Here is a 122162-nt window from a genome sequence, read left to right as displayed (position 1 = left end):
TCATGCGCCCATTCTGAGGGCTTTCAAGGCATGCTCCACCAGGCAGGTGGTAAAGCACAAGCAGCAACACACAGGGAACAGAAAATGGCTAGTCATAAAAAAAGAAAGGTGAAGAAAAATAAAGAAATACAAGCAATAAGACACTATATGATTTATTACCTTCTTGTGCAAGATACAAATGTCAAGATAACTGATTGCTATTAGGCAACTGTGAAATAAGTCCATCACACAACCTCTAGGTTTGCTGTTTGCATGTAACCCTGTTCAAAGCAGCAGCATGAGGCAGGCCGTTTCCTTGCCAAAGAAGCATCTTTCTATTGCTTAACCATTTTATCTTTTATTTTCACTATATGATTACAGCCTTAGGCTTGGAGAAATACTCAGGCTCTTTTCTCCTGTGTATGTATTTTCTAAGGACCGCACCACTCCTCTGCATATGCTAAAGTGCATGCTGTCCATATTTACTATTTAAATAGAAAAGTGTGCCCTCCACATCATGAAACACTTTCGCTCTTCTACAGATTCCCTCAAGTTTATGCTCTTCTCATTCAGAATGCAGTTCTCAGTAAAATCACAAGAAGCCATCTCTTCTTAATAACAGTTATTCCACACATAACAGCTGATTGTGACATTTCAAACAGTGTATGTTAATATTTCAGTAGACTCAATGTTTTGAAATATTACTCCGGGCAACATCAGTCTTTCTGGCTGGTGAAACATAAGGGTCTGTTCAGCAGACAGGCAGTTAAAACACCCTTTCAGTATACTTTTTGACAGTGTCTTCTGTCATAAGGCATAGTTTGGAAAAAGCAACTTTAATGGATCATTTCTCAATGTAATTGCATATATTTAGCAACAGTATGCTTCAGAGTCCTTAAATTAGTCTTTTGCTGAAGACAATGTATTCATCCAAATTCCTCCCTAAAACATTTCTTCTGTAAATCTCATTAGCATTAATCTGCTAAACCCAGGTGGTGCTTCATAATTTATTTTTTCTTCAGATACCTGGAAAGCTTTGGTATCTATTGTTCACTTGGAATCTCACGGTGGTGAACACTTTTGGAGGTCTAATACAGCCTGAAAACATGCAGGGCTATGTCACTTTCCCCTGGATATCCTCAACTTGCTCCTTTAGGGAAACAACAAAGGTGGAAGGTTTCCATAAGATGACATTACTAAGTGTGTCATAGCAAGGGACAAAATTGAGACTGAAACCTGTGTATTATAAATGCAAAGGAGAGCAGGGATAGTTTACCTCTCCTTTATCATCCCCATGGTGCATTTTGTTCCAGGAACAACACATACCTGAAGGTCCTTGAATGACCAATCACATTTAAATTCAGCCTAAACCTCTGCAGGCTAGAGCGAGGCCTGATGGCATGTGGTGAGGTGGAGACTGCAGGGATCCCAAGTATTTTCAAGTTCTAGAAAATCATGGTCAGATTATTGTTTCAAAAGGAAGATTAAAACCTCTCTGAATTAAAGTCAAATAACTTGGAAAGAAAAGGATCTTTCTGTTCTACCCTGAGGTGCATGCAAAATCTTTCTTGGAAGAAAGAAACCGCATTTTCCTTTTGGGTTTATCTCACACACATGTGAAAGGCACTTGGGGCTTCCCAGACCATCAATGAAATGCTGTGAGAATTAGTAAAAGTTAACAAGAGGAAGATGAAGTTATTCAAAGATTTCTAAAGATCTCTGAGAATACATGTTTAAAAAGTTGAAAATCTGTCTGATCTTCTCCATGCTACTTTTGGTCGGTTTGGCCAGAGAAAACATGACAGCAGAGCTGCTGACCGACTTTCAGATTTGGAAACGGTGCTGTTGGATAGCGTTGACTCCCAAGCCAGGAAACGCATCCTGAGGAGACTGAACCAGTACGCATAATTACCTGAGCTGCTGCTCTTTGGAGGCAGCCATGTTGGAAAGGGTTAATGATTTTATAACGTTTCATAGCGGCTTTCCCCGCAGCACTGGTTTTTACTCTGAACTCTCCAGATTGCTGCAGAGGGATGATCAGTTTCCCCATAGCCCAGGAACACTCACCTCCCTCGATGGATTGCGCGTCGGACAAGGCACCGGGTCCGGAAGGACCTTAAAGCTGGTGGGTTGGCCCCTCCACGAGAGACCCCTGCTTCAGCGGGGGCCATCTGCCTGCGTCTTCAACCACTAGTGGGGAAGCCCAGTCTAACCAAGACTAGAAGGGCGCTGGAGGGACCTGGATGAGCCACACACGGGGTGGTCGCGGCTTTGGGTGGCTTCCATGCCCGACGGCCTCTCATGAGGAAACAGCACCTGGGCAGGTACATACCGAGCCCCCATAATAAAATTACCGCCCAACCCAGTTAACAGGCGGTGCACCGATGCTGAAACTTTGTCGCGGGGCGGAAGGGAATGTAGAGGGCGGGGGCTCCGGACTGTAACTGGGACGGGCACAGCCCCTCCCGCTCGCTGCTGCCGGGGCTGGGGCTGGGGCTGGCACTGCGGACGCCCCGCGCGCCCCGACCTGACGTCACGGCCCACGGCCAATGGGCAGCGGAGGCGCCCCGATGCCATGGGTGGAAGTTCCCCGGCGGCGACGGCAGTTCCGTGCTCGATCCGTCGCACCGCCGGGGCGGTCCGCGGCGTGCCTCCTCCCCGATCTTTATCCCTGGCTTGTCCCCGAAGTGCGCGCCCCTCCATCCTAGTTTCTTTAAACAGTCGGCACTACTTCTCCTGGCTGCTTCCGGTCCCAGCGCGGGAGCTTTGCTGGGAACGCCGGCTCTCCTGGGGGACGGGTGGTGGTAGTATGTCAGGGCGCTCCCCGCAGGCAGAACCCCCTTTGCGCTGCCCCCACCCACTCCCGGCCTGCAGCCCCAGCGGCTCAGAGAGGAGGTAGCCTCCCACCCGACCCTGCTCGTCCCGTCCCGGCCCAGCCTTCCTGTGCTGAGGAGCGGGGGGGGGGGGACCGATAGCCCTCCCAGCGGACGAAGGGCAGTCTGGAGAGCTCCTCCCGCGCGATCCCGGCAGCGGCATCGACAGGAAGGGCAGGGCGGGGGCGGGGGCTGTGCCTGTGTCGGGGGGGCGGGCGGTTAGGCGGGGGAGGGGCCGCTGCCGGGCGCAGCAGGCTGAGAGCAGGCAAGGAGCGGAGCCGCCGCCGCCGCCGCTGCTTCTGCGAGCCGGGGCCTTGGACGTGCCCGGCGCGAAGCGGAGGAGGAGAAAAGGGAAGGACGGGGAGCTTAGCCGGTCACTCTAGGAGGACACGGCTCGCATCCGCCCGGGAAAGGGCAGAGGGAAGCGGAGGGGGGAGCGAGCGGGCGCTGCCGCTGAGGAGACAAAGAAGCGGAGCCCGCCTGGTCTGGGAGCCTCCCCGCCGGCCGGCCGGAGGTAAGCGCGGCCGCGGGCGGGACGGAGATGAGGCCGGGGCGGAAGCCGGGGCCCGCTGTAAACTTGTGGCGGCCGCGGGGGGCGACAGGGGGGAAGGGCCACGGGGAGCGGGGGGAGGGGTGGGTGTCACCTGGGCAGCGGAGGCCCCGTCGCCGCCCTAGGGGGTTGGGCCGGTACCTGCCGGAGGCGGCTCGGAGGGGCTGGGGCGGGGGGGGAGGTGTTTGTATGCCACGTCCAGCTGCGGCGGGGGGTCGGGGGCGGCTCCTCCTCATCCTCTAGTTGCTGCTTGTGTGTGTGTGACAGCCGCTGCTTTGTGCCACCCGCTGTTCTGCCGGGGGGTAGCGGATGGCTGGGACAACCCTTTCCTCCCGCCCCATTAGCCTCCCGCGGGGTTCCACGCTCGACCCGGCCCAGCCCGGCGGGCCAATGGAGGCGGCGTATGTGGCGGGCGCGGGGGCAGCCCGCGGGCCCGGCGGCAGGGGAAGGCGGGCAGCGCCTCCCGGCCCGAGCTCGGCGCAACCGGAAAGTTTCCCGGGCGGGAGTGACCGGCGGGCGGTCACACCGGCCTGCGGCCGTTGGTACGGTCTCCTGGGCCCTTTTCTTTCTTTCTGTTTCCGACTTTCGACTTTCTGAGAGCTTGAAGACAGGGATTTTCTCAAGGAGTGCGGTGCAATGTGCCATAAAAGCTGAAAAAGGACAAGGTAAAATTGTACCTTCTGTGCTGACTGTTCAGTAAAGTGAATCGCGCTGTGTTTTGGGAGGAAAATTACTTAAGCTTGTCTTTTCCTTTCCACTTCTAATTAAAAACGTGCCCGCACTAACAGGTAGCCCTTGCTGTCAGGCCGGGTACCGTGGCCCGCCTCAGATAAAGTTGTCGGGTTGTTATTCAGGTTTGTAATTCACGTCTGACCTGCGACTGGCTGACTGTGAGCGGCTCTGTACTCTAGTTCCTACGTTAACATCTCCCACAGTTGAATTTTTTTTTTTTTTTTTGCAGTGTATGTGGCGCTCTGCATGCATCAGGGTTGTTTGGTGAATTCCATGTAGGGTTTGACTCAGAACTGTCTTGTCTTTTGTTGCTTTAAAACTTGAACGCTGACTGAACCTCGGGGAGAATTTGAAGCGTTCCTTAGCTGAACCATTTCTGCCCCTTGGTTGTGAAGCAATATTTGTTTCTGAAGAGCATACTGCTACTGTTTTAGCAGCTCAACGTAGGAGAACTAGACTTCTCTTTCATGAAATGCAGTAGCGGCCTTTGTAAAAACAAATTTTCATGGCCTAACCATGCGTGGTTTGTATCATCGGGAGTTCAGACTGGTAACTTAATATGGAGGAATTTGAAAGCTCACTGGATAGAAGCTTATGAAGTATTTCTGTTTGAAAGTACTTGTTTTGCCACTGCTTTTTAGGAATCTGAAGCAGTCAGGAACACACAGACGATGTTAAGGGTACTGTGTTCTCATTTTTAGGACTATAACTTCTGAAGTAAAAGAATGTTGTACCTTCTTAGAAATACTAATTTCACAACTCCAGAAAGTGAAATTCTCTGTCTGAACCAAGTTAGTTTAAACAGTTAAACAGATCGCTTTGTCTCTTTTAACTTTGACTTGCTTCTCGAGACTTTGACAGATGTCACTTTTGGGAACAGTGGATAAAAGCAGCGATAGAAGGCACCTGTACCAGGAAGATTAAGACTGTAATTAGCAAATATTTCTATATAGGCCATGAAACAGATACAAACTCTTTATGATGTTAGCGCTCATTGCCATTGTTCTGTCATTGCAACATTAGCTGTTGTATTTGCATTTGGTTTCTACAAGACATTGGTTCTAATTGTTGTGATATAATGATACATGTTATAAAAATGTGTATATTCCAAAACCAATAGCAGAGTTAGTCCTTCTTTGGATGATCCTTTTTGTTACATCCTTGCTATTGAACATACGACAAATTGAAAACTTCAGCCCTTGTCTTGTTACTGCTGTGGAAAGAGGAATTTCCTATCTCCCCTTCTTTTTTTCTTTTGTAGTTTCCTGGCTAGCTGTGTGATAGAGTAAGGAAAGGCATTAGCTTTCTTATGTGTCACCTTGCATCTGCTGTCAGCTGAAGAAGAGGGACAAGGTCAGTGGCATCTGCTGCTTTTCCAGTCTTTGTTTTTGATACTTGGTGTTGCTGTTAGTATGTTGCTTCTTGTCGTTGCTTATGGCTTTCCTCAGCAGTAACTCAAAAAGTGATTCTCAGATAGTTTTGTTTGCTTATTGGAGTTTTGAGCAGCAGCAAAACTACCTGGAGTGTGTGTGTTTTTCATGCTCCTTAAGCATAAAAGCCGCCCCAGACTCGTGGAGACAGGTGCTGTATCAATTTACTTGCTGCAGGTTTGAAATCAAAACCAGGGCATCTTTGAATCTGAAGCGTATGTTCTAGAAAATATTTCCTGTTTGAAAAAGGGGACTGATGCTTACTAATCCATGGGTATTCCCCTCCAACACCAGCTCTACATTTTAAGAAAGAAGGATTACTACTGGGGAATTACAGATATTCGAAGGGGGTTTTAGATGGCTGAAAACTATGAAACCAGTTGCTGCTGTGTTTCAGTTAGTTTCAGCAGACCCTGGGTAAGATGCTAGGTGCTTGTCACTGGACACCCTGCTCCCATGAAGTAGGTCATCTGGCCTGTTGAAAAAGCAGAGAGTTGAGGCACTCTGCAGGAAAGCTGCTTTCTACTTCTAGTGAAATAATAAATTTAAAAGCAATACAGTTTATACTTGTATTTAATAGGTATACAGAAATGTTGCAGAACAATAGTTTCCACAAGCTGAAAGTCAGAAATAATTATTAGCTCCCAGAGTGGAAGACCTTCAGAGAGAATCAGGGTGGTGTTTGTTAATGTGGGAAATAGCATTGTTTCTTCCTTCTACACTGCAGAAGTGAGTCTTGTGCTGTTCTTTTAACCCATGCACCATAGTTCAGTCTTTTAAAAAATGTACTATATGAGATCCTGATGACATACACTTTCTGAGAAATGACTTTTCTGTTTCTTTTGCATTGCAAATTTATGATTGTCAGCCCAGGAATCCTAAGCTCATTTCTGTTTTAGGTAGTTCCACTTGAATTTTTCTTGCAGATTCAATTACACCCATTAGTTTCCTCATAATAACATAGTTGTTGGTGTTCTGCCCAATTAAACCGTTTTCTGTTCAGTGGTGGGTAAAGTAATTCTTTCAAGTGTTAAGTTGTGTGTTTTTTTTTTTTTTTCATGGAGTAATCTTTTTTCCCATCATAAGATTCTTAACTGTTTCATAAATGCTATTGAAATGAGTAAATGGGAAGGGCATTGAAATATGAAATATGTATTTTTATATTCCATTAAATATATTTGACACAATGAATAAATTTTTCCCACTGTTAATGAAGTGAGTTCATTTTTTAAACCCAGCATAAACAACTTTGTGCAGCGAGCTGGTCTGGCAGTATATATTTTTTAAGCTTTAATAGAGTACTGTAAATTTTAAGCATTCAGGTGCAGAGGAATAAATCTTGATTAGAGAATAGCAAGCCCTTACATTTAAGTTACTACATCTATACACTATAACCTCATGTCAGTAAAATTTTAGAAATACTTGTACTCAGAACAACATCTGTTAGAGTGGAAACTCAGGCATGCTGGTATAGCCAGGAATTGTTCAAAGTCATAGACACAAATTTTGTGGCTTAGAGGCTTTTTCCCCCTCTATAGGCTTCTCTGTCCTGATCCCCTTAGCAAGTCTTGATAAGATGATATATAACTAATACTAATTACTCTGTGGGGTGAATGTGTTGGAACTCTTGGTAGATACCCAGTTTCTCAAAAATGTTTCTTTTCTCTTACAGTCGTGACTGATGTAAAGTAAAATGCAGTACAGGTGTGCTTTTAATCTAGGCTGAAGAAACTTGATTCAGTTTTCTTCAACTCTTCTTTACTGTCTGAAGAGTGCACACAACTGTAGAAATAGGTGAGAAAATGGGTAGTGAGAGATGCCACGGAGTGGATCTGAAACATTGTTAGACAAAATGGATATGTTTGATATTTTTTTTTTTTTTAATTTAAACAATAAAGAGGTAGGTAGATGGTAACTTGTTACCATCATGTTTCAGCAGGTTGTGCTATTTTGATAGGTGGGGTTCTTTCTTCCTCTGTCACTTCGTTGGGTATCTAACGTGGTTCTTGAAAGTGATGTGGATAATGTTTGATATGCTGTTTTGCCAAAAGAGGATCAGTTATCAAAAGTAAATGCACAAACCTTTGGAGTGTTGCTTCTTTGGTAGAAAGGCAGATTTTAGCTTTCTGAGGTCTAGAAATCATCAGAGTAATTCTGAGGTCCTTAACGGGGAGAAGTGACATGTATGTCAAAATGAATGCTGAAGTTTAGTGAGAGGCTGGAGGCTGCAGATGCTCTTCCTGACAGAGGTGAACTAGGTCATATCCTCTTATAGTGCGAGTAGCTGCTTTTAGCTGAGTGGTGTCTCTTGGATGTGTTTCCTTACAGGTTACACTGGATCAGCTCCATGCAAATACGATCAGACCTTGCAGTAGAATGGAAGGAGGATTAGCAAAAGCAGCTGCTTTCTAAACATGAGAATCTGGGTTCTGCTAGCAGTGCAGCCTTTAAAAGAAAAAAAGCTTTATTTCAAAGAAAATAAAAGTAGTTCAAAAGTAGTTAGCCCATTTCTCTTCTGATTTAACTGTATCTTTTGTAGTATTTTTTTGTAGTATTTTTTTAAAAGTCATTATACACTTTTAGAACCTTTCCCTCAAAATGAGAATGGTGGTGTTCATTACATATACAAATAAGAAGTTAAATACATTGGGGTTTTCTAACTTGTCAAATATAAGTTGGCTGAAATAATCTTTTTGTTTACCAATTAAGTGTATAGTTTGCTATATATTTAAAGCAGTTAATGAGTAGTCCCTTCACAGGTTTAGATGAGGAGAGCACTAAATCATGTTAAAACTTACTCAACATGTGAAGAGTTAAATTGATGTATTGCTCTGAACTTCTTTAGGGCATTCTGGATTAATGAAACATTTCAAGAAACAGCAATAAATTAAGCCTCCTGTCTAGAAAACCCTGGCAGAATATCAGAGGAGAGGAATCCCAAGCTCGATTGGACTGAGCTCTTGGTTTCAATGCAATAGGAACACCCTTAGCACAGCATGGCTGCAAATATTTTTCCTTCCTGTTCTTACAATAGCAGTGTATTCGTCACACTTGTTTTCTCCCACATCCATTGTGTGTCAGACTTGGCTCCTAGTGCCATCCTGGGCTACTGCCATTCCAAGGGAGTTGACTTCTCGGTTGACATCCTAATGATGTTTCAGATGACAACAAGGAAAGTATTTTTCAGCCTTTCAATGCAGAAAGAGAGATATGTGGCTGTATGGTGTGTTCTTGGGCTGAATTTTGATAGCTGTCATGACAACAAATCACACGTTCATCTGCCTGAATGGATGGTTTCCTCCAGACACACACAGTGTGTTATCAAATTTGACAGATCTTGAATGATGACATGTCAAGTCCTCTGGGTTTCACCATAGGAAACTTGGGCTGCTGCAAATGCATGCTGCCACCTGGCTTAGCAAAACTTATTTGTAAGGTTTCTCTTGGTTTTGAGGTCAGGTGGAGAAATAAGTGCCTTTTGGGGTTTTGCACTGTTCTGGATTCAGTGTTCGTTAGAAATTTAGTTGGTAATTTTAGATTGAAAGTTTGTTTGTGAGGTTAGCAGAAGAAAAAGAAAGGTAGTTGGATTTCATGCAATCATTTTAAAGATGTGTATGTTTTAGATGTGGCTTTTCTTTTTGTTTTAGATGGTTTCAGTGTTGTTTTTAGTAAAACGTCTACAAAACAGACAAGTGTTGAGTATTTTTCTAGGTCAGAAGCGGGCACTTCATTCTCTGATTTTTTCATTTTGTGTTAGTGTTAACAGTCAGTGATGTTACAAATACGCCATGCTAGTTCTGCTGTGGAGTGCAGGAACAGGAGCTGACACCTGTGTAGATGGGCTGCAAACAGGGACAGTGACACAGATGGTTTGTTTGGCTTATATTTAGATGTGGTTGTTGTTTATTTGTGACGTTGCAGTTTCAGTTGGACAGCTGTTTCTGGTTTAACCAGACTTCAGAAGTCTTTAAAAGCTGGATAAAACCCTCTACATGCTGAGCTGGTGGCATTTTTTCTGTGTGTGTGTTTTGTATGGGAATGTTATGCTGATCCTTCAGTATCTAGTGATCAGGTAAATCAGTCTCAGGTGATCTGCAAACGGCAGTTTCACATGAGTGTTGCTGTACATATTTACTTATTTGGAGTTGTGAGTTATTTTTGTTAGCAATTCTGTCTGGCTATACCTGTAATGTAAGTGAATTAAAAATTGGTATCATTTTGCTGCTGGTTCTTCTTAACAGAATTCCTTGAAATCCTGTGAATGTAGCAACTTTGGAAATGTAAGTGAAGACCTAGCTTTTTACCAGCAAGTGTTGAAATTTTGTGAAAGTCCCTGCTATTTTTTCAGCTTTGTGATTTTTAATTAAGAATGGTTTTATTCTAGTCCTGAAAAGAATTTGCTGCGGTGTCTCTCGCTTAAATGTGTTTTCCTCTAATTTTGAATTTAAAAAAATATGTAGGTGGTGTTTATAGGTATAAAGTTGTGTGTTTTTACATCAAAAAAGTGTAGGATGTTTGGAGTGTAAGCTTCCACAAGAAAGATTAAAAGAAAAATTGGTGATCGATTTCTTTCCTTTATATTTTCAGGACTTCAGGCAGCCTTTCTGCTAGTGCTGCAGGGATAATACAGAAATAATTGTATTGTGGACTATTCATAAATTCACACTGTTTTGAATTCCATTTAATTCAAATAAAGAAAGAAATTAATGCTAATATCCCAAATAATTAATGCTGTAATAAAGGATCTGCCTTCCACTTGACACCAAATGACTTATGTTCTGTTACATCAGAAGGCTTGAATCATTTGGAGCATTCAATATTAAAATTCTACTTCATGAATATTAGAAATTTAATCAGCTATCTCAGTAAGGACTGTGTGGATTGTATTTGGTTTAAACAGGTGTAATAATAAAGCTTGTGTTTAGCACAACTATCAGTATATGACACATCATTTTTATGAGCTCTGAGGCTCTTAAGAGATGCATGGGGGATTTTAATAAACTGGAATGTTATAGACCTCCTATGACAGAAAACTATTAGAGTTTGTGTATTGTTGTTACTGTGGCAATGTGTGTCTGCTGCTGTTAGTTCCGTCTTGTAATACTGATAGTTGTATTCCTTTAGGATCTGTTCTGATTTTGCTGATGGGAAATCTGGGATGTTTATTTTGTTCAGACATTCCTTTTGGCTCTCTGGAACATCAGGAAGACTTATCATCTTGGCTTTGCCAAAATGTTTGTTCTTTTTTTTATATCCTAACTTCTCCCACTGTGGCCCTGCGAAGATGCAAGCATGTGCTTAGTACCTCTGGTGGTCCTGTTGGAATGAATGTCTCTTATTTACAAAACATGAAGCCGAGACACGAGTATGTCTTTCTAAGACAAGAACTGCAATTGCATTGTAGGTCAACTCTTTTAGCTGTGCATTCTTTAACTTGTCATGACACGTTTGTTAAATTGCAGGTTGAACTTTTGTCTGCAGTGTCGCATAGCCAGCTTGTTTTTACAGACAGACTTTACACCTACACGTTGTGTATTACATTACTCTATCAGCAGTCCCATAAAGTTAGTGTAACTGCTAGTAGTTCAGTGGTGTTTAGATAATGTTGGGATGTTGAAGAACAAGAGTGGATCAAGCAGTGTTTGGTGTAATGCCTGCTTAAGGTGCTGGAAAAAGGAAGTTAGTTTCTCATGGGGAAGACAAGGAATGATTAGTTTGGTGTTTAATTTTAAAATATGGAAACCTAGAGTTTAAAACAGAAAATCAAACTGCAAGTTTGGGGGTGGGGGGGAAAGTGATGCAAGAAAAGCCCTTAAATGCATTGAGGTTTATAATGTTTTGGAGGAGTTGAGGTTTGAAGATCTCTGAAATAACTTTTAAAACTCTTTCCCGCCTATCTTCTAACTGTAATACATTGTTTTGTGGTGCAACTAGAATTAGTTTCAGTTTTTCAAGATAAAAGTCTCTTCAGCTTGTCCTTGTAATTTATCTGTTTTGTTTGATTTTTATTTTGTCTTCTTTCCAGATGGATAATTTTAGTAGTTATGTAGTTGGTCATTTGGATTCCTTTGAGATAATTTTAAGTAACATCTTCTTTTATCCATACTGTGCTACAATCCAAATTAACAGACATTGCCGTAACTCCTCTGCAGCAATGGTATACATACCATTACTAAATACACAGAGCATTAGAAGCAGCTTGGTATTCAGTAAGATTATACTGTGCTTGCTCAGCAGCTGGTAAAATTTTAAATGTATCATTCTTAAAAGATAGCAATGCTGAGCCTGATGTCTGTGAATCATGAATGCATGTGAGTCAAGGTGGAGGTAATTTTTCTGATGATTGACGCAGAGCACCTGTTGCTCTATTATCAAGTTGCTTTAGTTACAGGAGAACCTTGAAGGAATATTTATATACAGACCTTAGACCAGCAAGATAATCATCAACTAGCTTGTGATCATAAAGCCTTTTTCTTTTTGATTGTGTAAAGAATTCTAGGTGTATTTGGCCATTTAGAAATTGTTTTTCAGCGTGTGAATGTGGCATCCGGGCCAGCACCCAGCCTAAACCACCACAGTGAACCAAATGTGTTTGTCAAAGGAGGATGAGCAATGTGGGAAGGTCTGCATGTCCTGCAGGTCTCCTGTGGTCTGCAGCTGCAGGGAGGTGTTGGTAAAAGTGCAGGATAGGGCTCATGAATGGGGAGCACTTCAAAGAAAATCAAATGCAGCGTAGACCAGCTTCAGTTGTGTCCACTGGTCACGCCATGTCACAGCCAGGTGTTGCCTTTCAAGCCCCAACTCTCAGGCAGAACCATCTTGCCTGCAGTTGAGCCTGTGCTGTGTCTGCCTAGGCAGTTCTGAAAGTAGAGAACTGTGACTGCTCTCTGTCATATTGCTGGTTGGTCCTGCTTGCCTGCTGCCAGCTTGACTAGCAGCAGCCCTTGGCTCTCGCTCTTGGCCCACTTTTCTGGGACCAGTTTTTTGAACATATGGGATGTGTCCAGCTTGTAAGATGGCATGGTTTGTATCAAGCAGCCAGATTTCAACAAGTTGTTTAAATTGCTGACACCATCCTTCTAAAATTGTGGTGCCTAGTAGATGTAAGAAAAACCAACAAAAATCAAAACCCAGTAAGAAAGAACCCTTGGACCTGTTATCAGTATAATTCATAGTTTGGTGGTTGTGCAGAGGGACCTTTAGATTTTCTTAGGGAGATACCATTTTCTTTTGTGAAGTCTAGAAATACTTGATCTTCATTCTAGATAGACTTTTAATTTACTTGGTGCGTACCTTGATTGTTGGTGTTACCTAAACAGTGATCATCTCTGCTTCATGGCTATATTAGTCTTCTCCATTTTGCAATGTTTTGTACATAGTAAGGATTGGGAGTAGCCTTGATTGTGAATGTTGAGTTTTCTGTAATCTATAAATATGGCAGAAATATTTCAGAAGATAAAAAGATATTAGATAAAACTAAAAAAAGAGTATATCCTGTGATTCCACTCATTTAGGAATAAATTGAGCAAGATTTGGCTGAGACCTTGCAGATAAAAATGATACCCAAAAGTACAGGTGATGAAGTTTCTGAAATGGGAACAGACTATCCAGAGTCTCATACAACATTTCTATATAATTGCTTTAAACTTTCTTGAATGTGTTCTAGTGTTGTATTTGGGTATTGAGGTGGGGTCCCACATGTTTCAGTCAAATGTCTTTCAGTAAAAAAAAGGAAGCATTTTGATATTGAGAAAAGTTGAGTGAATGTTTTACATTGTTTTTGTATAGTTTTCAGTGCAATTATTTTAAAATACTGCAAATTTATAGAAGGCTAAAAGGAGTGTGTGTAACCATCCTGTGGAGAAGGCTGTATGTTCCTGCAGCTGCTATGTAACAACATTGTATGATTCCTTGGATGATGCATCCCCTTTCTAATCCCTCTTCCAAAGCATCTGAATCCACCTTCTTAACTCTCATCTCCCTTCTGCTGCCTTCACAGTGCTAGAGAGACACTGGTCATTTGGGCTTTAGAAATAGACACTTTCTAATTCATTTACTTTTTCCAAATGATTTAAAGGATATCAGGTAGCCAAATAGCTTCCAGCTGCTGTGTTACGAAGCCCCTTGTTTAACAATCTGCTGTTAAAGTTGCCTTGGAGGCTATTACACATGTATTCTTCATGTTGAAAGAGTCTTTTCATTAAATTAATATCTGTGAATAGGATTTGAATGAAGATATTTTTGGTTTTGTTTTGTTTGCTCTCTATTCTAAGCATGTAAGTCACACAGCAGTTATAGAAATGAGGTTGTCTGCTACCTTTATCTATTCAGGCTGTAAGTACACTGTGCTGTACAGGTTATTATGTTGAATATTGTATTTTCATTTTCTATGTACATATATGTGCCAGCAACGTGGTGTTTGGGAATGACTTGTTATATCTGAACTGAATTTATGAATAGCAATGTGGTCAAAATTGAGGTAGAATTTACCAGTGTGAACTAGCTTTAGACTAAAATTAATTGTATAAAAAGAACACTGTACTTTCCTTCCCTATGCAGCATCTTCCTTCTGCTTGCCCACTCTTCATTGTGGGAGTTGGAGAGATGCCATAGTTAGAAATGTGTGATGAGGTCCAGTACTGGATCTCAGTGTGATAGGGAGGTGGGGAACAGCAGAAGTCTTAAGTTTTTCTGTTTTCCAACAGCTGGATATTCTCTTTTTAGTAATATTTCTCCAGAGCATTGCTGTTATGAAAAGTCTCTGTTCTTCAGTGCTGAAATGTAGCCTGCGGTTTTCAGCTTGTAGATGTGTATGTAATATAATTTGTGACAGTTGCTGATTCTGAGGTTTTTACATGTAACACCAATCTGAAACTTTTAAATTTCTAAGGGTAGGAAAAGGAATTGAAGAATAGAAATTCTGAGTTTAAGGAGAGTTAGACAAGTGATGCATGATTTATGGCTAGTAGTACTGAATGTGCATGTAGCTTTCTCAAAAGAAATTTCACTTGGACAGGCTTCTGAGATTGTTGTTTAAAGTAGATTTTTTTTTTTGTGCCTACCAGCTTTTACTGCAAAGTGGACATAATGCAGATTGCTGAGTCATTGACCCTTGTAATCAACAATTTATATGTCTTCAGCTTGTTTAGCATCATACCAAGAAGCAGTAGAAAAGTGATTTTTATATGAAATCACTAGATGAATAAACTTGTTCATGAAGGAAGGGCTTTAATTTTTCTCTGATATGTCTAATTTTTTATCATTACGTGTGGACTTAGAGAATGTGCTCGGTTGAGATTGATCACTGGTGTGTGAAATGACCACATTATAACAATCAAGAGTTTTCTGAGGTGGGTAATATATTTTCATATGTAGCTTCCAGCAATGAGTTTAATACACTGAAGGCCACATTTTCAGTGCTTCTGTTATTGAAATGTAGTGCTCTGATCGTTTTTCTGCTGAACTTCAATTTAGAGCTTCATCTGGAAAACATCCAAGGGAAAAAAGCATCAAAGAAAACTAATAAGAATTGTCTTGGAATGCAGGAAGATATTTAAGTGTAAAATTAAAATATGTAGCAAGACCTTGAAAAAGTGCATGGAATACCTTGAAGGCTGAATTTGTAAGTAAGAATGGAAAATAGCTTTTCTGGCATGTACCTTGGTGTTGTAATAGCTTGCTAACCCTGGGTGCAGTAAGTAAACTTTTACATTCTTACTGTTTATAGCTTAATTTCCCATCTTGAATCTTTTGGCTTTGCTTCAGCTAAAGGATTGTTACCATTTTATTGATAGGTCCCCAAGGAGTATGCTACCGCCTACAGAAGTCTTGTTTGGTCTTCTGCTCCACTTCAAAGCCACCAGATGAACCCTTGCAAATATTTAATCACCTTGGTTATGATACTCACACCATTTAGGAATATGTTTAGTCAACTTTTTATGAGGCTTAGACTTGGGACTTTAGCAAGAAACGCACATATGCGAAGAAAACTGTAATTACAAGAAGTGTATGCACAGTTGAGAATCAGTTCTGTCTTTTTAGCATTTTGGTTGTGACAGCCGGAGAGCTGCTATTCTAGATACTGTTGTCTGTCTAGGATAGTTTGTTGCCAGTGTAGTGATAGCTGTGGGAGGATGATAGAGAGTATACAACTTCAATAGCTTGACAACTTTCCTGTTTTCTAGACCTATAATTAAGCATATGGTAAAAATTCAATTTCAAAATTATTTTGTCAGAATAATTAAAGAAGAAATTTCTTCTGTATTATACAGGAACACCTCTATATATCATGCTGATGTCATTCTCTTGTTTAGCCTTCTCATGTGGGATTTAACTTTGCAGTAAGTCTGGACCTGTCAAACACAGACCTGGATTCTTCTTGAATTGTTCTGATAGCATCAGTAGGTGGTTTGTATGCAACCTGCAAAGCATACAGAAAGTTTTGTAAAGCACAGATATTTGTATTATTGTTGTTGAGTTTTATTCTGCTTTGTAATATATACTAAAATATTCAGGAAACTTAATATACTATGTCTGCTGGGCACAGTAAAATTTTGTGATAGCATATGAAAGCATCTGTTGCAAGCTTAGCATACCTAAAAAGCCCTGATAGTGGCTAGAGCAGAGACTTCTGCTCATCAAACTAAGTCTTAGCAGACATGGGGATTTTCTTCACCTCTTTTATTACAGAGAAGTCTTGTGCTTACTTTAGTTTCTACATTGCCTTTCCAGCTCAGCCCACACATTTTTGCTGCTTTTCTAGGAATAGCTTCCCTAGATGGCAACACCAGTGGCTGGCAGCTCTCTGCTTGTTACTCCTGGGGAGAAAGCCCTGGATTTCTCAAAGCTTACTGCCTCTGGCAGCAGTGAGCAGCTACACTGTCATCATTAGGAGGAGGAGACGCGAGTGGCTGATATGCAGTAGTCTTGTCTCTGGATGGCTGAAATGCTGAGCAGCTGAATGAATTCTGGTTGTGGATGAACATGATTGATTAGTATAGTGGAACAATGTCTGTACTATGTTAGATATCCCAGTTGCTGTGCCATAATTTTATTTATGCTTTTATTTTAGGTTTTTTTTCAGGTGCTTGAAAGTATTCTCTTGCAGTTAGGGTGGAAATGCTCTTGATTTTTTTTCCTTATACATAGAAACTTTGTGGTGGGTCTGGATTGGACTCTGATTACAGAATCACCTGTACTTTTCTGCAGTCATTCCAATCACCTCACCATTCTGAATAAAATGTATACACATGCTGTCTCCAAACCAGATTTTGCTGTGGAATACGTACACAAAGTTCTTCAGAAACTCTAGGATCTAGCCCTCTGGAGTAAGATGTTTCTTTATTTCTGTGTTTCAAAACAGCCTACCCTCCACCAAAGTGATTCTTGTCAACAGAGTTATTAGTTAATTTTCATCCTTGGGGTAAAAATGTGTGTAAAGATAACTTGGTGTTGAGAAGCAACATGAGGAGAAAAGAGAGGAAGGCAAAACTTGAGTGTGCTGGCAAAAAGGTGGATGATTCTGTTTCCCTTTTGCTGTTCCTGTCTCAGCAAATACCATGATCTGTGATTCCAGCCTTGGAAAGAAAAAGAACAAGAAGGAAAGTTGTTCCAGTAATGTAATTTGGATTGCTGCTTGCTAATTTGTGTTTTCTTCCTTAGAAGAAGGATCATTTTATCACGTATTGCAAATAGTGGGAAGTAGATGTCCTTGAAAAATAGAAATGGTGGTAGAAGGATGATTTTGTTGTTGACGTAGTTGTTTTCTACCTACGGCACAGGACCTCCTCATCTTGGCAACAGCACAGTGTTTGGCTCAGCCCTACCAGGTTTTTGTAAAATCTCATTTAATTTGCAGAATTTGGAGACTGATTATTTCAGCCAGCAATTGCTCTGTTGTTGTTCTGGGGCTTTTTTTTTTTTTAATCTTTTTTCTTTACTGTTACTTCGCAGTGGGCACTGTTAAGCTTTGTACACAGGAATGGGAAGAAGTAACTATTTCTTCTTCAGTTGGTTCACACGGAAATAGCCATACAGCTCTGGATCCTGATTCTCCACTATTTTGCAGCGTGTAAATAATTTATTTTGTGCTCCAAATGCAACATGCTTTTATAATGCTAGTATTGATGTTGATGTATTATTTCTACTTCAGTCTCACTTAAGGCAATTGTAAATAACTTTACAGAGTTGCAAAAGAGTAGAGAAATAAGCCTCCACAAGCTAAAGCATTAGATTTATTTTCAGGGGCAAATGGAGAGGTTCTTTGAAGCCTGATCAAAGCTCAGGCTTTCCAGTTACACATAGTATAAACTTGGTGGTGTTTGAGCAGAATCTGTTGGCTTCAATTTATATATATATATATATTTTTATTTTTTTTTTTTTCTTTTTGATTGGGGCTTTATATCTCTGGAACCCATATTCAACATATTTCTGGAAATGACAAATGCACTGCCATATGGCTCACCAGATTTCAAGCCACTCTGAGGTGCATGTGTGCCTGGAAGAAATGAATGAAAACCACATTCTCAATTTTATCTATTGCTGAGCTCTGTAGACAGAAGAGGGGGGAAGCTTTGAAGTAAATTCTGCTGGAGGGATTGTATGCTTATTTCTGAGCCACAGTCCTAATGCAGCAAGGTGTAGATGTAATTTATGTTTCGAAATACGCACAAATTTCAGCAGGACTGTCAGTTTACCTACCACTGTGTTTAATTCTGGGAGATGCAAAGCGTCCTTTTGCTACTAGTAACTCTGTTGCCGCTTTCAGTCCTTCATTTCCAACCCTTTTTGTGGTTATCAGGCTTTAATGTCTGAACTTAATTCTTACATCTTGTTGAACTGTTATTTTTATATATGCTGTGTTGTCTTAAAAGGGTCTGTATTGATTGTACTTCACGAGTAGATTTCTTAAGCTTTTGTTGGTTAGCAAGAGCTGAGAAAGCATTACTGGAGATACTTGTACCAAGGTTATTTTTAATCTTGGAGACTCCCTGAAAACTTTGTAAATGCAGAAAAGTTATTTGGGGAATTTGTCAGGTTTTGATTAGAAAAAAAACATCACCTTGCAGAGGGCAAACTAAGGAGGTAATTCCTTTCTTAGATTAGTTGCTTTCATGTAAACTTATATGAATTTTCTTCAGAATAAGACAATGGATTTTGAAAATTTCTTTATATAGAAAGAGGTGGGGGGGAAAGCCCCTTAACTCAGATAATTTGAATGATTAATTTATTGCCACAGTAGGTGCTTAGCTGGTAGAATTTCTTGAAATGAATTCTATCTTCCTGTAGCAGTAAGAGAGAGTTAAGAGTTCACCAAGGAATTCATGCTGCTGTACTAAATCCTTTCCCCAAACTTTTAAGAAAAGTGTTGTACCTTGATACAGTAATTGTTCATAATTGCTTCCAACCCACAGCCCTTACACTTTTTGATTTGTATGAAACCCCAAGGCTTTTGATAAGATTGAGTTTCCTCCATTTTAGATCATCGCTGTGGTTCAGTTCAACTTGCAGTGTGCCAGTTAATTGCTGTTTCTGACCTTGAATGAAAGCGTGTCTTGTGTGCTTCATTTGCAATAAAAATGTGATGGCAAAGGGATGGTATTCAGTGATGTAAAGCAGCAGCTTAACATGTGTTTATAATTACCAACTATCATGATGTTCTTAGTCACACAGCCTTCTGGAAAGGCTATGAAAAAATGTTCTCCCTCTTCCTGGGAAATACCAATTCATTAGGCCTAGGATAATAAATCCAGTTTGATGTGGATAGATTTTCATGTGAGAGTCAAGAAGCAGTAAGCTGTGGTTCTTGGTAGCTGTAGAGGGAAGGAGGGTCAGGAGCTGTGTTTGGGATGGTGTGTGTGTGTTCCTGCACTGGGTCACAGGGTGTTGTGCCCCAGTTAGAAGCTGTGGTCAGGAGCATGATTGAATACAAGGTGGGGGTGTTCCTGATAATGAAATGCCTGGTCTTGTGTAGGGGAGGATGGGTAAATGTTTGAAAAATCAGGGCGATTCCAAGGAAGGAAAGGCTATATAATTTTTTTTTTCTCCCTTAAATGGCCTTTTGCTTGTTTGTTTTTTAAATTTGTGTGAGAAATCCTCCTTCAAGTGATCTTTTGAGAAGAAGAAATTCTTTGTAGAATTTAAACTTTAATATACAAAATCTCAGTTCATGAATGCAACTCACTTAAAGACTTCTGGAGTATAAATAAATAAAAACTAACAATAGGATGATATTGTTTGCACTTGAAGTTGTGTAGCACAGTATGTTAGCATTAAGCATGTATTGTTTATTTGTGATCAAGAATTTTACATTACTGAAATTAACTTCTGGGTTTTTTGGTTTGCAGTAAAGTAAAAGACATTTTAGAGTTTTTATCTACCTGTGTTGCACGCAAAGCATGCTTTAAGTTCAGTGTTCTGTGTCAGAATGGCAATACATTTCTCAAATTTCCATCTCTTTAGAAACTGGTTTTGAAATAGTGTAAGAGGAGTATTACTACATCATGGATCTGTTAGGCCTCTCATATATTCATTTAAAAACTACTTCTGCTTTCTTTAGAAATGCTGGATATATTCACATCTTTAAAGAAACTTTGGAAACAAACTTTGAAAAATCACAGAATGAACATAGATGTTGGAAGAATCCTTCTATGCTTAACCTTTTTGTGTAACTTATTATCTCTGAAATTTCGGTGTATCAAAAAGGATGCTTGCACCTAGGCTATTAGCAGCCAACCCTTATTTCCTGTCAAATTGTTCTGAATACTTAATTAAGAAAACTGAACTCTACATACCTCTTCTGTGTGAATTTTTGTATTCCCTGTCTGTGCAAGGAATAGCTAATTCTGTAAAATCTCAGCATATCATTGAGTGTTGTTCCTCTTAACTTTTGAGCTGCTCTTGTCCTGTTTCTTCTTCCACTTTCACACTGACTTTCTCACGTGAGTTACCACAGCAGCATCCCACTCTGTATTGTGTGCAAGGCGTGGAGTCTTTAACCGCTTACTAAAAGACTGTGTCTGCTATCAAAACTGATATTTGAAGGCACCAGTGAGGAGAAATTTGGCAGATCTGCCTGCAGTTAAATTAAGTTGTGGTTGTATGCCCATCCAAGCTTTAATCTAGATATTGCAGGTAATGGCAGTATTGAATATGTGATAGCCTGGTCTAAGAACCCTCTTAGATTTGCGCTTCAGTGTATAAGTCAGTACTATCTGGAGAAGCTCTGTAGATCTGAAGCAGAACTTGTGCTGCCCTCAGGCCATCGTTTACACATAGTTTAGTTCTGCAAGTTTTCTTTGAAATCATAGATGTGTGTAGTTCTTGGTGTTGTTTTTTTTAAATTTTGTTTTGGAATGTTTTTTTGTTAAGGTTTGTTTTGTAACATTTGGTGGTAATTAGCGTGAGTCAGTCTTGTGAGTTGTGGGGAAATCCTGCCCTGTTGAGAATTACAGCATTTTTGAGGATCTCGGTCTCTTTCCATTATTCAGTAAAGCTGTTGTAGAGGTGCACCAGATGCCTTCAGAGTTTGTGGACATGTATTTATTAGTCTGATGGTTCATTCTTTAATTTGACATTATGAATTTGCCAGAGTAACACATGCCAAGAACTCTTTAAAGCTGGTGTATGTCAGAATATGTACTCTTCTGCTTGCCAGTGTATCTCCTCTGTAAGTAGCAGGTCTAGGCAGTCCTTCTGCCTCTCGGCTAGCTCTAGGGGAGAGCATTGACAGGAAAGAAAAATCTTGCCTGTGGGTGTATTAACAGGCTGAAAAAGAAACTGTACAGCTGTCCTTTAAGGTGATCCTTCAAGAATCTCAAGCTTTACTGAAATAGGAAGGGTTTTCTCTCTGTGACAGCTTTGTGTTTGGTTCTTAGACCCGTTGTACTCATTTGAAGCTCCCATCAGGTTGTACTGTGCAGAAAAGAGTCATGGTTTTGTGGTGAAGCCACCCAGCTTCTGAAATATCAGTTATGCAAAGTGTGTAACATGGAGTGTTACAGTTTAAGTGCAGCACTGTCTTTCTCTATACTCATTAGTAATAGACATAGAAGCCCATGTTAGGGGATTTTGGTAATTACACACTCTGGAGAGCTGCTCCCCCCCATCCTCTTTCTTTCGCATCTCAAAAAGTGAGATGATGATTGTCTGTAATAAAAATAAGTAGGCCTGACTTACTTTGTTCCATGTATATTTTTCAGTGCTAAATATTGGTTGACCCTTCTGGAGATCATTAATGCCTGCATCAGAAGTAAGGGGAAGGTAATTGTAGTTGAACTCGGGTACTACAAGTTAGTAAAATGTAATGTGAGAATAGGCATTTGTTTGGGTTTTTTCCCCGAAGGAGTGAATTAACAATATACCCCATAAGGGGGCAAACCCAGTATTAGATGATGTATCATGCTTTTTCTACCTTGGTATTGCTTCACTGTGGGATGTTTATTTCTGACTGTTGGACCATTGCCGGAATTTTGAATCCTATTCACACTGGATGTCTGTTTCTGGACTGTGGTTTGTTTTGTTTTATTTTGTTTCTGCCCCGCCTCCCTCTTTCACTAACATATGTCACTTGTACTAAAAACTTGAAGCTTGTTTCACTGCTTTCTAAAGGTACCTAGTGCTTCTAAAAGTACAGTAGCTATAATTTAAGCACTTGCTATGTTCATAGTCTGTATTTAGGCTCTAGTTTTGGAAATCCTTGATTTTTACTGGGAAATGTTACTTTATATTTGTCAAGAAGAGAACACTTGTGCCATCAGTTATAGCACCCTTCCACTTAAATCAGTGATATCACAGATATTTCACAGAAAACAATGAATGTATGCTGTAGAAATTGACAGTTGGTTTCTGAGACTGTTACTCAAGTTTCATGGCAATAGGCTTTGTGTTCTGAAGCATTTAGAATGTTTGTGCTCTTTTGCAGCTTGAGCCATAACTTCCTTGGAAGATAAGTTCTTATATAGGATAAGTATTGGCCAACATAGCTTACTGAAAGGAATGGTAAAGCACAATGAAAGCAACTATAATTAAAATCTTATAGAAGGGAGGGGAAATAATTCCACCTGCTTGAAAATAAACCAGAACTTTTAAAAGTATTTAATTATACAGTGTAGTGTTTTCAGTTCTTTATTAGCTTTAAAAGCTAAGAGATTGTACATTTAGCTTCATTTTCAGGCAAAGACATTTGGGTCATGCAACTGGTGTCTTCATATTTTTGTACGCAAAGCTTAAGTTCCTTATGATCTATTACACTGCTCAGAGTTGAAGGCAAAGTTAATTCAGGGTCTGTGGTCTGGCTTTTGTTGTTCCTTAATGTGGCCTCCTCGTTTTAGACAGAAGCTGAAGATAAATGGGAAGGACACAAACTGGAGAAAAATAGGTAAAATGGAAGGCATTTTAAAAAGCATGAAGAAACCCCCGTGGAAATACACTAGAAAAGACCACGTGATTGAGTAATATGAACGGAAAAATACCTCTGCCTTTTGATCCCTTTTCTATCAAAATGGGGGGAAAAACTACAATATTACTGTATTTATAATTTCCTCTGCACAGAGAAAGCTCTGCCCCAGATCATCCCATTCTAGTTGCAGAATTGGAGCACAAACCTTGAAATGGCTTAACTACCCTCCCTCCCTCCATGATGAACATCCTCACTTCCTCAAACTGGAATTTACCTTTTTCTCGTGGTTTTACTGACTATTGGTGGTATGCATGTGAAGGACAAAAGTTAATAAAATTATAACTGAAATGACAGAAATGCTTAAGTCTGTTTTTGAAACTTTGAACCTTTCTGTCCTAGCAACAAACTGTCTGGTGAGTGTGTTTGAAAGTGAACAGCATGTGTTTTCCTGGCTTTTGTTTTTTAATGACAGATCATGCTCAAATGTCAGCATGACATTTCTATTTCTAGCCTGTGCAAGGAAGATGATTTAGTCAGATCATCTATTAAGAAACAGCTATTAAACGAGGCTCTACATGTCCTTCAGAGAGAGCTTTGACTGTGGCAGTTACTTACTACCAATGGGGAGGTTTTTGTTTGTTGGTTTTTTTTGCCTTTGCATTTCCAAAAGAAAGGGTAGGCCTGGACGTGTGTAAACAGTAGCTGCTGGGTAGTGAGACATGCTTGGGAAACGCTGTGATTTGGTGGAGGGGCGTGTGATTACAATATGTCCATAAATTAACTATTCAGAGCTTCTGAAAGCTGTGCAAATTTACTTTGCAATATTTATCAATGGTAGGATTTTTTTTTTAATCCAGACAGTGTAAGGGCTTACTGAAAAATGCCAGCATCTCTTCAGTACCCTTCAGATTGGTGAGGTTTTGTTTTACTCTCTCCTCCCTGCTTCCCAGCCTGATGTTACTCTGTCAAAGGACTCCTTACCCAGGAATTTTTTTCAAAAATAAAGCAGCCATGATAACTTTGGAGTAAATGTATTCACTAATTGGTGGATCATTAAGGTCTGCAGGTTTCAGGCATTGAACAGCAGGACAAACTTGTGCCACAAGCAGAAGGCTCAGGCATTTGAGATGCATGGAATAATGATGGCAAACTGACTTTATTAGAATAATAAACCTTTATTAGAATAAACCAAACCAGGTTGGAAGAGACCTTCAAGATCGTGTCCAACCCATCAACCAATCCAGCCCACCCAAACAGCTAACCCATGGCACCAAGCACCCCATCATGTCTCCTTCTGAACACCTTCAATGACGGCGACTCCACCACCTCCCCGGGCAACCCATTCCAATGGGCAATCACTCTTTCTGTATAGAACTTCTTCCTAACATCCAACCTGAACCTCCCCTGGCGCAGCCTGAGACTGTGTCCTCTTGTTCTGGTACTGGGTGCCTGGGAGAAGGGACCATCATCAGCCTGTCTACAACCTCCCTTCAGGTAGTTGTAGAGAGTGATAAGGTCACCCCTGAGTCTCCTCTTCTCCAGGCTGAGCAACCCCAACTCCCTCAGCCTCTCATAGGGCTTGTGTTCCAAACCCCTCACCAACTTTGTTGCTCTTCTCTGGACTCGTTCCAGCAAGTCAACCTCCTTCCTAAACTGAGGGGCCCAGAACTGGACACAGTACTCGAGGTGTGGCCTAACCAGTGCAGTGTACAGGGGCAGAATGACCTCCCTGCTCCTGCTGGCCACACTGTTCCTGATGCAGGCCAGGATGCCATTGGCCCTCTTGGCTGCCTGGGCACACTGCAGGCTCATGTTCAGCCTACCATCGACCAGTACCCCCAGGTCCCTCTCTGCCTGGCTGCTCTCCAGCCACTCTGACCCCAGCCTGTAGCACTGCATGGGGTTGTTGTGGCCAATGTGTAGAACCCGGCACTTGGATGTGTTAAATCTCATGCCGTTGGATTCTGCCCATCTGTCCAGCCTGTCGAGGTCCCTCTGCAGAGCCTCTCTACCCTCCAGCAGATCAACTCCTGCCCCCAGCTTGGTGTTGTCAGCAAATTTACTGATGATGGACTCAATGCCCTCATCCAGATCATCAATAAAGATGTTAAAGAGCACAGGGCCCAGCACTGATCCTTGGGGCACACCACTAGTGACTGGCTGCCATCTGGATGTGGCACCATTCACCACCACTCTCTGGGCTTGGCCATCCAGCCAGTTCCTAACCCACCGCAGTGTGCTCCCGTCCAAGCCATTGGCTGACAGCTTGGCCAGCAGTTTGCTATGGGGGACTGTGTCAAAGGCCTTGCTGAGGTCCAGGTAGACTACATCAACAGGCCTCCCCACATCTACCAGGCAGGTCACCTGATCATAGAAGGAGATCAGGTTGGTCAGGCAGGACCTGCCCTTCCTAAATCCATACTGGCTAGGCCTGATCCCTTGGCCATCCTGTAAGTGCTGTGTTATTGCACTCAGGATGACCTGTTCCATGATCTTGCCTGGCACTGAGGTCAGGCTGACAGGCCTGTAATTCCCTGACTTCTTCAAGGGAGGGTGAGAGCAAGTGGTGTTTCCCAAGTCTCCCTGAAATTCCTGGCAGAGAAGGAGAAGATTTGGAGCTACCTTTCCTGTGACTGAATGCTTTTTTAAGCTGTGATTGCCATCTAAGTCATCTTGTAAAGATGGTTGAAAAATGTGCTGATGCTCATTTCCTTCAGTTTATTGTCACACCATATGGGATTTAAATGAGACCTAATAGAGTGGTAATGGGATTTGCAGTGCCTGTGTGACACCAAGGAGGATTCATGGTACTCGGTATGTTCTAGAGAGCAAATCCAAAAAAATTAATCCCTTGTAATAAGGGACTGGCAACAAATGGATTCCTTGTATATATTCTTAAAATAATAATAATAAAAAAAAGTGACAAGGAAAGCTGAAGACTTTTGTTCTTGGCTTTGCCAAAATGTTTCTTACAGCCTCACCGATGGCCTGGTTCAACTGGAAGCTATTTAAAATAAACTGTATTTTTTCATTGTAAGAAAATACAGTAAGTTATGAACAAGTTCAGTTAGAATTATTGTGTAATATTCCAAGTTATAACAGAAAAATGCAGTGTGTTTACTGATTTGCATTTACTGACAATATTCAAATTTATTGGCTTGCAAAGGGATCTCTGTGCATGCCCCTCAAAATGATTTTGAGATTGAATGGCCTGAGCAGGTGAAGATGGTAGCTGGTCTTCTTTGGTACTGCTTGCAATTAGAAGTTGTCTCAAGTTCTGGAATGCAATCTTACATTTGTATATTGCACATGTCTTTGAATTTCTTACTTAATTATCTCTATACTCTAGAACTTAGCAGATTTTGATCAAAAAGGCTTCTTATTTTTCAGACTTTTAGAAAATATTCCTAATTACTCTGCTGAGGAAAAGAAAAATCCCACCAAAGAACCCAAGAAGAGCAGAAAAATGCCCATCTCTCCCTGTGTGAGTCTTCGTGTCAGTACTGCAGCCCAGAATGTGCAGTCTGTTCATAATGAATGCTTTACTCTCTCCTAAATTCATACTGTGTTGATAGCAGAAACACTCAAGATATATGTGCAGTGAGTTATATTAGAGTAGAATAGAATTAACCAGGTTGGAAAAGACCTTTGAGATCATTGAGTCCAACCTATAATCCAACACTATCTAATCAACTAAACCAATGCACTAAATGCCTCATCCAATCTCTTTTTAAACACTTCCAGTAATGTTGACTCCACCACCTCCCTGGGCAGCCCATCACTCTTTCTGTGAAAAACTTCTTCCTAACATCCAGCCTAAATCTCTCCTGACGCAACTTAAGACCGTGTCCTCTTGTTCTGGTGCTGGTTGCCTGGGAGAAGAGACCAACTCCCTCCTGGCTACAATCTCCCTTCAGGTAGTTGTAGACAGCAATAAGGTCACCCCTGAGCCTCCTCTTCTCCAGGCTCAGCAACCCCAGCTCCCTCAGCCTCTCCTCACAGGGCTTGTGCTCTAAACCTCTCCCCAGCTTTGTTGCCCTTCTCTGGACATGTTCCAGCAACTCAACATCCTCCCTAAACTGAGGAGCCTAGAACTAGACACAGTATTCTTACATTTAGGAGTGTTATCTCCACATATGGACAGATCAGGGTTAGAAACTTTGTCTAAATCAATCTGCTATCTTTTCATCATGATTCACTTACATACACAGCATAGATGCATAATAGAGATAAAGGTTTCTAGAGTTTTCTACTTAGAATGTAGTTACCAATATGTATTCCTTCAGTTATTTGACATCTGCAGGTTTTTTCCTTAGTTTCATTAAAAAACCCCAAACAAACCAGATAATGTTATATTTATCTGTAGTTTCAAAGCACTTATTTTAACATACCTGCAAAGAAAGAAAAATTGTGGGGTTTTTTCTTTATTGAATTAAAAGGCTGTTTTCCCTCTAACCCCCTTGGACACTGTCTGTTTTAAAACCACAAACACACACAATCCTGTGGCAAGGTTCAGCAAACTGGATTTGGTACACTATTAAATAATAACACAGACAATTGCAAGGCAGAAGGGAAATCAGTGGTTATGATGGTTTAGAAAAAGCTGCAAGAAATCATACTCTTGAACTAAAAGCCACTGAATACTACTTGTCACTGCTGCCTAATATTGAAGTGAGAGGGACTATTTTCTTTTTCCTGGGTTTTAGATAAATTTATATCATGCTTCTGGGAATTTGGCATGGTCTTCTACTACTGTAAATATTTTGTTTGAAAAAAGTTTTGGACAATACTGAAGTGGTAATAGAGGATGTAGAGGTAAGCAGAAATCTCTTTAATTACGGGAGTCAATACATCTTTTGTTGAAGAAGTGAACCTGGAAGCTATTATCTTGGGGGGCAAATTTGGACAAGGTAATTGGCTTTGACCTTTTGCCAGATGTCTAACAGTTCTTTTTCCCTTCTCCCTTGAGTCCACATAAATGTCATGCCTTTAGGTTTTTGTTGCCTTGTTCTGGTTTCAAGTGTGGAGCTGCTTATGTAGCTAATCTGCTCTTAAAATTATTTCCACTTATAACCCCAGTAGGACTCTCTTTTGGGGTATTCAGACAGAATTGACACAATTGGATTTCTGCCCAGATACTGTATTTAGATAGCTTTGGAGATGTCATTAATTTGACAGCTGCCATAGGAAATCTTTGTTTTGACTATTGTTACAGGGCCTGCAATGTTTCTATTGCATTTTCATTTGTAGTCTGCCACTGAATTGATGTGATTAAAATGAGTAGAATAAGGCACTATCAAATGTGTACGAGACATGAAAGTGAGAAAATCAGTACTGAAAACCTCAGAAGGCAGGCTACTGCCAAATTTTATTTGGGTGTTATGAGATTTTTGGAATATCTAGTTATCTTTCTAACAGTAATAGTAGCAGTGCCTGCAGCTATGGGTGCTGTATGCTGTGGTGGAACCACAGCTGTGTTAATGTTTCCCTTCTTGTCAACCTAAAGCAAAGTTTCTGGGGTAGTTTGGCAAAATTGCTTCAGCAGCTTCTGGATGATTAGCTTGGAAGATAAAGCAGGTCTTTTGGGGGATTCTTGTTCTTGGGAAGTAGTGATCATAGCAACTCTGGCACTGGTTCCATTTTCAAGATGTGAGGAACCATGTGGTTTTGTTTTGAACTGCACATTGAACATGCTGACTTTGGGTACTGCTGTTCTATCATGTCCAAAGAGGATGGTCATGGTACCACACGTCACTGACTAGCATGTATCACCTACCAATTCATGTAGGAAACAAAGCCATTGCTAAGTTCCAAGTGTTTGTCTACTGCTTACCTTTAGCGCTTAGTTATGAACCCCTAGTATTGGTAGTTTTGTACTTGAAGTGCATGAATTTTCATGTTTTCCTTAATTAGGTCATCAGAGGAGAGTCAGGAAAAGCTTTGAATCTGGAATGCCGATTTTTTTCCTACCCTTTGATATACGAATAGATTGGCACAAAAGTATTTTATCCCTCCCAGGGAAGAAACATCTTTTTTCTATGCATTACTGAATTCTAACACCAGGTACTATTTGAGTATATTGCTGTTTTGCCAAGGGGTTTCATGTGGTGGTGTTTGGTTTGTGTGTCCCATCCCCCCCATTTTGCTACTGGATTCCTTTATATAGAGTTAACTAGGTTGGACTTCAAGGCTCTGGGAAAAGTGGTTGAGGGGTCGGGGCACAGGTAATTTTTCATCAGTACCCTTAGTTGCAGGAAGGATTACTGAAAGGAACAGGACAGCAGGTGTAATTAACAAGTTGTTGGTGGCACCAGCCTCTCAGCCGAATTTTGGGATTTTTGATCTTGGGGAACTTACTATGGCACCAGGTCCACTAGCAACATATGGAGTCCATTCATCCCAGAGGGGGAGAAAGATCCTAGCACACAAGAACAGCCTATCCCACAGAGTAAAAAGGGTTTTAGGAAGGGAGTTGGTAGGACTCATTGATAGGGCTTTAAACTAGATTTGAAGGGGGAAAGGGCTGAAAGCAGTCCCCCCAGACAGGAGTCTGAGGGTGGTAAGCTGGAGTCAGGGGTGAACCCAGCAGCCCAGCTGAAGTGCATGTACACTAATGCACATAACATGGGTAACAAACAAGAGGAGCTGGTAGCCTTGTTACAGCAGGAAAGTTATGATGTAGTTGCCATCACAGAAACGTGGTGGGATGACTCACATGACTGGATCACTGTAATTGATGGCTACAGGCTGCAGGGGAGGCCCTGTACATCAGGGAGGCTCTAGATGCCATGGAACTAGAGATTAAGGATGATCAAGTTGAGTGCCTGTGGGTGAGAATTAGAGGGAAGGCCAACAAGGCTGACATCCTGACTGGAGTCTGTTACAGACCACCCAACCAGGATGAAGAGGTTGATGAATTATTTTATAGGCAGCTAGAGGCTGTCTCAAGATCATAGTATCATAGTATCATTCAGGGTTGGAAGGGACCACAAGGATCATCTAGTTCCAACCCCCCTGCCATGGGCAGGGACACCCCACACTAGATCAGGCTGGACAGAGCCTCATCCGGCCTGCTCTTAAACACCCCCAGGGACGGGGCCCCAACCACCTCCCTGGACAACCCATTCCAGGGTTTCACCACTCTCATGGTGAAGAACCTCCTCCTCACATCTAGCCTGAATCTCCCCACCTCCAGCTTCATTCCATTCCCCCTAGTCCTATCACTACCTGAGATCCTGAGAAGTCCTTCCCCAGCCTTCCTGTAGGCCCCCTTCAGATACTGGAAGGCCACAATGAGGTCACCTGGGAGCCTTCTCTTCTGCAGACTGAACAGCCCCAACTCCTTCAGTCTGTCCTCATAGGAGAGGTGCTCCAGCCCTCTGATCATCCTTGTGGCCCTTCTCTGGACACGCTCCAGCACCTCCACATCCCTCTTGTAATAGGGGCTCCAGAACTGGACACAGTACTCCAGGTCACCAGACCTTGTTCTCATAGGCAGTTTTAACCTGCCTGATATCTGCTGGGAACTTAACACAGCAGAGAGGAGGCAGTCTAGAAGGTTCTTAGAGTGTATGGAGGATAGCTTCGTATCCCAGCAGTTGTGTGAGCCTACCAGGGGTAAGGCTTTGCCTGACCTTCTTTTTACCAATAGAGAAGGGCTGGTGGGAGATGTGGTTGGAGGCTGTCTGGGGTCCAGTGACCATGAGATAATTGAGTTTTCAATATGCAGTCAAGCTAAGAGGGGCAGCAACAAAACCTCCACTCTGGAGGTTGGACTTCAGTTTACTTAAGGAGCTATCTCAGAAGGTTTCTTGGGAAACAGCCCTTAAAAACCAAGGGGTCCAGGAGGGCTGGACCTACTTCAAGAAAGAAATCTTGAAAGTGCAGGAGCAGGCTGTGCCAATGTGCTGGAAGATGGCCAACCTGGATGGGCAATGAACTTCTGGGTGAATTAAGGGGGGGCGGGGGGGGGGAAAGGGTATATCATCTTTGGAAGATAGAAGAGGTAACCCATGAAATGTTCCAGGATGTTGCTAGGTCATGTAGGAAAAAAATCTGGCCACTGCTGTGAAGGACAACAAAAAATCCTTCTACAAATATATTAATGGCAAGAGGAGGGGCAAGAGACAACCTCCACTCCTTAGTGGACATGGAGGGTAATATTGTAACTAAAGATGAGGAAAAGGCAGAGGTACTTAACACCTTCTTTGCCTCAAATTTTAATAGCAAGGTAGGTTGTCTTCCTGACAACTGGCTTCCTGAGCTGGCAGATGGAGGCAGGGAGCAGTATAGTTCCCCTGTAATCCAGGAGGAAGCAGTTAGAGACCTGCTTAGCCATTTGGATCCCCACAAGTCTATGGGACCGTATGGGATCCATCCTAGGGTGCTGAGAGAGAAGGCAGGTGAGCTGGCCAAGCTGCTCGCCATTTTTCAGCAGTCTTGGCTCACTGGAGAGGTCTCAGATGACTGGAAGCTGGCCAATGTGATACCCATCCACAAGAAGGGCCCGACGGAGGAACCAGGGAATTCCAGACCTTTCATCCTGACCTCAGTGCCAGGCAAGATTATGGAACATGACATCTTGAGTGCAATCACCCCGCATTTACAGGATGGCCAAGGGATCAGGCCCAGCCAGCATGGATTTAGGAAGGGCAGGTCCTGCCTGACCAACCTGATCTCCTATGATCAGGTGACTGCCTGGTGGATGTGGGGCAGGCTGTGGATGTAGTCTACCTGGACTTTAGCAAGGCCTTTGACACCATCTCCCACAGCAAACTCCAGGCCAAGCTGTCAGCCTGTGGCTTGGACAGCAGCACTCTGTGCTAGGTTAGGAACTGGCTGGAGGGCCGAGCCCAGTGAGTGGTGGTGAATGGTGCCCCATCCAGCTGGCGGCCAGTCACTAGTGGTGTCCCCCAGGGATCAGTGCTGGGCCCCCTCCTGTTCAATATCTTTATTGATGATCTGAATGAGGGCATTGAGTCCATCATCAGTAAATTTGCACCAAGGTGGGGGCAGGTGTTGATCTGTTAGAGGGTGGAAGGGCTCTCCAGAGGGACCTTGAGAGGCTGGACACATGGGCAGGGTCCTATGGCATGAGATTTAAGAAATCCAAGTGCCAGGTTCTGCACATTGGCCACAACAACCCCATGCAGTGCTACACACTGGGGTCAGAGTGGCTGGAGAGAGGCCAGGCAGAAAGGGACCTGGGGGTACTGGGTGATAGTAAGCTGAACATGAGCCAGCAGTGTGCCCAGGTGGCCAAGAAGGCCAATGACATCCTGGCCTGGATCAGCAGTAGTGTGGCCAGCAGGAGCAGGGAAGTGATTGTGCCCCTGTACTCAGCGCTGGTTAGGCCACATCTCGAGTACTGTGTCCAGTTCTGGGCCACTCAATTTAAGAAGAACATTGAGACTCTTGAGTGTGTCCAGAGAAGGGCAGCGAGGCTGGTGAGAGGCCTCGAGCACAAGCCCTATGAGGAGAGGCTGAGGGAGCTGGGGTTGCTTAGCCTGGAGAAGAGGAGGCTCAGGGGAGACCTTATTCCTGTCTACAACTACCTAAAGGGAGGTTGTAGCTAGGTGGGGGTTGGTCTCTTCTCCCAGGCAACCACCAACAGAACGAGAGGATACAGTCTCAAGCTGCACCAGGGGAGGTTTAGGCTGGATGTTAGGAAGAAGTTCTACACAGAGAGAGTGATTGCCCATTGGAATGTGCTACCCAGGGAGGTGGTGGAGTCACCATCACTGGAAGTGTTTAAAAAGAGACCAGATGAGGCACTTGGTGCCATGGTTAGGTTGATAAGATCGTGTTGGGTGGTACATTGGACTTGATGATCTCAAAGGTCTTTTCCAACCCTGTTAATTCTATTCTATTCCTTTTTGATTGCCTTAGGACCTCTTGTTTTAACCTGATTGTTCCTTACCTGCGTAACTATCAAGGGATAGTGATCAGAGGTCTGTACCAGACTCGGCAGCCTTCTGGTTGGTGAGGGGTTTGGAACACGAGCCCTATGAGGAGAGGCTGAGGGAGCTGGGGTTGCTTAGTCTGGCGAAGAGGAAACTCAGGGATGACCTTATTGCTCTCTACAACTACGTGAAGGGAGGTTGTAGACAGGCAGAGGTTGGTCTCTTCTTCCAGGCAGGCAGCACCAGAACAAGAGGACACAGTCTCAGGCTGTGCCAGGGGAGGTTTAGGCTGGAGGTTAGGAAGAAGTTCTAAGAGAGTGATTGCCCATTGGAATGGGCTGCCTGGGCAGGTGGTGGAGTCGCTGTCATTGGAGGTGTTCAGGAGGAGATTTGCTAGGCTGCTTAGTTGCATGGTTCAGTTGATTGGGTGATTTGGGTTAGTTGATAGGTTGGACTCAATGATCTTGAAGGTCTCCTCCAACCTGGTCTGGTCTGTTCGGTTCTGTTCGATTTGATTTTATTCTCTGACCTGGGCCCCAGGGGAGGCATCAAGCTTCTGTGTGGGAAGGATTGGCCGATACATGGGGCCCTCTGTTCCCCTCAGTAGGGAATCACCAGTAACAATTATCTTCCTCTGTTTTTAAGGGAACAAGTCCTGATGTGGGGGGTAGGCTGTTTTACTTTAGGCAATACCTTGGATTGTGTCTTCTGTCTTCTCAGTCACCTCACCCTCAACTTCCAGTGCCCCATATTTGTTCTGAAAGGGCAGCTGGGAAGGCGAGGGGAGCCATGAGGGTTTTTCTTGTCTCTGCTAACAGGGACCTGAATCCATTTCCTGCTACTTCTTGTGTCACCTCCCTCTGCTAGGGAAGTCTGCAGAGCCTGGTTCCTCAAATCCAACTCCCTGTCACATTCCCTTACTGTCCTAAGTCTAGCAACTTTGCCCTTCGGTTCAGCTCCTAGGTTAAGCAGATAATGGAGCTGCTCACACCTAATGCAGGTGTTGCCTCCATTGCCCTCCATATCAAGTGCCAGACTCCAGTAATCTCCGCAGCCAGTTGCCTGGACACTTGGCTGCTTAAGTTCGACTTCAGTCTGGGTCGACACGGTCTTTTGAAAACAGCTTTGTGGTGAGTTGCCACCATCTCTATCCCTGGCCAGGGGACCTAGCTGGAGGACAGTTCGGGAACGAGCCCACGTGACTCGGTGCCTCCCTCCCTCTGGGGAAGGCACCGCCGCTGCAGCAGGCTGCGCCCGCGCCGCGCTGGCCTCTCGGGAGAGAAAAGCTGGCTCGGGGGGACGGGGGGGAGCACGTCTGCTCCGCACGGTGTGCTGCCCCGGTGCACTGCAGTTGTCTATGTGAGTTCTGCAGCCCTGTGCTTTTCAACCTTGAAGTACTGAGCTTGAGTGAAATATTTCTACTCCTTTTGTTGGTGGTTGTTCAGAGAGATTTCTTCTGCTTGCTCCCTCAGCTGAAGTCAGAAGTTTCTTCACCTGAGGCCCCAGATGCCTGGACTTTTCTTCCATCCCTTCAGAGTGAAAGGGCTCTTGTCTTGTTTACGCAGACAGTATTTCAGATGCGGTTTGCCTCGACAGAATAGGGAAGAACTTGCATACTCTTCAGAATAGATATGATACTCTATTTAAGCAATAATGCCTGCAACATTCTTATGTGCTTGTTGGCTGTGCACCTGGAGGAAGGGTAAAATCCAAACACCCTGAGCAAACAGGATCAGGCTAGGGAGTGATTGCTTCAGCTGTTGGTGATGACAACTTTAAAGCAGGAGAGGTGAGCAGCTCGTTCTGTCCAAGTGAGGTATCAAATTGTTGCTTTGCAGTTTGAGAGTTACGAAGAAGTTTTTGACAGTGTTTTCCTTGAAGATGACAGTCAGGATCTGCTCTGTGCATTTCCTCCTGTTCCCTCCCTGTATCTACCTGGTGATTGCAAGGACAACTTCTAACCATGATCTGCTTTAGCATCCCTTTCTCTGTATGTTGTAGCACCAGGATAGTAGTCGCACTAATATTTCAAATTCAGACAGTGCTGTGTTGAGTGTACACATAGGAAGGATTTTCTTTGGACTAAGAAAGAATGAATAATTTACCAGAACAGGAGCTCTAATAAAGATTGCCGTCAGCCTTTATCTTTGAATTGCCACTGGGATATGTCTGCCTTATTTTACTGTGTTGGTGATCTGTAATCCCTTTGTAGCTCAATTTTATGTTACATCTCACCCCAAAGCAGATTTTCTCAGTGTAGATGTAATATTTATTTGCTTATTTTAAACATTAGTCTCCCTAGCCAGGAGTGTTAGCCAGGCATCTATATCTAGTTTTTTGCTGATAGTGAGTTAGCGTTGCATCCTTCTGTGGTAGCTAATTCATCAGAATCTGTGATTTTCACTGCTTCAAAAGGCATCTGTGAATTACTTTTCCCTGTGAAAGTGTGGATTTTCAGAAATTTACAAGTGCAGATTACTAGATTACTGTAAAGTGTCTTAATGTGCTGTTTACAGTCATCTTTCACAGTCCGGAAATTCACAAGTATTGAATTAAGAGTTTTAACTGTAGTAGAAATGTTTGGAAGAACTAGTATGATTCAGTGGTTCATGTGTCATTTCATGTAAAACATTTTAATGATAAAGGTGCAGTAGGAAAAACAGATTTCTGTAGGAGCTGTTTGGGCTGATTAATTGTTAATCATTTGAGTCCTCAAAGATTTGGAACTCATTTCACTTAATGGAAAAGACTCTTATTGTGCAGTTTCTACAAACAAATTATCAATCAGAAAAAGGCTGAAGTTCCACTGTAATGAGTTATTAAACAATAGGTATAAACTACTAATTTCTGAAGTTCTGAATAAAGTTATTTAACTATAAATGCTAAGATGTTTCTAAATATGAAACCTGTAATTTGAATAATAAGGTAGCCTGTTAAGGAAAACAAAATAATTTGGTGCTCAAACCAAACATGAGAAAGCTTTCTTAGTTAAAGCACTACCTAAGGTTGAAATCCAGTCATTTAATTTCCTTAAAGATTCTGAGAGGCACGTTAAGGAACAGCCTTGCTTCTGGCTTATTTATATGCAATTACAATTGATAAGTCAGGTCTTCCAGCATATATTTGTTTTGAGAACCTTAGAGCTGTATGAAGCTTTAATCAGGACTGTTGTTACTTCTGTGTGAGCTTTGGGGATATTTATACAAAAACTTATCCTGCCAGTTTGTAAACCCTAAGATACAGAAAATCAGAAAGTAAGAAAGATTGAGAGTCGCTATTGTAAACAGAAAAGACAACATAGAGAAATGTAGTTAAAATGTTGTTTGAATACTTCACCTTTCACAGATGGCTCTTGAATAGGAATGCTTAAAAGTGCCTGGGGCCATTTTAGTGGCATGGTACCTTTGATGTCAGCCACTTTCAGCTTGCAGAGAGTGACTGGACACAGCCTGCATTTATGTTGGTGCTTGATTTTCAGTCTGAAACACAGGTTTGTGTGGGTTTTTGTTGGTCATGGACTTTTTTGTTTGTTTTTGAGACTGCAGTATTGCATTTTCCTCTCAAAGAGTTTATAGCCTTGCCATTTGCCATTTCTGCAGTCTGCCTTGTGTTTCTCATTTTGTTTTTTGTTTGTTTGTTAGTTTTGGGGGGTTTTGCCTCATGCAAGGGTTGCACTGAAAGTTTACAACTCGGCACATTCAAATTTTAATTGGGTTAGTATCAGTAAGTATCAAGATGGAAAATCCTCCTTAAGATAGGAATTTTAAAAATTGCATATTACAGTGAGCTTGGGTAGTAATTTGGTATGAGAGTTTTTAATAGCTCAGCCTTTTGGGGGAAACTTCTAGCTGAGAGAATGTAGGAAGCATGTGATTCCTCTTGATAAAGTAACGTCAATCTGTACAGTATTTATTGCAGAGTTCCTAGCAGATGCAGTCGCTAATAGATAGAACTCTTCTAATTTCTTTCCAATTTTAAAAGCTGCTAGTTGTATCACAGAATGGTAGGGATTGGAAGGGACCTCCAGAGATCATCTAGTCCAACTCCCCTAGGCAGATTTGTCTAGATCAGGTTGCACGGAAAAGTGTCCTGGTCGGTTTTGAAAGTTTCCAGAGAACACTACTCCACAACCTCTCTGAGCAGCCTGTTCCAGTACTTCAGCACCCTCAAAGAGTTTGTTTTTTTTTTTCTTATGTTAAAGTGAAACCTGCTGCATTTTAATTTGTGTTGGTTGTCCTAGCTTGTGCCTATTGTCATATTGCAGGACACCACTGAAAAGAGACTAGCCCCATCTTCTTGATGTTCACCCTTAAGGTATTTGTAAACATTGATCAGATCCCCTCTCAGCCTTCTCTTCTCCAGGCAAAACAGCTCCATGTCTCTCAGCCTTTCCTCATAAGAGAGATATTCCATTCTTTAATCATCTTTGTACCCCTCCTGTGGACTCTCTCCAGTAGTTCCCTCTCTTTCTTGAACTGGGGAACCCAGAACTGGACACAGTACTCCAGGGGTACCCTCATCAGGGCAGGGGAGGAGAGCCTCCCTCGACCTGCTGGCCAGACTTTTCTTAGTTCATTTCAAAATATCATTGACCATCTTGGCCACAAGGGCACATTTCTAGCTCTTAGTGAACTTCTTGTCTACCAGGACTCCTGTGTCCTTCTCAGCAGAGCTGCTTTCTAGCAGGTCAACCTTTCATCTGATGCCTGTGGTTATTATCCCCCAGGTGCAGGACTCTACACTTGCCGTCATTCAACTTCATGAGGTTCACCTCTACCCAGCTTTCCAGCCTGGCATGCATGCTTTTGGATTGCAGCTACAGAGGAAGCTGGCAATGGAAGTTGTTTTTTCAAATACAGTATTTATTTTAAACATTGATATTACTTAGACAATCATCTGTTTGTGTTTCATGAGTAGTTGGCAGTTGGCATTCAAAAAACACTTTTTTTTTAAAAAAAAAAACCTGTGATGTATACATCAGAGCCTGCAGGGAATGTGTATTTGCAGGATCAAATGAGGATACAGGTCAGGGTAGCCTCTTTGGTTGCATAGAATTGAACTGTGAGCCATTGCATGCTTTCTCTAGGTGTGTTCCACTTCCTATTTCTGTCCCTCCCCATATATGTTTATCTAATTTGAAAAAAAAAAAAGAAAAAAAAGTTGCTTGGTTGCCCAATGATACATGTCTAATCATTTCCACTTAGACAGAGACAGCTTGGCCAGGAGGTGTACTACAGCTCTTGGATGATAGATAGGACCACAAAGAAGATATACAACCTCATGCCCATGAGCTGTTCAGAAGACACACAAACTTCTTAGGATAACCTTTACAGCCTCTTATGGTGTTTCCAAACCTGGACTGCTTAAAGAAACCCATTTATACACAGAAGTTTGTCTTTAGTTTAAGAGCTAGACTCAGTTTCTTTGCTGGCTTACAGACTTAAATCTTCTCTAGCATTTGAAGGATTTGGCAGTCATTTCTGCATGTGATGCAGTGAACCTGTTCATGTTCCCCATTTCACTTTTCCTTGCCATTAAGGAGCCATGGTCTGAAGAGAAGAAAAGCTTAGTTGTGTAGGGTATATAGTATGGAAGGATTTGGTTGTATTTCTTTTTTTGGGTTTCTTTCAGAATGTTTTGTGCATTGTAACACAATGTTGCAATATGCTGTGTTTTAGAAATGGTAAATATGTTAATCCAGTCTCGCTTTCTGTTTTCTCCCTGTTTCATACTTGTTTTGAAAATGCAGTATTCAGTGAATGCCTTATCAGAGTTAAAGAACAGTAGCATGTTTTAACATTACCTCTTTTTTTTTTTTAGCTTTAGAATAAGGTAATATAAATGAGTTTTGTGGGGACATGTATGAGTAGGAGATTAAAATACTGAGCATATGCTGGAGACTTGAGTAAACTTGGGTTTCTTTTCCCTTTAAGCAAATTCAGGCATTGAGGTTTTTGAGTGCTTAGGCTGATCTGTCTGCTCTGTGGAACTGGATTGTGCTTGCCCAATTGTCTGCATAGTTAAAATATTTTGAACATAGGCTATTTTGATGTAATTTCATTTGAAATATCTGCCTAATGGAGAAGTCTTAATGGAATACTTTAATAGCCCAAAGTGGTCACCTGCAATTTCTCCAGTGTATTTCAGTCAATTACAAAGGCAGGCGATATTTAATGTTGGAGTAGAGCTAGATGGTGTAATAAAGTGGCAGATTGCCAGCTTGATCTTCTCTGCAGGAGAATTTGTAATAATGTGATGCTTTTCATTTGTTCTCCAGAAGGTCACCAGTAATACGTTGATTGTTGAATTTTATCATAGTTATCTGAGTCACTTGAATGTGTTACCAGTGGAGTTAAAATTTCCACTCAGAGTGGTACAGGTTTATGGTCAGGTCATTCATGTGTATTAGCATATTGAGTATCAGAGATTATTTTAGCTATTTCATGTCAGAATTTAAATAGGAGATGGTTGGGTATTAGGAAGAGAGCCTGAGAGAATTGTCATTGAAATAGTTTTTGTAAGATGGAATCTGGAGTTTAGCCATGGGGATAAAGAAAATAGGGCACATTAGAGCTATCAGTAAAAGGAAAGGTGGTTAATAACCGAGGATGTTACTTGTAATCATTACAAGAGTACTAAATTATCCTTCAGATTGTAATCTTTAAAGATTACACAGTCAAATATAAGGTACTTATTATATAAGATCATACTGGCATCTATCTTCTGGTACTTGTCTGCAGACATCAAGTTCAAACATTTATTTCAGAATATTCAAAAGTGTTTTTTATTTTGAGCCTTGTACAGTCCTTGTGTTTGGGAGATCTTGGTCTAGAAAACAAATGAGTGATTGAGGTTGCTTCTTAAACATAGACAAATTTGTCTTTCTTGCATGTTTTTAGTCACCTGTTCATCCAATTCATATACTCTGCCATCCCTTTTCTTTTTCATCTTCTGTTCCTCTGCTCTGGGCCTCAGGGTAATGTAGGGTATGAAGGCAGTCCAGAATGGTAAGGAACAGTGCTATTTTGCATGCAGCAGGGCTGACGTTACTGCAGTAGTATTGATATTAGGATTGCAATATGACAAATGGATATCACACTAGGTGGTACAGAAGTAATGGGCACTGGTGATACCATGGGGCACAACTGCCCAGCTCGGAGCCTCTGTTTGCCTTGCTGCTTTTCAAAAACCTGTTGACTTAATTTCCCGAGTTTTCTAATGTTGTGCCAGCTTGTCTTTGGAGTGGACAGTGTTTGTTATGTGTACTCCAAAGCTTTTGAAGGTGCTTGGAGATTTTTTTTGTTGTTTTTTGTACTCAACGTTTTAAGTACTCATTCCCCAGCCTTGCTTTGCTGTCAAATACAGCTGTCTAAGAGTCTTGTCTAGTAGGACAAAGCAGCAGAACCAGAAAACTCCACCTACAATGCAAATCCTCTGCCTGAGGTCAGACGGTCCCAAACCCTAACCTTTGTTTCCATTTACTGGCCTTTGAAAATAAAGATCTTGAACTTCTGTAACTGAAAGATTGTTTCCAGCAACACATTTAAAATGAATTATTTTTGATCCAGGATTCCATCCTGAGTTTGAGTCACTCTGAAAGTCACAATATTGCAGGCAAAGGTTTGGGCCATGGAGCTGTGTGATGGGAAGTGGTCACTATTCTGAGGAAGAAAACTTCTTCTGATTCTTCCATAGTGAAGTGAAGATTTTTACCAGGATAAAAACAGAAAAAGAGGTCACAATGCAACAGAATCAAGCCTTTAAGTACCAGAGACCAGTCTGCATCTTGCACTTGTGTGTGTTAATAGTTTTATTTCAATCAAAGTGTTGGTAGGAACAAGGTTCTCTTGTGCATCTTCTTTCTGTGACTCTGTGCACAATCACCATTAACACTGAGCTGCTTATAATGCATGTTAATTGAGCTGCAAAAATAGAACCTTTCTTGTAGAGAAGGAAGTCAGCATTGTTATATTGAGATAAACATATGACTCACTCTTTTCTTACGTGTTTAGATGGAATTTGGACTCTTATTTTGTCCAACTGTATTTCTTCTCCAGTTGACTAATAAATAATACATGGTTAGTTTTTCAGGTATTGATGATTAATAGTACTGGTTTTCAGCTAATTTTCCAACAAGTTCTGTATGATAATCAGCATTTATGGAGGTGGAAGCAGTAACTGATAGATGTGTTGGGTTTTTCTTTAAGGAACACAAAAACTCAATCAGAAGCTTGGTACAGTGCTGCAGTGGTGGATGGTAATGGGCAGTAGATATTTGGGAGGTAAGGGAAAGGATGGTACTGTTCAGAAGATCTAACAAAAATTTGAGGGGCTTTTATTCTTTCACCTTTTCCTCTTACTATTAAAAATGGTTTTGCATTATTGACAGGATAAAAACATACTATAAAACATGCAGACAGTAGAAAAATAGATCCATCCTATAATTTCAAATATCTAGCAGTTTTCAGTGACAATGCTGGGTATGAAAATTGGTACAGCAAAAGGTGGTTGTGTCTGTGTCTACACAAAGCTCAAAACCCAGGTTGGGTAATGGGGCAGCAGATATTCCAGCCAGCACCCTGGCAGAGAAGGCAGTAAGTTACCCTCTGATTCTGTCTGATCTGTGCTGTCACAGGCACTGAACTGGAATCTGTTTGTTGTTTGGTTTTGTTTTGTTTTTCCTTTTGTGTTTTTTTGGGATGGCTAGCAATATTCTGGCTTTGGCTTCCCTTGCAGCTTCTGGGGAGCTGAGGGACAGGGACTCTTGTAGTGCTTTACTCCCTAACGATTGTACTGAAATGGTTGCCAAATGGTGGTTTTAACAGTTATGTTACTCCACTTTGTACTAAAGCATGGAAGTCTAGCTTAAACATCTGCATAAGGTATTTACAATACCTTTGTCAATACTTCCCCCTCCTCCCCCCTCTTTGTTATAATGCGCCAAATCAGTGCATGAATTGCTGTTTTACTTCAATTTATTCACAGGGTACTTTTGTAAAGTGGCAAGTGGTTGGAATCTGTTTAGAGAAGGTTTAGGACAGAAACCTTTGCGCATGAGTGGCCTCAGGTTGAGTAGGAGTTGTGGTACCTCATCCTTACAAGCTATGGGGTGCAGCACAGGAGGACACTCAGAATTTTTTCCTTCCCTTTGAATGGGAGCTTAATGGTTTTACAGTGCTTGAATTTGTCAGACATCCTATGGAGTTAAAAGGATCATTAATGAACAGAAAGAAATGTTTAAATATTTTGATGTCTCTTCTGAAAGGTTCCTTTTGTGGCTAGAAAAACCTAACAGAACAATGGAGGCTGGGAAGGACCTTTGGAAGCTTGTGCTGTCCAGCTCTTGGGAGCTAAAGCTGCAGCTGAGATTGTGTATAGAAGAATTTGAGACTCATCCAGAAAGGTCCATCACTTCTCAACAAGCGTGTGGCCATACTTAGCCACCCTGGTGGTGGAATCTTTCTTTACGTGCAGCCTGAATTTCCATTAAAGGAGTTCTCCAGCTGTCCAGCCAACTTCACTGCCTCTTTCAGAGCTGGTCTCATTGGGTCAGTATCTCTTGTGCCAGAGCCCCAAACCACAGACAGTAGTAATCCATCTGGATTACACATCCCAAGTGTGTGTGAGTAAATCCTGGGGAGAAAACTCCCTGTCCCACAAAACTTCTGACTGTGCGGCTATACCTACTTCCCTTCTCCTTGTGTAACAGTGTTTCCTTTTATTAAGGCAATATAGGCAAGTTAAACTAATAAAAAAGTGAAGGAAACAGTAAATGAAAGTGCTTTTTAAAATGTAATTTTTCTAAAACAGGACTGAGTTTTTAATTTCATTAGTTGACTCTTATCTGTATTGTGATGGCTGGGTTTGTGGTCACTTTCTTTCCCAGATGGTTTGGGTTGTCTATGGTTAAACTAACCTTGTATTCACTGAAGTTAAATATGGAGTCTTTTAATGTTAAACAGGTGGATCAGGTTAGAGGCATTCTGCCTGCTCTTCCACATCTTTTAGATTTTGATAGTATGAAAATGAAATTACCTAGCTAAAGGTCTCTGAAGTTTAGTGCTGAAACTAAAATGTGTTCTTTGTTATTTCAGATAGTGGTGTATATAACTTTGTTGGAGAGTCCTGCCTTTCACTGCCTGTACCCTTTAACAGTGTGCCAAAGGTGAGTGGTTTGAAGTTTTAGTGGTCATTTCTGTAACTAAAGAAAATGAGTGAACTAGATGTGTTGCTTGGTTTTTGCTTTTGTGTAGTGTAGTGACTTATTTGTTTGATTGGTTTTTTGGTGTGGGTTTTTTTTTAAGTTTTTGGGTTTGTGTTTTTGTTTTGTATTTGGTGGCAGGGTGGAATGTATTTTTTATGTTGTGTGGGATTTTTTTGTTTGTTGGTTTTAAATTGGTGGATGGATGATTAAGGAACAAGTCTTACTCCTTCAGGGATCTGAGACAAATCAGTTTTAGCTCTTACTTTCAAAAAAAGAAAAAAAAGAGAAGAAAATGGAATATGCTTAGGTTATTAATTAAACACTAGGTATTGCTCCTACTGTTTTTTTGGCTACTGTCTCCTGTTACCTGCTGATTTAACCTCGGATGTTGTACCCTGAAGGTGCTGTAGGCAGGATGTGGTTTTGTGGGGGAGGTGTAGTGGATTAGTGGCTGTCCATAGTTTGTGGTGGAGCAGGCTTTATACTATTCCTTGATTGAATTCTGAAAATTAATAGCTTATGAAGTATTGAGAAGAAAAAAAGTTTGTGGGTTTTATTGTGAGAACAGAACAGAATTACACTCAGTGTATAGATACTGTCCTATGCTGGCTTAGAAGATCCTGAGGTATCTTAATGAAGCTAGCTAATGTTTTCCATAGGATTCATTTTGTGGTAGAGTCTGGCCTTTTTTTTTTTTTTTTTCCTCCCCCATTAATTCATGTATCCTGTTTTCTGTTTCTAGTATCTGTCGTTCATCTTCGTGGCTCAGTAGAGATTTATTAACAGAAACTTTTAATAAAATGAAACCTTATTATAATGGTACTTAAAAATAAAAAAGGCACTGAATGAGCTTTCAGCACTGTAGTGACTGCAGCATGGAGCAGAAAATTGGGAATCTTAGTTTCATTCATTACTTACCATGTGGGTTCATTATTTCTTATTCAAATTCTTTTGTTTTTAAACCAAAAATGTTACCTTCTTCAGAAGGAAGTTAAGAAAGATAATTATTAGACACCAACATATGAAATCCTTGTGTGCTTTAAGATTTGTTGTGAGTTCTGTTCAACACTTGTTCAGTGAAGTGTTATCAGATGTTGAAATTATACTGAATTTGTTTAGTAAAGTGCAGGTGAACCACATAGAATTAAAAATGGAATGCAATCTTAAAGAGAATGTCTGCACATTTTTTTTCAAATAATTCAGTTTCCATCAAACTGAAAAGGAAATTCTGAAGGGCTGAGATAGAAACTCTGAGATGTTACAATTGGCTTTTGTACTCTTATTTCAAATTATAAATTTAAATGCATATATCAGATAAATATACTCTTTCCAACAGATCAAAGTATAGCCCTGAACATAATGTATTTGTGTTTAAAGACTAATAGTACAAAACCTTTTGTAATAACCTTTTGTAGGAGCTCTGCTAAGTATTCTTTACACTTTTCATGTGTCATGTAGGTAGCAAAATCAAAATATTTTTTAAAGGACTGTTGATATAAACCCAAAACAAATACATCACCCTAAAGCCAGTGATTCTACTTAAATTTAAGCTTATATTTTACTGACTATAGCCCAAATTTTGTATTTATTTCAAATGTGTACTATAAAACCCTTGAGAGTTTTCTTTGCAATCTCTTTCTTGTCTTTATGTAGCAATTGTTATCAGTCAAATGTTCAGAAAAAAAAATATTTTCAAGTGCACTGCTTAGTTCAAAGAAAGAGATGTCTAGAATCTGAGTTACAGATGTAGAGTAAACTTTGCTGAACTTATTTCTGTGGTGTTTGGCTGATTGAGTAATTTTTTTATTTTTGTTCTTTAAAACAAGAGAGGGGAGGGGAATCAAACATGCCCAAAGGGAGGGTATTTATAGCAGGTGAAGGTGTTATATACTCCTCAAAAAGGCAGCTTCCTAAAAGGAAGCGAGGAGGAGCTATTTGGATATCTAAATTGGCGGGGCTTCCAAAGTATCTGTTCTGGGTTTGCTTTGTTTGTGGTTTTCTTTTTGTTGGTTTTTGTTCTCGTTTCTCTTTCTTTCTTTATATTAAACTATGGGTATCCAGAGTACTTGCAGCATCCAATTAGATGACACTTAATTTCAGTAACAAAATTAAATCTTACTTCTGTATTAATATTTTATGTCTCTTTCCATCCTTTGTGTGCATGTTTCTGGAGGACTCTATTCAACTTGGCAGAAATGTTGATTCTGCGAAACATGGAGCACTCTAATACCTTTCCTAAAAGGAAATGAATGCATAGGTGTAGGTTCAATAAAGCCTAGTAAACCTTTTGCCCTTTGAAAAGGAAATGCACTTGGCACAAGAGTAAATACTCACAAATTACACTCAAAATGTTCTTAAACTTCACTGAACTGTGGACAATAATGTGCTCTTATAGGATTTTGCTGAGTCAGAACTGCAGTGTAATTAGTATGAGGTTGTCAAGGTCTGCCAGCCAGGTCAAATTTTTTTCTAGCCAGTCAAGCTGGTTTTATTTTCATTTTTTTTTTGCTTTTGGTTTTCTGTCTTTCTCTTCCTTTTTTCCTTTTTTTTTGCTTCTTCTTTCTTTCCTGTGGAGAGAACTGTATGAGAAAGCACCTTTAAAAAGAACCAAAAATCTGTCACTTCTGCAATTAAATTAATATGAAGTGCAGATGAAGTCTCGTGTTCTAGCAATTCACTGCAAGCATTCAGTTGTAAATCTGAAATTATCCAAAAAGATTCAACCTATACACCATATTGAATACAGTGGTATACTTCTGAACTTGTTCCTGATGCACTTACAGTCTTTGAATTAAAAAACAAATCACACCTGGTGTTTTCACAAAAGGATATTTTGAAAAGTGACTGCAATATTAATATGTTTTTGAGCAATTATTTTCTGTATTTTAGAAGATATATTCAGGGAAATTTTTTTTACTACTGCAATTTTTTTGAGCCTTCATACACTTTTATGGAGTGTACTGTTTGGTTCTTCAGGGATACTCTGTGCACAGAGAGGAGACTGAAACCAGAAGCCAGCAGCCACAAGCAGAATTATCATCGTTACTGTACTTAGCAGTTTTGCCAATCTGATCAAATGCCAGTGGCTACAGTACCACAACATTTGATGGAAAGCCTAGTCTGTAAAGTACAATCACAACACAATGAGAATGTTTCATTCTGACAGTAATTAAGGGAATGAGAAGTACGTACTGAGTGGATGTCTGCATTCCTTTCCCACAGAAAAAAAGTTTCTTATTACATCAATTATCCCAGTGTTGATTTTTAAGCTTTTGAATGCAATTTTAGCATTACTTAAATATATTTACAGACATCTAGTATAAAAAAATAACTTACAGAATACTGCCCATTATATTATGCTTGTAATATAATACTTTCTAACCTCTAATGTTAGAGAGTAAGAAATGTCCACAAATATACCGGCCAAATAAATTGGTGTTCCCTGAATTATGTGATTTCAGTAGTTTTTTTGTTTTTTTCACATGTTTCTTTTTTTGGCTACATTTATTCTGCTTTTCTTTGTAGCAATTGTAGGGTTGTTTGCATGAAAATAGACATGCTGTTAGTTATGAATAATATCAAAACATGTTATGAAGAATTGCTTGTCTATAATTTTCCAGCTTTGATAAGCCTAATGTGCAACTCAGGTTTGTAGGCATTAACAGTACCTGCTATGGCCTACAAATAGCTTTTGCAGTATACTTGAACTGCACTCCATTCGAATTTCTCATCAGAAAACACTCTACAGCTTTCATCAATACAAGAAAATTCAGTTCAGTAAAGCACTGATCCCTTTTTCCATGGTAGAAGTAGTTTTGTGGTTTCATAGCCAGTATGGACTTCTCATCCAGCATGTCAGTTTTTCTGAGCCGAAAAGAGAGCTTTGCCTGCAGTGAAGCATTTAGCATGTTGCTCAGAAATATAGCTACAAGTTAATCTGTATATATGAAACAGATACACCTGAGTAAGCTAAGGTTAAGTTTTTGCCCAAGTGTATGTGTCTACTGAGCGTTTTGCAAAACACTCATTGACCCATCTTGGTGTGTCTGGATCAGTGTTCAAAGGAATGCCACTGGCAGAACTGGTTACTGAGCACCTGTGTCTGTGGTTTATAAGTAAACATATTCCTGTGTTACACCAGTTTCAGTAAGAATATTTGAACATACACTGCACTTTTGAGGGATAACTGATACGGCTTAGAAGATGATCTTGAGAAGCCCTTCAAAATAGCTTATGCAGTCAAGCTACCTCACAGGGAGAGTATCATTAGATGCTGAAGTCATTCATGATTTAGGTGAGTGGTGCACGTAGGCATATGTCAGGAAAAGTCAGCTTGGGGTTTTTGGCATGCGGGGATGGGGAGCAGTCCTTGTGCCAGCATTGTGTGGCATGATAGGGTTATATTGGTGCAGGGGCAAGTGAGTGATCCCAAACCTTCCTGAAGGAGGAAGAAGATTAGCAGCTGAGGCCACTGAGGTCACTGAATTACACCAAGATCTAACTGTCCCATAAAGAAGTTGTCACCTCCTGCTTGCAAACTCCTCCTGGCCATCCTGCCAGAAACCTGAGGAGTATCATGCTTGTTTGCTAACTCTTTAGGGCTGACTGCTTGAGCTGGTGCTTTGTAGAAGTAGGCACATGGACAGTGTTGTCGTAGGTCACTTAGAAAATTAGCTGAAGGTTTATTCCTGCATTTGACAATGGCTAGAAGGCAGGTCTTCTGATGTGAGGACTTTGAGGAAATTTAAATGATTCATTATTCATGCTGGATTTAGTGTGTAATAGAAATCCAAATCTGTAGTAGAGTTTGGTTGGATGTAGTTGGATTTAATGTGTAGTATGAATCCTAAAACTGTACATGTGTGTATTTTCAGTAGTGTTCTTAATGTTCCATGTAACATTGTATTCAACTGGTATGTATTGCATCAAATGTATTATCATACTGAAAAAACAGTTTGGCTTGCTGAAATACTGGATTTTGATGAATGGTGAGAGGCATACTGTATACACAGTTCATCTGTTGGTATCTGGTGAATGCTTTTGTTTGTTACTCAGGCATACTCAGTATAACAAAAAATATTAAAAGGCTAGTATAGAGTATTCACTGTGGAATTCTGTTTCTGATAACTTGGTTAATTTAATCTTGGATTACCATTACTGTTTGTGCTGCAGTAACAAAGCTTGAATTGTATTAAGCAGAGAGGACTGAGAAAATGAGCTTGGCCTGTTTATTTTTTTAAGTCAGTAGCAACACAAAGCATAGAACACCATCCATAAAGACACGAACTTCCTACCGTCTGTTTTTCGTTCCCTAGTTTTAAGTTTGAGAGTCTCATTTTAAGACATCACAGGCTCCTCACAGTCTCCTGGGTTTAATTCCAACTTTCCTTTGTGCTCTCTTTTCACGCCCTTTTGTTTCAGGGATCCCCTGCAGCTCTCATCTTATCCCTCCTCGTTTTGGAGGCGGTTGTCTGTCAGCTGCTCTTAGTTGTTGCCCATAATAAAGCAGCTTATTTTCTACCTGCTCTGTCACTCTTTTTCCTCCCTCTTTTCTACTCTGCTTTTTGATTAGGCAGCTGTATGCATAATGCTTCCAGCAATCCCCTGCCACTGTCATTGCTGCTCTGGCTTTTTCCTCACTAGTTTGAGTTCTTGCGTATTTTTTTTTTAGCACGTCATCTCCTTGTGACCACTTGTTCCAATTCTTCCTACTAACCTTTAAAATTCAGCTGTATTTTTTTTTTACCTGATTTTTTTCATGTGAAATACAGACATCTTAACAGATGTGTTCCTGTATGCAAGTTAAATATCTATCTGTCATGCAAGCAGGCTTTGACAGGCAATATCAGAGATCCTTCCCTGAAGCATCAGGTAATTGTGGGATCCAGATTTTCCCAAGAGGCTGATTATAAATTCTCTATCTTGTACCAAAATCAGTAGCTCTTTATCCATCACTTAGCACATTCCCTGATAGGCTGGGTTGTCTCATACCATTAGTTCACAAGTTATAAGATACCAACCTCAAAAATGCTGTGGCATGAGCATTAGACCTCTCTTTATATTTGATCTATGAATTTGTTTTTCAAGATTAAACAGTCAGAGTATTACTTTTCGTCTCTTAGTTCTCCTTGAAGATTACTGAATGTCATTTTCTGCCAGCCCTGGATTTGGATAGGATCTAGAAAGGTCTGTTCCATCAGTGCTAGAGAGAGTGCTGGTTTATGATGATGAAGGTCAGAGTGCTTGGTAAGCTGAAGCATTTATCTCCTTAGAAAAGTGTGTGACATTGATGAGTTTACTTTAACGTTTTGACTACAGCTGCAAACCTGTTATGTGTGTGTGTGCGTTTATGTATGTTTATAAAACCTGTTTTCAAACTAGCTCATAAGCAAGGCTTTGGCAGTTATGCTCCTTAGAAAGTGAATTTACTGTCAGAGGGATAATGGAAACTTGCATTCTCAGCTGCTGACTTGCCCCTCAGGCACTCTTTGAGACGCATGGCTGCTAGAACATACTTTCTGACCGCAATAATTTACTGAAACTTCAGGAAGTCTTGACCTGTGAGCTGCATAAGCCTTCTCCTGTATAACTGGTAATATATATGATCGTATACCCAAAATGAAGGCATTCTATATGTGTGCTGGGGTTATGTCCAGTTGTGTGAGAAGCAGGTGCTGCTGGGTATTTTTCAGGAAAAAAAGATGGTGGCAGAATGAACAGTAGGTTGTTGCAATCTTCTCCATGACTGTGATTTAGAAAAAGTGGAGGAAATGGCACAAAGCAGGCTGTTGGTCAGACTAACGATTATGGTCTGTAAGTGGTGACTGGGCATCTCCACATCCTGAGCCAGTACCTCTGACTATTTCTACAGAATCTGTAAAAATAAGAGAAACAAAACCTGAGGGCATCATTTGATGCAATCACGCAATGCTGCTTACCTATGTGGAACTAAAGTTTGGTTTCAGAGGTGAGTTTTTGAACCTAGATGTATTACACACTAGAGGAGCAGGAAGAAGACATCAAATAACACTTCAGTCTAGGACCTGTTCCTCAGAGTTCAGTTTTCAACAAGAAGCTTAAGAACAAATAAAATAAAGAAACTTGGTGTTAGTCACTTGAAGCCTTCAGAGGTTCTGTGGTGCAGAAAAGGAAAAGGAATCTTCAGTTAAGTTCTCAGTGAGGTTCTAGAGGAGAGAGGAATTCATGAGTCATATTCCTTTTCCCTATTCTGTTCCTCACCTTGGGGTAATTTGTGAATTTCCATATACTTGCTTCTAGTTTTGGTGGTTCAAGGGGTTGTAACTTGCTGCTACTTTCATGCACTGCTCCACAACTCCCAGTATTTGTGTACAAGTTTTCTTTAAAAAGCCTTTTTTATTGACACCTGCTGCAGATTTGGTAAAACTATTGACTTGCTTCTCTGAGTAAGGGCTGATTTAGATAATGAAGAAATTCTCTACTTCGGTTGAAGTATTACTTAAAACAGGATTGTGGCATACGATCACAGGGTTTTAGGGGTTGGAAGGGACCTCTGGAGATCGAGTTCCAACCTCTCTTGCCAGAGCAGGACCTGCACAGGTCACACAGGAGTGCATACACATGGGTCTTGAAAGTCTCCAGAGAAGGAGACTCCACAACCTCTCTGGGGACCTGTTGCAGTGCTCTGACCCCCTCACAGTGAAGAAGTGCTTCCTCATCTTGAGGTGGAACCTCCTGTGCTGTAATTTTTATCTGTGTTGCTCTTGAATTTTGACTGTGAGTACTACAAGAAGCTGTCAAGTACTAAATTCTTCTCATGGTTCTCTGCTGTTAATGTGTATGAAACAATGATGGCATAGTCACTTCTATTGAAACTCATTAGTAATATACATTAAAAACTTTTTGTTGAACTAGAAGGAAAGAGAGCTCTGTGGCTAAACTTCCAAATTTCAAACTGTGGGTTTGAATCTGGTTTTCCTTTATGTAGCTGTGGTTTCAGTACAGATATTTATCCCTCTCTCCACTTTTGGGAATTCCCTGACTACTAGTATTTTCCTTTCACATTTTCCTTTCATATTTGGTGGGAGTAAAGAAGGAAGTGTGTCTGTAAATGTGCAGGGAGAGAATGTATCACCAGTGTAAGAGTAAATAAATCTCTGGTTGAAAGAGAATTTGATGCAGCAGCCAAAGCCAAATGTTTAATTTTGAGATGATTTCTTAATTACAGGAAGATTCTATTCAGAAAATTGAGCTGAGGAGTATATTTCTGGCAGAAGATAAAACAGAAGGAGATTGAGAGGAGTTTGGAAGGATTGAGTTTTGTTCAAACACTGGAGCTAAGAGCAGGAATAAAGAAAGGCGTGAGTTTGGTGTTACCAGGCAGTATTGGTCTCCACTGAATGTATATTTTTCTCATAAAAATGTAGACACTCCAGTTTTTGTCAGGTAACTGTTTCTGTGGAAAAAGTCCAATAATTGTAGACTTTATCCAGTAAAAGTTTGCTTTCAGAAGCTTTAGTTTTTGAGGAGTAGTTCTGGTGCCATGGAAAATCATGTTGGGGTAATAGTAGTGGAACAACTTCTTAGATTGTCTGTGTAAGACACTTGAACTGCAAGGTAGGAGTTCAGAATAAGGAACATCTTCCTAATGTGCTTACAGGAGCATGTCTAACAGAAGGGTTTCAGTAAATCGTCTTTCATCCTCTGCCCCCTTTGGTGAATGGTGTTTCTCTTTGTTTTGTGTCAGTCCTCCTCAGCTGAGGAGTTAACAATGGCTTGCTGCTGAAATAGTGTGGCAGAGCACTCACAAGCACTGTTTTTCCAAGAGAACCTCGTTTGAATTGGAGGATGTAAAAAATAATTTTATTTAAATAAAAGAATACTGCCGACCTCCTAGACCAAAAATGCAGTCTTGACTTTAAAGGATTTTTAAGAGCTATAGGACAGGTCATTTTGAAATCTATTGTATTTGGAAAAGTGTGAGTTTCCTCTGCACTTCTGTTCTGGGAACACAGAGAGGATTCCTGTTCTGACTGTGAAGAATATAGAGAGGGAGGATTCCTGGTTTGGCTGTGAAGAAGCTGTTAGGTGTGAAGGAGAACCCATAACTTTAGGAGAAGGCTGGGATGGCCCTTTCTTGCCTGGGCTGATACTTTCCCAGTTGTACAGCATTAGCACAGCAGTCAGTCTAGCCTGTGAGACTTGTGAAGCTACAGTATTCACTCACATCTCATAAAAGATCCAAGAGCGTCTTTTCATTTAAATTGTGCTTTCTCTTGATATGGACTCTATCAGAAAATTAAAAGGATAGCTTTCTTAGTAATTCTCTTGTACAGTCTTCCTCAGTGAGATTGTACAGATTTATACAAGAATAAATTTAATGGTATTATCTGTTTCCTAATGAAATCTGACGCTGTATCTTTCAGGCTGCCTCTGGTTGCATACATAAAGTACAGAATTAAGAATATTTGTGTCCAGCATTTCTTTGTTTATTTTTTTCACTAGTACTGTTTGAGGACCTTGCTTCTAGAAAGTAGCTTTTAGCCTGTGTTTATTAATACCAAATTAAACTAAAAATCTGAGGAGGTTTTCCTAGGAAGTTAAATTGAGATGTATCTTAATTTGTTTTTCTGTTGCTAAAATGTACATTTTTATAATGAATAAAAATTCTGGTCTAGGTAAAAAAAATCCAGAAGTCTTTAGAATTTATTCAGTATTTGAAACAATAAACTGGAGAGCTCACAGGAGCTGTCTGAACAGGACCCTTAAGTTACTTAATGCTGTGTAAACTAAAACTTTCAAATGTAATATACACCCTTTTTTAATTTCCTGCTGTCATGAGCTAGATAGAATAGGGTTTTTTGTAAACCTGATAGATAAATTGCTTAAGACTATGAAGTGGACATTGTCTAGAAGTGGACAATGTGCTACTCTTCTCGTTAAACAGCTTTGGTTGGGAATAAACGTGTTTTGGAACTGAACAAACATCTCTTCCTCTTTGTAGTTAAAAAGCGAATGTATGCTTTTTCTATTGGGGAACAGAAGGTCAGCAGTTCAATTTTATTTTCAGCATTTTATAGACAGTTTAAAGTGAAATCTCTTGAAAAGTAGGTAACAGTGTTTCAAGGGATTAGCAGTAAAATGTAGCAATCCACAATGATTCTGAGCTTTGTCCTTGGGTGTGAGATCAAGGTTAAACTTACGTCTGAGGGCTGTTCTTTGTTTATGCAATGCATAAATGTACTAACACTCCCAGTGAAGTATAATTTCTGCAGACCATTTAATGTTTGAGCTAGGTGAAAAGAAATAGCAATAGAAGCAAATAATGCAAACATTTTTTTCTTTTTTATTTTTTTTTCCCCTTCAATCTTAGAATGTCTCACCATAGCCTGAGTGGCTGGCTGTTTTAATTTCAAGGTGAAAAGGAAGGTTCATTGATAGTGAGGATAAAAATGTATGAACAGCAGCACACTTAATTTGTTCTTCCATAGAGCATGTTTCACCGGTCTATCATATAGATAATATCACCTAAACATTCTCTCAGTAGAGAATCTGGGTATGTTTCTATGCTCTTGTGTGCATGGCTTCCTCCTTGCCCCCTTTTTGTAAGGAGCTGTGGAGAGGTTGCTAGGCGTTAAATGATTTGCAATTTTGTCTTGCGTAGACACCTAATATGTTGTATTCTTCTGCACTTTCCCCTGTTTTCTGTCTTGTTTTATTAATATTTTTTTTCATGTATTTTCAAATGTATAGGTAAGGTTAAATGTCTGCTGAGGAATGAAGAGATAACAAACCAGAGCAGCACCAACAAACGTTAAGCTTATCTGTGTCTCTGACTTAGTAGAAACACCCATAAGCCAACACAGAGATGTGATCATTAATCATTGCTGCTGTTTTAGAGGCAAGATGAGGTCTATTTTCCCAAAAGTTGTCTTTGCTGCAGTTGAACTGTTTATTAGTTGCGTGGCTTTCTGAAACTGCTTTTAAAAGAGTTCAGGAAAAGGTGAGCTGATGCTCTTTTCTGATCCTTCCAATGTATTTATCTAAATGTGAGGCAGTGTTTGAGATTCTCTTGTGTTTGCTCAGTGGCCAAGAAACACAGGACAAAAAGCTGCTTCCTCCCCATTTTTCTTATGCTGTTTGCAGCCAAAGGATCTGAATAGGTCCTCTCTCTACAGTCCAAGTTTTACCACTGCCATCTAAAATGTCAAAAACCATTGCGTTTGATGGCAGGTGCCTTCAAAATCTGCAGTAGTTGCATCTTCATAGGCTGCTGATGGAGACAGAACAAGAACCATCAGCCTTTGCAAACACCAGCCTGAGCCCTTTGATGCTGCAACAGATGCAGGAAGGGGAGGTTGAGGGCAGATGGCAAGACTGTGTTGGGGCTAAAGGCTGGAGGAAGGACTGGCTGGGAAGTGATGTCAGCTGTCTGGAGTTGGATTTGCTGTTGTATTCAGGTGTTGTTTTTTATGTGGTTGGGTTTTTTTGTTGTTGTTGTTTGGTTGGTTTTGGGTTTTTCCCCAACAGACTGAAAGCATAATGGTGGTAATACACATATTTCCTCCTGCCTTCTGCAAAGGACATGAAAAGATGTAATTTTATATAGTCTTCAAGATACGAGGAAATAGCATCTCCCAAAAAATACTGCCTTAGTTTGGTAAAGAACTAATAAAATAATTTTAGCCTCAAAAATCCTCTATTTTACCTTGGTCTCTAGGAGGCTGTCTGTTAGAAATCTTTGTCTTGTTTCCTGCATAAAATAAAATAGAAGTATAAATTCCTTAAAAGCAACACTTTCCCAAACAAGCTGAAATATATTTGCTTGGGTTTTTTAATCCCTTAAGATTGTCTTCAGCTGTCTACTTAATAGTCATCCTATGTTTATGGAAAGATTTGAGCCAGGTTTTTATTCTAAGTCTTTTGTGCTTTGTGTTGGTGACCATACTCAGTTTCAGCTTCGGTAAAAGCCTGTTAAGAGTGTTTTCTCTGTAACTTCCATAGCTATCATTAAATCTTTTAAGCACAGGTAAATTATAAGGCTTCTATCTAATACTGCAGAACTTCAGCATATGTTGCTATAATACCAGCTTGTTCCTGTAGGGTACCAGGATTTTGTCCTTTGAAATAGAATTGTAAATTTAAATAATTTGTCAGAAGCTAAAAAAGAACACTGCTTACTTTATAATGGCATGCTGTTCCAAAAAGGGGATAAAAATATCCTTTTAAAGTAAGACATCAAAACATTTTCAAACAGTTAGCTTCCTGAAACATCAGAGTGCTTATCACATAAATAGGAAAGATAGTACTTAGAAGTATGTGTTTTAGACTGTCACATTGATTAAACATTTGTATCCTGAACTGCCTCAGAAATTTTGTGGAAAGGCTATATTACAAATTTAAAAATGTGAAGTCAGGAAGGTTAAGTATTATGAAGGTCACAATGTGAAACAAAGTGAATATTGTACAAATTTAGGGTGGTATTGTGTTAATTTATAGAAGGCCAGAACTCAGATTTGTGTTCCTTTAGTGCTGCAGCTTTCTCTTTCTAGCTGCGGCTTTCTATCTGCTACTTTCTCATACATAGGCTAGCAATTTTATTCTTACCTAATAATATTTTGTAGAGTCTTACTGTAGTGATGGCAATTGTGTCCTTTTCCTGCAACTTCAACTTCTTCTGAAACCATACGCCTCAAATTGTGAGGCTGTATTAGTCTAAATAATGGTCAGCTATGACTGTGAGGTAAACTTGGCTTACAAGAAATGAGGAAAGACATGAGTTGGGGGTCTGCCCTCACTGCATTCTTTGTGCAGGGTGGTCTCTACCTTCAAGAACATCCCCACTTCTACTAGGCAGATGCTAGTGTTGCAGCCTTCTGATGGATAGGGGCTTGGAGAGCTAGAAAGGGCCTGAGCTGCGTACAAAACATGGGTTGGACTTGCCAAGGAGGTGCAGACTTTGTGATTAAAACTACTCCTTTTCCTTAAATGACAAATTTGTATTTTAAAAGATCATTGAAGCAGGTCCTTATTTCATCTGGGCAGAGTGATAAATATGAACTTCATGAAAACATTGGGTAGGAAATTTTTTTGCAAATGGCCATTTACACGTTCCTATATGAATATACAGAAAGTGAGATTTCTCTTGTACTGACTTCTTAGCAGGACAGATGTATTTCTGAGTCTTTCTAGTTAAAAAGACTTCTAAGCTTCTTACGGGACAGAAAAAACAAACCCAAAACAAAAAAAGCTTGACTTTTATGCTCTGTTGGAGCTGCACAGAACGTCGTTACCACCAAACTAGTCTTGAGGTTTCCTGCTTGTAGTTTTTCTGTAATACAAGATACAGAGCACCAGAGTGTAGCTGCAGCTGTATTAGAGATTGGGATACCAGATATGTTGTGGGGCTGAGAGAAGACAGCGTTGCTTAGAAGCTGTCAGAGGCATCTGGTTGAAGAAACAAAACCCCAAACCTCCCCATACTGTGCCCCAAGACAATGGCAGATTACCGGTAAAGACAGGAAGAGGGTTTGAGGTGAGCAGGGACAGGCTGTTAGGTAGCAACAAGACGAAGTACTAGTTCTAAATTACTGCTTAATTAAGTTATATAGTATGCTTATATTTTATCAACTATCATCTAAAACCCCACACTTACAGGGCACTTATAGAAGTGGGTTATGGCAGGGCAGTCCTGTGGTACACAGGACACTGCACCTCAGAGGTTAGGCTGAATCACCCTCACAGTTTTATAGGTAATGTGTTAATTTTTTAATCCCCCCCCCCCCGAATGACTGAAGGGAATCAAGTACTTTTGTACCTAGGAACAAATGTCTTGGGACCTGCTAGGCGGCCTTATGGAGTCATTGAGCCTGCCTTTGAAGTGACTCTTGACTGGCTGTTAATCTGTCCAGCGTGGGTGCAGGCCTGTGTGGATGGGTGGACCGGAATCAGGAGTTCAAATGAAGTGAGAAGTATAGAGCAAAGATTGTCTGTTCATGCCCATCTTGCTTAAAACCCTTTTAATAAGTACTAATTGCACATCCATAATGTGGTGAGGGTGTGAGGTTGGGGGTGAGGTTCCTTTGTCTCTTTCCTTTTCTTAACTTTAGGATTAGAGTTTGACTACTTGGTAGTGTTGTCAAGGATTGTCCAATTTATGGTTTCAAATAAATGGCATTGCTATAACTCCCCAAAACTTCCTCATTGCTCCAGATTTTCCTCAGAGCTTATGCTAAAACTGCAGAAGCTATTTGGATGGTTCTGCTATTGTGTTACATTTGAAGATTAAAAGTGTTTAATTTTGCTTATTATTTTTATGCTCTAGTTAATGATGGGAGAAAATGGTTGTCACTGTAAAATAATCCCATAGTGTAGAAATAAGCATTAAACAGTTTTTTTTCCCCTACATCACATGCAGGAAACTTAATGTTATATCTAATTCTGTATTTATTTTATTGCTAATATTTAATTTATTCCAGACAGTTTAACTTTTTGTAGTTTTTAATGAGCTGTACGGCACTTCTTTTGATACCTACAGTTTGCATTTCCTGACTTGAGCTTGTTGCTATCAGTTTTTCCTTTTTGAAGAAAGAACTGAGTAGAAGGAACACAGAAAACCCCTAGAACTTTTTACCTAATTTTTTAAGCAGGATATTCTCTTAGGCATTTAATACCTTTTTCATAAATGCTAAATTGTGAAAGTAGGTTGGGAGATTTAATAAAACATTCCTCATTCCCGGTGGACCCATTATTTGCATCTTTGTTCACATTTGTTCTTTACAGCCTCTACTCATTCTTGCTTTCAGCTTTGGAAGACTGACCCTCCAGAGTACTGACATCAGCTTCTATTGATTGTGACTGTGTCTTCACTTTGCACATCAAAGTAAATTAGATAATAACCACTTGCACTTACTCAACTATCTCTTTTGGTTCTGTAGTCAACCCTAACGAGACCTAATAGTGAAATCCCCCAAATTAATTATCACTTTGTGTTTAAACAGCAATTTTAGGCAGCCCAGGTATGTGACTTTTTTTCTCCTCAGCTATTGGTTTGACACCTCAGAAATGCATAGCTGGATGGTTAATTTTGCTACAGTTGTTCAGTTAACTCTTTAAAAGAGAGGAGTATTCTTAAAGTTTTTGGTGACATTTGTCCCTTGGTGTGGATTGACACACATTGTATGTAGTATGAAAGTGTTAAACTGCAGTAGCAGTTAAAGCCCATCCCCCCTCCCCTTGCCTAAGTGATCTATCTCTGCTTTGAAACCAGCAAACAACCTATCAACCAAACAATGGAAAGGGTTTTACTGGTTTAACAAAGGGCTGTGATTTGCCATAATTAGGGTCAGGTTGTTTACACTTTTTAAAGCTCTGCATTTTAAGATTTTCTTGAAGCAGTCATCACAAATATATTTTGCTTGGTTTAAGTTAACTCTGGCCTTTGCATGAAGGAGATGATATTTCCCTCTTTTTTCAAACTTACATACTTTTAAGCAGCAAAAATGCTGTGTTCTACAAGTAATAACTGCAAGCGTGTCAAAAAGCACAAAGAACTTTTTCACAGTTTTCATTTGAGTTTACATTTCTGTTCTTTTTAATGCCTTCTGAGTTCTGTCTTTGAGTTCAATGCTTTACTGATCCTTAAGAACCAAGTGAAACAATCTCAAATGTAGAAAGACATGGTTTTTTGAGATCTTTTTCTTTCAAAACTATTCAGCAAACCCAAAGAGCCATCCACCCACACATGCAACAACCAGCTATGAGTGACTATAAAGCTTGCAACCTCCTAAAACGGTAGGCAGGCTAACCAGAGATTGCACCTCTGTAAATAAGAAAGCTTTAGACTTAAAACACACTTCAGATTCATTGATCTAATCCTTTTTAAAAATTATTATTATTGTTAATTGCAGAATACTGTAAGCACATCCTGTGAAAGAGACCTTGATGGAAAGAAACCGTTTTTCACTTTCCACTACTGTGTTAGTTTATAAGACCAAATGCTGCCTATTTGTGTAGCTTATGAAAGGGTAACCGGGTGGACAACAGGTAGCTGGCCTGTCAGCAACATGTGCTGCAAAATTCAAAACCCATTTTGATTTTCAGAGTTTGGAGGCAAGCAAAAGAGAGGTTGTTCAGCCTTCAAGTGTTAGAGAAACTGATATATAATTAGCTTTTTGTTCTCCCAAGACAGTTGACTAAATATTGTATAGAAATTATGTCTTAAGTAATATTGTGCTGCAATTACAGAATAGAATACAGAATTAACCAGGTTGGAAAAGACCTTTGAGATCACCAAGTCCAACCTATCACCCAACACCATCTCATCAACTAAACCATGGCACCAAGTGCCTTATCCACTGTCGTCTTAAACACCTCCAGTGATGGTGAATTCACCATCTCCGTGGGCAGCCCATTCCAATGGCCAATCACTCTTTCTGTGAAGAACTTCTTCCTAACATCCAGCCTAAACCTCCCCGGCACAGAGTGAGACTGTGTCCTCTTGTTCTGTTGCTGGTTGCCTGGGAGAAGAGACCAACCCCCCACCTGGCTGCAACCTCTCTTCAGGTAGTTGTAGACAGGAATAAGGTCTCCCCTGAGCCTCCTCTTCTCCAGGCTAAGCAACCCCAGCTCCCTCAGCCTCTCCTCATAGGGCTTGTGCTCCAAACCCCTCCCCAGCTTTGTTGCCCTTCTCTGGACACATTCCAGCAACTCAACATCTTCCCTAAACTGAGGAGCCCAGAACTGGACACAAAGGTGTGTTATGTACATCAGTGTCACGTAAAAGCCTCCATATCAATTCAGTGCCTTTTGATGTGTCTTAGAAGGACATCCAATTCCAGAACATTTTTTTATATCTATTGTTGCTTCCTATTAATAGAGTTTTTGCTTGTTCCCTTGGTGAGTGATTATATTTCAAGCATTGCTGTCAGTTATTTTCAACCTTTTTTTTTTTTTTTTAAAATAAGTTGTGAATGAGTGGAGCAACTACTTCCTTTCTCACTGCATCTTTAAAGCTGAGTCTTATTTAACTGACCACTGAGTTCTGAAGGCAAGAATAGAATAGAATAGAATAAACCAGGTTGGAAGAGACCTTCAAGATCATCGCATCCAACCTATCAACCAATCCAACCCACCTAATCAACTAAACCATGGCACCAAGCACCCCATCAAGTCTCCTCCTGAACACCTCCAATGATGGTGAAGAGATGCCGCTTTTCTGTCCATTGGGACACTTCTCAGTGTGAGTGTTATCTTGTGTCAGTCTACAGAAGATTTCAAACGGCATGCTAGAATGGATCATTGTGGGAGAAATGTTAGATTTGTATGAGTGGAAAAAAGTCCAGGTCTGCTAAAGTATGATGGGATCTATGAAACATTTATAGATAGTTTGATATTTGAAATAACATCAGCTGAGCAAGTCTTTCACATGAAAATTTGCTAACAGGTTTAGAAATTCATGAGAAGAAATTCTCCTAAGTTCTACATTTAACTATCTATAATCTCAACTACTATTTGCACGGTTCAGTTTCAACCATTTGTTCAAAACATCACCAGTGCTTGTTTTCCCTTCATTTTATTTTGTTTTTACACTGCTAGATTCTTGAATCACTGATAGTTTATTGAACATAATGTTTTTCTTTCTGGACGTTGGATAAAGTCTATACAGGAGCCATGGGTACTAGATATTTCACTGATGTTTGTCTTTGTTTTGCCTTAGGGCTAGATAATGTTCCTCACTTGTCTGAGCAGGATTTCAGTATAATCTTCTTACAACTGACTTTACCATGGCTGGGTTTTTGTTCACTACCTTTCTAGCCTGGTAGATTTTTTATTTTTTTTTTCCCCCTCCCTCCCCAAAATGCTTTTACTTAGGGAAATTTTCATACGTGCTTCTGCAGTAGGATGGTTGCCACTGAAGATGAAACCTAAACTAGAGGAAAGAAGCAAAGTGGCTGAAAATACATGAGCTCAATGTAAAATAATTAGTTGTAACATTTCTACAAGTACAACATCCTGCTAGCAATGCAGGAAGTGCAGGCTTAGAAGGAGTTAGAACTGTAGATCCAGCCTCATGGCTAATATAAGAATTACCTTTTGAAGGTCTGGATTGCTCATTTAGTGTGGTGTTGTCATTTATTGTGATGTCTTAAGGTGTTTGTTTGGTGGTGGATTGCTGTGTGTTTGTCTGGGTTTTTTGATTGTTTGTTATAAAATCTTCAGTTGGAAGTTGGCTACTATAAATGGAAAGCAAATGACCACTTGATGTGGTAAACTAAAAACCAAGGCCATACAAGGGTGGGTTGTTTTTTTTGTTTGTTTGTTTTTTTAATGAAACAGTCTTGTACTGAGAAATGAATGTGTTGCATTTCGTAAATGTAGTTTCCTGCATAGATATTTCAAAGCTTTTCACTGGTGATTTCTGAAGTGGGGAGCCCAGAGAAGGGCAACAAAGTTGGTGAAGGGTCTAGAAAACAAGTCTTACAAGGAGCATCTGAGGGAATGGGGATTATTTCATGTGGAGAAGAGGAGGCTGAGGGGAGACCTCATTGCTCTTCACAACTATCTGAAAGAAGGCTGTAGTGAGGTGGGGGTTGATCTCTTCTCCCTAGGATCACGTTGTAGAATGAGAGGAAATGGCCTGAAATAGTGCCAGGGAAGGTTTAGATTTGATATTAGGAAAAATTTCTTTACTGAAAGAGTGGTCAGGCATTGGAGTAGGTTTCCCAAGGAGTTGGCGGAGTCACCGTTCCTAGTAGTAGTGTTCAAGAAATGTGTGGACCCAATGCTTTAGGACATGGCTTAATGGCCCTAGGCCAGTGGTTGGACTCGATGATCTTAGAGGTCTTTTCCAACCAAAACAATTCTGTGATTTCTTTGAGTGTTATCCTACTGCTTATGAGAAGAATGTATTTCAGTGCTAGGACTTTTGAGCTTTTTTGAGGAGGAACATTCCAGATGGTTGTCCACTCTTAGTAATGAATTTTTATTTTCTTGGTGTGAAGGAGTCTCATTACCAACATTAGAATCTGTGAGGACTGGTACTTTTCATTGTCCAATCTATGAGTAGAAATCTCATGTTTTGAGTCCATATCAAGTTTTTATGGGACATTCAGATGCTTTGGAAGGCAGTATTACTGGGTTTTTCCTTATATTTTCCCCTAAATCTAGTTATGTCATTTGCTTCTCCTCTTGTGGTTAGCTCACAGCTGTCTTGGCAGAAGCATTTCAAAACTGTTAATTCTACAGCCCCCTTTCTGGGGAACAAGTGTGTTCTTATTCATATACAAGGAAATCTTAGCTCTGCGATTGTTACAGGAAGAACCTTATTGTCCCTGGCAGAGCCAGCCTAATGATGTAATTGTAAGAAAGTAGTTGAAAAAACCTTAATACTAGTTCTCCACTCTTAAATCACCCCCACACCCAAAAAACCTCAAATCCCAAAACCTAAACCCAAACTAAAAACCAGCACAACCAAATAATGTCTAATTTTTTTCTTCTCCCTGTCCCACATTTTACCAGAATTGGTGGCTCAGTTGGTAGCGCATAAGACCCTTAATGGGAAGCTCATGAGTTCAAGCCTGCAGTGGGCAGTAGTGTCCTCTCTACTCTAGTCATGAGGTCTGTGGTGACAGGTTGGACTTGATGATCTTTGAGGTCTCTTCCAACCTTAGGAATACTGAATTCAAATACTGAATTCAAATTCCTCTATTGCATGAATACAACTTTGAATGGGCAAATGTGTAGCTGCAATTACAAGTTGCATTTTGACTCTGTAAATCCTATCCCCACTTGGATTGGAATGCCTGTGCCATTAAACATTCAGCAAAACCTGGAGTACTTCACTGAAATGGGTTCCATATGACCATGCCACTTGAGAATTTGACCCTTCTGCCAGAACTTCATCATGCAAGGGCTCTGCTTGTGAAATGACATAATTTCTCTGTGACTTTTACACAATAAAATAACTGGCAATAGCTGGAACTGTAGAAATCGTGTGGCTTGGGACTTCCTGTCCTCAGTGAATTTTGGAGGGCTGTATAGCTGATGTGGTCAGCCCTCACATGTGGTCGCTTCTGCTTCTGTCCTTGCTAAACTCCTTGGAGAAACACTTAGTGACTCTTAAAGCAGGAGCCAATTCAATTATTTATTTACTTTTTGTTTCAGGGAGATAGGAAGTGTTTAATTGCTTTTCTATCAGTCAATAGTCAAATACTGTCTGCTGTGTTTTTTGTTAATAATATGCTGTTGCATTGCTAGATAATTTTAACTGTCCAGTGTGGTGAAAATTACCTTTTTTAGAACTGGGGCCTCTGTAGTGGTAACATCAGGCAATTGCATTGATGGTGTCCTATTTCTTCATGTTCTCCATGTCCCTAGGAATAGTGTGAATTGACCACTTTACAATTGCTGAGATAAAATAAACCAATCTAAACTGGAGAAAGAGATTATATTGACAGTGCCAGCCTCCAAAGCATGTTTGATTGCAGTTCCCCTGTGGTTACAACAGTTTATCGACCTGTAGGCTTTCTGTCCATTTTATATGAGTCAGAAACCAGGGCAGTTTATTGGAGTTTGTAGTCCAAAGCTCAGGCTCTCCTATGTCATTGTCAGAGGCTATTATTATTTTAGGAGAGAAAAAAATAGAGGGATATAGTGACTTATTTTTTTGTAAAACCATCGATTCCACATGTATTTAAGTTACAGCTTGTTTGACTGTGGGAGTTACGTCTCCTCAATTATTCAAAACAGCGTAACTTCTTATTTTGTAATTCATCTTGGGCCTCGCAGCTATGTAAGTGTACATTTCAGTAATATTTTCATTGTTGTATGTTCCTTTTTGTTGTCTAATTGAGAAATGAGAACTTCAGCCTGCACATTTCAACTTCAGATTTTCAAAAACATCCTACCTTAGCCTTGAGGGGTGACCTCAATGCTTTGCAGAGCTTTACTGTTAAACCATAGCTCAACCCTATAGGATGCTCTCCTGGAAACAAAAGTGATGGTAAGAGGAGGCTTACGTCTTATAGGTTGACCTTAAATAAGAAAATACCCCTGTCTCTTTCATAGAGTGAAATGCTGTTCTGTCTAATGTAGTTTCTATGGCCTCTACTGTAGCTGAAGTGTGTGTATGTGTGTTTACAGACTGCAAGTGATATAATTTATACCAAACAGAATTTCCGTGTGAGGTTTGGAGGTTTTTTCCTAATTACATTTCTATCATGTAAACTATTTCGTATCAGAGTTTATAGCCTTGTGGACTGCTAAGAACTAGACAACAAAGTCAAATCACTAATAGTTTGAAGTACTTTAAGACTTGTGTATGTTAATCTGTAATCTAAATGAAATCTACAGCTTTCACTCGTTAAAAAAAACATAAAAATCTTCTACATTGCATTTCAAATAGATTCTCAGCTCTTATTCTCCCATACTCTTCCACTTTCCCCCAAGTGCCCCCTCAAAATTTAGAGGATAACATGAACACATTTTGGTTGACACTATAATATATTTGAATGTCACTGGTACTGGCATGGGACTTCTCCTTGCTTACATTGTTCCCAGTAATTAGTTTGATGAGTAGGAAAACGTGGAGGCATGCAGCTGTCTTTTTGTAGCTGACAAATGGCTTTGGAAAAAATTGGTTTTGTTACAGGTAAGTGAAAAAAGACAACTCATTCAGTCTTAACTCTGGATGACTTTTGGGTAGGGAAGAAATCAAATGCAGTTGAGGGAAATTTAAGGAGGACATTGAGACACTTGAACGTGTCCAGAGAAGGGCAACAAGGCTGGTGAGAGGCCTTGAGCGCAAGCCCTATGAGGAGAGGCTGAGGGAGCTGGGATTGTTTAGCCTGGAGAAGAGGAGGCTCAGGGGTGACCTCATTGCCCTCTACAACTACCTGAAAGGTGGTTGTAGCCAGGAAGGGGTTGGTCTCTTCTCCCAGGCAACCAGCACCAGAACAAGGGGACACAGTCTCAAGCTGTGCCAGGGGAAGTTTAGGCTCGAGGTGAGGAGAAAGTTCTCCACCGAGAGAGTCATTCGTCATTGGAATGGGCTGCCCAGGGAGGTGGTGGAGTCACCATCCCTGGAGGTGTTCAAGAGGAGATTGGACATGGCACTTGGTGCCATGGTCTAGTCATGAGGTCTGTGGTGACAGGTTGGACTCGATCTTCGAGGTCTCTTCCAACCTTAGTGATACTGTGAAACACAGTGGGTCCTCTTCTCCACCCTGGCACATGACTGTACTGAGCTGGGAGCCTCCCAGGAGCAAGAAGGGAGCAAGAGCTTCTCTTAATATGCAGTCTTGTGCTGCCTGCACAATATATCGTGAAAAAATGCTTACTGAAGACAGTAACCTCCTCTTGATGGCAGATTTCTCTGCCAAGTTGTATTACTTCTTGAAGTATGTTTAGCTTCCTATGAAATAAAAAGATGAACAACTTTGTTTAAATGCAGAAAACTTATGATATGTTAGGATGAGTAACTAGGGTAGAGGGAAAAATATGTTTTTGAAATGCTGCTATAACTCTTTTTCCTCACATCAGAACTTTGAATGCTAGGTGTTGGGATAGTTTTACAATGTGATATGCAAAAACTAAATGGATTATCTAAATCAACTTTTGTTAATATATATATATATGAAGAATATTTTTTTATATGAAGTCACTGGAAGCAAATGTAATATGTGATGACTAGAATTTATTGTCAAGGTGTTGTCATACTTTAGTAGCAGAAAATACAAGAATAGGCACTATGATCTCCCTTATTTTTAAAAGGATACCTCCAATCTATGAGTTTCTTTCCCTGTATGGCTTATTTTTTTCCCCTACCCTTTTCTTGTTTATTTCAGAAGAACTCAAAGGAAAATTTGAGTAAGAATTCTATCCAATAATTTACTGATGAACATATTTTAATTTTTTGTTGCAGAAGGACTCCATGAAAGATGACAGAAGAAGTTATTGTTATTGCAAAGTGGGATTACACTGCACAGCAGGACCAAGAACTTGACATCAAGAAAAATGAGCGTCTTTGGCTATTAGATGATTCCAAGACATGGTGGAGGGTAAGAAACGCGGCCAACAAAACGGGATATGTGCCATCAAATTACGTGGAGCGAAAAAACAGCTTGAAGAAAGGTTCTCTGGTTAAAAATCTAAAAGACACATTGGGTAAGTCCATATGTGTTTTGGATGAACTTTATAGTAGACTTGTTTGGTTTCACATGGGGAATGTAATGTGCCTTTTTTTTTTTAACATTTTTGTTTAGATTTTCTTAATCTTTATTTTAAGGTGAAAAAGTGAATGATAGAGGAAGGGAGGGAGTAGTGGTGGTAGGAGAGCCACGCAGAAAAATCTAACAGGTTTTCTCACATCACATGCAGGAGAGTAAGATTTTATTTTTGTTCCAGTTTGCCAGAGGTTGTGTATTTTCAGTGGCTGAAGAACTGCTTTCACTGAGATATCAACTGCTAAATCCTCTTCTCTTCATGCTAAGTCCCCTCACTCAGAAACAGAAGGATGTAAACTGAATTGTTCAACATAGCTATCGTAGCAAAACTAAATCACTTTATGAATAAGATTATACCATGTGGCTGTGCATTGTCAGGATTTAAGTTTCTGTGGTCCAAGATGTTCCTTCTGCTCCAGGTTCTTCATGTGTTACCTCTTTTTTATTTGTCCTTACACATAAATTATTCGCAGTGTGTCATGTGTATATAGTGAGAGACTGTTGAAAGAAAGATTTTTGTGTGGTTTGAAGAAATATATTTAGAAGCAAGGTGAAATGATTTTTTTTTCTTTATTTTTGCAGTGATTTTTAAGGATTGATTAAGTCATAAGTGACTTTTATATGTGGAGGCCAAAAACCCCCAGATGTAATGAATAAAATAAACAGGAATTCAAAGGTGCTTTGAAGTTATTTTTTGCTTGTATTTTGGGTTTTGTCTGTGTTTTGTGAAGCCATACATAGAGAAAACTATCCCTTTCTGTCACAGTTAGCTATACAAAATACTGATTCTTCAACAGAAAAGTTAGAATTTGGGGTTGGACTTGTTAGAAAAAAGATTAATTTAAAAATAACATGACAGAAGGCCCTGTGGGTTTATCACAAATGTCCTATACTAGTGTTGTGTCTAGCAGGTTAGGTTTCTTGATTACTTCTTCATTATTGTGTCCTCCATTGCTGAACTGCCATAAAATAAATGGAAATTAAGGATTATAGGTATGGGATGGGTGGCAGCAAACAAGGTTATCACAAGATTTACCATGGTAATATTTAAAAAACAGGTCTTTCTACAGACAGTCTTGGAATTTATTTGTTACAGTGCCAGCAAACGTGGTTATGTCTTTCCAAAGATTAAGAATAAACTCCAACATCAACTAACCAGTTAAAATCAAAACCTTAGTTGTTACTTTAAGCTCATTTTATATGGGTTTATGTTGTTTTAAATATATATCCTCTAAAAGCTGCTTTATTTGAAATACCTGTGCACATTTTTATTCATATCCAGCAGAAAGGTGTTTAAGTGAAAGCTCAGAGATGTGTCCTAGCATATATATGCATTTACCTCCCTGGTCTTAAAGCTTCATGCTGCAGGGTCTCATGAAAAGGTGTTTGGTGGTTTCATGACTGAGCCTTGTGTCACATCTTCCAGACTTCAACTCTTTGCCTGCACATACATGTTTAAGTTTTGAAGGACTGTTACAGCAATCTACTGATTGCTTTGTATCTTTTTCTAATAGTTTTCTCTGTGTGGTGTTTGTTCAGCTGAGGTAGAAAACGCTGTGTGATGGAGCTTAGCTTTTTCTTTTTCAGTGGCCATACCTGCTAAGCATACGGAGTGCAAAGCACCCTAGAGTTAAAGGCTGTGAGCTGCTTAGCGTAATGAAACTTTGATCTGTGCTGTGCACTCTCTATCTGTACAGTTTCTTTTTACCTTTCCTAAATTGCAATCTTCAACTAAACCCTAGTCTTTAAGTCTTGCTTGTCTTGCTGTACAGCAGTTGCCCATTCAGAACAAGGAGAGCATGTGTCCTCCCTTAGAGGATCCTTTGTTATGAGCTGCTATCAAAAATGTTTGTTTTTTTTTAAACAAAGCCTTGCAAATTGCAAGGCTGATGCTTGATCTAGTGAAACTGCTTTTAAAATTTTTGCTGTGCCCAGTGAAACAAGCTCTTTAGTTCTCTCAACAGAAAAATATTCCAGTGTCTCATAGAATATGTTTCTCCTAAGATTGCCAGAAAATTCATGTTAAAATAGTTGCTAACCCAGCACAGATGGGAATGGTGGTCATGAGTATTAGTCCAACTTTGACATTGAAGCTACTGTGAGGTACTAAACTAAACCCAAGAAGTCATTAAATAATCAGTCAATAATTAATCATATATCTTTGTGAAATTTCAAGAGAAACAGAAGGCTCTTAGCTGCTTCCAAGTGACAAAGCTAGTGGACTTGAAAGAGGGGGACTTTCTGATATACCCAGACCCAGCTTTCATGCTTGCAATGCTCCAGCAAATGGTTGCTCCCATGGAGATGCACCTTCCCCTACTTCTTACTTAACCAGTTACGCTTCTTTGTGTTCAAACGAAATTCATCTGAAATCATTGTTATTGCACAAATGATGCAGTGTGTTGTCTGTGTGATTGCCTGTAGTTATCTGCCACTCTTATGCTTATCCAAGATAATTACCAGTGGCTGATTTATACTTGCTTCCAGATATTCAATATGAAAAGTGCCAGCCATAGTTCAAGTTATGTCAGACTCTGTAAGAGCTATTGCTATTTAATGAATAGTCCCTGTAGTTGGCTATTGAAGATGCATCATGTAAATAGTTCTTAACCTATGTAGTCTGTGTTCTAATAAAAGTTATGGCACCAGTTAATACCTTGGTGTCTCGTACATAAAAAGCCAAAACCACCATGAAAGTTCAATACCTTTAGAAAGCTGATAAATCAGGAAAACTTTTAAACTCGCCAGAGAATGAAGTCATGCCTGTTTGATGTTGAAAGCTTAATTTTCCTGGAACTCTGTTGACTGTCATTAATTGAATCTCAGCCCTTGAATACTTTATTAATAGAATCTCATCAGTCTTGCTGTTGTTTGGCTTGAGGTTAGTGGAAGGTTAATGGGCGTGTGGGTACATACAGTTTGATGGTTTAAAACATTATCCCATTTTCAGCTGTGTCTTAAGGTTTCTGGAATTTCCATTGTATTTCGATAATTTTTTTGAGAGAACATCAGCAAATAAGGGGTCTTCATAGCCAGCTGTTTTAAGTGTCAGATGCATATTAAAATGCTGATTAATACTTGTTTAGCATATATTCATCACCTTGGTTACGTTTTGACTGAAAATACTGAGCTTACCTCATTTCTCAAATGGCCCACAGTAATTTCCGATAAATACTTCTGGATCATCCTTGTTTTACAAAACAATAGCCTTTTCTGCACCATTCAATTGGTCTTTTCCCTTCTAAGGGCTTACTCTGTTAGACTGTCTTGTCATCAGGGAATTTTTCCAAAACATGTATCTTTCCTTAACTGACTTCGAGATATTTCAAGACTGGTAATTTTTCTGTTGATGGCTACTTGGTTTTATCACTCTTCTCTCTGATATACATTGTTTCTGTGTCCTTAAATCCTTCTCCAGTGAACTCTAATGGATGCCTAGCTGCAACAGACCTATTTTAATTATAGTAATGTTGAGTAGAAGCCACCTATTAAGTATATTAAATGATTCATCTTCTTGTTCCCTTTTTTGTCTTAACTAAGTGATACTGTAAAATGTTAATGGCAATTTAGCCATTTCAAATTGCTGTCTTCTGTTTGCTCATATTGAATGAAATCTGGTAATTATTACTGTTCTTAAGGCAGAATCCAGCTTCCAGGCCTGTGATTAAAATTTCATTTTCATTCATTAGAATGAAGTCTAAAATAGTTTCCTTGGACAGTATTTCTTTTGTGGGGAGGGTATTTTTTATACATTTTGATTGTCTTATGAAGCAAGAGACTTCCAGCATGCATCTTTCAAACCGTAGTTTTCTGTAATATAATTCTTACCATGTGTCAGGGCTGGGAAGGAATTCCCATGCCCATTTGGATGGAGTGGGTGTTTGCCAAAACCACCTCCAGAGCTGCCTCTGAGTGCAGCTCCACGGGTTTCCCCTTCTACAGCAAAGATGATCTATGCCTGCTGGCTCTTCTCTGTCACGCTGAACAGAAACCTTATCTCAAGGAAGCAAAAATAATTAAGAAGTCAGTTGTTTATATAAGCAAAATGGAACTTCTGTGTTTTTTCCATCCCCTTGCAAGTAATTTTCCTGGCAGCAGCACAAATCCCCAGGAAACAGCGTGCTAGGGGTGAGTGATGCATGTGATCCAGCAGCAGGGTGCCATTTTCGTGGTAATCCATGATTTTCTGAATGTTACTGCTTTTGCTTCACAACCAGCACTGCTTAATAAGGATTTATTAAAGGTGTCCAGTCTTCCTCCCTTTAAGTGAACAACCACATTAGCAAGCTTGAAAGCATTTCCATTTGGTTCTTGTAGGTTTTTGAATAGATGCCCAGCAAAAGAAGGATTATTAAAAGATCTTGAAAGAGAAACTGTACATCTAGAATAGATGTGTTTCCAAAATGAGTAGGAGTAATAGAAACACTAGAGATGAGTGTTGGCAGTTGTGGCAAATAACAGTAATGTTGGTAACATTTCATAGAGATACTTAAGTTGTATGAGAGACTCTTCAAATGACTTCTTTATTTAAGCTTCTATAAGTCAGAAGAAAATTTCAGTAGCATTTTGGTTTTAATTTACTCATCATGCTAGATTTTCACATGGAAAGAGCTGCTGGGAGAGATGTACAGTGCTGGAACCAGTCCTTACTTATATCACTGTTCCAAGTGTGTTATTTCTGATGTTATGAGCATCCCGCAGTGTCTCTTGTGTTTGTCAGCCTCCAGAGTGTCTGCCTGGGTCAATCTGTAGAACTGTGCAGCAGTTCCTGAGTGCTGTGGAACATCTTCCCTTGTCACCTGGTTATTTTTATGTATTTATATGAAAAAAGGTTTTTTCCCCATTTATAACTTCACATTTTCTCAGTTGAGAGCTACTTAATACCGTCTTCACTGTGCCTTTTCAGAAATTGCTGGGGAAGTTAGCTCTTCATTCTTTAGACTGTCACTACTTAGCAACAAGCAAGAATGTAGACTAGATGATTTTATTAAAAATTATATTATTGTGGTGGTTTTATGCAGTATTTTATTTAACATTGGAGAATGCTGTTGATTAAGAGGTTTGGTATACTTTTTAAATACAAATAATTCAAATTTAAAAAAATTGCTCAGTATAGTTCTGTCTAACATGATTAGGAAGTCTCATTCTCCCACTGAGTCTTCAAATAAGTCATCAACTTCTGACATGTGGGTTAGTAGGGGGTTTTTGTTTGTTTTCAACTCAGTGCTGGGCCCTGTCCTCTTTAACATCTTCATTGATGTTCTGGATGAGGGGGTTGAGTCAGTCATCAGCAAGTTTGCAGATGACACCAAGTTAGGACCAGATGTTAGTCAGAGGGTAGAAAGGCTCTGCAGAGGGACCTCGACCGACTGGACAGATGGGCAGAATCTAATGGGATGGCATTTAACAAGTCCAAGTGCCGAGTGCTGCACTTTGGCCAGGGCAACCTCATGCAGAGCTATAGGCTGGGGTTGGAGTGGCTGGAGAGCTCCCAAACAGAGAGGGACCTGGGTGTGCTGATTGACAGCCACCTGAATATGAGCCAGCAGTGTGCCCAGGTGGCCAAGAGGGCCAATGGCATCCTGGCCTGCATTAGGAATAGTGTGGCCAGCAGGAGCAGGGAAGTCATTGTGCCCCTGTACTCTGCTTTGGTTAGGTCTCACCTTGAGTACTGTGTCCAGTTCTGGGCCCCTCAGTTTAAGAAGGACATCGAAATACTTGAGCGTGTCCAGAGAAGGGCAACAAGGCTGGTGAGAGGCCTTGAGCTCAAGCCCTATGAGGAGAGGCTGAGGGAGCTGGGATTGTTTAGCCTGGAGAAGAGGAGGCTCAGGGGTGACCTCATTGCCCTCTACAACTACCTGAAAGGTGGTTGTAGCCGGGAAGGGGTTGGTCTCTTCTCCCAGACAACCAGCACCAGAACAAGGGGACACAGTCTCAAGCTGCGCCAGGGTGAGGAGAAAGTTCTTCACCGAGCGAGTCATTCGTCATTGGAATGGGCTGCCCAGGGAGGTGGTGGAGTCACTGTCCCTGGAGGCATTCAAGAGGGGATTGGACGTGGCACTTGGTGCCATGGTCTAGTCATGAGGTCTGTGTTGATAGGTTGGACTCGATGATCCTTGAGGTCTCTTCCAACCTTAGTTATACTGTGATACTGTAGTTTCAGTTTGTGTTTTTTAACACATCTTAGTGGTCTAATTTCAATAGTTCTGACATGGTGTTCTCTAGTAGATTTAATTGTACAAAGTGGTATCTTGACATTCATCAAATCACTTGTAAATCTTAAGTATTGAAATTTGATTACTACTTAAGTCTTTCATTGGTGAAAGTTATTTGTGTAACTGTAATTCTTGTGCTTTTAACTGAAGTTTTTCCAGTTCTTCACCACTAGGTCAGGACAAGCATATAGACAGACATCATACATAGAGAAGTATTTTTGTCATAGTTATAAATTGTCTTCTGTACTCTTACTCTTTGCTTGATGAATTTGTGTTTATAATGCACTGCTTTAGCCATATTGATTGCAAGATCACAGAAAGCACATTGAATCAATAATAGGACCAAGTATTTGCTGAAGATATTTTTATTACTTCTTAAGTACTTGTTTTCAAATTTGGTGTTTTGTGGATACCGTGTAGGTGTAAAATTTGCTACAGAATGAATGGTGGAAAGAAATATGCTACCATTGTGTAGAATTATAGAAAAGACCTCTAAGATTTAAGTTCAGCCATCAATCTAACACCACTATGGCTATTGAACCATGTCCTGAAGAGTCATGTCTGTGTATTTTGAACATCTCCAGGGAAGGTGACTCCATTTCTTCCATGGGCAGCCTATTCCAATGCCTGACCACTCTTTAAGTAATGAATTTTCTCCTAATAGCCAATCTAAACATCCCCTGGTGCAACTTGAGGTCAGTGTATAAGTACTCTGTTGTAGGGAACAGACTCTTAAGCCTTGTAGAGCTCATGTTAATAAAAACAGAGCTGCCTTGTAAGAGAAACAGAAGCTATTTTAATCTGTTTAGAATTTTAAGTTCCCATGTGGTTGGACTTCCTTGTCACAGACCTGTAAGAAAGGGAAGCACTCTAGAACAGGCATTTCATAAATTTTATTTTAGAAACCCCAAACAATTAACAGCCAACTAACCTTCAGAACCTTTTCATGTGTCATGCTACATTGCTCTGAAGCTTTCTAGCTTGTCAGAAAAACATAGGAATGACAGTAGCGGCACATCTGTTGCGTCTCTTGGAGGATTGGTAATGTGACTGTTGGTATCGTTAAGCAGTTGATATACAGCAATTTAAGTTTGTCTCTAAAGAGAGGAAGTAGTTGAAGTTTTTATACACAACACAAATTCTCACTCAGTTTCCTAGAGCATGTGTTAAACTAGCATATTCCATGGTTGAATTTGTTCAGCAAAAGCACTTTCTGTGCTGCACTTCATCCGGATTTTCAGTTGTATTGCCCAAAGTAAGCGTGTTTGTGGGGCAGAGTGGCAACAGTGGTGACTCCTTTGCCAGAGATGAAACTGAGGAACACAATTTTGTGATCGTGAGAGAGGCTGGTGGGGGCTCTGTTTAGGTGTGGTCTGGTTTGGGGGGGGGGGGGTGGCAGGGTGGAGGGAAAGCTGGAATAATAGTTTTTCTTCCATCTTCACTAATAATAGATCAGTCCTGTTGTGTGGATTACTGTCACTAGATGCTGAGAAAGCAGAAATGAGCTCAGAATTTCAAAAACCAGGGAAGAGATTTCTTCCATTCCCATCTAAAGTATGGGGGAGGTAGGAGCTGGCAATACTGCTACCACTGTAGTATGGTAGCAGATTAATTGTATAATAAGGAATTCAAAAAAGCATTGCTACTTTCTTGAAACGTTTCTGCCTCAGGATTGTCATCAAAACCTAGCCATAGTTTAAGTGGCAGTTTTCAGTTCTTTGGTGATGTTTGATGATCTAGAGATATGCTCAGTACAAGTAGCTCTGCATAAGGAAAGTGATAGAAGAACATATTGCTGATGCAACAGGTTCTACAACCTCACTATCAATTTGATATATACGTAATGGCTGAAGAATATATTCATTTTGAATTACTGTTACTATTATGCATGATAAAATAGTTATCCAGAATGCACAACAAAGTCATGGTTTATGGTTATTTTCATGAACCTTTCAATAGATCTGTGAAAATTTGAAATAAGTTTGTGTATCACCTATGTCCAGTAAAATTAGCATTAAAGGAATTGAATTCTCTGCTTTGTGAAACTAAAATCAGACATTCTAACAAATACCATGTTATAATTACTTAAAGAAGGAAAAAAAAAAAAACCTGAAATTGCAGAGCATGCTTATGCCAAAAACAAATATATCCAACAACCACAAACCAAAAAGTAAACATCGTGCTGTTTTGTTACCTGCAGCAAAAAGACTTGAAAGCAAAGAAAATTGGTTAATATTTTTGAGAACTCAAGGTACAGAGTTAATGCTGCTTTTACTGCTAGATAAAGGACTTTCTCTGCTGGATGTATGCATCAGGTCCTTTATCTGATCCAAGATGGAGAGCTAAAAGCATCACTGAATGCAGAACCTGTAGCTTGTTGCAGTGCCCCTGAGCTCCAGTGCTACCTGGTGCTGGGAGCAGAGATTTGTTCTTTTTTCAGTTTACAATTGCAGGTATTATATTCTGCTGAAAGTTTGTCTTAAATGAATTATTTACTAGGGCAGGTTATTTAAAGGATTGGATGCTTCAAGTGTTTGAAACTAACATATAATGGAAACCATGATATGTCTGACCTTTCCACGGATTTTTCTTATATCATGGTTGCAGTAAACTGTCACAAGGCCAAAGGTGTGAAGAAATCTTATAGGTTTTAACCCATGCTGAGTGAATAAATTCATTCTCTTATTAGAAGTTTTATGTAATAGGAAGTTCTCTCCCTGCCCTCCCCATGCAGTGTGTGTGCTTGGATGTGCAATTTGACATTTATAGATTGCAGAACGAGCCTCTATTTTAGTCATAATTATGTTCTGAAAAGATAAAAGGATCACCTTAACTCGGGGTGGCTGCTTGTACTGGTGTCTTTGGCCTTACTTCCCTCAGTTGTTACCTTTGAGGAGGACCCTTGGGTTTACCCTTTCTGAACCGCTTAAGCTTCATCATGTAATTGTGTTTGGCCTTAGAGCAAACCCAAAAATTATCTCCCAAGGAAGTTTAGTCATTTCCTATTCAAGAGAGTCACCACATTGCTAGTAGCTCTTCCTACTCCCTGTTCCAGCCATGGAGGCAGAGCATTTTGCTCTTGCATTAAGGTTGCATCTGAACCCTCAGCTCTTTTGATGTTTCTTTTTTTTTTTTTTTTTATAGAATGAAATTCTTTAAGCAGTCTGCTAATTATGTCTCTTCTGAGGCAGTGAGAATAAGTACTTTTTTCTTTTTCCTTTTTTTAAAACAAAGCAGTGTCTAGCACTGGATTTCTTGCATTATGTTCCCTTCTGTCATATTCTCCCTCAGGTTCTTGGGAAGACCAAAGTCTGCTAAAGCAGCAGATCTGGGACTGTAGTGTGTCATTGCACTGCACTGTGCTGCTTGCATTAGACCCTTTCCTGTAAGTGTGTGCTTGTGGAGGGTAGCAATGACTGCGGTTATTCAGAAAGTGTGGCTTCAGTGCACTCTGCGTTATGTCCTCTCTTTACGTCTGCTTCACATCCTAGTGCATGAAGGTGGTAGCAGAGAAGAAACAGTCAACAGTAACTGATTTTGGGGCCTTGCATATACCTTGCTTGTAGCTGGGTCACCTTTGTAAACATCAAACTAAGATGGCCAGGGAAAATCAGTACCCTCCTACATACTCTGAGGTACATTTTCCAATGAGTTCCAGTGACTCCAAGGACAAGCAATTTTACTATGTTGAAGTGACAGCAGCTTCTCTTTCTACTGTCTTAGCATTATTCAGGAATTCTCATTTAAATGTGAATATTTCTCCCAACATGCAAACCTAAATTTTTTTCAGTATCGCTGGATCTCTTCTTTTTTTGAGGTGGGAGGGCTTGGGTTGTTTTAACTCTTTAATCTACCAGGATCTTTCAAAGTATTGCTTTGTTTCTTTTTCACTGTGTGGTCCCACTCGGATTCCATTTTTTTGTTTCTCAGGTTTTTCAGAGACCTGAACAATAGATGGACGTTATATGATGTGTTCTTATATCATGCAAGCAAAAGTTCTAAGTTAGCATTACACTAAGTAATTGGGCTTTGACTTAGAATGTACAAGAGAAAATTTCTTTCCTTTTTCTGAGCCTCAAAAATGTGGTGGGTTGTTTTCTTTGTGTGTGTGGAGTGTGCCTATAAAGCAGGTATAGCTGTGTGCAGTGAATGCAGACACCCAACACGCTATGTGAGAGAAAATGTCCACCTCTTGTTTTTAAGGAGGAAGGTTGCAGTGGCAGAGATGGGTTTCTTTGGGAGTTACTTCTGGAAAGTTATTTACTACATAATTGTCTTCTGACAAGTAGTTGTTGGGGTTCCAGCAAACAGATTTGGAGAGACATGGCTGTTAATGTGAATAGGTGGTGAAGCTGGAAGGGTGGACATTCAGGGGTGCTCCTTCTCCTAGATGACTCTTTGTAGATGTCTTTTACACCAGAAAAATTGTTTAGGGATTTGGCTGTAGATTATCTAAACTATGCATTCCTTGGGACCTTACAAATGAAAGGAAATGCAAAGTGAAAATATACTTTGATGTGAAAATGCTGTTCTTGTACATGGCCTCTACCAATTTACACACCTGTTGTTTTTTTAATTGTTTATTCAGGAAATTGTTCTCCAGAGCAGGAGCTCAGGAGCTGAACTTATTACTTACTAACTCATTGTTGAGTTTTAATCCTTAAAAGAAATTGTTCTCGTTTGTGTGAGTTGTTGGGTTTTGTTTTGGTGGTGAGAGCCAAACCTCAGAGGAGACGGGCTGTTTTTTTAAGCAAGCTGCTTTCCCTTGTTACTTCCTCTTCAGTGGTGGGGAGGTCTGGTTTGCATATGTAGTTGCCATTAACCTGGGGGGCCTTGATTAATGAAGCTATGGGCACTGCAATTCACTGAGAAAGTTAGTATAAGAAAAGGAGGTATCTCCTTTGCTGAAAGGAGCTTTGAATAAAATTGCAACATCTATGACAGGCTTCTAAAGAGTTCTGAGATCTCCAAATAAAAAGTTATTAACACTTCAGGTATTCTTGTGATAGTTAATGGTTTAAAACATTAGTGCAGTACAACGCTGTGATTCTGACCTTGCAGTACAATTACTAAGGCTTTACATCATGCATGATATTTAGCATGGGTCATCTGAAATGGAACACCTATAACCTCAAAGAATAGCTGATTACATTACATTCAGGAGTGACTGTCTAGATGTCAAGAGATTGTCCTTCAGTTAGTATTTGCATCTTTGTCTTCTAATGCATTTCTTTGAATTGCAGGCCTATGTAATTACTGCTTTGTAATGTATTTGTTGTATTTGTAACACCTATTAAGCCTTTCATTTTCATGTACAGAATTGATGGCAAATTTGAGCAAATAAAAGGTGAAAAGACCAAGTTAGTACTATAATCACCCATATCCAAAACAGAATTATTCTGTCACAATTACCTGGAAGAGTCTTTAAATTGGAGGGCTGTCGACTCTACGTTCAGTGTAGTCTGCTTTCTTCTTGATTGTTTTTGGGTTTCTTTTTTGAATTGAGTGGGTTTGTGTTAGCAACACCTTTGTATCCCTAGGTGCTGTCCTATGCACCTGTTTTACTTCATATAAATGTGACCTAACTAAATATAACCTGTCATTCTGTCAAATACTGGAGGAGAAGGGGAATACAACCTGTTGTATACTTACTGAGAAACAGGAGCATGTTTTAGGGTACAGAGTTTGGAGCACCTCCTGCTTATTAGAAATTTCTTTGTGACCATTTTGTCAGTGTTTGTGAAGGAGAGGCAGAGTGGTGTGGTTTTCTTTCCTGCTGTACACGAAGGGAACAGACAGCACTTCAAAGTCTTACAGGCCTACTGTGCCCTCTCCTCATACCTTATAAATCTGTTGCTAGAATGATAGGACTGCTTAGGTTTAAGATAGTCCTGGTTCTTTTTTTCTTGTTGGCACATCTTACAAAATCAAAAGTGTCATTAATAAAATTGCCAAGTAGGTGGAAATATCCTTAGTGTTCTCTATTTGAAAGCAAAGACTGTGCATTTCCAGCAAACTATATTAAATTTAAATTTGCAGACAGAAATTGGAATCACCAATCTTGAGAAGTCCTGTTTATTTTTTGTTATGCCTTCTATTTAAGATTGAGACAGCTGTTTTCCTTATTCCGTAGGGGATTTAAAATTTAAGCCTAGTGAGATGTCATCTCCTTTTCCATATACATGAGCTGGTTGATGGAAGCCTTTGGATCATGTATTTGATGCCTTTGGAAAACTGTCTAGATACATCCCTGTAGTACATCTTGCATTTTAACTTCTGGCTTTTACATGCTCTGGGTTCAGGAAGCTCAGCGTCTGGTACTAGAATTTGAATGTATATTCCCTGATAACAGATTAGCATGTTTAACACAGTCTCCATAGCAAGAATGAATGCAGTCGTTGTTTTTAATTTGGTTATTGAGTTGATTTCTTTATGCAAGCCTTGGTATGAAACCTCAAGTGTTTAATGTATAGGAAAATTTGACACTACTTTTTCCTGTCTTTGAAAAAGAGAGTGAGAAAGCAGCCTGGCTGCCAAAATGTCAGAATTTCACTATGACATTTAGAGAAGAGTTTCAATTTTCTGATTTGTTCTGGTGTGGGGCTTTTTAATATATTCAGTTTCTTAAAGCAGATACAAGAAATCTATTAATGAGCTGTAAGGCTTCATTTCTGTATCACAAATGCAGTTGAAGATTTCTAGAATTTATAGCAGTGTCCTTTAAAGAGTGCTATTGATGGAGATGTTGCATCTGAAGTACTGACTGTCCCATATGGATATTGGCCATTGGACATTTGCTGGGATACTGGCCTTGTAGGTGGAAGGAAAAAGAAGGGGTGGGAGGTTTCAGACTGAAAATGTACAAAAATGATTTTGCTTTCTGTGTAACCGAAGACACTTCAGTCTGCTGAATTACTTTTTAATAAGGAAGCAAAGACAACTTAATTTAAAATTATAAACTTAATTATAAACTTAATAAATAGCATAAAGCTAAATGAATGTCTGATCTGGACTTCTCAGTTGTCAAGAAGCTATATGTTGGATATTGGGTGAATAAATTACTTTATTTACATTGGTTTATGTTTTTTCTTAGGAGTTTTCCTAAAAAGCTAATTTTTTTTTGTTTGCCTGGGTTTTTTTTTTAAACCCAATGTACACTTTGCATACTGATTAACTAGATGCGTTAATGTGCAGTATAATTCAAAGTATTAGTATTAGGAGATGAATAACTAACTTGGCAGTTAGTTATATTTAGTAATTTTTTTTAGCTGCTTATGTGTGAAGGCAGAATTGCAGTTCTGTTAAAATGAGCAAGAAAAACCTTTAAGTATCTTAAATAAAAGTTGTCTAAAATACTGAATAAATATTAAAAAAAAAAAAAAAGAATTTTGAATTTGCTTGTGGCTGCTGCATCTGACACAAAACACTTGGTTAGTAAATCAAGACTTTCTGGTTACATTTTCTTTTGAAGATTTTTACAAAGAGGAGAACTGTTCTGTAAAATCTAATTGCTATTTGGGGGAACTGAAACATATTTCCATCTCAGTTGAAATGGATTTCTTTGCTTAAGTCACTAAACTTAACAGGTATTATTTTACAAGCACTTTTTCTAACTCTTTCACAGATTATTATTATTACTATTCAGTTTTTGAACAGTATTTATACTATGAGTTCTCCTAGCTCATTTGTTTGACTTCCTTCTATTTATCAGCTTCAAACTTGATTTGCTTGAATATTTCAGCTGTTTGATGGAAATTGTCTTAATAGATGGTGATATTAAATTTTCAGCTGTGGAGTGGTTTATTTCAATTTGAATTATAATGGTTGAATTTTAAAGACAAACCCCATTATTTAAAAAAAAACTAATTAAAATTAAAATATCCTCTTTGTGCTGGCTTCGATGGTCAGATTTTTAAACCATAACGCAAGTGGTGCTGTTTAAGGCATTTTATTTTGGCAGAGGGTGCAGTAATTGAGATGCATTAAAATTTCTATGGAATATTTTACAAATCACTGTTGGGTTTGTTGTTTGCCTTTTGTTTTTTTGTTTTTTCCCAGAGAATAATGACCAGTAATTTTTGGGGCTTGGGTTTTTTACTCTGATATTCATGTTATGTTTATAGCCCATTCTTCAATGGCCTGTGTGAGAGTTGTAGCAGCATAGGTAAAATTTAAGAAGGTGAAGGAAGTGTCCCCCAGAATTTTCTTCCTTCTCCATCCTCTTTTCAATAGCTCTGCTTTCATCTGTTAATCTAATAGCAAACAACTGACCTCAGCAAGGGGTTGGTCTCTTCTCCCAGGCAACCAGCACCAGAACAAGAGGACACAGTCTCAAGCTGCGCCAGGGGAAGTTTAGGTTCGAGGTGAGGAGAAAGTTCTCCACCGAGAGAGTCATTGGTCATTGGAATGGGCTGCCTGGGGAGGTGGTGGAGTCACCATCCCTGGAGGTGTTCAAGAGGAGATTGAATGTGACACTTGGTGCCATGGTCTAGTCATGAGGTCGGTGGTGACAGGTTGGACTCGATGATCCTCGAGGTCTCTTCCAACTTAAGTGATACTGTAACTGCAAACTCAAATGGTGAAGCCAAGCATCATGCTGAAAATATTTCCACAAAGTGCAAACTGAGAAGTTGGGCAAGGGTGGTGCCACATGCAAGGAGAGAGGTGCTCAGCCCTGTAAACACAATCTTGGCACCATGGTTGGAGGCCAAGAGGCACCACAGTGCTTCTGCTGTCCTGTAAAAATCGGCCTGGCGTTGCATTCATCTTGCTAGAAGCAGCTTTTGGCAGAAATGCACATCGCTGGTTGAATATTTTTGGGTGATTGTAGGGCAAGTCTTTTGGAGAAAGGCATGGCCTGTTTGGGCAACTTGGGAGAGTCTTTGATTACTTCATTGGATTTGTCAGTGCTGGTGGTATAGTCTCTACAATCACTTATCTGTCGCTGTTCTCTGAGTAATTCTCCTTTTCCACTTCTTCCTCTCTTCTCAAAATCTTCTCTTTCTCAAAGTTCTCTTTCTGCCTCTCACCTTCCTCTTTCTGGCATCTCAGTTTCTTCCTCTGTGCTCTCATAGTCTATCTCTTTCAAAATCTTTGTCTTGGTCCCTGAGGTCCTTTACAAACTCATATTTTGACAATTCCCCCCCACCCCCTTTCTTTTGTCTTCCCATCAGATCATTTAACAGACGCACGACCCCCTTGTTTTTTTAAGTGCCTCAGAATCCCATTTTTGGGTTTCTTGGGTTTTTCTCCAGGTCTTTTTCTTCTTAGGGTAGACAGGTGGAAAGACAGGGATTCTCATGTTTGTATTTCTAGAAGATTTTTTAAAAAATTAAAACATCTATGAAATTTGGTTTAGAGAGATAAAAAAGACATATACTGGGTTTTGCCTGGTTTTGACTGTAAATAAGCATGCTTTTAATTCAAGTCTGGTATCAGTTCCTGTGTTTTGACAATGCGATACAGCCTAGTTTATTTTTTTTTTTTTTTCAGCTGAGGAAAAACCTTTCTGTATTTGTAAATAGACTATCAAAGAAAGTAGCTGGAAGTATTTCATGTTCTAATAATTCAAGATCTCTGTTTCATGACCCTTATCGTACTTGAGCTAATTTTTTGCCTATTTACAGCTTTGTGATAGAAATATACTACAGATGGTAAACTAATTTCAAACACAAAAGGCTTGAATACATTGCACAAAAAATCAGTTCTGACTTGTTATGAAAGAATCTATTAAGGTATGTAAATATAGCAACAAAAGAATACATACACACAGCTGATTTTCTAATTGCCATGGGGAGAGGGAACACTATTATTCCGCAGCACTTGTTGTATTTCCAGCTATATCTTTTGATTTAAAACTAGCAACTTCAAAAGTTATACTGGATATTTGAAGGGCACCATTTGGTAGAAATGTAGTTCCTTAAGGAAGTAGTTTCCAAGAACTCAGTTGTATTGAGACACTTTTCTTGTTGGTTTTGCAATGGTTTATATAGTTTAAAGGTCACTTATTTGGGGGGTTTTGGGAGGTGTTCTTCCTTACCCACTCTCAATATTTTAAATAAGTTGTTAGAGTCTTCTTAAGATGTTGCATCTAGACTATTTCTCAAAGCAATAGGGTTTGTTTCTTTGTTTTTCTTCAATCATGCAAGTTCAATGTGGTGAGCAGGTAAGCTACAGACAGTATCTTTTGCTCACAATTTATGTATTAAAATCAGGTAGGTTTTTAGAGAAGATGGAAGTTGGAAGAATTCAGATGGCACTCGCTTCACTTGCCAACCATTTTGCAGAAAATTGCTTTGGGTATTGACTAATGTCTTTTTATATATGGAGGATGGGAGAATGCAAAAGTCAGTAATCTGAGGTATCAAATAAAACTCCTTTGGAAAAGAACTGCAGCTGTATTTAGTCTATTTGAAGTTATGCCCATGCACAAGATGTAATAAATTTCAGGACTAGTATTGGAAGGAAGATGCTAGACAATTTGGCTGCAAACATCTAAAGTTAAACACCGAAGATAGGCTCTAAACTAGTGTGTTGTTAGTAAATAGAACTTAATAAAACAAATGTGAGTACAGATCAGCCTGCAGAGATACAGCCATGTTGGTGAATCTATTTTTTTTATCTCTGGGGATGAGCAAAAGCAGTTAAAATACAAAATGTGGTCACACATCAGTTTAAGGCAGGGACACCAGCCCTCAGGAGTATGGAAATACTTATCAAGTAAGTCTTCCTAAAATTAGGAAATGATACTTACTTTGTAAATGTTTTTTTCTAGTAAAGGTAGCATGTAATGTAAACCATAATTAGCAGATAGAATATGAATTTTTACTACTGGCAAAAAAAGTCCCTTTCTACATGAGTGTTGTGTCCATGATTGGTAAAGTATGTATTAGGATAATATTTTAAAGATAAACTTGTTTATTCTGAGCACCATTTCTCACAAGGATCATAACTATGTAGCCTTCATTCAGTGCTTTCGTTAAAGGCAGAAGGAGAGAGAAATCCTTTGGTAGGATTTATCAGGAGAAGGCTGGACAGTCTGTGCTGTTTTATAGGCATCTGTGCTGTTTGACAGGCAGCCAAACTTAGGTCTGGGAGTGTCCAGCATGGCAGAAGACAAAGGTAAAGGCAAGGGAAGCTGGCACTGTCACAGTGTTGAGCCAAAGGGGAGTGACTAGAAGGAAATTCCAGCACTTCAAGGTTTGCGTTTTGGGGGGGAGCTTAAGGCATTTCCTGGGAGAGCTTAACGAAAATGAGGTGGGAAGGCTGAAAATGCTGCAGGGACAGGGCTTTGAAGGTGCAAGCTGAAGGACCTACAGGTACAATGGGAAAGCAGTCACAGGGACAAGCTGGTAATGAAAGGGTGTGAAACTGAAGTTTGCACAATGGGGACTTAAGAGACAGGAAGCAAATTCATAGCAAACTGGTCTTCCTTTGGCTTGCTGCTCACAAAAACAAGCTATTCTTCAGAGCTGCAACTGAGCGAGGAAAGGAAGAGGTCATGAAGTAATGCGGGAAACATGTTTCTGAGTCCCCCTAGGACTAACCTCAGAGCCAGAGGATTTCTTTCACTACAAAGAGAAGGATTTGCAGTGGATCCCTTCACTGAAAATTATGCTAACCAGTGTTGTTGATATCAATAGTATATCCACCTTAAAGTTAAACCTACTCCCATCACTTGACAACTTGTTTGTAAGAATGAAAATGAGCTAGCTTAGTGTGGGTGAGCTGTAGATTGTGAACAGAGTTATTTCCTCTGAGATGCCATAATATAAAGCAATCTTTTTGCTGCACTGCAATACTTTTGCTCCCACTCTTTTCCCATCACTTGAAAGTTAATATCTTGCTTTGTTTCTCCTTGTGACAACTAGCTGTATTACAGGCTGCAGGTGAGCTGCAACCAATGAGTCAGAATTGGAAAATACAGTTGTATTTCACTGGTAAATAAGTTTTCATTAAAAGAAAGGCAGTAAAAATGCCAATATTGTAACTGCAGTCACAAGTATATTTGACTCTTCCAAATTTGACTCCCAAAGTGCTTGAATGCATTATTTTTCATGAAATTCCTTACTCAGTTTTCATTCCATTCAGATGTAAGAATAGGGATTCTATTATTTCAATCCTACCCTTACAAGTAGCAGTAAGTGAACATTTCTGTTAGCAGGTAATGACAGTGTTTACTCCTCTACCTTTTTTATAATGGAGTTGTGATTTTTGTCATAGATGAATATGAAGCTTATAGACATCCTAACTTTGCTTAGCTGTGACCAGTGAGCCTACTAAATGATATTTTTAGACTTGTTTCTTAAGGAAATGAAGCCTACATTAGTCATGCTGTCAGAGTCAGCTGTCATTGTCCGTCCATCTGTCCACCCTTGATAATTCAGCCAATTTTAAGTGAACTTGACAAACTGGCAGAAATTAACTAGTTTTCTCCAACTTGGTGCCTAAGAGGGTCGTTGCTGGTGTCCGTCACTGGAGAAGAAGCCAGAGCAATCCCAGCTCTTTGTTCAGCTTGAGCAGGGCTGAAAAGCAGCAGGGTACTGGGCACTGAGTTGGGCTGGCCAGCCCAACAAAGGTAGGGAGGAAAACACCAGAGGAAATGGGGTATACTTTGAAGGCTGTTTGGCGGTTGCAGTGGGGAATTGGAGATATGAGAAGGACCTGAGGGAGATGCAAAGGTATTCATATGCTAAGGGAACTTATGGTGGATCTGACAGGAGACAGTGGAGGCAGAAGAGTAGTGCAGCAGGAGGTGTAAGGAGAAAAACAGGAACAGATTCCCTTTGTTCTGCTCATGGAACAACTTGCTTCCTCTTCTGTCATAGACACAGTTATGAATGTTGTAACCTCGTGGAAAAAATTGTATTAGATAGTGTTGTGTGTGCCCTTTGTTGTGCGTGGCTGCAGATGAGTCTCTGCATGCCTTGGTCAAACAATCTCAAAACATAATCTTTGGTGCATATCAGTGCTACTGCAACAGGCTAGTCGTTACCATGCTATCAGCCTTAAAAGTTTGGTTACATTAAATGTTAAGCCTAAAATGAAATATCTCTGCCTGCCTTTATTGATTAAGAAAAAAATGTGAAGTTTCTGATTCCCCCCCCCCCCCCCCCATTGTTATTGCTTGTGTTAAATGAAGAGGGTGGAAAGGAACATTTAAAACTTCAGATGCACTATAGAAGTGTTTGCAACATAAAGTCCAAGTGGAAGAAAGTGCTTGGATGATAACCTTTTGTTAAATGCTTAGACACCTTTATCAGACTCCAGAGTTTTATTTTTTATAGATTTGTTCCTTTCACCTCTGTCAACATTTTTTTTTTTTTTTTTTTATTCCCTAGATACACCAGTTTATGTTATTGTCTTATCACACTGAATCCCTGTATCTCAGTGTTGTCTTTGCTCTGGTTTTCTCCTGAATGACTAGTTCATCATCTGCTATTTGTTTGGGTTGGGTTGGTTTTTTTGGTTTATTTTTATTAGTTCTGCTGTAATTCCAAGAAGTGGTGCTCCATATCTCAATTACAAAGCACATCAAAAACCTAAGCTTTTAACCTGGGAGGTTCAATCTTAGTGTAGGGCTTTATGTAGTGTGAATCTATTGAAATAAAGTTGCTTGGTTTCCATGAAGTTATAATAAACAATTTCCCCTCTTTCATAACAGAACATCCCTTATGTTATATTTGTTTATATCGCCCTAGTTTAATGCTTCTTACTTCTGATACATCCTTGTCTTTTGGTTGAAAAGTATCTCTAAAGTGATGAAAATTTCTAGTCTTGGCAGAAATCAGAGCCTGGCCAGCTTCTGATTAGTGCTTGCTTGGACACTCTTTTCCTGCTATTGTCTCCCCTGGTACAATAAGCTGCTCTCCCTCATTTTGCTTGAAAGCCACCGGTTCTCAGCTGAAATGATGTGTTTGAAATAACATTAGGATGTAGCAGGCTCCAGCAGGAAGCCAGGAGCTGCTGGGGAAGGTCAGGAAATACTTTAGGATCATTTGGAATTTTCTAACATGTTCTGAAACATTAAGACTGTGTTAATTAATGTATTTAACCCTTTTAGTTATCAATCTGTGTGAGGTTGTGTGTGCTCTGTGCTCTACAGCTAGCCCTGTGAAATCTGGTAGTTTTGCATGGAAGAAGCACTCTAGTTGAGTCTACCCGTTGTATATGCATTTATATGTGTGTATATAGGTGCGTGTCTGTGTATACATTTTTTATTTTTTCTAAATTCACACACTTTTCAGCAGTGGAGTGATCAGATTGGATAGTCCTGAGTGCTAAAGATGAAGGTTGGTTGTTGGTTTGGGTGGACTTTTGTTTGCATTCAATCTGCCGTGTATATGTGGGCTCACCTGCCAGCGCAGCTCTGGAGGCATGGAGAAAAGTACAAATGCTCCTATCTCTATCTTGGTTGTTGCTTTTTATCCCTGGCATGACATTTTGGTTGTTGCTTGGTTTTGTGCTATACTGAGATTCCATCTTTTGTTTGCTGTTCAGAATTTTTATAAGTGAATTTTGCAAGAGAGGGATCGTTGTTCACTTTATAATTTGGGGTGTATATAAGCTTAAGCAGTACTTGCTGGAAAAGTTTGAAAGTTGTGCAGTTGTTTTTCCGTATTTGAGCAGGCATTTGTGTGCTTCCTCTAATTACCAAAAAAAAAAAAAAAAAAGTTATGTATTTATTCTTATTGTTGTTTCTTCTGTGCATTGTATTTCATGTTATAATTAAAGACACAAGAGTACATCAGAATTTACAGATTACAGGGGAACGCATGCAAATGGTCGTCTTCACCGTCAGGCTTACACTTTTATAGTACATGATGAAATGTAGATGAAAGAGGTGTGGATTTCAAAAGAGGGCTTGCAGTTGGAAGGAATTGCAGCTGTAGATGCCTGGGGACTGACTGAAGAATGAAGAATGCAAAATGTAATCTACTGGGGAACTTGAACTTTTATTGCTGCATTAGTGTATTTCTGTGGATTTTCTTTCATGTTTTGCTTGAGCCAAATTGAAGTCATCACTAAAACTGAAAGGCATGATCATTTGGCCAGGTTTTCAAAAGACATAACAACAAGCTGTGCAACTATTCTGGTGATTAGCAGTTCTTATAGTGAAGAAACCACTGTTTTGAAGTGTTAAAACTCTGATACTTTAGAGAAAGGGAGGAGATCCATTGTAACATGAATTGTGCAGCAGCTGGATACTAAACTCTCAAAGCTACTGTTTCCTGACTATATAGTGTAACAGAAGAGATCTCTGTTTAGCCCTGTCATTAAAGTGGCTGAGGAGCTTGTAACCACCAAAAGTAGCCTTTGCAGTCTGGGGAAAAGAATTCTGAGTGACCACTTTATATTTCTCTCTTTAACAGGTTTGGGAAAAACCAAGAGAAAGACAAGTGTGAGAGACGCTTCACCCACCCCTAGCACAGACGCAGAGTACCCATCCAACGGCAGCAGTGCTGACCGGATTTATGATCTTAACATTCCAGCTTACGTGAAATTTGCCTATGTCGCAGAGAGGGAGGATGAACTGTCCCTCGTTAAAGGATCCCGAGTGATTGTCATGGAGAAGTGCAGTGATGGCTGGTGGAGAGGTAGCTACAACGGACAAATTGGCTGGTTTCCTTCGAACTATGTGGTAGAGGAAGTTGAGGAGGCAACTGCAGATTCACCCAGCTTTCTCAGCTTAAGGAAAGGCGCTTCCATGAGTAACGGCCAGGGCACCAAAGTACTCCACGTTGTTCAGACACTGTATCCATTCAGCTCCGTCACAGAAGAAGAGCTCAATTTTGAAAAAGGGGAAACGATGGAAGTCATTGAAAAGCCAGAAAATGACCCAGAATGGTGGAAATGTAAAAATTCCAGAGGGCAGATTGGTCTTGTTCCTAAAAACTATGTAGTAATCATTAGCGATGGTCCTACCATTAACACTTCACATCCACCTCAGATAAGCTACACAGGACCATCTTCTACCGGACGGTTTGCTGGAAGAGAGTGGTATTATGGGAATGTTACCCGACACCAAGCAGAATGTGCCCTGAACGAAAGGGGAGTGGAAGGAGACTTCCTTGTTAGAGATAGTGAATCCTCGGTAAGTGGTACTCAGCCCTGACAGGCTGTGTAAGACTCAGTGTTTGGGTAAGTAAATGTGAGGGTTAATAGCTTCCTTATCTGCAGTAAAGGGCTTCTCACCCTGAAAGAAGCAAGACACTTTGAGGGTTACCAACCCATCTGATTACTGCTTGTGAGAATGGGTCTGTTGCTGAAATGTGGTGACATTTACACTCAAATTTAACAGCTGGGTTCTGTATTATGCAGTTTTTAATTAATGGAGAAGCAGACTTCAATTTGACTTTTCATGTGTTCCTCATATGCAATCCCCCTCAAATTTATAGCACTACAAGATAAAATACTACTTTTGAATTGCAAATTTGGTCATTAATTTGCCTCTCTTAAAGCTAATTTCACATGGGATCCTTGCATTGGTCAGTTTTGATCTGCTTTGAATTGAGTAAGATAGGTTCTTGAAACTATTGGTTTAAAAAGTCATTGTAATGTGTTTCTGCTCTAATTAGATTCTTAAGGTTATAATACAGTAAAGTTGTTATTGTATCAAATTAAGATTATGATGCACAACAGAGAGTGAAGTCCACAGCTCATATGCTTTGTAAATTGAACCTTGATGATACCAGAGGGATGTGGGTAACGCTGATTTGGGATCATTACAATTCTGAAAGTTCAAATTTAAATTTACACTGGAAGGCCTTTCATGTATGCTGGGCCCAGAGAATTCGTAGTTTAAGCACACAAAATTTAATTATCCCCTGACTGTGATTTTTAAAAGGTGACAGATTTTAGTAATTCCCTAATGCATCTTTCAAAAGCTATCAAAAAAAAAAAAAAAAACTGAATTTGCAATTAGAGTAGAATAGAATTAACCAGGTTGGAAGAGACCTTTGAGATTGAGTCCAACCTATCATCCAACACTATCTAATCAACTAAACCATGGCACCAATCACCCCATCAAGTCTCTTCCTTAACACCTCCAGTGATGGTGACTCCACCACCTCCCAGGGCAGCCCACTCCAATGGCCAGTCACTCTTTCTATGAAGAACTACTTCCTAACATCCAGCCTGAACCTCCCCTGGCACAGCTTGAGACTGTGTCCTCTTGTTCTCATACTGGTTGCCTGGGAGAAGAGCCCAGACCCCACCTGTCTACAACCTCCTTTCAGGTAGTTGTAGACAGCAGTAAGGTCTCCCCTGAGCCTCCCGGCTAAGCAACCCCAGCCTCTCCTTGTAGGGTTTGTGTTCCAAACCCGTCCCCAGCTTTGTTGCCCTTCTCTGGACATGTTCTAGCAAGTCAACATCCTTCCCAAACTGAGGAGCCCAGAACTGGACACAGTACTCAAGGTGTGGCCTAACCAGTCATTAGGGGTTTTCTGCACTTGTTTCAATTGTAGGGCCATTCTATGAAGATAAGTTGTTGTTTAGTAGATGTCTCTGAGTGTTTTGCTGCTTCATAGACAGAAATTCAGAATTAATATATTAGCTCAATCTTGTAGTTTAAGCATACAGTACTAGTGAAATAAGTATACTGTACACAGCTACAGACACCTCTTTCTGTGCCATGTTTATATCAAGTTTCACTGTGGGCTATCCTGATTTACAACAAGTAAGCTATCAATTATGCTATCATTTACCATATTTGTCTATAAATTGGGGGAATAAATTGTTGGCATTCAACAAGTCCAAGGGCCGAGTGCTGCACTTTGGCTACGGCAACCCCATGCAGAGCTACAGGCTGGGGTTGGAGTGGCTGAATATGAGCCAGCAGTGTGCCCAGGTGGCCAGGAGGGCCAATAGCATCCTGGCCTGCATTAGGAATAGTGTGGCCAGCAGGAGCAGGGAGGTCATAGTGCCCCTGTACTCTGCTTTGGTTAGGCCACACCTTGAGTACTGTGTCCAGTTCTGGGCCCCTCAGTTTAAGAAGGACATCGAAACACTTGAGCGTGTCCAGAGAAGGGCAACAAGGCTGGTGAGAGGCCTTGAGCACAAGCCCTATGAGGAGAGGCTGAGGGAGCTGGGATTTAGCCTGGAGAAGAGGAGGCTCAGGGGTGACCTCATTGCCCTCTACAACTACCTGAAGGGTGGTTGTAGCCAGGAAGGGGTTGGTCTCTTCTCCCAGGCAACCAGCACCAGAAGAAGGGGACACAGTCTCAAGCTGCACCAGGGGAGGTTTAGACTCGAGGTGAGGAGGAAGTTCTTCACCGAGCGAGTCATTCGTCATTGGAACGGGTTGCCCAGGGAGGTGGTTGAGTCATCGTCCCTGGAGGCGTTCAAGGGGAGAGTGGACGTGGTACTTGGTGCCATGGTCTAGTCATGGGGTCTGTGTTCATAGGTTGGACTCGATGATCCTCGAGGTCCTTTCCAACCTAAGTGATACTGTGATACTGTGAAATCTGTTCCCATGTACTATTCCTCATGTAAATGATTTCAGTAACCAGTAACAGTAGAGTTGGCTTGGAAAACAAAGACTCTGCTTTAAGTAAGGGGGAGAATTAAGCTTGAACTCAAATCTGGAAGTGAAGATTTGTTTAGCTCCGAATACTTTTTTCTTTTTGAAGTATCTTTCACATTTCATTTGCTGATTTTGTTCTTCTCAAGTTAGAATTTCAGTTGCTCTGAAGAAATCTCAGAATGAAGTAAAAACCTAAGTTAATATTGAGGCCAGATCATTAGGTAGAACATTCTAAAAGATATTCTTTAGTGGGTAACTAAATATTTCAGGCTTCAGTTTGAATTCTCATGTGTTGCTTATATGTAGTGTTAAAATGTGGGACTGGCTGGCATGTTGGCTTTTCACAAGGAGATGGACAGTTGAAAGACCAGGAATTTGTTAATTCTGTAGAGTTTTTGAAATCCAGATAAAACTGCATTCTAATTTGTGGAAAACATTAGAAGATGATGATGATGATGATTACTCTAGCTGTTCCCCAAGTTTTTACATGTGATATTATTGACAAAATACAATTCTGTAACAGTACCAAATATTTTTTTCCAGCTACAGTATTGTGTGTTAAAATGTCAGGTAGCTTTCCTTGATAAATATGCTGTGCAGAAGGTGTGATAACTGTCAAACTACCCTTTTTTTGAAGTTCTGTTATTGAGTTCCTATTTCTGCTCTTAGTTAACTGTAATCACTAAAGAAAGTCAAATGCAAATAAACCAGAGAACAGAAGAAAATGAGAAATTTAGAACACGTGACTGATTTACAGTGGTATCAAGAGTGCTTAGTCAACAGAGGAAAAGACTGAGGTGGGGCATGCAGTCTTTTAAAATGTACAAGGCCAGTTGAGGGTTATGATAATTATCAAATTTCAGTAGTTCAGTTGTCTCTTCTAGATAGTGTTCTATCTGACAGGGACCAGGAGCATGTACTGGATGAGTGTACCCTCAGTGTGTCCAGGAGTCCAGCAGGTATAAGCTCACTTTCAGATCTGGATGCTGCATTGCATGTTATCCTGAGACAGTGGATTTTTCTTATGGCTTTTGGGAAAATGCCAGAAGGAGTGTTTGAAAATTAATACATTGCTTAACATGCAAAATACACAGCCATTTGCCATAGCACTCTGTGTCACAGTTACCACAATGCCATGGCTCATTGCTTTGCTTTTAAGAGTCTGCTTGTGGAGTAAACAGATTTCCCTGAAAGGACACAGTAACCTTTTATTTTAATATGACATCATAACACTAAACACAGTTGTGTTCAAAGCAGTTTCAAATTTGCTGCCCTCATCATTGCTGGAAAATTATTGCTTGAGAAGCACAAAAGGATTCATTCAGAATGTGGTTCTTCAAGTTGTTCCCAGCATATAATACTAGAATCCCAGGAAGTTTACTCAGTTAATATTGCTGTAAATTGTTTGTGCTAACACAGGAAAAAAGTGTGCTCAATTGAGGAGCTCTTTTTTGTTTGTTTGGTGTTTTTTGGTTTGGTGTTTTGTTTTGTAATCTTGATCTGGTCTTGCAGATCTTGTCTTTGGAGTGATACAGCATCATGAGAAAAAAAAATGTAGTTATTCATGTAGTTATTAGCAAGGCACCAGCAATCCAGGATGTTCCTGGACTGCATAGAAGACAACTTCCTCCTCCAAATGGTGGAGGAACCAACAAGAAATGGTGCTATGCTGGACCTTGTTCTCACCAACAGGGAAGGGCTGGTAAGCAATGTGAGGCTCATAGACGGCCTTGGCTGCAGTGACCATGAAGCAGTTGAATTTAACATCCTCAGGGCAATCAGGAGGAAGTATTCCAAGCTCACGACCCTAGACTTTAGGCATGCAGATTTTGATCGCTTCAGGGATCTGCTAGCCAAAGTGTCATGGGACAAAGCCCTGGAGGGAAGAGGGACCCAGGACAGCTGGTCAGTATTCAAGGACCACCTCCTCTGTGTCCAGGAGCTCTGTGTACCAACAAAGAGAAAAGCAGGTAAGAATGCTAGGAGGCCTGCCTGGATGGGCAAGGAGCTACTGGGCACACTATTACTTAAAAGGAAACTCTACAGGAAGTGGAGGGAAGGACAGGTAGAACAGGGGGAATACAAGGAAGCTGCCCGAGCAGCAAGAGTCCTGGTCAGGAAAGCCAAAGCAGAGTTTGAGTTGAATCTAGCCAGGGAGATTAAAGGGAATACTAAGAACTTTTACAGGTATATTAATGGGAAGAAGAAGACTAGGGAAGGTGTGGGCCCCCTCAGAAAAGAAAATGGTGACATGGTCACCTGTGATGAGGAAAAGGCTGAGGTACTTAATAACTTCTTTACCTCAGTCTTCACTGCAAGGGCCTCTAGCCACACTCCTGATGTTATGGAAGTCAAAGCCAGGGACAGGGAGGAAGAACTGCCCATTGTAAGTGCAGATCAGGTTCGTGATCATCTGAAGAACCTGAAAGTGTTCAAGTCCATGGGACCCGATGGGTTACACCCACGGGTGCTGAGAGAACTGGCAGATGAGGTTGCTAAACCCCTCTCTATTATATTTCAAAAGTCCTGGCAGTCTGGTGAAGTCCCCACAGACTGGAAAAGGGGAAACATTGCCCCCATCTTCAAAAAGGGCAAGAAGGAGGAACCAGGGAACTACAGGCCAGTCAGTCTCACCTCTGTGCCTGGAAAGATCATGGAACAGATCCTCCTGGAGTCACTACTCGCTCAAAAGAATAGTGAAGAGGTGATTGGGAACAGTCAGCATGGCTTTGCCAAGGGCAAATCCTGCCTGACCAACCTGGTGGCCTTCTATGAGCAGGTGACAAAATTAATAGATGAGGGGCGAGCAACTGATGTCATTTACCTGGACCTGAGCAAAGCCTTCGACACTGTCCCGCACCACATCCTGGTCTCCAAACTGGTGACACATGGGTTTGATTGGTGGACCACTAGATGGATAAGGAACTGGCTTGATGGCCGCACCCAAAGAGTGGCTGTCAATGGCTCCATGTCCCAGTGGAGGCCAGTGACAAGTGGAGTCCCTCAGGGATCAGTCCTGGGACCTATCTTATTCAACATCTTTGTGGGGGACATGGACAGTGGCATTGAGTGCACCCTCAGCAAGTTTGCTGATGACACCAAGCTGTGTGGTGCAGCAGACACGCTGGAGGGAAGGGAGGCCATCCAGAGGGACCTTGACAGGCTGGAGAGGTGGGCACAGGCCAACCTCATGAAGTTCAATAAGAGCAAGTGCAGGGTCCTGCATCTGGGTCGAGGCAATCCCAGGCACAAATACAGGCTGGGCAGTGACTGGCTGGAGGATAGCCCTGAGGAGAGAGACTTGGGGGTGCTGGTGGACAAAAAGCTCAACATGAGCTCTCAGTGTGCACTTGCAGCCCGCAAAGCCAATCAGATCCTGGGCTGCATCAGGAGAAGTGTGGCTAGCAGGTCGAGGGAGGTGATCCTCCCCCTCTACTCAGCCCTGGTGAGACCCCACCTGGAGTACTGTGTCCAGTTCTGGAGCCCCTATTACAAGAGGGATGTGGAGGTGCTGGAACGTGTCCAGAGAAGGGCCACGAGGATGATCAGAGGGCTGGAGCACCTCTCCTATGAGGACAGACTGAAGGAGTTGGGGCTGTACAGTCTGCAGAAGAGAAGGCTCCGAGGTGACCTAATTGTGGCCTTCCAGTATCTGAAGGGGGCCTACAGGAAGGCAGGGGAAGGACTTCTCAGGATATCAGGTAGTGATAGGACTAGGGGGAATGGAATGAAGCTGGAGGTGGGGAGATTCAGGCTGGATGTGAGGAGGAGGTTCTTCACCATGAGAGTGGTGAAACCCTGGAATGGGTTGTCCAGGGAGGTGGTCGAGGCCCCGTCCCTGGGGGTGTTTAAGAGCAGGCTGGATGAGGCTCTGTCCAGCCTGATCTAGTGTGGGGTGTCCCTGCCCATGGCAGGGGGGTTGGAACTAGATGATCCTTGTGGTCCCTTCCAACCCTGAATGAAACTATGAAACTATGAAACTATATAATTATCCTCCTTTTCTTAGCAGTACATGAGTGTTGCAGTTTCTAGTAGGTTTAAAGAAATATTTTGCTAGATCTTAAGCTCTTGTCTGTCCTAACATATTGTACCATCATGTAATTTGTTTATATATGTGAATGACAAGAACACTGGGGATTGATAGGGTTTTTGTGGCATTTTGGGATTTGTGGGGATTTGGAAGTGGGGAGGGGTTGGGTTTGGGGTTTTTTGTTTGTGATTGTTTTTCTTTGTGGGTCATTTTTTATTAGGTCAGTTGGGTTATGTTCATGCTTTTTTTTTTTTTGTTTGGGTGTTTTGTTTTGTTTTGTTTTTTTTCCTGAGGTGCCAGGAGTGATATAGTAAGCAAATGAGCATACTTGGTAGCATTGGGAAAAAGATCATGAATGATCTATTTCAAGCTTGTTGTTGTGTATGGAACAAAGAAAGATTTTAAAAAACAACTCTTGAATTCTTGACAGTTGCCTTATTTCAAATGCTTGGCTACAGAGGCTGTTCATGCTGTGACTAAAAGTCATCAGGAGTGTTTGTATGATCAGAGCAAAAGATTTGGATTAGAGACCAGAATGAACTGAGTGAAGCTGTCAGCTCTCCCATTTCTCATCTTTCCATCAGACAGCACTTTCCATTACATTGTACTATGAACCCACCTATTAAAGCTCTGGATGAAGGGGTTATTGCTTTCTAAAAAGGCCCACAGATAAAGCTGTGAGTCATGCCGCTAATCTCACGCCTGTTTTTTGACCTGGTTTAGGGTTTTCTATAGCCTTCTATCACCATAGTTAAGAAAAGACATGTATAAAAGTTTTCCTTAGACTGCTTTGAGTTTTGCTCTTGTTACTGTGCTATGAAAAGTTCTTCATGAATAGATCAAGGTTTCATTATTCTCTCTCTTGATAATACTGTCATGTTTTTTCCATTTCAAATTTTGCAGTGTTTCTCTAGATTTAACTTATCAGACGTTTGTTTTACAGCTAGACTCCTTTAGCCAAAACTACTCTCCTCAGCTGTGCTTAGATCTAAGGGATGTTACCATAGTGGAGAATATCCCTAGATGAACTCTGCCAGGTAGCTAGGAGCATGATTATATTCATTAATTACGAAATACTATTATTAGAACCATAAACTTGTTTGAACCATTTAAGCCCATAGTTTATGTAACAGGCACAGTTACCTACTGATAACATTTTTGCCAACTCCATCAGGCCTAGGTAATGTCACCTTAGTTTTAGAGATGTAAAAGAGGAGACTGAAGTGGGACATATCTAGTTAGAAATACTGCTTGAGTTGTTCTTTCTTTTACAGGCTTCTCGGCTGATAAAAACTGAATTTTGTGGGGTTTAAGTAACACTTCAGAACAAGTAATGCAGATTTAATCTATGCAGTCTCTGTACAGCCACAGCTTACTCTTTGAATTTCAGGCTCTTTAGAGGTCAGGTTTTTATTCTTTCTGTGTAGTACCTAACACAAGACAAACTAGTCTTGGCTGACTCCTTTGGCCTGGTTTGGCAGGTGATTGTCTTGCTTTGAAGATCTAAGATTCTGCTGCAGAGAGAAGCAAATTGGGAAGGAAGAGGAGGTTTTCTGTGCACATTAACCCTGGGAAACAAGTGTGCTTGCTAGTGCTGTAGCTGACAGGAAGCCTCAATAGGTTGTGGATGGTGATGTGAGAGGGCAACCACACCACACCTCTAGCTTCTGAACAGATCCTCTGCTGCAGACACCCTTTTACTTCAAAGGCAGCTTCTGTCAGGAATTGCAGTCCCCTTTACACTCCACTGTGAGTGGGTATGGAACTGAAGATGAGAGAAACACCACTGCTTCATAGCCCTAAAGTGTCTTCCCATGAAGCAGAGAAAATGTTATTTTTCTCAGAGCAGTTCTGTGCGGTAGCAGGAGTGAGCTGTGCAGGGTTTTTGGTTTACAGTTTCATTAAGGAAGTAGCAGCTACCTCCTGCCAATAGTGTCACAGCTATCAAATTACAGTACCTGATCCTGAATGAGGTTCCAGGATATAGTAATAAGATGATGGTGATGACTGTAGGTGCGTTAAGATGATACTTAGGGTTGTAGGTGCAACTGGATTTGTGTCAGTCCTTGGAGATTGCATTTAGTGTCTGTGCTCTTTGTTCAGCAATAGTGACAGTAAGGGGAGGAGGCGCAGGCTGAGAATTTGTATGCATTTTGAAGTGCTCTTTCCACAGCTTTCAGGGTGTCCTGTATTTAACTGGGGTTTTAATCCTGCAAGTGTTGGATAGAAGCAATGAAATGTGGCAACTGTTCAAAAACTGAAGCATTTGTTGTGTTCTGTGACATGCTATGATTGATGAGAGAGGAGGAGAAAATTGATCTTTAAAAGCAGGCTTGAGGAAATATGCTAGTGGTTTACTTTAAATGGAAGAATAGAAATCATTAGAACTGTACTTGAAGATTAATGGAGCCAGTTCATGTTTCTGACCTGTAGAATGTTGTTTATATCTAAACGAAGCAGAAGGGGTAGAAAAAGGAATTTTGAACCCTTCCGGATGGTTCTGTTCAGCCTGACCTTAGACCTTTGAATTGTTTTTTTGGCTAGGTGTCTGAGTTAGGAGGAGTGAGAGAAAACCTGCATATGGAAATCAAAGGAGCTGGTGGACTCCACAAGTGGGAGCTCAAAGGGTTTGAAGAATGAGTGCATGAGCAGTATCTTCCATGAAGGAAGATTGAAACGAAAAAAAATGTTACAGGATGAGTAAAAGGCTTTCAGAGGCAGTTATTTTTCCCAGCGTTGCCTTTTATGATAAAATTGTCCTTTTTCATTCTCAAATGGAGATTGTAAAGAGATTCTTTTTACTTATTTTCCCTTATATTGCTTTCTAACTTCATGCTGAAGTTTTCTATCTTTCTTTGAAAAGATACTGACATTTTTGACTAAAGTAAAATTAAAAGAACATCTTCCTACCTGTTGTCTTCCATGTGCTTTAGGCACCAGGTAGTCTATGGTCATTTTGATCATAAGAGGAGTTAAAATAAAGGAATTTGAAACAATTCAAATGAATACTACACCTGGACTGAAGAGATGCAGATGCATAACAGCTAATGTTTAATTGTCTGTTTTAAGAATTAATTTCAGATTTAGATCTTCCTAATTATGGTAGGATGGGAATATTCACAGATTCCCTGCCATGAAGCTGTGCCATTCTGTTGTGGAATCATCAGCTCCTCTGTAGGTTTCAGGGATTAAAGCTAACTTCTCATATGCCTGTATTTGGTGTATGTGAAGCTTTTATTGCTGGAAAAAATAAGCGTGCAAACATCTAAATGCAGCAATTAATTTAAGAGGGAGAAGGGAATAAAAATTGGCCAGCAGTTGAAACAAAATAGCTTAAACAGTAAATAAAATAAACAGACTTGGAGCAAATCCAAAGAGGACAGCGGGGAACTCAGTCAAGCTGTATTGAACCATACTTTGAAATGGTAATGTTAAGAGCAGTAGTTTATCTAGAGAGGGGTTTTTTTAATAGTTTTTTGTACCATTTTGCATAATTGTCAGAGTGGAATAGAGCCAAAATAAAACCAAATGCTTGTGCTGTTCTTAAATCCTGCGGAAGTTACTATACCGAGGCAGATAAAGGGTTTCAGGGTTCTTGCAACAGCTGTTTGAGCTCTTCCATCTCTTTGCACCGGATGATGGCTCTCGAAAGGGTTAGAGCAGCCTTTCTGCTAGTTTGTAGGGTTTTTAATTAAATCACAACACTAAAAGAATAAACTTTGTAACATATTTTTGAGACAATTTGCCATATTGATGTCTTCTGTTTATGCATCAATTAGCAAATCTGAGGTTGGAAAGAATGGACAGTAGTTCAAGAGAATATTCATTCATTAAAGTTATAATTAGAATGACAGGAAAAGTATTTAATGTATTCTCTAGATCACCTCACAGATAGCTAATTCTAGCTGTTGCCTAGGACACAGGCCAGTAGATCACAGGTCTAAGACCTATTCCAGCATCTACCTATTTGTGTGTCTTTAGCACACCCTTTCTGGTGTCAAGATAATTACTGTCAGCAGATAAAAGGAACTTTGAAACCTCGTACATTTTGTCATGCTGAAAAAACCTGTGCTTTGTTAGAAAACATTTTAACTTTGTTCAGCACAAGACTATTATTTCTCTTATTTTTAAGCATTTGTCATAACAGCATTTCCTGTTCCTAAAACAAAAAAATGTGCTAGGTTCAGATTAGGAACTTCCCAATTGCAAGTTCTTCTATTTTCATGAGAGCCTTTTGGTTACTTTTTTGGTTTGGCCTAGTCATCACCCATGGGAGCAGCAGAACTTTTTCAGAAAGGCTGGGTCTTATTTTTTTGAATCTGAAACTGCTGGTCCATTAGTGCTCCTCTTAGTAATGTCCTTGAAAGACACTCTACAAACCCACTTGGTAGCGTGCATGCAGAGCACAGCAGTCAGTGTGCTGCCCACAGCCTGTGCCCTGAATCTCTTCTCCGTGAGCCCAGGTTCCTGGGGTTTCTGCAGATCTTTGTTACTGCAGGCCTTTGCTTTGTTACGGCTCAAAGGATGCTGCTTAGAGCTATGGACAGGTCCTAGGCCTGTGTGGTTATAGCTGCTGTAGGGTTTGTCCACACTACATTTGGGATCTTAACCACAGTGCAGTATTGGTACAACAGTCTAAGCTCTAACCCAGTAGGGCAGGTGCTGAAAATAGGTCAGTCTTGATGTGAGCTCTGTGCAGCCTTGTTTGCAATGCTCTTGAGGCAGAGGTTTAGTATCAGAGCTAACTGGCTTAAAATAGCATTTTTCAGGCTTGCATCTAGGGATGGATGACAGAGCATGCACAAAACATATCTTGGGTGGAGCACTGGAAACCCCGAAGTTATGCTTTTATGCATGTTTCTTTCTAACCCTTTCCCCTACCCTTCCAAGTCCTCTCCTCTTGGCAGTCACAGAACTTGCATGTTTTTTGAGATAGTGGCTGTGGGTCTGCTTAATGAGCCTTCCTCATGGAGTTTGCACCCTAGCCAAGGACTGATGACACTGGATTATAGATGGAAGAAGTAATTCTTGTATGGGTGCTATGTTTGATAATTTTTAGAGAAGTGATGCTTGTGGTTATCAAATGTAGTGACTTGAAGTAGAAGGAGGTTAGACCAGAGGTATGGGGAGCTACTAGCTTGAGTATAAGAGGGGAGAGGTGTGAGTCCAGGGAGTTGGAACAGAGCCAGATGAATGGGCACAGCAGGAATTCTGTTTTCTCTAGGCAGGACAGGAGGAGTCAAAGTTGAGAAGGAATTGGTATGAAAGCAGATGATGGTGAGATGCAAGGGACAAGATTTTGGGATATGCAGAATGTGAGGGATGCATGGGGCAGAGACTTGCATCATTAGTGGAAAAAAACTGGCGTGCTTGAGAAAACACTGTCCTCCAACTCACTTGGGCTTGTACTCGGTGTGTATCTGACCTCCCAAACATAGTGCTGAGGACTCCAGATGCTGTGGTTTCATGAACCAAAGTATGCTGTCAGCAGTAACATCTGAGGCTTCCACTCCCACTCTCCTCTGCTCAGTCCTGTGCTGAGCCACAGCTGCATGCCATAAGGTGGTGCTGTGAACTACAGTCCCTCATGGGCTTTGTTTAGCCTGAATGAATTCAGGTTCACGGCATTGGCCCAACCAAAGCAGCAGCATGGTGGAAGGGAGAACCAAGGGACTGCAGGAAGGCTGCGTCTGAAGTCTTGGTGCATGCCTTCAATGGTTTCTGCTTGATGTCATGACTTCAGAGGACAGAGGCTCTACAGTACTTCCAGAGTTACATCAGGCAGTTTTTGTTTCCATTAGGTGTTTACTACAATCTCTGATGTGTACTTTTTATTTTTTCATTATTACTTTTTCCTGCTGGTGGCAACATCCACCTCTAGCTACCTATCACGAGGCACAATCTGTGCTCCCATCTCCATGACCAGCCATCAGTCATTGATGGCTAGAGATAGAGTTAAGCTGGAAGCACGGGACAATGAGTCCTTTCTGTCCTCCCCTGGCAACACGTGGTGCAGAAGGCAGAATAGTCTCATCCTTGCTGTTCGGATGATGTCACTCTCTTCAGTAAAGCAACAAATTGCAAAGACGAAGAGTTCTCTCATGAAATTGTTCTGTCCTGAGCAATTTAATGCCTACATTTTGTCTCTTTTGGGTGGTGGTTTGACGGTCAGGTTTAGACTGTTTTTATTTGATATATTTTTTATTATTTTTTTTTTCCAAAAGAGGTATGTACAATAGGAGAAATTATTCCCCATGTATGTGATAATGAAGGTAAAAGGTGTGAGTTTTGTAGCCTTTGCAATCCAAAGCGAGAACCGCCCTCTAGTGGCCATGGCTATAAAAAAAAAAAAAGTGAGAGGAGGAATTTTTTTCGTCTCACCCAAGCAATATTGCAATAATTGCATTCTCCAGGACTTTCTAGCAAGGAAACAGCACATAATGAAAGTTTTTCCCTTCTTGACATTCTTGTGCTTCTAGCTTGAGTAACTAAAACAGTATTTGCAAGTTAGTTGTGTAATTGGCAACTTCAGACTGTGCATCTGGAGAGCTTTCACTTAACTGACTTAACTGTGAACATTAATAATGGTGGCAATTATTTATTGAATAATAGACTATTGGGTTTCTTAAGTAGCTGAAGCACTGAGCTGTGGCACAAAGACTAGCGCACGTTATCATCAACAATATGACACAGTTTGTTCCTGAAGCCACAAACTTACACCGTCATTTTGTTCACTTTTATGTAATTCTTTTTTTCTCTTTTTGAATTCTCCTCAACAGCCCAGTGACTTCTCAGTATCTCTAAAGGCATCGGGGAAGAACAAACATTTCAAGGTGCAGCTCGTGGACAATGTCTATTGTATTGGGCAGCGTCGCTTTAATACTATGGATGAGTTGGTGGAACACTACAAAAAGGCTCCCATCTTCACCAGTGAACACGGGGAAAAGCTATATCTTGTGAAAGCACTTCAGTGACGTTGAAGATGGACTTTGGGCCGCTTGGGCCTCTTATAACTTACAAGCCTTAGGTCCTAAATTCACTTTTATAGAGCGGAGCAATATCTGAAGCAGGCTTAAGGAATAGGCTCTTTCTAAAGTGTTTGCTCTGTCGGTTGCTGTTTGTCCTTTTTTGGTTTGGTTTCTTTTTTTGTGGGCTTTTTTGGGTTTTTTGTTTGCCTCTTTTTGTGTTCAGTTCTGTTTATCTCTGACCACCTCTCTTCAGGTTGAGAGTTTCCCTTGGGTAGCCGTGGTGAGCACTCATCTTCCTAACTTGAGTTGAAAACTCCCCTCTCCTGTGTACGTTTACATAGTTAGCCCAGATCAAGGAGGGGCATTTTCAATTCCAAGTGGTGTTAATCTGTTCAGATTGCTCACGCAGGCAGAACTCTCCGCTCAGAGACATCAGGCACAGTTTGAATGCACTGAAGCTGCAGCTACGTGAGAGGGAGTAGACATAACAGTTGTGGCTATGAGTTCTGTAGCTATATCGCTTACCAAGTAGTATATTACAAAACCTCCTAGTTCCTAGAAGCACTCTTTACACTGTACTCTGCTATTACATTGCCTCTCTGACTCTTTGTAAAGAGTACACTAATTAAAAGCATTTTGTAATAGTACTTCTTAAACTACTATGGTAAGATTGTAGTAAAAGAAAACTATCTAGTGTATTTTGGTCTGTAATTGCAACAAAGAGAAATTTTATTTGAAAGTTGATTACTAGAGAAAGAATCATTGAATTGTAAAGGCTGAATGTTTTGGTAATCTACAACCAAATGTGCCATCCACATAATGCTTTTTCCTCTTGCCCTTCTGCTTGTTTGAATTAAACGATTCTGTATTTAATTCTCGGAGTAATATGTATCTGTAGCTGATTGTTGACACTAATACGGAAGATTAATAAAAATTGATCTTGGGACAGGGTGGGGTGGGCTACCAACACTATATATATATTTGCTTTACAGAAAGAAATCTTCAGGTTTTACAGAGGATGGTGTGGTTGGTAGGAAAAGACACACAGAATGTTTATGAAGAAAATGCATTTTTTCTCTTTTCTTTACATTTAAACTCCTTTATGGTTTAAATATACAGTCTTTAGATGGCACATTCCTGAGATTGAAGAAGGGATCGTGAGATCTCAAAATCTTGCATACTCAGTTTTTTGGATATTGTAATAAAAAAGGTATTATGTCATTATGGAGTACTGGATTTATCCTTGGCTGATAGTCCTGGTATTGCTTTAGCAAGACAAAATAGAGTGAGTAATTAATTTGTCTTGGAGTTTGTGTGGCCCACAAAGAAACTTCTGCAACATCAGAGGACAATTTGACATGAGGCAGTGTCTCATGAGCTACATGCCACTTGATTCTGTGGTAAGTCAGTCCATTCACTGCTTTAATGAAAACTGCAAGGTGAAGCGGTTTCCTGGTGCTTTTTTGCTATTACAAGGTGTTCTTTACCTGTTCTGTATTTCAGCCAGTAGTAGTACAACTACCTCTGTGCATAACTCCAGTGTAGATTAAGCAGACACCAGCGCTGTCTGACTTGCTTCAGTGTAAATGAAACCACTGCCTGGAGACTTCATTGATGCATTGCAGAATAAATTTCAGTCTTGCTCAGAGCTAAAAGGCAAGTACAATTTTTGAAGTTCTATACACCTATGATTATCCCACTACTCTCGAAATGCTATTTCTGTAATTTTTCTGAATTGACAATTGTGTTTGAATTATCAACTGTGTTTTTCTGTGTGTGCATTAACTAAAATTGGACAGTGACACTCCTGCATGGCCCAGCTTAATGAAGCAAAACAGTGATTTGGTGCAGTCCAGAATGTTCATTATCCTGAAGAGCACCTACCTATAACTGTCTTCTAAGAGTATAGAACCTTTCCTTGGTCAGTTGGGGAGCAGTATCAGCTGTTTACAGTCTACAGTCTAGTGATAGGACTAGGGGGAATGGAATGAAGCTGGAGGTGGGGAGATTCAGGCTAGATGTGAGGAGGAGGTTCTTCACCATGAGAGTGGTGAAACCCTGGAATGGGTTGTCCAGGGAGGTGGTCGAGGCCCTGTCCCTGGGGGTGTTTAAGAGCAGGCTGGCTGAGGCTCTGTCCAGCCTGATCTAGTGTGGGGTGTCCCTGCCCATGGCAGGGAGGTTGGAACTAGATGATCCTTGTGGTCCCTTCCAACCCTGAATGATACTATGATACCTACAAAAGGAATCTGTAGGGAGCTGCTGCTTAAACTTCGTAAGTGAATTCAGCAGAATATATAGGTGTTAGCCTACTTAGCTTTCTTTAGGTGAATCAAAACATGCAGCAAGTGTGGCAGTAACATTAGGAAAGTCAATTGTGTGAGTTTTTTGAGGTTTGAGTGAATTTCTTTTCAATCTCATTAACTCTGTAGTATTTGGAAAGAAAGATATATAGGAATGGTTTTCCTTCTCAGTAAACGGATTACTGCAATTCCTCTTTCACACCCCATTTTCATATTCCTGAATGTTCCCCATGTTTCCTATTCCAGGAGCCTTCATATGCCTCTTGTACTCCTTTTTTTTCCACTTTTTTTTTTTTTAATAGCTCCTTTATATAAGCTCTCTTAGTTCCTCACCCCTTTCTAGTCTTAATAGCTTAGAACTAAATTGAATAGACATGTTAGTGAAATTTTTGCTGTATGCTTTATATTTTAATAGATTTATCAATTTTTTGTTTTGGTTTTTGTTGGGGTTTTTTCCCTTTGGTCCTTAGCTCATCTTCTAAATAGCTTCTGTGCATTGAGGTGTGAATTGTGCAAGTATTTTGTTTTGGAAGCAATTAGTTAGTTGACCCAGCAGTGTGAATGAGTAGCTCATGTTTTGTGTTTTGTGTGTGTATTGTTGGTTGGTTGTTTTGGGTTTATGGTTTTTTTTTTTTGCCTTGGTTTGGTTTTTGTTGTTTGGTTGTGTTGTTTTTTTTAAATAAGCCTCATCTTGGTTTCACCCACACTGTATTTAATCAACAGGCTCATTAGCAGTTCTTCAGTTGTTCCCATCTTTTCTAACTGAGGTAAGTTTCTGCAGGTTTTGCCACCTTTTTGACCTCGTTTGCTGGATTCCGTCTAAGCATCAACAGTCATCAGTACTATCTGCTTAAAAATGGCGACATAGATCGAGATTTCATTTTCATATTTTATATGTACCTTTCCATCCTATAGGGGTTGGACTATGTGATCTATAGAGGTCCCTTCCAACCCCAATCATTCTGTGAAAAACCTCACTCTTGACTAAAGCTTCTTTGCTCAGGTCTGAGGGTGTAGGTTGTGAGGTTGTTTTTAAGATGAGAGAATTTTGGTGACCTGAGTTTCTTTACCTACAGTTTTTGTTAAAGATTCAAATAATATGTGATGGAATAGAAGTAGTGATTGTTCTTCATGGTACTCTGCCTGACTTTTCCCAACATACCTGGTTCATAGAGGTGCTTATGTTATATTCTTAAGTATTATTCCTAATGTTCTCTTACCTCGTGGTGTTTACATAGGAATGTAAATGAGTTGTCTTAATCCATGGCAGTGCTGTATTTTCCACACAGTGGCAGAAATTTAAGGTTCGTGTTTTTACTTTTGCTTCCATGAGTTTGTTGATGAGCTTCCTCCCAGTTGTCTTGACTGTTTGTGGTATCACCCCATAGCCCTACAATGAGTAGGCACAGAAAGATAGTGAAAATCTGGTTACTTCTGAAATTAACCATTAGTTCTCTAGCACTCCTCTTCTGAGCAGGTCTTACCTAAAGGATGCTGTGGTAGCTGTTCTTCATAAATATCTACAGTGTAGTCCTTGGCCCTGCTTTCATGCTGCTCAGTCTTATGAAAGTATGTGTGTATGAGACATTTTCTGTGGGGGTCAGAGAGTAGTGTTGCACCAGCTACTCAAGTGGTGTACAGCCCAGTGCTGACTGGGAGCTGCTGCTCTTTGTACAAGCCCCTACACTGCCATGATGCTGTTACTGATGGTGGTATTTGGCCAAAAATGTTGGAAAGCTTCAAGTTTTACATTGAATTGCCAATAAATACACACGGGCTTATGCACAGGTCCCAAGCGAGGCAGCTTCTAGCCGGATCCACATTGGAAGAAGCATGAACAGAAATGGCATGGTGCTAAGTTTCAGCCTGAGTCTTGCAGAGAACTAACCACAGCAGAAACACTTCAACAGTCATGTGGTGTCGAGGTAGTTTGGAGTTGTCTGTCAGCAGCACACTGCATAGTTGAATATCAAGTAGCCATGACTGAGCTGATTTAGGATGGAGGGTAGTCACATATTAGGTGGCGACAAATTATTCAGGAATTAATCTACGAGTGAAGTGAGATCATGCCAGGTAAGCTCACATGGATCTACTGTGGTATAAAAGCAAACAGTTTGCTTAGTCTTCTTTTTTGGCTCTTCTCTCCCCAAAACCAATTTGTGGTTGGGTAATTAACATGAATATGAACTATGTGAATGGACTGTAAAGTCCCACTCTTGAATGATTCTATTTAGTGTTTTCTGTTCAGATATTTTTGTCTCAGAAATTTACATGAAATCCTTAAAGTTTACAGCTGTTCTTCCAAGCCTTTATTGCAGCTTTTTTGTACTGTACAGTTTGCTGCCTGGTTTATTGGTTTTGCTAATGGGAAGTAGAGATCTTCCACACTTAAAATGGTAACTCTTATTCTAATTCAAAGTACTTTTCAAATACCACTATATAATTTTACTTACAAGTCAGATTTTGCCTACATAGTAAAATACATATATAAGACATCACACTTCTTTTGCATTAGGTCTGGCAATGTACTTGGCAAAAGCTGATAAACTGTAAGGGCTTTTATTCCTTCTCAGTCTAAACTAGTGTAGTTTAGTGATTTAGAGGTAAGTAAATCCTGTGCCATCTCCACAATCTGAACCTGATGAGTTGTTCTTCCTTACTCCAGTGGGATGGAATAACTCATTTTTAAATGGAAACTTGTTAACATATTTATACTGATAAGCTGTGAAAGATGTGTTACTCAAGTAACATTCATCTCTTACAATGCACTAGTGATGGTGAGTCTTTCTATGCCTTTCTCTTCCGTACATCCAAAATTCAGTGCCTATTTCAAGAAGTGGAAAAGTATAAAATGACAAGAGTACTGGGTGCACACTTACGAATAGTGGACCATGTGAATGACAGGTTTCAGACTAAGAGGAGGGTGCAGGTAAATGCTGTTGTTCATTCACTGGTTGCTCCTCAGTTGTATAGACTTTTTAAGTAACAAGTCATTGTGCAATGCTAATCTGAAAGGTACACTATGATTGCAACCCAAATGTGCACCAACTTCAGTATGTGGTATTTACTCAGCCAGCCATTTACCGTTCAGGAGGTTCCTCCAGTGCAGTGATGGTAACTTCTTGATGCAAATGGTGGATGAGCAAACTGGGAGAGGAATGCTGCTGGACCTGATACTCACTATCAAGGAGGGTCTGGTTGAAGCTGTGAAGGTTGAGGGCAACCTTGGCTGCAGTGATCATGAGATGGTGGAGTTCAGGATCTTGTGTGGTAGGAACAGAATACCAAGCAGGATCACAACCTTGGAATTCAGCGGGGCCAACTTTGGCCTGTTCAAGCAATTGCTAGGGGAAATCTCACAGGGTGGAGTACTAGAAGGTAAAGGGGCCCAAGATAGTTGGTTGGGCTGCTTCTTCCACACTCAAGATCAGAGCATTCCAATGAGTAGGAAATTGAGAAAGGGAGTCAGGAGACCCTCATGGCTAAGTAGGGAACTGCTGGGCAAACTCAGGTGGAAGAAGACAGTCTACAGATCATGGAGGGGCTGGCCATTTGGGAGGAGTATAAGATTGTGGTCAGAAGATGTAGGGAGGCAGCTAGGAAAGCTAAGCCTCCTTGGGATTCAACCTTGCAAGGGAGGTCAACAGAAAGGGCTTCTTCAAATACATTGCCAAAAAAAACTAACACTAGAGGCAATGTATGCCTCCTGCTGAGTAAGGTGGGTGCCTTGGTGATGGAGAATACAAAGAAGGTGGAGTTACTCAATACCTTTTTTTAATCTCCATCTATATTGCTGGAGTCTGTCCTCAGGAGCCCCAGACTCCTCATGCCCCAGAGGAAGACAGGACACAGGAGGAGATTTCCTTGGTTGATGAGGACTGGGTTAGGGAACAGTTAAGTAATCTGGACATCCATGAATCCATTCTTATGGCATGGACCTGTCAGTGCTGAGGAAGCTGGCAGAGGTCATTGCCAGACCACTCTCCTCCATCTTTGGTAAGTCATAGTGGACAGAAGAGGTCCCTGGGGATTGGAGGAAGGCAAATGTCATTCCAGTCTTCGAAAAGGGTAAGAAGGAAGCCACGGGTAACTATAGACTGGTCAGCCTCATTTCCATCCCCAGAAAGGTAACAGAGCAAGTTATCCTTGGTGCTGTCCTTAGGCATATCAAGGACAAGAGGGTCTTTAGGAGCAGTCAGCATGGTTTTACCAAAGGAAGTCATGTCTGACCAACCTCGTAGCCTTTTATGAGGACATAACCAGGGGGATAGGTAATGGCAGAGCAGTGGATGTGGTTTATCTTGATTTCAGTAAGATGTTTAACACCATCTCCCACAGCATCCTTGCAAGTAAGCTGAGGCAGTGTGATCTGGATGATCAGGTAGTGATGTGGGTTTAGAACTGGTTGAAGGAAAGAAGTCAGAATCATGGGTAATGGGACAGTCTAGTTGGAGACCTGTATCTAGTGGAGTTCCTCAAAGATCTGTACTGGGACCAGTAGTATTCAATATATTAATCAACAACCTGGATGAGGGAACAGAGTGAACTGTCAGCAAGTTTGCTGATGACACCAAACTGGGTGGGGTGGCTGACACACCAGAGGGCTGTGATCTACTCTAGATGATCTTGCTCTGGCAGGTTGGACTGGATGATCTTTCGAGGTTCCTTCCAACCCCTAACATTCTGTGTTTTTTGTAGTATGTAACAATATGTGTATGTTCCTGTGAGGATGTCCTGCAACAGCAATACAGGTATTCATATCTATAGGTCTTGGATGATACAGATCATTGCAAAATCTGACACACAGGATGCTTTTTGACCTAAATTGGCTAAATGTGAAATATAACCTATATATGTTACGATTAATTATATAATATAATTTAAACTATCCTATTTTCTGGTTCATTACATGCCTCTGAAACCCTATGCTGCTTTTGTCTTTGAACATGCAAGTTTTCCTGGCATTTTCTTTGTATCTCTTTTCTTATAAAATAGATCATCTCATCTGTTGTTATTGGAGTTGTTTACCCAAACTCAGATGGAAGCTAGCAGAAGCGGCATGTAACCGCTCAGATTAGGCAAGTTTTTCGTTGCATTTTCTTTCATATGTGGCAATATTAAATGTTTTAGGTGTGGGAGGTGAAAGGAAAAAAAAAGGGAAGAAAAATGAAGGCTGTTAAACTTGACAGGTTATCAGCAGCAGTGGGAACCCACAGCTATGAGGAAAATGTAACAGGTAATAAATGTTCCATTCTATTTGCTTAAGTGAATTTAGTTTGGAATTTAGCTTGACATCACATGACACTAGCACATGAAGTATTACAAAGGCTAGCAAAGTAATGCTGACTTGGTCCTGCATAATGAGGGAATGGATGGATAAAATTATTCATGTCCTACTCCAGAAAATAGCAGTAATCTTCAGTAATCTTCTTGTGGGTGATACTTTTTTTCCTGAATTTTGATTTTTGAGGAAAGACTTCAGAAGAGGCATATTGCTCTAGTCTTCAAGCCAAGATCATTCACCAAATGCCTTTCTTTTATTTTGAGCCAGACCACAAAGAAGATGTTAAGTGGAATTATTCTCTCAGCTGTAATTGAAACTGGTGGTGAATAATGGGTTACTTTTTCTTTTTTTTAATTTTGATCTCCCATTAGATTGGGTACATACACCTATGTGGTAATTAATGAGTGGGTTCTGTGGCTTACTGACTTAGCTTTTCACCTGGGTTCAACTCTGACAAGTCAAAAGAAGCTTGATGATTGTTGGTTTTTTTTAATTTTTTTTGAGGGGTTGTTTTGTTCCTTTTTATGTCACAGAACCAGTAGTGCATAGAGTGCAATTATAATTTGTAATGCAAAAAACCCCAGTTGTAGACAGCTGGTATGTTTGGAGTACTAAGTCCACAGATGATGATGATCACAGTATCACCAAGGCTGGAAGAGACCTCAAAGATAATCAAGTCCAACCTGTCACCACAGACCTCATCACTAGACCATGGCACCCAGTGCCACGTCCAATTCCCTCTTGAACACCTCCAGGGATGGTGACTCCACCACCTCCCTGGGCAGCACATTCCAATGACAAATGACTCTCTAGGCTCGAGGTGAGGAGAAAGTTCTTCACTGAAACTTCCCCTGGTGCAGCTTGAGACTGTGTCCTCTCGTTCTGGTGCTGGTTGCCTGAGAGAAGAGACCAACTCCCTCCTGGCTACAGTCCCCCTTCAGGTAGTTGTAGAGGGCAATGAGATCTCCCCTGAGCCTCCTTTTCTCCAGGCTAAACAATCCCGGCTCCCTCAGCCTCTCCTCATAGGGCTTGTTCTCAAGGCCTCTCCCCAGCCTTGTTGCCCTTCTCTGGACACATTCAAGTGTTTTGATGTCCTTCTTAAACCGAGGGGCCCAGAACTGGACACAGTACTCAAGGTAATGATAATACAGTTATAAAGAATTGCAGATAAGGGCAGCAGCAGACATTCAGGGAGAACATGAGATGATGAAGCAAGCATCTGATGGCTTCTCTTAGGAGAATTAGAATGTTTATTTTTGTTTGAATCTGTGTAGCTAATTTGTAGAAGTGAAACTAACCCTTTTTTTTGTGTGCAGTCTGCATATTCAAAAGTAAAATCCAGGAATTGACACTGCAGAAGGGAAAGTGGATGTTGAGGCCTTAAGAAGAGTCAGGGGTACTGATGATTGGCAGCTTTCCTACTTGAAAAATCCTTTCAGGTTTATATTCCAGTGAAAAGTAAGATACTTCTCAGCATTACTTGGTTTTGCACTGGCATCAGCCTGGCTTTGTGCTGGCGTAACCAGGCTCAACTGAAGACAGGGAAACTGGAATTATGTTAGATTTCCATAACGTAGTCAAGGCTCTTGTGCCGCCGGCTTGGGGTAGACCCAGAATGCAAGGCAAAAAGAAGAGCAAGTTGTCACCAGTAATGGATGGGTGCCTGTCGTAGTTTGGGCTGGGTGCCCTCTGCTACAGGGGTGTTTCCTGTGTCCAGAAGTCCAGCCCAGTGGGTGGACACAGGAAATTAGGTTATTTCCTACCATGATGCCTTGCACCACTATAAGTTTCACAGCGGGGTCTGGCATTTCCTCTTTCCTTCCTCTCCGCCGCCTGGTAATTGGGGGAGAGATCTCCCGGCCATGGGTCTGGCTAGGCCCAAGGCCACCGGGGGATGGGCAGTCTCAGATCTGGCCAGCTGAGACTAGCCTAGCAGTGGGGGGGGGAAGGAGGAGCCCTGGGGGTTTGGGTGTACCCTCAGGTGGGGATGGGATTTCTCTGGGTCTGTTTTGGGGTCTTTCTCATCACTGTATTTCTGGTTCTCTGCACGCACTCACTGTTCTATTTAAACTTTCCATCACTTTTGCAATCTGTTTGTCTGAGTCGTTATTTTCTGCGCGTGGTGGGGAGGGGGTTTGCCTCAACCCATTACAGTGCCATAGGAGAACTCTTTTTAATCCAGTTATTTTTGTCCTTTGCTCTTAATTTATCAGAGTGTGCTGACATTGTCAGTGTTTGATCTGTGTTAATAAGGCACAGAGCTGTTTATTGGGCTAACAGGTAACTTTGATCAGACACACCACTTCTCTGGATTGTCTGAAATCTTTCCACTGTAAAATTTAAGGTGTTTACCTTTAGCTGGCATTTCTGATGTGCTATATAGCACACCTATGATATCCGCCTTCTGGTGCTTTTTTGGTATAACCTCTTCAGCAGAAATGAGAAGTCTGAGCATGTTTCAAAAGTTAGCAATCTCAGCTCAGTCCTTTGCTGTGTGGTCAGTGTTAGATTACCAATCATGAGCCCCTTGGTGGCAATATCTCATGTTTTTTAACAGCAGTCTTTAAGACTTGTCTCCCCAAATTAACAGCAGATTTGTCTTTTTCTTTTCCTTTTTTTCTTTCTTTCTTTCTTTATTTTCCCTTCATCTTTTTCTCAAAAATGCACATGCATCTGTCTTTGGCAGTCCTGTTACTTCCTGGAAAGTCTCCTTGGCTGATGTGCTGAAACTTTGTGGACCATTTGGAACAGTGTCATTTTGATCCAGTGTTGGTTTAATGGGAAGTAACATTCTTCTTGATGAATTGTATGATCCTGTGTGGGGGGAAAATAAGAACCTAACGTGCTTTCTTACTTTATGCTAGTCCTTGGAAGTACGTCAGGCTAATGGAATGAATTCTGGCTATTCTTCAGAAAGGGGAAAAAGAAGAGAACAGGTTACTGTTCTGGTTTAAATCAGACCACCTTGTAAATGCTTGCAAGTAGTTTATAAAACTGTAAGAATGGAGCAGCTCATTCTATAATATAGTGCCAGGACTACTTTAGTTACTGATGGAAGGAGGAGACTGCTTTCCTCAGTGTTGGCAGATTGTTAGTTCTACAATACTTGCTGATTTTTTTCCACCTGCAGAAATAGTTCTGAACAGTTGAGAATAGGGCCACCGTGCAGTCATCTAGCTTGAAACTTCTGATTCTGATTTTTTTTTTCCTGTTAATTGCAACAATTTTATGATGACTTGGATGCATTTTTGTTGTGTATTTTCTAGTACAGTTGCATGTGGTCTGGCATTGCTTCCATCTGAGCTGGTTTGGTTTCCAGAGTCCTGCTTATCCGGTGCTTTGTTCTTCAGTGCTGCCTTCCTACTCCATTTGCTCTTGGTCTCCTGCTCCACCTTTTCTCCTTTCCTCTACTGTTTTGTCTTGTGTCCTAAAGCATCTCAAGCTTTTCAGCTCCTCTTCCTTTCTTCAGTTGTCGCCTCTCCTGTCATCTTCAGCCTTTAATATTTAGAGCAGGAAGAGGAAAAATTGCTCTACTCCATGCTTCTACCTTCTACATCCAGGTTGTACATAAACAAGCTAACCATCTTTGGCAGAGCTCTGTTTGTGTGGTGGGCACAGCAAGGAGCAGGTCATCAGGCAACTGTGTTGCTTGAGCAAACCCATTCTTGCCATTTGTAGAGGTGGTTTGCTGGATAGTCCATAATCCCATCTTAAATCAGCAGCTTCATTTTAGTCCTTCAGTGCATGTGTTCTCACTGGCCACGGCTTCATGCTTGAACAGACTAAGCAGCTGCAACTCTGAAATGGGGAGGGGAAAATTACCTTGTCATACTTCTGCATATTTGCCCCAAATAGCATACAGCATGCTCATCAAAACCAGGGCTGTGAAATTATTATGCTGATATTTGGGAAGGATTGCCCCGTCCTCCCCCTGTCCTGCTTGCTGAAGGGAGAAAGTAGAGAAAGCTCCCAGGATTCCTCCAAGAGAGGTACAATTCAGCAGCAGCAGTTTTTGTGAGATCTGATTTGCTTGAAGTGCATCAATGCACTCCACTGTGTCTGCTTAACTGCAGACATAGTGGAGATGTTATGCTGGCATATAACTATAACACTGTGTTGTAGCTGTAAATTACAGTTCCTGCTGTTTATTGGGACTGTTAGGAGGTCTGCTATAAATCTTCATTCAAAAAACCTGATACTGTAAACAAAAGTTTTTTAATTAAAAAACAAAACAACAACCTACCAGCCCTTGTAGGATGGAACAGCTCAAACTGAAGAGAGCAGCCAAAGTAATTGCAGTGCACTCTACAATGATGATGGAGAGCAGATAAAGAGCATACACCGAGGAGCCATGGAAATGAAACATTATAAAAGGAGTGGTGACAGATAATGCTATTAGGAATGTGCTCATCCACATGAAAGCAATGATACATATGTTGGCACCAGTGAGCAGTAGGGAAGTTCAAAATGATTGCACAAGATGTTTGCTAAGGGATTTGGCTCAGCAGGCCCAGACCAGAGGAAGTTCACATTTGTTCTGAAGCAATTCTTGCATTTAATCTCAAGATGCAGAGGCAGAATATAAACAGCAGTGGGCTTGAGTAAGCAGTCAGCCTCTGCTTCTGCAGAAGGAAATTAAGACATTTAGGAAGTCCCCTTTGTCCTGGATTGATGTCTGTCCTGGATTGATGTCTCTCCATTTAAAATATTTCTTCAAATTTGATTTGTTCCAGAACTAACTCACTTATCCTTTCAGAATCAGTGCACACCTTTCCATAGCAGAGTGATCACCAGGGAAAGGTTTGATTACGTTTGAACATGAGTACAGACTTGCCCTAGACAAGGAGTGACTAATTCTTGATGAGTTCAGTGCTTTCTGAAGGGAGAGCCAGGGTTTCAACTATTTTAGTTGTGCCCATTATTGCACTAAAAGTCCTCTACTCTTCCACCTTCTCTACTACACTGATTGCTTGGGGATGCATGTCCCTTTGGCTTCTGCAATCTGTTTTGCAGCCCTTGTACTTGTTTAGACTTATTACAACTTTAAGTGTAATACTTGGAAAAAAACCCTTGAGCCTGTTTTTTCTCACACCACCTTTCCCACTGAATACACATGCCAGCTACAGAACCTGGTTTTCCAGTACCATAGCCAGATTGCCTGCCATCAGCATCCAGACAATACAAGATTGTTCCATCACCAGGGGAAGAGCAGTATGGCTTTATGTTTAGTCTATGTCATTCCACATTCACATGGATGTAAGTTGTATCGGGAGCTGATGATGTGTAAAACTTGAGGAGGAAAGATATTACATGGTGCATTGTCAGTAATGATTTGATCTCAATGGCTGTGCTGGCTCTCCTATGACTACTAGACTAATAGTAGACTTAGCAGTCCACATGCTAGGGCAATGCATGGCATGAACAGCACTGAAATTTACTGCAATGGTTCTGTTTCTAAAGCAGAAGAACATAATTTTTGGAAAAGGATTGAATCTGCAGTAAAACACCTTTCTTTTTAGTGATCTCATCTGACCTAATCTCTTTGCTGGTTCCCCTTCAGTTTTTCTGCACCTGTAATTGATGGCTACAGGCTCTTCAGGAGAGACGGGTGAGGGAGAAGTGGTGGAGGGGTGGGCCTGTACATCAGGGAGGCTCTAGATGCCATGGAACTAGAGATTAAGGATGATCAAGTTGAGTGCCTGTGGATGAGAATTAGAGGGAAGGCCAACAAGGCTGACATCCTGGTTGGAATCTGTTATAGACCATCTAACCAGGATGAAGAGGTTGATGGATTATTTTATAGGCAGCTAGAGGCTGTCTCAAGATGACCAGACCTTGTTCTTTTGGGCAATTTTAACCTGCCTGATATCTGCTGGGAACTCGACACAGCAGAGAGGAGGCAGTCTAGAAGGTTCTAAGAGTGTACAGAGGACAGAGGGCTTCTTATCCCAGCTGCTGTGTGAGCCTACCAGGGGTAAGGCTTTGGTTGACCTTCTTTTTACAAACCAAGAAGGGCTGGTAAGAGATGTGGTGGTTGGAGGCTGTGTGGGGTCCAGTGACCATGAGATAATTGAGCTTTCAATATGCAGTCAAGCTAAGAGGGGCAGCAACAAAACCTCCACTCTGGACTTCCAGAGAGTAGACTTCAGGCTACTTAAGGAACTAAATCAGAAGGTTCCTTGGGAAACAACCCTTAAAAACAAAGGGGTCCAGGAGGGCTGGACCTACTTCAAGAAAGAAATCTTGAAGGTGCAAGAACAGGCTGTGCCAATGTGCCAGAAGATGAGCTGCCAGGGCAGATGGCCAGCCTGGATGGGCAATGAACTTCTGAATGAATTAAGGGTAAAAAAAGAGGCTGTAACATCTTCGGAAGAAAGGAGAGGTTACCCGTGGAATGTTTAAGGATACTGCTAGGTCATGTAGGAAAAAAACTAGAGAGGCAAAATCCCATTTAGAGCTTAGACTGGCTTCTGCTGTGAAGGACAATAAAAAAATCCTTCTGCAAATATATTAATGGCAAGAGGAGGGGCAAGGACAACTTCCACTCCTTGGTGGACATGGAGGGGAATAGGCAGAGGTACTTAACACCTTCTTTGCCTCAAATTTTAATAGCAGAAAGGGACCTGGGTGTGCTGATTGACAGCTGCCTAAACATGAGCCAGCAGTGTGCCCAGGTGGCCACAAAGGCAAATGGCATCCTGGCCTGTATCAAGAATAGTGTGACCAGCAGGAGCAGGGAAGTCATTGTACCCCTGTACTCTCCACTGGTTAGGTCTCACCTTTAGTACTTTGTCCAGTTCTGGGCCCCTCAGTTTAAGAAGGACATCAAGACAGTTGAACGTGTCCAGGGAAGGGCAATGAGACTGGCGAGAGGCCTAGAGCACAAGCCCTATGAGGAGAGGCTGAGGGAGCTGGGATTGTTTAGCCTGGAGAAGAGGAGGCTCAGGGGAGACCTCATTGCTGTCTACAACTACCTGAAGGGGGGTTGTAGCCAGGAGGGAGTTGGTCTCTTCTCTCAGGCAACCAGCACCAGAACAAGAGGACACGGTCTCAAGCTGCACCAGGGGAAGTTTAGGCTCAAGGTGAGGAGAAAGTTCTTCACTGAGAGAGTCATTCGTCATTGGAATGGGCTGCCCAGGGGAGTGGTGGAGTCATCGTCCCTGGCGGTGTTCAAGAGGGGATTGGATGTGGCACTTGGTGCCATGGTTTAGTCATGAGGTGTGGTGACAGGTTGGACTCGATGATCTTTGACGTCTCTTCCAACCTTGGTGATGCTGTGATACTGTGAATTTACAAAAAGGAAACAACATAGAAATCCTCCTTGGGAGCAGGATTCCACCTTGCCTCCCCCCAACCTCTCTCCCATCTTTTTCTCCTCTGTTAATTAGAAGAAAAGAGAAAAGGAAGAAAATGTTAAGGGAATTTCAGTTCGCTTAAAGCTTTGTTAAGAAGTTAGTTTTGCTTATTTCGTTTGCTGATAAATGTCCTTTCTCTGTCCAGGATAGCATGCATGCCAAAAGAAAGAAGAAAGAGTGCCACTGAGAAAAAGGAATGTGAGAGATATTGCTATGGTGCATCTCACATCTGATCAATGAAATTTGTTTAGAATTAATCTTTGTTTTCCTTTCTACACCCGACTGTCAGCTAGGGAATTTTGCACGTATCTTTTCTTAAAGGCACAACCTAAACTGTCACAGATAGGTAAAGATTTTCCTGTTTATCTAAGATGACAGAGAGCCAGGTACTGCAGAAATGGAGAAAGTTAATGGAGTTGCTTCTTTCTCTGAATGTCATTCCTCCTTCCTATAAACCGTGGCCTTTCCTACCCATAGGAAAGTTTGACAGTGCTTCCTGCCCTCCTGATTTCTTGTCCTAGAACTCAGGAAGCTGGCCAGACTTGGTACTGCCTTCTGGTAAATGCTTATAAGTTGTGTTTGCCTTGTGTGTTGAATATACAGACTTGTTAACCTACTTCAGCAAGTCTTGTGTAAATTATGCAAGCATAGACACAAAATTGCTGACCCTCAGTGATGTTGCCTATGCTTGCAAGTGCACATGCATATATCTTTTTTTTTTTATATATACAGATGCTTACTCCATTTTTTTACATCTTTTTGTAGACTTATGTCTAGTCCTGGGTGTGTGTGGCTGCTTTTCATAACTAGATACTGCATGCAGATTCATATCCTTAGTCTAGCACCCTGATTGTTACTTTGATACTGTTCATGTTTATGATGGGCAGGGGCCATGAAAAAAGGCAGACAGAGAAAATCATTTGCAAAGAGCTTCACAACATTATGCAGTAACCACAGAGTGTCAACATTTACTTCAGCTGTTTTGTTTAAGGGCTTATACCAAGGCACACTGAAGTTTAATGGAAAGATCAAAGGCTTTGAATCAAATTGTAATATAATTCATTTCATGTTGAATTTTGATATCAGAAAGTATACCCTTATGATTTTAAGATACCTAATTTTAGAGGATAGAGTGGATCAGAAATACTGACTTCTGTTAAAGAACAGTTGAGTTATACATCTATGTTTTCTAAACTATTATAGGTGAAGCATATTTACTTACCAAAAAACAAGATAAGAAGTGGGAGATGATGCCAAATCCACAAGGAAGATGTCATATGAAAGAGGATTTCGTGCTTGCTTGAGTATCAGCTCTTGCACTGTTCTTTAACTGAACCTGACTCCCTAGATTTTCTGCTATAGAAACACTATGGCTTTTCTCAAATACTCTAGTTATTAAACTACAGCCACTCCAACTCCAGGTCTTCTTTTCCCAATGTTATTTTATCCTATCTAGAGGAAAGTTTTGAGTGGAAGATACAATATCAGTGAATAAAACCTTACTATTAAGAATGTAAAGAATATTATACTTCTGAACTAGAAACAGAATCAGAGTGTTAGGGGCTGGAAAGGACTTTGAAAGATCATCCAGTCCAACCCCCCTGCCATAGCAGGATCACCTATACCAGGTCACAGAAGAATGCATCCAGAAGGGTCTTGAATATCTCCAGAGAGGGATACTCCCCAACATCCCTGGGAAGCCTTTTAAAACCAGTGTTCTGTCACCCTCACAGTGAAAATTTTTTTCCTCCTGTTTCCATGGAGCTTCCTATGCCTCAGCTTCCATCCATTACCCCTTGTCCTGTCACTGGGCATCACTGAGACAGACTCCATCCTCCTGGCGCTAACCCTTTACATATTTATAAACATTAATAAGGTCACCCCTTAGTCTTTTCCAAGCTGAAAAGCCCCAGCTCCCTCAGTCTCTCATAAGGAAGATGTTCCACTCCCTCAATCATTATTGTGGCTCTGTGCTGGACTCTTACAAGTAGTTCCCTGAGGTCCCTCTTGAACGAAGGGGCCCAGAACTGGACACAATATTCCAGGTTGGAGAAAAGGATACTATTGTTTTCTTGTTTTATTTAACATTTCACGTAATGTTTCTGCTCTTCAAGGATCACCACAGTATTAGTGTGCAGGTGCACTTAAACCTTACATTCCTGTCCCACAGGGATTTTGCACATTTTGTTCATCAATACTAAGACAGCATTAAAAAATGAAGCATGTGTGTGTAGAAACGTACTCTCTCTCCATCTTCTGGTGTTACAGAGCAGACAGTCCCCTGGCATAGTCACACTTTTGGGGCTTGTTTTCAAGGTAGTCACTTCTTGTGAAAACTTTTATTGGTATGTGAATACACTCGAAAAGTAAATGATGAATGTTTTCACTTTGGTGTTCATTCAGTTGTTCAGTTTGTTTATCTTTGTGATGGTATTATGATATAACCTTAGCTAAAATTTAGCAGTTTGTTTCTCTTGGGTGCTCTTTGTTTCAGCTTCTCTTTCCTTGCTGCTTATTGATGTTCCATTCTTCTCCACTGGCTGGAGCTGCCTGAATTCATAAGCTTAATATTGCAGTAATTATTCTGGAATCCATTATACAATGTTTATGGTCAGAGCTTGGCTACTTAAAGAAAAGAGCAGCAAGTTTCCAGGCAGGGATCAGATTCTGACAGCTGCTTGCAGAAGGATTCAGTGAGGTTTCACCTGTTTTATCTGCTGCAAGCTGCGCTTTTTTTCCCCCCTTGTTCTTTCCCTTGCTGCCGTTTTCCCACGTCTTTGGTGATTCATGGCCTCCTACACTGCAGCCCACTGGGACTGCCAGAGATGACTTTGCGATTAAATGATGTTTCTTGGATGACCCAAGTTTTCCTTGTAATCTGATTCCATCAAGGGGATGGTGTTAGGCCTCTGGGAATTTTGGGAATGGCTTGCATTGCACTCACTTAAGGGAAGCCTATTCAAAGTGACCTAAAAGGTTAAAAGACTCAAAGCAATTGACAGTTTTCAGTTGTGAGCCCCAAAACCGGTTGCTGAAGTGCCTGAGCTCTTCCAAGCAAGTTCACTTTCTCTGCTCAGCTCTCCTGTGCTACTCTCCTAGTCCCAAGCTCCCCTGTGCAAGCAGGGTCGTGACCCCATGTGGACACAAGACCACTGTGTCAAATAGCCCCCACCATCTGTACTGCCCTGATGCTCTTGCTTTTGTGGCTTTTTGTGTCTGTGTGCTCACTACATAAGCTGTCTCAATCACACGTGGACTAAAAGCACATCTGTGAGGCCTTCTTAGAAGACACCATTAAAAAAAGCCTCTACACACTTCTGCTTGTCTTGGATGTGTGAAAGTCCACTCTCTTGACAGAGTGGTATGTTTCCATTTTCTGTTAATGAGAACAATGGCAAATCACAAAATTACTTCTGAACTCTGTATAGAGTCTTTGCATACCTCTCCAAAAATGGAATTAGCATGGAGCTGGAAAAATAAGTGCTGTGTATTTCCTGCCACTGTCATCTTAGAGCTCCCATTTTTTTCCACATGCTTTGCAGCACTGAGAAATATAAACATAGCTAGTTTTGTCCTTTTTCACCACTGCTTAGCGTATTCCTCTGCTACTTGGATTCCTTGCTGGAGTTGCCAAGTGGCAAACTGCACTTAGTGAATGGATGTTCATTCATGTGAAATTGCACTGGCCCTTCAAAACTGCTTCCTATAGGACACTGATTGGCTGTCATTGATAATATTTATAATTTGTTTTTGCTGTTGGTCTGAGCCATGCTAAGTCTGTGGAGAAGGGTGCAGAAGATATTCACTATAAATCTAAACTATACAATTCTCTCCTAAGGTACATTTCATAAAGGTGCCAGAAAATTAATTCCCTTGCTGCTTCTGCCACAAATGGGATTTATTGTGAGCCAAGAAACTTCAGCTGATGTTCAGTGTGTCAGGCACTGACATTCTCCACGTGGGCTGTGCATGCTTTTGACTGATGAAATATTTCACCCACTTCTGCAGTGGGAGGCTTTTTAATTAAAGAGAACAGGTAGCACATACTATATCAAGTATTTTAATTCGGAAAACTTGGAAATGAGAATTAATAGATCCATGCAGAAGCCTGCTTACAGGGGATTAATGACTTTTGTTAAGCTGGTGATTATTCATTTCCATTTCAATACAGTGCTCTGAGAATACATTGAGAATACTTTGAGGATCCAAAATATTAAAATACAGGGATGTGGGAGCTTGAGGGTGTGAAGGCCAAGACTGAAATATGTTTTCCTTCCGTAGCACAGAATTAAAATCCCTTGGCCCATGATTTGGGGAAGCGTGACTCATTTCAGCCCTGCATGTGGCCCTGCAACTTTCTGCTTGGTGTGCAAGCATGCCATGATACTAAGGATAGGGCTTGAAGAGAGCAATAAACATAAAGGTGAGAAATACTAAGAAAATACTTGTACCAATGGTTTGGGAGAAATACAGTGAAATTTTGCATGATGGTCACATGGGCTTCAGTGTCATCCAGCTCTTGCTGACTGTCCTACAGGCTTGTAGACTTGGATCTGACCTAATTTGCCTGGATTATCAATTAAACCTCTTTAGGATAAAAGAAAATGACTCCTGGTTGTAGGGCTGGGATTTAAAAGAAATGGGCTGCAGTAAGAGATGTAAGTAATCCTATTTTAAGGAGGTTCCCTGTAGAATCATAGTTGAAGAAAAACTGAGCGTGGGTTAGAACAAGAGAAAGCCAAGACACCCAAGAGTGAGATTTTGATGCAGGAAGAAGGATAAGGGTGTGATGGGGAAGATCAAGAGGAATGAGCCTGCAGTGATACAAAGAGAGGGAAGAGCATTGAGTGAAATTTATTGATTGGCATCAGTACAAAAATCATACCTTTCCCTTACGCACAATTCTGCAGTCAGATCTCCTCCCAATAAAAGATGCTACCTTACTGCAGAGACATTGCTGTAAGCTGCAGGTGTAACTGAGGTTGTGCCATATTTCCAACCACAGGTAGGTTTTGTTTGGTTTAGTGTATTTTTATGCCTTTATTTTTTTCTATTTCTGAGTGCTTCTGATGGTGTTTGGGCTTATTCAATCATTAGTACTCACATTAAATGGTAGAAGGAGGAATGAGTGAAATCTAGAACGACAATGATGGGAGGATCCCTTCCCCCACTCTTGTGAAATTATTGGCAACCAGTGAAATCAGCATGAGGGATAAGT

General features: G+C 40.7%; 1 protein-coding gene across 4 annotated transcripts; it reads left to right on the top strand.

The window, feature by feature from the left end:
• The first annotated feature begins 3084 nt into the window (after window positions 1-3084).
• Window positions 3085-103226, top strand: NCK2 (NCK adaptor protein 2). Of its 4 annotated transcripts, XM_068137723.1 has the most exons (6): window positions 3085-3366; window positions 5396-5487; window positions 42959-43029; window positions 65969-66210; window positions 87856-88577; window positions 101817-103226. In XM_068137723.1, exons 4-6 carry the CDS (start codon window positions 65985-65987, stop codon window positions 102009-102011), a joined length of 1143 nt encoding a protein of 380 aa, XP_067993824.1. In that variant the 5' UTR covers window positions 3085-3366; window positions 5396-5487; window positions 42959-43029; window positions 65969-65984; the 3' UTR covers window positions 102012-103226. The 4 variants fall into 4 exon arrangements, with proteins under 4 accessions (XP_067993824.1, XP_067993814.1, XP_067993844.1 ...); XM_068137713.1 differs by lacking the exon at window positions 5396-5487; XM_068137733.1 differs by lacking the exons at window positions 3085-3366; window positions 5396-5487 and adding an exon at window positions 3702-4067.
• Window positions 103227-122162: the final 18936 nt, after the last annotated feature.

The sequence above is a fragment of the Melanerpes formicivorus genome, unplaced genomic scaffold, assembly GCF_026170545.1.
Source record: "Melanerpes formicivorus ecotype bairdi unplaced genomic scaffold, bMelFor1.0.p_v2 SCAF_1, whole genome shotgun sequence".
Lineage (NCBI taxonomy): Eukaryota > Metazoa > Chordata > Aves > Piciformes > Picidae > Melanerpes > Melanerpes formicivorus.
Note: the sequence above shows the minus strand (reverse complement) of the source record. Positions and strands in the feature narration are given on the sequence as shown.

Coding starts and splice junctions, on each gene's coding strand:
- NCK2 (XM_068137743.1), top strand. CDS start 65,985: ATGACAGAAGAAGTTATTGTTATTGCAAAGTGGGATTACACTGCACAG. Junction 66,211..87,855: donor AAATCTAAAAGACACATTGG/GTAAGTCCATAT, acceptor TCTCTTTAACAG/GTTTGGGAAAAACCAAGAGA. Junction 88,578..101,816: donor TTAGAGATAGTGAATCCTCG/GTAAGTGGTACT, acceptor TCTCCTCAACAG/CCCAGTGACTTCTCAGTATC.